Source organism: Myodes glareolus, chromosome 4 (genome assembly GCF_982192425.1).
Source record: "Myodes glareolus chromosome 4, mMyoGla1.1, whole genome shotgun sequence".
NCBI lineage: Eukaryota > Metazoa > Chordata > Mammalia > Rodentia > Cricetidae > Myodes > Myodes glareolus.
This window is the reverse complement of record NC_142029.1, coordinates 61496527-61640705: the sequence shown is the minus strand read 5'-3', so window position 1 is coordinate 61640705 and position 144179 is coordinate 61496527. Positions and strand designations below refer to the sequence as shown.

General features: G+C 42.9%; 1 protein-coding gene across 3 annotated transcripts; it reads right to left on the bottom strand.

Moving 5' to 3' along the window:
• Window positions 1-53243: 53243 nt before the first annotated feature.
• On the bottom strand, window positions 53244-133284 carry Ryk (receptor like tyrosine kinase). 3 transcript variants are annotated; one of them, XM_085689635.2, is made up of 15 exons: window positions 132970-133284; window positions 106197-106318; window positions 100992-101091; window positions 98479-98613; window positions 96098-96151; window positions 92692-92836; window positions 86088-86188; window positions 81275-81409; window positions 78917-79003; window positions 75854-75923; window positions 68547-68679; window positions 67267-67376; window positions 66952-67111; window positions 55412-55548; window positions 53244-54321 (listed from the first exon to the last, which is right to left on the bottom strand). In XM_085689635.2, the coding sequence occupies exons 1-15, from the start codon at window positions 133151-133153 to the stop codon at window positions 54210-54212; spliced, it is 1785 nt and encodes a 594-aa protein (XP_085545761.2). In that variant the 5' UTR covers window positions 133154-133284; the 3' UTR covers window positions 53244-54209. The 3 variants fall into 3 exon arrangements, with proteins under 3 accessions (XP_085545761.2, XP_085545762.2, XP_085545763.2); XM_085689636.2 differs by having other exon boundaries at window positions 81275-81400; XM_085689637.2 differs by lacking the exon at window positions 132970-133284 and having other exon boundaries at window positions 100992-101123.
• Between the last annotated feature and the right edge of the window lie 10895 nt (window positions 133285-144179).

Sequence of the window (144179 nt, the reverse complement as noted above, 5' to 3'; positions counted from 1 at the left end):
CAAGTCCTGCACAAGAGCAAGTCACTCAAAATTCCAGCATGAATGAGGCCTCACCTCTAAGTGAGCAGCTTAGTTTGATGCTTACTTAGGGAGAGAGAATAACTTTTCTCTAGGAACATAGTCCCTGGGAGTCTGCCCATGCCTCATTGGAACATGGTCCAATGTCCATATCCATGTGGTCAGCTAATTCAACTAAAGAGGCTATTCATAATAACAATATATTTTTTAAAAGACATGAAGTTGGGAGGGAGACAGGTTGGTGGATCCTTGAGGAAGTGGGGAGGGGCTGAATAAGATCAAAATATATTATATACTTGTATAAAAATTTCAACGTGAATTTAAAGTGTTATTTTAAAAAGAAAAGAAAATGTTACTAAGGATATTGAATGTTTTTTTAAGTATTTATTGGCTATTTGTATTCCTAGAAGGTGAGCTACTAAGGAACAGAAAGGGAGCCGCAGGAGGGAAGAAAGAGACTGGGGGCCAGCTATGATTAAACTAGCTATGCAAAGGACTGAGAAGGAAACCCATCATTTTTTTCCACAATTAAAAATGCTAATTTATTTTCAGTGAAACCAACTCCTCTTAAAAGGATTAATAGACCCAAAAGCTGCCTTTTATGTTCCGGACATAGTCGTTCCCGGCACCCTTCATTCCCTTGTACAAATCCACACTCCTATCTGATGCAAGGACTTCTTTGATCTTTCTTGTAGTGCAAGTCTGCACTTGCCCATGACTTCCTTTGGGATTTTTAGGCCTGAAAAAGGTTATTTCACCGTTACTGAAAGGCATTTTTACTCGGAAAAAATACTCTTATCTCTGTTTTAAAAATGTTGCTCTAGCTCGTGACGATTCCGACAAGGAAGACTTCCGCCGTCTCTCTTCCCTCGGGCTATGGTTTAGAATTTGTCGTGTCAATCTTGAAGCATTTAGTAACCAAGTGCTCGGTGTGGCTTCCATAGTCAGTAGTTCTTAGAACTGCTTTTGTCCCATCTCCTCTTCAGGGGCTCCAATGCCATGCGCACTGGGGTGCGCACTGCCTCAGAGCTCACTGCGTCTCCCCCCCCCGCCCCGCCCCCAGTTTTCGGGGTGTTTTTCCTTTGCATTTTCAGGTGGTTTGTATCTCTCTGGCTTCAGTTCTCTCGTCTTCTCACTGTGATGTTCAACTCACCATTTTCAGTACTGGATGAACCTCCCTGTTTGTAACCTCTGTCAAGCCCTTCTCCCTCTTCCGTCCCTCCCAGCTTCCCCCAGATGCAGTGAAGCGACAAGTGAAGATCTTGGCCTACTGCGTCTATTGTTTATGGAGGTTCCGGGTTAGTTCTTATTGATAACATTCTCTCTTCATTGTGGATCATGTCCCTCTGCGGCTTTTCATACCTGGTAATATTTGAGTATGTACCAACATGCAAATATTATCCTGTTGGGTACTAGATGTTTTGCTATTCCTATAAGCATGCTTGAATTTTGTAATTAGACATAATTAAGACACTTAAAGACTGATTCTTTAAATAAAAAAATATTTTTAAATATGCATATGTTTGTATGTGTTCCCATGTGGGTGTGTACACATGAGTGCAGCCACCCAGAGAGGCCAGAAAAAGACCCTGGATCCCCTGGAGCTGGAGTTATGGGGTGGGAGGACTGAGCTGCCTATTGTGAGTGCTGGAAGTAAACTTGGGTCCTCTGTAGGAGTAGTACATGCCCGTAACTGCTGAGCTACCGCTTCAATCCCAAGAGTAATTCTTTTAAGACTTGCTTTTAAATTTGATTATATTAAATCAGAGTAGCATTTAGTCTGAGGCTAATTTCTTCTGGTCGCTGCTTCATTGACCAGACTACAAAAGTTTCCATTCTGGATGGCACAGCCAGAGTGCTTTCTTTCCTTTGAATTACAAAGATTTCCCCACTTTGGTCCTTTTGGGGGGGATGTGTTCCCCTGCCTTCTATGACCTTCACTCTTGTGCTCTAGATACTTGAAGGGCCCTCTGTGTATTTCTGGTGTTTTCTTTCTACAGATTCTCTTGGCTAATGATTTTCTCTGCAAAGCCAAGTCCTTTTCAGCCTCCAGTTCTGCCTCCTCATTTTAGGGTGATTCTTTCATCTCTCCCTAATTTATCCTTCTGGAATCAGCTGGGGCATGGTGGGCTGCACCTCTGTTGCCTCTCTTGCATCAGGGGTTGGAGTTCCTTCTTGCCTCATATCTAATGCGTTAAGAGATTGTGTCAGACATTTGTCAAGAAGTTTGGGCTGTTGAGGGTGGAAGTAAACCTGCTCCATTAATCCATCTTGTTCAGAACTGGGAGTCTCGAATATCCATCTTTTGTTGGATAAGCCTGAAGTCTCTCTTAGTCATCCGAGCTGTGATGTATATCCCGAGACCTTATGAGTCAAAGGTTGTGGGGAGGCAACTTGCTCAGTCCCCTGGGAATGGCCTGTTTTCTTGGAACTTGCTGCGAACACCTTGGCAGCTGACAGATAGGAGAGGATCCCAAGACGTTCTGTGCCGGGAGGAATGTGTGGCCCAGGCTCATTCCCCACTCCAGCACCACCGTCACTCTGACGACTGTTCCGTCTTGAACAGACAGAACCAAGTCTGCTGAACCACTGTCGAGGCTTGTGGTAGATTACAAACAGTAATTCCTTCAAGCGCTTACTCAATGGCTAATTTCTGTGTTAAGTTCCGGGTATTAATCACAACACATTCTTTCTCTTCTGAACATCGGTTTTCTCACGCCCACCTCTGCTGTCTCTCCTCTTGAACAAAAAAGGCAAATTAAAATTTTTGCCATGAGCATTTATTGAACGGGTGTGATTGAAACATTGTTGTTTATGAAAAATCTCATTTTATTCCTTCTCAGAGTTTCAGAATATTCTATCATTATTGTCTCTCCAACACCCTCCTATTTTTAAAATGTCTTGATTTTATTGTATTTCTATTTTATGGTGGCAGATTCTTTGCTGGGTGCATGACATTCTTGCAGTGCTAAGTTACCCAGTGACATCTGTGCCCACTATCCAGGACTCTGCTCACCTATTCCTTCCTGGTCCAAAGGTTCTGGTAGTGCCCTTCCTCTCCCTCTGGACAAGGCAATGATTCTACCAAACAATTGCCCTCTGACATTGTGGGCCCCTTCTCCAGCTGCTGGTAACCAGCTCCTTCACTCTTACAACCTGTTACTAAGCCAGCAGCATTTACTTGGGGATTTTATCCCAACAAGCTCACTGCGTTTAATCATCTTTGTATAAGACAAGGGGCTAGTACAATATAGTCCTGTGGGGTTTCTCCTACTCTAACACAGTGAGTGTTTCTGGTTGAGTGGTCGCTCCTAGATGGTGGCTTCTCAGACAACCTCAGCTAGGTCCTTTGTATTCAGGGAGCTAAAGGCAGAAGACAGATGAAACGCTCATGAGGTGACCAGGCATGGTGGTGCACGCCTTCAATCACAGCAGAAGCTGTGAAGTTGTGTGAACTGGAGGCCAACCTAGTCTACACAGTGAATCCCTGCACAGCCAGAGCTACCTAATAGAAATACCCTGTCTCAAACAACAGCGTCAGCAACAGCAACAAAAGAATTCATGAGGGAACTGAAGCATGATTAGTAAAAACTCAGAGAGAGAAATTGGGGTTCACCCTGAAGACCTGAAAAAGAAAACAGCCAGCCACTGGCTTTTACCTTGACCTCAGTCCAAAATGGCAATCCTGCCTCCAGGAATCTCAGAATGAGACTGTCTGAGAGCTGTCTCCTCCCATTTTATATCTTCTCTAGAACTGGGATTAAAGGCATGCACCGCCAGGTTTCTATGGCAAACTAGTGTGGCTACTAGGATCAAAGGTGTGTGTCACCACTGCCTGGTCTATAAGGCTGACTAGTGTGGCTGTTTTACTCTCTGATCTTCAGGCAAGCTTTATTTATTAAAATACAAATGGAAATACCACTACAGGGAGCCTAGGCACTGGGGTGAGAAGTGACATTGCATTGACCAGAACTAGCTTCGTGGTCTGGAATGAGAAACAGAAATGAAAAAGAAAAGGAAGTGACTGGCCCTGGGTTTTGGCACCAGATGAACGAATGAGAAACAAGGGAAGGGAAAGACATGACGGCCTTGAGTGTGGTGGAGGAGAACATTTACCGTAGATAAAAGGGAGAGCGTAAGCAAAGGCAGGACATCTGGGAAATCAAGAGCAAACATGACCAGGCTGAGCTAGGGGAGAGGAGGAGGGGAAAGGAGAAGAGAGGCAGGGGAATGAGGTGTAGCAGCCAGGAGGCAAAATGGGCAAGTAACCAAAATGTCTGGATTATATAGGAAAGAGCCTCTGAGGCTGGAGAATTCACGGTAGAGGGAGGGGCATGCTAGCCACCCAGTAACAGAAAGGGACTGAGGGATGCTGGGAGAACCTGGAGGCCAGATCCACTTTGATATGTTAAATAGGCACCTTAGCCGTTTGTCCCAGGTTTGAAACTTAACAGGCCCCACCCAGAAACAGAGAACCCTGGGAAATGCAGTCAGCGTACATGGAATTTACTCTGAAAGAAAAGAAAATTACTTGGAGATTTCCCAGCACTGCCAATCCTCACATCCTCCCACCTGTATCCCTTTCCCCACCACAGTCGGAGCCTTCAGAAAGACAGAAGCAACAGGCTAAGCTCAAGACACAAGGAAAGAGATTTACTCTGAGAGACTGGCTCGTGCTATTACGAAAGTTGAGATGCTCCACAATCTTTGACCTGCAAACTGGAGAGCAAGGAATGCTGATATAATTTTAAGTTATGAAACCTGAGACCCTATAGCCAATTGTATATTTTTTTTAGTCTGAATTCAAAGACTTAAGAATCAAGGATACTGACCTCTGCGGAGAGGAGGAGGGGAGAGGAGAAGAGAGGAAAGGAGAGGAGGGGAGGGGAGGCGAAGGGAGGCGAGGGGAGGGGAGGGGAGGGGAAGGGAGAAGAAAGGAGAGGAGAGGAGAAGAGAAGAGAGGAGAGGAGAGGAGAGGAGAGGAGAGGAGAGGAGAGGGGAGGAGAGGGGATGGGAGAGGAGGGGAAGAGAGGGGAGGGGAGGGGAGGAAAGGAGAATTTCCTAGGCCTTTTTCTCCTATTCTGGTTCTCAGTGCGTTGGGTGATGTCCACTCCTACTGGTCAGGGTGATTTTTTTTATATTGTCCCGGACACAATGTTTCTTCTGGAAACATCCTCACAGACACACCTAGGAATAATGCTTAACCAGCTCTCAGGACATCCCTTAGCCTAGTCAAGTTGAAATTAAAAAAATTAAGTCTCCCATCCTCCTCCTTGTGATGCTCAGCACTTCTAAGCACTGACCTTTTCAGAGACTGGGGCATGGGGTAGCCAAGTGTTGTTGTTTGAGGGTATCCTTCCAAAATCCACGGGCTGGAACCTTCAGTTCTTAATCGGCAGTGTGGGGAGTTGATGCCTGGGGCAAGGAAGTTGATGTCAGCTCCTTTTGACCCTTTCTCTCCTGTGCCTTGTTTCACACTCTTTTGCCCTCAGCTCCTCATACCCGTGAATACACCTTTTTTTTTTTTAATTCATGGGGGTGTGTGTCTCGGAAGGGACACATCACTCTCATGTCAGTAGTGGGGACGTGCTTCCTCCCCTAGGACAGAGCCTAGGCGTTTATACTCGGACTTCAGGGAAAGGAGTCTATGACCCTCCTCTTGGACACACAGTCTGGGGAGAAAGAATTGCCTGCCGCACCGCTGGCTCCCGTTGGTGTCAGCATCCATCCTGCTGCCAGACCTTGCGGCCCCTGCCTACGCAGACAGATCTTGTCTGTCTCTCTTCCTCTGGCAGCAGATACGTGCTGAATAAAAGAATGTAGAATGGGGGAAAGTGAGTCAACTAATGAGCAAGACACTCCTAGGGCTTCTACTCTCTGTCAATGGAGCCTGACTCCAGTCTAGTGTGCAAATTGTCAATCATCCCAAAGGGGATGGTCTTTTACAGGAGGCGGGTGGCACAGCTGAACTCTCCAAGATGGTGGTGGTTGGACTTAGAGGACAGTCACTCATGGCAGAGGTCCCACATCAGGAGCTTCAGCTTCAATTCGGAAAAGGTTCAGGGCCCCCATGCCCACTCAGATGGACTGGGAGGCAGAAGTACAAAAACATCTTGTATTTGTACTATAGCATAAGGTCTTTAGTTATGACGTCATTGGAAAGTTTGTTGAATACTTATCATGTGCTGAGTACCATGTTGGGTGCAGGTGGTCTCATACAATCAACACGGGCCCTAACCTAATGAATTTTCCAGCTAACTAGTCAATAACTATCTGTACAGCATGGCGACTTCACAGTCCCCTGTCCAGGAATGCATCTCCTCCTCCTCTACACCCACCCTGGGTGACAATAAGGCTATGTAGATAAGCAGGGTTTCCATACCCATCACTTGCCTTCCTGGGACAAGATTCCAAGCCACTTCATCTCTTTCCAAGTGTGATGGTTAGCCTTCATTGTCCATGTGACTGACTTGGAATCACCTAGGAGACACACTTGTGGGTAGGTGGATAGGTGTGTGAGGATGTTTCTAGAAAGGCTTAATTGAGGAGAGAAGACCCATTTAAAATGTGAGTGGCACTATGCCATGGGCTAAGATGCTGGGCTTAGTGAGAAGGGTAAAGAGGAGGCCAGCTGGGCACCACACTCCTCTCTTCTCTGCTTCCTGGCTCCCGGCACAAGGTGGCCAGGCACTTCATGTTCCGACCACCACAGCCGCACCTGCTAGAGCCCCCACACCTTCTTTACTATATGCACTGTACCCTTAAACTGAGCCAAAGTAAATCCTTCATTAAGCTGATTTGGCAAGGTATTTTGTCACAGTGATAAGTAATCAATACACCAAGCTAGGCTAACGGGGAAAGAGGCGGTATTCCTGAGGGAAGTGGAGGGGAAAAGGAGAAAGCAAACATTAAAATGTACCTGGGGCACATCAAGCCTGCTTGCCCTTCAGCTCTGTGTCACATCATGTACCGGCAGAATGAGGGTACATCTGTCTCTACAGAACTGGGTGGAGACACAGTTGGCTTGAGAATTGCACCCAGGCGGTTCTGACATGCAGGCAGAGTTCGAAAGAGACCCTCGCTCCCCTTCCCAGACACTCAGGTAATGACTCCCAGCATTTCTCCAGGAGTCTCATCTGGAAGAGGGGAAAGCTGATGCACTGGTGCCAGCCAGGAAAGGAACTTCAGCTTTGGCAACTTGCCAGGCCACTCTGCAGGAGAGAATGGGTTCTGTGATGGGAAGGGCCCCACCTTTCCTGGACTGCTTAGTTACACAGACCTCTTGCCCTCTACTTAAGCCTCAACTTCACATCGGGATCCCAAAGATTGACCTGGGGAGGTCACTGGACACCTTCACCTGCTCCTCTTCCTCGTGTGACCATTGGAATAAATCACCTTTCTATACCTGTCACTATGACTTGGTTAACTGGTTGACTGAGAACGGTAAACCAGCTCACTTTGTTAGGGCTGCCAGGGCCAAGGTTCTGACTGTACCAATGCCAGAAACAACGACAGGGTAGCCCAGGTGAAAATGTGTTGTCCTGAGGGTGCATTTCCCAAGCCTCCTGCTCCCCCAGGTACACTTCCACATATAGGATGACACATTCCTAGACCCCGAGAGTGTGCCTGTCAATTCCGTAGGAAGCCCCATCAAAGGTGGGTTCTTCCCTCAGGTTTCCAGGGGGAGCTACCACCAAAGTCATAGTGTTAGATTTACAGGCACTAAACTTAAGGAAAGGTCCCAACATGTCCCTTGGTGCCATGCTTGGATCTTTCTGGAAACTTCTTTTGTTTAGGTATTAGTTCAACATTTTGAGTATTCACAAGAAGCACCCAAGGACTCACTGTTGGTGCCACAGTTCCGGGGGACCTGGTATTTTCCATCTGGTTTTAACAACTGCAGTGGGAGAAAGCAATTTTTCTTTTCTAATAGAAATATTTTTACGGGTGTGAATGTCTTGCCTGCATGTATGTCTGTGCACTGACTACATGCCTAGTGCCCTCAGAGGCCAGAAGAGGCCACTGGATCCCCTGTATCTGGAGTTACAGATAATTGTGAGGCACCATGTGGGTGCTGGGAATCAAAGCATGGGTCCCCTGGAAGAGCAGTCAGTGCTGCTAACCACTGAGCCATCCCTCTGGCTTTTGTCAGGCAGATAGCTTTGTGCTTTGGGAAGCCTGCTGTGGTAGCGCAGGGCAGGAGAGGACAGTGGCCATATCTCTGGACTTGTTCTAGTCCTCTGCTCCTTAAGTGGCTCACGAGTTCCAGCTGAAGGGTTAAATGTGCCAAGAGACTAAAGGTACGTCATGAGAAGACAAGAAAGACCTTGTGTGGAGAGGGCATCTCTAAAGAATCCTATTAGGTCCACACCTTAAATCCCAACACTTGGGAGGCAGAGGCAGATGGATATCTGTGAGTTTGAGACCAACCTGGTCTACAGAGCGAGTTCCAGGACTGGCTCCAAAGCTACTGAGAAACCCTGTCTCGAAAAACAAAACAAAACAAAACAAAAAAGAATCCCCATTAGGGACTATCCACTGTAACGAGGGTGGTTGACCCCTGCAGAGTGGGTGGCTCACCCCTGCGGAGTGGGTGAGCGCTGGAAGGTGGTTTCATTCCTCTAGCTTCTGAGACCATTCATGACTCTTTCTTTTGACATTGCCTTCCTGCTGCCCCCCTTCTCAGCCTCATTCTGGTGAAAAGATCAGCTGTTACTCCTTCTAAAGGGAAACACCCCTCTGCAAACACAGGGAAGACTTGCTAGCTCTAAGTGGGGTGAGAAAAGACTCCTGTGAGGAGGTGTGAGATTTTTAAAACCTGTGCACTCTGTAGCACCCTCCCCTCAAGTCCTCCAGGGCCAAACATCTGGATCTTAACGATTAGACAAATCAGTCAAGGATCGAATTAAAGTTCAGATTTAAAAGGTATGCAGGGACTGGGGAGGGGCGGTGTAGCTGGAGAGATGGCTCAGGGGTTAAGAACATTGACTGCACTTCCAAAGGACCCAGGTTCAATTCCCATCATCCACGTGGCATCTCACAAGTGTCTGTGACTCCAGTTCCAGGGGACCTGGCGCCATTACACAGACATACATGCAAGCAAAACACCAATGCACATAAAACCTTTAAAAAAAATGTATTCCCAGATGCCACTGCACCAGGCTGCAGAGCACACACTGAGGAAAAAGCCTAAGGAACTGCTAAGCAGGCAAGTGGGGACCCTGCAGGGCAGTGGTTCTCAACCTTTATATGCTATAACCATTTCATGTAGCGCCTCAGTTGTAGCATGAATAAATACCATCGCTCCCAGACAGCTGGAAGTAAATTTAAAAACACAATGCCCACATTTCCAAGAGGTGGGGTGGGTGGTTGTTGGTCTTTCATTGAGTTATAGATATCTGTCCTTGTTTAGGGGGATTGTTTACAAGTTGTTATTGGTAATGGTCAGGAAAAACACTGAGCAAAAGAAATTAGACTCAAGATTCTTGTTTTGAAAAGGAAAAAGGAGGATATAGATATGATAGGATAAAAGTGTAGATTGTTGAATCTACCCAAAAATATAGAAATGATAGGACAAAAAGGTAGATTATTGAATCTACTTTTAAAAAGCAACTACTAGTTTTAAAATGTTTTACATTAGATTGGACTTTTGTGTATTGTATACAAATTTTATATTAATTTCAAATTTCAGATTAATTTTGTTAGAACATACTGTATACACATTTTTACTCTTGTTCAAGGTATTGTACCTATACAAGTCATTTAACAATGTAATGCAAATTTCTAGTCCTTGAAAATTATTATCACCAACTGTTTAGAAAAATAAGGAAATGCAGAATAGTAATTAATCACCTGTTACAATTGAACTTGTAGCCACATTAGGTATTTTTTTTTCAAGGTCAAGCAAAGATATATTTTAGATAGGTCATTTTCAAACACTCCGGAGATCTACAGAATATGACACGTAAGATATTTTAATAACATAGGCTCTTTTTAATGAGAATGAGACACATCTGTTCCTGGCAGCATCAATCTACTCCAGAGAAGATGATGGGCATTGAAGAAACTCCACATGGAGTTTATTTTCTTTGTGGTAAAAATAAGCCACTGGACAAGAAAGTGTCCTTGCCTCGGCTGCTGACGGTATGTTGTCCCAATTAGACAAGCAGAACACATACACAAAAGTGACTGCCAAACATTGTCAAGACAAGGAGGGATAACCCTTCAGAATATCCTGCTTCACAGAAAAATCTGTCAGATATATGAGGCTTGTAGCCCAAAGATGGGTGTCCCAACATTGCAGAGAAACCTTGGGTGACTGTCCAGGAAACCAGATGTTTTTGTCATTTCTCACATCTTTTTAGAAGTGGTTTGTTCACACTTTCTGTTTACTCAGTTAATATTATTTCCTTCTTGTGTCTCTGAGGGAGCTGAAGACCAGATAGTTACAATTGCAGTTTTTTGTTGTTTACTAGATGCAGAAAGGAAACTCACTAAAGAGGTGTAAAGTGTATAAGGTTGAGAGATAGCAAAAGATAGTTTTGGATGGTGTGTTTTAATAGTTTGGATTGCAAGTTATGATAGAAAGTAAATTAGGTACAAGACTTTGGACTCACTAAAATAGAATAGATAATGGAGTATTTTCTCTGAATTTGTCAAATGCAAATGACTAGACAATGTTGATATACTTATTGACTACATATATTGTATTTGTTATTGTATAGTTATTGTACTTGTTTTATATTGTTTTTCTTATATTAGTTATAACCTTCTTTTTATTTTAGACAAAAGAGGGGAAATGTAGTGATATTTTATTTGTATTTTAATAAATAAAACTTGCCTGAAGATCAGAGTGCAAAGCTAAGACAATAGAGGCTGGAGTAGGAGAGCCTTCTGTCTATGTGTTACTTTCATGGGTCAAATAAATAAACTGCCTTGGCTTTTTGATAGGGCAGAATTTAGATAGGTGGAGTAGACCAAACAGAATGCTGGGGGAAAGAAAGCAGAGTCAGGCAGACGCCTTGGCTCTTCTCTCCAAGATGGACGCTGGTTAGACTCATGCCGGTAAGCAACAGTCAAGTGGCGATACAGATTATTAGAAATGGGTTGAATCAATATGTAAGAGCTAGCCAATAAGAGGCTAGAACTAATGGGCCAGGCAGTGTTTAAATGAATATAGTTTCCATGTAATTATTTCGGGTAAAGCTAGCCGGGCGACTGGGAGCCAGGCGGGATGAAAAGCAGCCCACCACTCCTTTTACAACAAGAGGCCAGGGAGTAATGGCACACAACTTTAATTCCAGGACTTGGGAACAGAGGCAGATGGATCTCTGTGAGTTCAAGGCTACCCTTGACTATACAAGATTGATCCTGGAACAGATACAGATTAAAGGTGGCTCATACCTTTAATCCCAGCACTAGGAAGGTGGAGACATGAGTGATAGAAAGAGAAATATAAAGGGTAAGAGACAGGAACTCACTAGAGTGTGGAGTCTGAGGTTTGGTGGAGACAGCGCAATCCAGGCAGTCTGAGGATCGCTTTTTTGGTCTTAGCATTGGTAGAGAAAAGATCTCTTCAGTGGTTTATTGCTCTGCTTCTCTGATCTTCAGCTTTAATCCCTATATCTGTCTCTGGATTTTTATTATTCGTGCTACACTCAGTTCCTTACATTGTGGTAAACCCAACCATAAAATTATTTTCATTGCTACTTCATAACTGTAATTTTGCTGTTATAAATTGTAATGTAAATATCTGATGTGACCCCCCCCAAAAGGGGTTGAAACCAACAGGTTGAAAATCACTACTTTGAAGCTTCCCTCCAAAGACACGGATGCACAGAACCCTTCCTTGAGCTTGACCAGATGCTGCAGGTAGCACAGGTCCTAATTGGGCAGGAGTTCCCTGGGGAACTTGGTATATTAATACCCCACCTCTCAACCTCTTCCATCCCCTTCTCTTTCAATTTCTTTCACATTTTCTGCCCCATGTTCCTTCTCTCTGTTTCCCCTCTCTGATAACTGGTTCTTCAGAAAGGGAGACAAACTTACCAATATGATGGTTAGGACATAGAGCATTTGTCAGCTGGCCTTCCGATCCACTCAGGCTTCACTGTTTCCTGTAGATCCTCTTGCAAACCTGGGTGTTTCTTTCCTGCTTAGAGTAGTCATGTGACACGTCTCCATGGCCAGATGATAGAGTGACTTGGGCTTTGAGGGCAACTCTCCTCTAGCCTTTGTCTTTCAAAAGCCTCACACTGATAAGTACCAGAGTATTAACTTCGTAACTATTGCAATGAGAAAATACCATGAACAGTGTCTTAACTAGGACAACTGTTGCAATGATAAAACACTATGACCAGAAAAATCTTTAGGAGGAAAAGGTTCGTTTCATCCTACAATTGTAGACCATTATCCAGGGAAAACAGGCAGGAACCTGAAGGCAGGAATTAAAGCAGAGGCCATAGAGAAATGCTATTAATGGTTTACTCTCATGGCTTGCTCATTCTGAATTTTTATACAACTTAGGACCACCAACCCAAGGGTTGTACTCCCTATAATGAATTGAACCCTCCTAACATTAACCTCAAATAAATTCTCCATAGGTTTGCCCACAGGCCGACCTTATGAAAGCATTTTTTCTTCAATTAAGAGTTCTTCTTCTCAAGTGACCTTAATTTAATTTTTAGTTCAGTTCTTTTTTTTTTTTCTAGTCCTGGGGACCAAACCCAGGGGCTGACATTACTAGGTCAGTGTTCTACCACTGAGCTACAACCCAGGCCTGGCTTATATGTTCTAAGGGAACTTATTTATTAACAAACTTCAGTGCCTAGAGATAGGCTGAGCTGCCAGCTAGGGTGCCAGGACTCGGGGAAGGGGCACAGGGAAAAGGACTGGTCCACTGAGAGTCTGCTCACCTGTGTGATGGCAGAGACCCTTGGACATCACAGCGCAGAGAAGGCACAGTGGCCGGGGTGGTGAAGCCAGACTGCAGTCGCCGGTCCCCCATTTCCAAGCTCACTGTGTAGTATTCATTGTTCCGACCAGTGCATCTGGCTTGACTCTTTAATGATCCCTGCATCCACATTACTTTCTGGTCCAAGGCTTCGAAGTCAACTCTCTCCGGTCTCCGTTCCTTGACAGTTTGACTTTTTGATGACCCCACGTGCAACTGTCATTCTGAAGATCCTAAGCAAAGACACGAGGTCTGTGGCAAGTGAGGCCTCAAGCTATAAAAGGAAGGAAACTAGACAAGAAAGCACAAACTGTATTGCCTTGGTCCTAATTATACACACAAATCAAACCCAAACAGCAAGAGGGTGACGAGGCTCGTGTCGCCACAGGATCGTCAAACATTAAGAACAATTAAGATGGGAGACAGTGTTTGTTGTCATTGTCCATCGTTGCCATGTTAGGAAAATCCCCGAGACTTTTGCTCAGCCAAGCTTCCAGTCATCTTCTTTCTCCCACCCTGCCCCACCCCCATTTCCAGGCTCACCGTGCAGCAGCCATTTTAATGACCAGTATATCTGGCTTGACTAAATGGGAACGAGTCAAACTAAATTGTGGGGATAAAAATGGGGGTAACAGAGATAGGGAGACGTGGAGACAGAAACTGAGAGTTGTGGGAGCAAGAGACAAAGAAATGAAAAGTAGAGACGCAAGCTAGAACACAGAGCCATGGCAAGCTAGCACACCCAGAGTCACTGCAAGCTTGTCCACAGAGTCATTGCAAATTAGCACACCCAGAGTCACTGCAATCGCAAGCTCGTACACAGAGCCATCACAAGCTAGCACACCCAGAGTCACTGCAATCGCAAGCTAGTACACAGAGCCATCACAAGCTAGCACACCCAGAGTCACTGCAATCGCAAGCTAGTACACAGAGCCATCTCAAGTTAGTACAGACAGAGTCATGGCAAGCTAACACACAGAGCCATTGCAAGCTAATGCACAGAGTCATTGCAAGTTGACACACATAGAATCATCGCAAGCTAACACACACAGAGGCTTTGCAAGCTTACACACAGCGAGGAGTCATTGTTGGGACCATTTGGAGCCCTGGCCTCCAGCTGCTCTCCCCTGCTAGTGAGCTTTACTTGGCCTTCTGATTTGTGCTACTGAAAGCTGTGTCCAGCTCTGCTTCCTGAGCACATGTTGCCTTGTCCTTGATTGAGGATCAAGGGATGAGGCGTTCACCTGCTGGCCCACTTGACTGTGTTGGGTATATAAGTCTCCATGGTGCTATTCAATAAAGGACTTCTTTACCAGTGACTAGAGGTGTGTGTGTCTGTCTGTGCTGTCTCTGTGTGTCTTTGTGTGTTTCAATCTCCAGGCCCTTGCCCGAGGCTCACGAATAGTCTTGTACACAATACAGGAGTAGTGCCGCACTGTCACATAGTACAGGAGGGTGACACAAGTCATTATTGAGACAGAACGGCTTAGGAGGGGAAGCAGGGAGCCAGTGCTTCTTACTTGCTGGTGCTCACAAGTCAGAGTACCCCGGACACAGCTCTAGCTGAACAGGTCTTTGCTGCAACAAGGGAAACCACAGCCCACGGGGAACTTTAGGGTGCTGCTGCTGCCCTCAGTGCGGTAACAACAAACCAAATTTCGCCTAGGTGTGCTTCTAGTAGTCTTTGGCTGAAGCCATCAGTAACTGGAATGGCATTGATTGTGACAGTGGATCTGGGATGATTTGCCTGTTGTTTCGAGGCAGAGTTTCTCTGTGTAGCTCTGGCTGTCCTGGAACTTGCTCTGTAGACCAGACTGACCTCCAACTCAGAGGTTTGCCTGCCTCTGCCTCCTGAGTGCTGGGATTAAAAACATGCATTACCACCACTTTTAAAAGGGCTTTCAGATTATATTTTTAAAAAAGTGAAAATTACACTGTTTTTTTTCAAGAATATAATAAATTAAACAATAGGAGAAGTTTTAAATTAAAAGGATAGATAAAGATACGGCACTTGATGCTAACAAATAGGAAGCAAATGTATGTGTGTGTGCGTGTGTGTATGTGCTACCGTGTGTATGTGGGAGAATGGAGCTTATAAATGAGGTGGACTAAGTCTTGTGGAATAGCCAACTTTATTCAGGGCCCCAGGAAATTTATACTCTGAGAGTTTTAAAAAAGCTGAGGTCATGGGAGTGGGAAAGCTGTCTCCACACCCCTCTTCCACCACGTGGTGGTGAGGGTGAGAGAAAGATGCCGTCCCCCTTTGCCTCTTGCCACCTTCATGGATGAGAGGGCTGACCCTGCCCCTAACAGGTTGCAGCACTCGGGAGAGTAGGCCCTACATCTTGCCTGGGCAACACAGTAGAGCTGACCCCCTGTTGAAGAAACTTAGGTGAACCAGCTCTGAGAACATAAGTCTGAGAGATCTGGCTCAGCACCTCATCTGTCACATGATCGTGAGAGTGAGGGAGAGATTCCTTCCTCCCCCTCCCATCCCTCACCACATGCAGCAGGTAGACTGGCCCTGAGGTTGTGAGAGACGGTGAATTGGCCTGACACCTCAACAGTTGCAGCCCTCAGGAGAGCAGACCCTGCACCGTGCCTGGGCACCACAGTAGAGCTGGTCCTGCTGGTGGGGCATGGCTGAGCGTGCCCTGAGGGCTTGCTGCCTGTGGCAGGTGGGAGAGATGATCTCTGGGTCATGAGAGTGGAAGAGATGGCCCTCCCCCCCACACACACACCAGATGCAGCACTTGGGAGAGCATGCTCTGCACCCCACCTGAGCAACACATTAGAGCTGACCCTGTCGATGGGGGTGCAGGTGAGCTGGCCCAAGAATGTGAGGGTGAGCTGGCCCTGCCCCTCATCTGCCATAAGGTGGCATGAACAAGAGAGAGAAGTCCCTCCCCCCACCTTGTGCCCTTTGAGGTCTGTGGCAGGTGGGAGAGCAGTCCCTGGGGTCATAAGAGTGAGAGAGCTGGCCCTGCCTCTTACCAGCTGCAGCACTCAGCAGAGCGGCCTCTACACCTCTTGTGGGCAACACAGTAGAGCTGGCACTGGGATGTAGGTGTGGGCAAGCTGGCCCCAAGGATATCAGCTCCACTCCTTATTGCTTACTACATGAGTGAGCTAGCTTGGGCAGTGCTGGAGAGTTCACCCTGGCACTGGGGGTAAGGGAGAGCTGGCAGGCTGACCAACCTAGCAACCACCTAGACCCAGAACGAGGGCTAAGAGTTGGCCCATCCCAGCATTCACCCTTAGATCTGCTGGAACACACGGAGGGGCTGGTCCTGCAGACCCAAAGTTTCAGGATCTCCATGGCATAGGACAACAACAGGCTATCCAAGAGGAGCCCTAGTGAGGGCTCAGTATCAATGGTGGAGCAGAAGCCAGAGGCCTCGAACCACACCAATGACTCAATGCAATGAACATTTAAAAGCAATGATATGTGGACCAAAGGGTGTACTGTGTGACTCACTGAGTCACACCACAGCTTCCGTGATGAGAGTTCTCTTTCCTTTTCTCTCAAATTTTATTTCGTTTCATCTGGGGGTGGGGGTCTGCGAGTGTAGAAGGTGGATGGGAAGGGACAGGGAGATGAGTGGAATCAAAACACATGATGAAGTCCACAAAGAATCAATAGAAAGTTAAACTGGGGAAAAAAGAGAAAGGTAACCTGAGCAAAACAACAAATAAACAAAACAAGCAAATAGTCACCTGAGGAAAGGTTCTTATGAATTCAAGAACAAGCTACACTTGGCAAAAACATGTTTTTCCATAGAGGGACATAAAGGAGAGTTTAAGCGTTTACTAGAATAGCAGCAGCAAGTTGTAATGAGTAATCTAAAGTCAACTCACACCTCTCTGCTACACCTGGGACAGCATGAAACGGCATTCTGAGAGCAACTCCGTGGTCGGAAGAAACTGAGGTCACAAGACTCTTGGCTGTTTTCTTGGAGTTTTCTCACAAGCACTCAGAATTCTCCTCACATGACTCCATTCTTGGACGGTGTTCTGATGTGTATGTGTGCATATGTGTATATGTGCATGTATGTATACATGTGTGTGCATATGTGTATATGTGTGTATGTGTGTGTGTGTGTGTGTGTGTGTGTGTGTGTGTGTATATGTGTGAGAGAGAGAGAGGGAGACCTCTGGCCTCTGCAAGACCTCTGCAAGCATCTGCATTCTCATGCACATACCTACACACTGGTATACATGTATATACATAATTAAAATAATAAAATAAATATTTTAAAAATGAATGTGAAACAATTAATGAAAAACTGGAAATAAATAAAGAGAAAAACCACGTACACCAATTAAAGAAAAAGTCAGCACAGAAAGCTACAAAGCATGAGGTGGGAGAAGGATGCCTAATAGGAAGCATTATAAGATGTTAACTAAAATGCATAATAAAAAGATCATACTTCTCGTTAACAAGAAAGCATGGCAATTATAAGTCTTTACACCCAAACATGTTTCACACTGTGTGAAATTAGATTGCAGATATGCATCGAAGCTGCATACCTATTAGCGTAGAAACATGACTTCAATGAATGTTCGTCATTTCTCCTCAAATTTCTCTGGGGGATTAGAAGACCTTAGTTTACTATAAGAAACAGTGGTTCAGGAAAAATTAAAAAGCAAAGCTCAGGAGGGTAACTCAGATAAAGCTGGGACATTGCACTCAAAACAACATGAACAAACACATTTTTTTAAAAACCTGGGGTAACCACAGCACTTACCATTATAGCAAACCTCTTAAAAATAAATCCTGACCCCACCTGGGGTCCCACAACAAATTGTGAGGGTTGTGAACAAACTGGCAGAGGTTAAAGGTTTCTGAACCCACGAGGACTAAAAATGAATCCAAAACCAAAGACGTGGATCCAAGCTGCTTCTGGAGACGCTCGCCCATACTGCACGGAGCAGTGCCCCTGCAGCTTTGCTCTGCCACACAACGCGTGCACCTTGCATTGTGCATGCCACGCATGGTGGCAAGCTCTAGCTGAGACCTCTCGGCTCATGTCTGACACAGCTGTGCTTGTTGCTCTTCCAAAGACACATTGGCTTGATTATGTAAACCAAAGACTTGTTCTCCCACCATCATTGCTTGATGTACAACTAACTGACTCAGTGTATCTTTGGGCTGGAGTGTGTTAGACGAATAAACACATTCATCTCATTAGTATAATTTTGCCTTTAATAAATGTAAAGTTATATGTATGCCAAAGAATTGTTTTAAAATAATCTTCCTTATGATTTACTACCAGTAAATTCTTGATTTGTATATCTGTACCTATACACTCTGGCTGAAATGATGAAGAGACATGAATAGAAAAGTTTAAGAAGTCCTATCACAGACGACAAAGCCAATCTCCAGAGTTCCACCTATTCATGAACCGTAGTTATATATAATTACAAGTTAGTACTAAAATGAGAGCAAGGCACAGGAACATGGAAAACAATAACCTTCCGTTTTCTAAGTCAATTTTAGGTTACAAAAAAGGGGGAAACTCCATCAAAATCACATTTAAAATTATTTTGAAATGATCTAAACTATTTGAGGCAAGTAACACCAGCAAGATGTCGAACTAGGAGGCCACAGTTACAGTTATTAACAAGACATGGACCCAGTCTGCCTCTAGGAGGATGCCAGTGAGCAGTGAGAGACTGCAGCAGGCAGACTGTCAGAAAACTAAAGCCACAGCCCAGTGAACACAGTAGCGCCATTTTCGGAGGTGTATGGAACCTGATCATACCCTCCCTCCACACACAGCATAGATTACCCAGGCAGACACTCCCAACCAAGGTGGGGCTCCTCTCTGAGAAGGAAAAATAGACCTTACACTCAATGTCATGTCTATCTGGCTAAAAGACCTAACAAGCCAGAGTCTGGGAACCACTGAATAGAGGTGAGTGTCACGTGGCCACTTCAGGTTTTCAGACAGACACCGGGGACAGCACGAGATAAGGGAGATCTATCTGTGAGGCCCTAAACCCTCTGAGCTGGGCCAATCCACTCAAAGTACTAGGAGGGGCAGTTGTTTTTCTTTATCCCCAAATATCAGCTAAAAAAAATAATATAAATTAGAAAGCATACAAAATCCCAGAGACGTGGTCCAGTTGAGCCCTATGACGGGGAAGAGAGAGGGTTGGTGGAAGTCGTCACCGCTAACGTTTGAGAACTCTCCTAGACTGTCCTAGACAAATCTTCAGACGGGATGAGGAGGCAGTAAGTCTGTCTAGACTGTATAAACAGAGCTATCTGTTATTGTTAGCAATAAAGTCATGTGCATCGGAAAGCCCCGTAAAACCAATTAATAAGTTGTCAGAACAAGAGGTAGGGCAGCCTGAAACATATGATTTTGGAATTATAATGGAAAAATCACTATTCTAATTTTCAAAAGTTTCATGAAACTTCTAATTTCAGGCTATAAAAAGTATTATTATAAAATAATATTTAGAATTGCTAAATCCCTTTATACAGAGACTATACATTTTAAGCCCTCTATATATAAAATAAATGTACAGTTTTGAAGGACATGGACTGGCAAGATGGCTTGGTGGGTAAAAGCCTTTGCCATGTAACCCTGGCAACGCAAGTTCGATCTTCAGAACCCCCAGTGGGAGGGAGCGACTCCTGCAAGCGGTCCTTTGATCATGCACATGAGAGAATATTGCATGTGTGTGTGAATCACACACAATAATAATGATAACAAGAATTTGACATATATAAAAAAGTGACTTGTTATAAGGGGCATACACTGTGGCACTGAATAGGAGCACCCTATATATCACCGTGTTAATTTTCTAAAATGTTTCTTGCAATGTTCCTTCAATATCCACAGAGGCTTGGCTCCAGGATTCTCTCCTCCACCCTGAAAGTTCAAAGTCCTTTCTATGGACTGGATGGGTATTTGTATATGTTCACACCAATCTTCCCGTGTTATTTAAGCCATCTCTAGATTACTTACTAGGCCTTGGAAAATATTATTTTAAGGTGTGTTACTTTTGTTTATGCTCTGGAACATTTGTTTAATGATGCAAAGATGTGTTTGATTAAATACCAATTCACAAGTGATCAGGGGGTTGACTCAGCAGCTAGCTGACCGGAAGTTGTAGGGAGGAGCCAGGTGGAGAAGTGTTCTTAAGGAGGGGCGATCAGAAGCAAGAGAATGTCTGGGGAGACAGGAGAAGGTGAGCTAGGTGAGCTGCTTGCTAACCAGCTCTCTGGGGAGCGGGGTTCCACCTCACCCTTTGAGTTCTAAGAGGAACATAGATTTCCATGCGTTCCTTTTGTAGCTTTGAAAGAGCTGGTGCCTGAGGGAACAGAATTTCCTCAGGCTGCGCTCTTGTAGCCTGAGTTGCAGCTGCTGGTAGCAGTGGAGTTGCAGCTGCTGGTAGCAGTGGAGTTGCAGCTGCTGGTAGCAGTGGAGTTGCAGCTGCTGGTAGCAGTGGAGTTGCAGCTGCTGGTAGCAGTGGAGTTGCAGCTGCTGGTAGCAGTGGAGTTGCAGCTGCTGGTAGCAGTGGAGTTGCAGCTGCTGGTAGCAGTGGAGTTGCAGCTGCTGGTAGCAGTGGAGTTGCAGCTGCTGGTAGCAGTGGAGTTGCAGCTGCTGGTAGCAGTGGAGTTGCAGCTGCTGGTAGCAGTGGAGTTGCAGCTGCTGGTAGCAGTGGAGTTGCAGCTGCTGGCTGGAACGGCGGTAGTTTAAAAGGCAGCAACAATTAGAAAAGAAAGCAACAAGGCCTAATGGAAAGCGAATGCTATGTAAGTAGCAACTTTACTGTCTGTTTACGGGATAATAGCAAGAGGAAAGTCTGTCCAGAGTCAGTGCACATGCTTTTTTAAACATAATACTTTTATTGATTATTTGGGAATTTCACATAATGCATCCCAAGCACCCTTACTTCCCAGTCCCTCCAGATCTGGCCCCCACCCTTGTGCTCACTTCTTCAAAAGAGATAAAGAAAAGTCCAATTTGTGTTGTCCACATGGTCACGTGGTCAAACTCCTGGTGGCCAGACCATTAAAGAAGAGTGAGTCCCTCCCCACCCCTACCCCTGCCAGTAGCCCTCTGTTGTGGGTCCCTCCCCACCCCCACCCCTGCCAGTAGCCTTCTGTTGTGGAAAGCTACACTTCAGCAGCCCTACAACAATTGTTAGAGTTCTCTTCCATGGCTTTCCATCCAGGGTACTTTTGGGGGCAGTCACAGAAGCCCTCCATGTCTCCCCCTCTCAACCATGAGTCTGCAGTCATTGATACCACTGCAAACGAAGCCTCCCTGTCCTCCACAATCAGGCAGAATGGGCATCATGGATTTCTACAGGGTATCTGGTGACAGCACAGACCACAAAAGTCCACTTGGCCTCCGGTGGCAGTACAGGCCACGGATCTCAGCATGGTCTCTGGTGGCAGTACAGGCCACGGATCTCAGCATGGTCACTGGTGGCAGTACAGGCCACGGATCTCAGCATGACTTCCAGTGGCAGTACAGGCCACGGATCTCAGCAAGGTCTCTGGTGGCAATACAGACCACGGATCTCAGCATGGTCTCTGGTGGCAGTAGAGGCCACAATCTCAGCATGGTCTCTGGTGGCAGCACAGGCCATGGACACCAACATGGTCCCCAGTGGCAGCCTGGCCCATGGATATCAACTTGGCCTCTCACATTTGTCTGGTCCCCAGAAGCACCATGACCCATGGGCATCAATGTGGCTTTAGGCCATGGCACAGACCGTGGACATCTGCATGGCCTTTGGTGGTAACACAGGCCACAGTCATCAATATGACCCTCAGCATGGTATCCAGTGGCAGTACAGACCACAGACATTAACACAGCCCTTGCTACAGCTTAGGCCACAGACACTCTCATAGTGCCAGGCAGCAGCACAGGCCAGGGACCTCAACACTGCCTTTGGAGCAACAGGGACCATAGGCACCAACAGGGTTCCTGGCAGCTGCCCAGCTCACAGACATCAGCATGGTTTCAGGCAGCTGCCCGACCATAGGTATCACCAGCTATAAAAATAACTTTACTATTGTCTTGGGTATGAGTAAGTTCCGAGTTAAAGTGAAACACAAGAATTAAATTGACTCATGAAAGAAAAATGAATCTGTTAATGGTGGCCTCACAGATGAGCTTTTCATTTTGTTTTGTGAGGTTGGCTGCTGCTGTGGAATCCAGGTTGGCCTAGAACTCACCACATAGCCCAGACTGGCCTCAACTTCAAGATCTTTCCACCTCAGTCTCTCAAGTGCTGCTTTTACAGGCGTCTGTCATCATACCTGATGCAAATGGGTTTTTGAAGAGTGGGCTATTTGACCAGTGATTTGGGGACAATTGGCTGTTACTGTGGAAGAAAGGACAGAATAAACTCACCTTATCCCTCTATAAATACAAACTCTGGGAGAAACTCTAAGAACTAAGTGTAAAACATAGCCAAAAAAAATCTATAAAGGTACCCAGAGAAAATTTAGTGTAATGTATTTAGAGTTCTTGGGAGCTGGGAATATCCTTCTATTAGCAGACCACTTGCCCTGAATGCACAAAGCCCTGGGTGCAATCCACAGCATCATATAAACTAGACACAGTGTTGCATGCCTCTAGTCTGGAAACTTGTGGGGAGGCTGGAGGGTCAAAGGTTTCATCCGCAACTGTGAAACAGTTTGAGGTCAGCCTGTGCTACACGAGACTCTGTTTGAGTGCACATGGAAGGGCCAGTGCTGGATGTGTCCCCTTCCTCAGTCATGCCCTACTTTTCTGAACAGGGTCTTTCAGTGGCCCTTTCTCCAAGAGTCGGCTTGTCTCTGCACCTCCAGTGCTGGGACGACAGATGTGTGCCCATCTTTTTATGTGGGTGCTGGGCGTCTGAACTCAGATTGCCATACTGACTCGGCCATCTGCACTGTCAAGAAAGAAAGGAAAGAAGGAGGGAGGGAGGGAGGGAGGGAGGAAGGAAGGAAGGAAGAAAAGAAGGAAGGAAGGAAGGAAGGGTTGGAAATGTAGCTCGGTGGTTAAGAGCACTATCTGCTGTTCCAGAGGGCCCAGGTTCAATTTCTAGCACCCACATGGCAGCTCACAGCTGTCTGTAACTCCAGTTCCAGATGATCCTACACCTTCTTCTTGCCTCTACAGATACCAGGCACTCAAGTTGGGCCCAGACATACATGCAGACAAAACATTCATATAGATAAATTTAGAGAAGAATTAATTAATTCCCAGTACAAAAATTAATAGAGAAACAAACTGACAAATTTGACCACACCAAAGTGCAATTGTTAGCCTAGTGTGGTGCCACACGCCTTTAATCCCTGCACTTGGGAGGCAGAGGCTGGCAGATCTCTGTGAGTTCAAAGCCAGCCTGGTCTACATAGAGAGTTCCAGGATAGCAAAGGTTTTTCCCATGGATAGACCCTGTCTCAAATAAATAAATAAATAAATAAACCATTACAACTAGAAATACAAGCAAACAAACAAAATGTAATAAAAAAATGACAGACTAGGAGAAAAACATTTTCATCATATAGATCAAATAATAAGTAATAGCCAAAGTATCATAAATTCAAGTGAAAAGAATAGGCGAAAGGGGAAACTAACAACTGTTTGTCACAAACAGGCAATTCCCAGGAAAAGATATTAAAGGCGGGACTTTATTCTTTTTTAATTAGACTTATTTTATTTTTTGGTTATGTCTGCTTTGCCTGCACACATGTCTGTGCACCAAGTGTGTCCCTGGTACTTGTGGAGGTCAGAAGGAGTCCAATCCCCTGGAAATAGAGTTACAGTTGTGAGCTCCTGTGGGGGTGCTGGAAATCGAATATCATGTCCCCTGCAATTGCTCTGTTAAGAGCAATCAGTGCTCTTAACCACTGAACTATCTCTGCAGCCCCAGGAATCTTGTTGTTTTATTAATATTCAAAACTGTCCCAAGAAGATGAGAAAAATCCCTACCATTCTGTCTTTCTGCTTTTTGGCCTAAAACGGGAGTTACAGTTGTGGGGAGCAGGGAACTAAAAACTGGACTTTAGTCACAGCCAGAAAACCAAAGTGAGAGGTCCTGGGAAACAGGAAGTGGGGGGTATGTGCAAAGAATAAGGATCTGGGCGCAAAACTCCATTATACTGTGTTTGGCATCCCATGTTCACCCCTAACTGTGAATGCATGGATATGACCCTAAAAAACATCCGAGAAACACATCGAGTCAGAGTAGGGCGCCTGACTAGCAAACACAAAGGTTTCGAAAATGGAGCTTCAAAAGCACAAACTCCAGAAGCTAGGTTAGAACTTGCAAGCAGAACCCAATTGAGTTGATTGGCTCTAAAAGCCAAGAACAATGTTCTCTGGAGAAATTAAACCAGACTTGGATCTGATACATCATATTCAAGATGACCAGAACACAACCCAAAATGATTTGACACACAAAAGGCAGGAAAATTTCAAATCCCATGGGGAGAGACAGCAGCAAGTGCCGACACCAATATGAAGCGAATATTGCGACTACCTGACTAAGACTGGGTCAACTGTTGCGAAATGTCACAAAGTAGGAGTATGTCTTCTTAAAATGGACGGAAGTGAAGATTTAAAGGAAAAGTACATGGAAATTTCAGACCTAAATAATAAAACAAGCAAAATGAAGCTTCCCAGGATGGATGAGGAGGCAAAGAAGATGGCAGAGAAAATGCAGAGGCCTTGAAAATAGATCAGTAGAAATGATCCAATTGGAAGAATGAAGGAAAAAAATTAAATTAATATTTTTTACAAAACAATAGAGCTAGTGAATAATTTGTGTCATCAAAGTTGCAGAAGAACAGGAAGATGCAGAATAGAAACACACATATACACAAACACACTCACACAAACACACACTCACACAGAAGATGAACTCTCTCCAAATGGTGTAAGAGATGTAGTTGTACAGATTGAAGCTCAGTAAACTGAGAAAGTAAACACCAAGAAATCATCTCATCAAATTGCCTCAAGCTAAAGACAAGGGGAAAGATCTTATAAACACAAAGTAAAAATAAAACATCTTTTAAAAACAGAGGATCAAACGACTGGTTTCTTTTCAAAACCAAAAGCAACAAGGAGGGAGAGGAATGACATTTTGAACACGATGTGCCCCGATGGCTCAGATGTTTCCAAACCTCTGGCTGTGTGGAAGTTCATAGGATGACATACAGGAAAAAGTAAAATTCTCATGTTAAAGAAGTTATTAAAATAAACTCAAGAGTAGACATCTCCCTGGGAGGCAGAGGCAGGCAGATATCTGTGAGTCTGAGGCCAGCCTGGTCTACAGAGTGAATTTCAGGATAGCCAGGGCTACACAGAGAAATCCTGTCTCAAAAAAAAAAAATCAAACAACAACAACAAACAGTAGCCGCCCCAGCAATCAAACACTATTCTAACGCAGAGAACCATCTCTGCATCTTGTTCATTCGCACTGTCATCTCCCTGGGTAGATTATCAAACCTTCTAGAGGCTCTTTTTTTTAAAATTTATTTATTATGTTTATAGTGTTCTGGACACCAGATCTCATTATAGATGGGTGTGAGCCATCATGTGGTTGCTGGGAATTGAACTCAGGACCTCTGGAACAGCAGTCAGTTCTCTTAACCTCTGAGCCATCTCTCCAGCCCCTTCCAGAGGCTCTTGAAGCCACCAACTGACCCTTCCTGCATTGACATTGGATGCTTCCATAGTCAGCCTTTTCTCTAAGGGTCTTCACGCGTTACTAAGACTCCATCTTTAACGATAAGAAAGCTTGCCTCTTGCAGCGTCAAAACACAACACACTGGGGGACATCATGCCCAGACTAGAGGAATTTATGAATTATTCTGACATCATCACTTATCAAGCACATATGAGTTAATTGCTGTGAAGGAAATGTCTTACAGTGGAGCAGACAGAACCTGACGATCACAAGAAAGGAACAAATGGAACCGAAGGACTGCAATGCCACTGCCCAGGGAGTGGGTGGAGATACGGATTAACATTCATCTTCGGAAAACCAAAGATGATTAGGATTGCTGAGGAACAACTAGCAACACAAATGTGTATAGTCGAAACACTCCTAATAGGCAAAGGAGATAAAACTATCAAAACATGCCCAGTCAAAAGCAGGGAACTAGAAACGGCACAGACGCAGGGGCAAGGAGTGAGTTCTCAGATGTGAGCTGTGTAGGAACAGGTTAACAGTTGCTTGTCACACTGTAACAAACAAGATCCTCCCCTGAAACGATACTTCTTAGGAGTGACAGATTCCAAGGAGGTATAGAAAGTGACCAAATCAGGAAAGTATCAAAGACAAGAAAGCTGGTTGGGGCTGGAGAGATGGCTCAGTGATTAGGAACACTTGCTGCTCTTGCAGAGGACCAGAATTTGATTCCCAGCACCCATATAAGGTGACTCACAACTATCTAGTAATTGGGTTTTGTTTGATCTATTCCATAAATGCATAAATAAAATATATTGAGTTGCTCCCACAGCGAAGGAGGTGTACAAATACCTCATCTAGACCGTGCTTTCTCTCATTCTTTTGTTTACATGCCCACGAGTGCAAATGGCGCACGGGATGGAGACTCTACTCTTCTTCGCTTGATGGACTCATCACACTGGTTTCCATAGCGGCCACCATTTCTCATTCCCATCACAACGGATAGGAGTTCCAGTTTCTCCGTGTTCTTGTCAACATTGACTTTTTGTTGTTGTTGTTTTCTGAAGTAGTAACATTCTAAGAGCTGTGATTCTATAAACATTTTTAAAAAGATGTGTGTGTGTGTGTGTGTGCGTGTGCGCGTGTGTGCGTGTGCGCGCACGCTTGGTTTCCTCCACACCCCTTCCTAAATAGTCTGGAGCTTGTGGCTCTCCCTAGCTGTCATCCCATGACTGTGCAGGGGCTCTGTTACTGTGATGTGAGTGAGGGGAGAGGAAGCAGTCAATGCTCCTCTGTCTACATCTCAGTCATTAATGAACCTGTGCACTGGGCTTCTTATCTCTCCCCCCACACACACACATCCTCTCAACATACACTCTTAAGTGATCTTGAAAAGCTGCAGGGGGCTAGACCTGAGAACTTCAGTTTCTGAATGTCATTTTAGGCTTTTGTAAGGCAGATGGCTATAAGGCAAGGTCTCCGTTGGTGAACATAAAGGATCTTGGTGTATTTCAAGGTGGTTATTTGTCCCTCACTCCTTGCCAGAAACATGTGAGGCTATTTCTTTGATCCTCATCTGAGGAGCCTGGCTGGAGGGACTTTCTGGAGATAAAACTCATGAAGTGAGGGATCTCCATAAGACTAGGCCACAGGAGTTTTTCTTTCTGTAGTCAATGCAAACACATGCCCACCAATTATCAATTATGGGAATCAGTGACTACCAGGAACTCACGCTGTAGACCAGGCTGGTTTCAAACTCTGAAATCTGCCTGCCTCTGCCTCCTGAGTGTTGGGATTAAAAGTGTGTTACTATTGCCCGGTGGAATTTTAAAATTTTAAAATAAAAATATTTAAAAATAAACTGAACAAAGGAAGTTCAAGATTTTTCACTGAGAAGTGTAGAAGAAATTTTAAGGTCTTTAAAGAGAATTTTTATGAGAATCCCGTCACTGGTTCGCTAGCCTATCAGAAAGAGCACTCAGGTCCTAGTAGCAGAGTTTTTCTTGGGAGTGTATGTGATGAGAAGTTAAGGTGGAGCTGGGTGGGGGTGCACAGGCCATTTGGAAAGGGGCAAGCCGTAGCTGCATACATGGTGTGACAGCTTGGGACCTGATGTGGATTCTCCATTCTGTTTTGTCAATAACTGTGCATGGATTTCGATTGATAATAAAATGGTAAAGTAATTCATTGACTTTATTCATTAACTGAATGTAAACGTAGGCAGACCTTTTCTTTTGTCCTGGACACTTGGTTGTTGACAGAGGTTTCTGTCCCGCTTGGTCCCGAAGCCATTCAGCCCCAAAGAAACACACAGAGGTCTACATTAATTATCAACTGGCTGGCCTATTAGCTCAACTTCTTATTAACTCTTACATCTTACATTAACCCATAATTCTTGTCTGTGTTATTAACGTGGCTTGGTACCTTTTATCAGTGAGGCATTCTCATCTTGCTTCCTCTGTATCTGAATGACGACTGCAAACTCGGCCTTTCCTCTTCTGAGAATTCTCCTGTTCTCATTGCCCCACCTCTACTTCCTACCTGGTTGCCCTGCCTATACTTCCTTTCTGGCTACTGGCCAGTCGGTATTTATTAAAATACAAGTAACAAATCTTTACAGAGTACAAAACCATTGTCCTACAGCACTTGGTAGCAAATATTCACACAAAAGCTTATATTAATTACAGAATGTTTAGCCTATAGCTCAGGCTTATTCCTAACTAGGTCTTACAACTTAACCTGCTTCTATTAATCTACATTTTGCCATGTAGCTTTGTGGCTTTACCTGTTCTCTAGCATCTTTGCTTCCCAGTGGCTGGCTCATCTTTTTCTCTTACTACATCTTTCTCCTCTCTGTACTTCTAGTTTGTCTTTCCTGTCTAGCCTTATTCTGCTTACTATAGGCCAAAGAAGCTTCTTTATTAACAAATGAGAGGAATACATATTCACAGTATACAGAAGGATTATTCCACAGCATTTTCCCCTTTCTGTCTAATCAAAAAGAAAGGTTTTAACTTTAACATAGTAAAATTACATACAACAAAGCAGCTATCAAGCAAAAATTACAGTTACAATAAGTCCATTTCTATTTGTCAAAATTAGGGAAAAAATACTCTATTATCTACCTTATCTTGGTAAATCCAAAGTTTTATGTCTAATTTACCTTTTTATCATATCATAATCTTTTTAATCAAAACTAAGAAAACTATAACTATCTAGTCTTCAACCCCATCAGAAACCTAAGAAAAAAATAATATTGTCCAAGTAAGTAGGAAGTGCAAGCAAGTGACTTTCAAAAAATGTAAGAAATTACAGAAAGATCTGACTGCCTGGACAGTCACCCAAAGTTCCTCTGTATCATTGGGGCATCCATCTTTGGTCAATAGTACTAGCGTATCTGACAGATTCTCTGTGAAGTAGGGAAATCTGAAGGACTGTTTGAGCTTGTCTTGGCAAAACTTGGCAGTCAGCTTCCTTGTGTCCTGCTGGTTCAGTTTGGATAGTAACTGTCAGCAACTGAAGCAAGGACAGTTTCTTTCACCACATGAATAATAGTTTTGCCATAAAGAAAAGGAACTCCATACAGAGTTACTTCGATATCTACCATCTTTTCTGGAATATATTGGTGCTGCCAAGAGCAGACATGTTTCACTGTCATGAAAAGTTTAAGTTATTTTAAATGCCACATTCTATAGGTCTTTGAAATGTTTGAAGATTATAAATCTATTTGAAATATAACTTTGTATATCTAGAAACCTAACTAACACAACTATAAGTTTGATTATTATAGGTAACTAACTATATTTTTATAAATTTGTATTTTTTATACATTACATTTTTAATTGAGTTGTAAAAACACAATACTTAAACAAGAATACATACAGTTAACAAAATTAACCTTAAATTTATATCAGTAAACTAAAATCTATACCAATGTAAAATATTTTGAGATTAACAATTTTTTGGATTAAAGTAGATTCAATAAGCTTCCTTTCTTCCATCATTTTTATATCATATCCCTTTCTTCTTTTAGAAAGAGATTGATTATGACTAATAACAATTTGTAACCAACCCCCTTTAAATGAAAGCAAACACTTATAAACAATACTTTGAGAATCTGGACATAGTTCTCTAGACTACTTCTTGCTTATTGGTGGGCTCTTGTGATCTTTGAGGGACCCTGGGAAAATTTAGGATTATAATTGAGTTCTAAAGACTGGAGTATTGTAGAACTCAGAGGAAACTGTGACAAAGGTGTTCTGAAATGGTGGATCATTTGGGTCATTCATTCCCATAGATTTTTTTCAGGGGGGTCTTCCTCAGTCCAACCATATTAACCTGGAAGGAACCCAGTACCTTTCATTTCCTATGGAAACAAAAGTAAAATATTTCCTCCAAAGTATTGTTTATTTCAATTTGACTTTATTTTTTGACTTCATTTTAAAGTTAAGGCATTCCTAAAGTATATAGGCTGGTTTTTTTTTCAACAGTCCCTTTCTCAATTATAGATCTCTTAACAGATGTTCTTGCCTGTTAGCAATCAAAAATTTAAAATCAACACAGGATCCAGATTCCCTGTGTATTTCACACCTTATGTGATTTTGCTTCTTTTATATTACTTTTCTTCTCTCTTTAAAAACTTTATTTTGTTATTTTAAAACTGTTTGATTCTTTCTATGACTGTCAATATCTTTTTTCTTTCTTTCTTAAGCCTAGGCACATTGTAAAACACACTGAAACCTGTTTAGAGATTTTCCCATCTGGACCTCTTTTATTGCATATGTTCTAGCTTTTTTGACCGTGTGAGCACAAAACCCTAAACCACCATGCAGCTCTGGCTGTGCTCTCAAGCCCACAGTCAGCAGCTGAGAGAAACCTCCTTACCACGGCCTGTGTAAGAGGCTGTGGGAACCCACCATACAGTTTAGCCTATGGCAGGTCCATCTCATGGGCAGTTGTCTGGAGATGTGTCTCTGTACTATGGCCAGCATGAGAGACTAGGAAGCTCAGTGTGGCTCTGTTTCCTTGTTCTTAGAACCTTTTTAAAGCTTTTGTAGGCCTTATGTGACAATTCTGGCTCCACATTGGAGCACCATATGTAAGCTAAGGCAGAGCTTTTCTTTTGTCCCAGCTGTTTGGTCCTCAATAATCACACAAGAGTTTATATTAATTATTTAATGTTCAGGCTTATTACTAACTAGCTCTTACAACTTAAACTAACCCACTTCTGTTAATCTACATTTTTGCCGTATGACTTCTCTAGCATCTTGCTTCTCTGGGTGCCTGACTATTCCAGTCAGTGGTTGAAGATGAGAACATTGACCCTCAGCTCCATAGGTGAATAGTAATCTAACTTCTACAGGTACCAGTCAACAAGACTGTCTGTTTTTACACAGAGCAAACTCTACTGAGTTACACTGTCTACTTCCTATTCTCTCATGCTCTCTTTAAAATGCCCAGTCACCTCTGTTACAAACTGAAGTTGAAGTAGAATTCACAATGAACTCTCAGTTTAAAGCAATAGTGTGCAGCTATTTAAGTACTATCTTTACAACTTTAATTAATGATTTTCTAAAATTTACATGGCTTTTTCATTTTTAATTTTTAAAGTGTTTCACATACATATGTTTTACATAATGATCAGTCTCACTTCTCACCTCCCTACCTCCCCTCCTTCCTCCTTCCCACAAACCTCTCTCTCTCATCCAAGTCTATTCATTTTATTTTGTGACCCACAAAGGTGAACTGGTGGTAGCAAATGTATACCCTAAGTTCCTTTTAAGCTTCACTTGCCCAAATGCCAGGTAATTTCCTGGAATGTTGTAGTGAGTTGTGGTGCTTGGAAAATGACAACAAAGCCTCATGGGAAAGTGCAGCGGCCTTATGAGTTTTTCTTAAATAGCTCTGTAACTTATGTTATGGGGGCCACTCAGCTGGGAAATTCTAGGGAGTGGTCCTAACCAAAGTCCATCTTGGTCAATATCTAAAATTTAAACAAAGCTTGCTTCAAATTTGCCTCAAAATGGTGGAACTGTTTTTCTCTAGCAAAATCACATGATTAACATTTAGAGGCCCCAGCGAGATAATTCTACTCCAAATTCTGAAGCAAGGCTCTCCACTCAGACCCCAGAGGGATCCCCTGGGGAGCACTCCCTCTCCACAGTGAATGGCTATTCTCAGAAAAGGATAGAGCAAGTGTTTTTATGGAGGCCTCCTTTTTGCTAAGTCACAGTAGTCTTCTTAAAAAAAATATTCTTTTTCTGGTGTTAATTTCTAATTTATTTATTTTTATTTTATGTGCATTGGTGTTTTGCTACGCATGTTGGATCCTCTGGAGTTACAGACAGCTGTGAGCTGCCATCTGGGTGCTGGGAATTGTACCCGGTCCTCTGAAAGAGCACTTAGTGCTCTTAACCACTGAGCCATCTCTCCAATCCTCCCCACCTTTAAACTAGCTTTCTATGACCTTTTCCTGCCTGGTTTCTGGATTCTGGTTGAGGGACACCTTATCTGATGAACAAGAAAGATTGACCGGGTCTGTGTACCCCCACTTGGGGGCATGAGGAGATGTCTCCCAGTCCTCTGATGATTTCTGGTTAATTGGGGGAGTTTAGCCTGAGCCACCAGATTCACTCTCCTGACTGCAGAGTCCTGAGGACCCCTGGTGAAATCAGGAGCCAAAGAACAAAATATCCTCGGAGACACCTGGCACTTTGGTGTCAAAGGAACTAGGTTGGTAATTAAAAATCTGTGTATAGGTAACCTTAAAGGAACCATGTGGCACGGTTTTGTTCTGGGAGATAAGCAACATGTGGCTTCCTGCCATTTTGGGCAGCCACATGGCTGGTTGCCATCCTGGCTAAGGTTGGAGAAGACAGATGCTTTGTGGTTTCACTACCATTTTGACTAAGGGCAACCAGATGGTATGGCTGACCAAGGAGACAACAGGTCTCCAAAGATATTTCTAAATTGGGGTAGAATTTTTGTATAATTTCTGTCCTGACTTAAATAACGAGGTTTATAAAAGATAGGATTTAAAACAATGCTTGTTTAGAACTGCACCTCCATTGGGCAGTGGTGGCACATGCCTTTAATCCCAGCATTCAGGAGAGAGAGAGACAGGAGGATCTCTGTGAGTTCGAGGTCAGCCTGGTCTACAGAGTGAGTTTCAGGACAGGCTCCAAAACTACAGAGAAACCCTGTTTTAAAAAAACAAAAAAACAAAACAAAACAAAAAAATCAAAACTAAAAAACTACACCTCTATGTGTTCATATACAAGAATGTAGTTTGCTGACAGCCAAACTTTGTAACATATGAGTAATCCACTTGGTATTGATTTTAGAAACACTGGGTAGTTTTTATTGGTGAAGCTTGGTTTCAGCTTCTACAGATTATGGCTGCCCTGTATTTTTACTCTTGAAATAAAAAACGTATTTTATTTTGATGCTCCAAGAACATAGTTTTTGAAATTTTAAACTTCTTTCAAAAAACTTTGAGTTTAACCAAAAGGTTTTTAAAAACTGGATATTCTTAAGGAACAGCTTTTTAAAAATATTTAAATTTATAAGGTTATGAGACATTTTAACGTTTATATTTTACTATAATGCCTTTATTAATATGTGATGTTGACAAATAGGAAAATATGTGGCCAAAAATTAGAGCCCTAGCTAAACAGCAGAGACGGAGGCATTCCTATTTTATGATGCAAAGAACTTGAAGCAGTTTCTCAACCTGTGAGTCACAACCCTCTGGGGTCAAAGGATCTTTTTTACAGGGGTAGCCTAGAGTTGTCTGCATGTCAGATTTTTGTATTGCAATTCATACCAGCAAAATAAAATAACAATGAGAACAATGACTGGGGGTCACCACAACATTAAAAACTGTATTAGAGGGTCACAACACTAAATAAGGAGAACCACTGGCTTAGAGAATGTCTCTCCTTACCTAAGGTCTATTCACGTTAACAGAGATTGATTTAAGAATGTATGTCTAACCTCCTTGTTTTTGCCAGCATTGTTTAGCTAGAGCTAATTTGGTAAACTGGGTCATACAGGGAACCATTGTGCTCTATAATGATACACTATGTAAGGACCAAAAAGTAAAGTTGCTAGTCTCCCTATGGCCTATATTCATGAAAAGAGCTTCAATTCAAACATTGTTATCTTATTATAAACTGCTAAAAAAATGATTAAGCCTTGAGATGTTCAGAACTACACTTATAGTCATGATAAGTATTAATTTAATTAAGTACAGTAAAAGCTTTATTTAGCCTCCTGAATTTGCAACTAAAAACAAACAAGGATTGTTTATCTCAGACATATTTAATAGATAACAGTACTTAAATTATTAGAGATCTGTTGATTATTGCATTAAGAGAAGTTTAAACTTACTATGACAGATAGACTCCCAGATCCTAGCAGTGACCTCCATGGTCTCTCTCCAGAAAGACAACAAATATGGCAACAACTGCACCTGGATTGTGGTAATGCTAACCACTGGCCATACTGCCCCATTGCCCACAGGCGGTCAAGGCCCAGCCCAAACTGTGGACAAACTGGACACTGGAGGGTTATTTGTTCAACTTTGCATCAACAAAGCAATGTCTGTCCCTCCCATAGTTCTCAAAAACGTCTCTCATCTTCTAGGTCTGGAAGTTAAAGACTGATACCTACCCTGACACCTCTGCCCAATTCAATGGAGACCTCAGGAACCTGGGATGACTATCTGGGTAACGGACTATGGATTAGTCTCTATCATTTTAATTGATACATAGGCCATTCAATTATATTCCTGCTATAGCTTATCCTTCTCAGATCTCTGACATTATTGGCTAGGCTAATTGTACCTTTGTCAGCTAGGCAACAACAACAATCAGTTCCTTTCCCCAAGGCTGCAGCCACTTTGTTAGTTCATTATTCAGTTCATTAATTAACTAAAGACACTAAGTCTCTTATTAAGAAAAGGCATGTATGTTTGCCTTGCTCACAGGCTTCATAGTAAGGAACAACAGGCTTCATGTATAACCTTCTACTAAAGAAACATATTTTACAATGATTGTTCTCAGCAATAACTACTCATCTCTCTGGCAAGCGATTAGATTTAAAAAAGAGGTTCAAAGTCCATGTGAGGTCTGAGGAGGTAAAATCTTAAATAAGTTCTAAGTGTCTCAGAAAATGGCATGTAAATATATCATTTCAAGATATATAAATACAAGCTATAAAGATATTTTATTACACCGAGATTTCAAGGGTTCAAAGTTTTAACACTGATAAATGGAGTTCTTATAACTGGTAGAGCACTGACTGCTTGCTGTGGGACAGTGGTCTGGTACCCTGTAAAGATTTGTCACTTGTATTGGTTTAATAAAACACTGATTGGTCAGTATCCAGGCAAGAAGTATAGGCAGAGCCACCAGAACAGGAGAATTCTGGGAAGAGGAAAGACTCAGTCTATAGTCATCACCCAGACACAGAGGAAGTAAGATGAGAATGCCTCACTGATAAAAGGTACCAAGCCACATGACTAACACAGACAAGAATTATGGGTTACTTTAAGATGGCAGAGTTAATAAGAAGCTAAGCTAATAGTCTGACCAGTTTATAATTAATGTAAACCTCTGTGTATTCTTTGGGACTGAATGGCTGTGGGACAGGGTGGAACAGAAACCTCTGTCAACAACTGCTCACTATTCAGTCACAAGCTCAAGATTTTAAATTTTGTTGTGTTGTCTTCTAAGTACAGACTTAAAGACGTTTTTTATCAAGCTTAAAACATCTCTGTCCAATCTATATACCTGGCTTTCAGACAGAGGAAAAAAATAGTTATGCTTTTTAACACAAAGCCATATCTTTTGTTATGACTCCAAGGTATAAATCTGGTCCAGCTGTTTTACACACACCATTAGTTGCTTTTTCTACTATGTGGATTTCAGTACAATGGTAATGCTAATATACCTAAAACTTTGTAAACTAAAAATGTCTTTTGTAAATTAAAAATTCATGGAAGCTTCAGGGAGTCAAAAAGGTCATAAGGCTTGGAGTCATGTATCATAGGTCAACTGGAGTCTACATAAGTACAGCCTAATTTTTTTTTTCTTTCTACTCCTGAAAATGGAATCTCTCCCCTGCTCTTGTGATTCCTCCTGTCCCTCAATTACTAGAACTGTGTTTGGAACTTAAAGTTCCAAAGGGCAGGTTTTCTTTTACATTCCTAAATGTTAAGTTCTGTCCCTAGTCTGTATTTGTCTCAGCAGATTTCCACCTGAGGGACCGACACCATCCAGGGATCACCTGCAGACTGCAAACTGCCAGCTCTGGACTTACTGAAAGGTGGTGTGATTGTTCCCTGTCTCCTCAACTGGATCAGCTAACCAGAGGCTTCTAATAAATGCCCATTGCCTAGCCTTTGACTAACCTATCAGCCTTCCTGGGCCCCAACAACTGACACCCCAGTTTCGGCTGGAAGTAGTTGCAGAAGAGAGTACACCATCCCTTTCCCCTTTAACAGGCTGAAATGCTAAGTCAGAAGGGAACTCCCAGACACAGGCAACAAAATGGCTACCTATAATACCAATTAGCATACCAGGAAAAGTGGGCTCAGATTTATCAATAGGTAGATTCATTAACTACTAAAACAGTTTTACAGTATTATAGGACACTTGGCCTGCTTTATGTAGAACAAAGAAATATCATTCATCACAGAGCCTTTGATCTTCCTGCTTTTGCCAATCACTATTGGCTCTTACATCGTTGGTAAAATAACTAAGGAACAATTCCTATCTGGGTACATAAGTTGATGATTATTAGATTAAAATATAAAAAAGCACATATCAAAGATTTGACCCAGGATACAACTTGGTGGGGGGAATGCAATGCCCTAAGTTAACCTGTAAGCCTCACTTGCCCAAAGACCGGTAACTTCCAGCGATGCTAGAAATTGTTTCTTAGAGAATAACAACAAAACCACATAGGAAACTACAGTGAATTTTCTTTAAATAGCTTTGTAACATGTGTTTCAGGGCCACTCAGTTGGGAAATTCCAGAGAGTGACCCTGACCAAAGCCCAGTTTGGTCACTATTTAATATTTAAATAAAGCTTTCTTCAAATCCAGCTCAAAATGGTAGAACTGGTTTTTCTCTGGTGAATCACAGGATTAACACAAATTGCACTGCAAACCAGGGAGACAGGCAAGTGGATTGAGAACACCATAGCTCACTCGGAGAGGCCCAGGAGCAGAGGCCACAGCTGGAGTTGGGGAAAGAGAAAAGGAATATTTAAATAGAAGTGTTGGTGGATGTTGGTGCTGGTGAATTAAAGTCGGGAGTCTTGAGGTGGAAGAGTGATCCCAGATACAGTACAAAACACACTTGGACACCAGATTCTCGGCAGAAAGGAGATTGTATTATTGTTAGAGGGACAAGTGGGGACTGTTTCTAGATTGGGTAGAGACAGGCGCCTGGCACAACTGTTTGGGGGTGGCTGTCTCTGACTAGCTAGGAGGACAACAATGGAGGTGGGGTAGAGGCTTTTCATCATGTGGCCCGATGCCACTTTATGAGGTAGCATGCTTTTGGTCATAAGTTTGTCGGGTTTGAGAGAGAGAGTATCAGGGCCAACAATTGGAAGAAATGATGGTGGTAGATGGTAGATGGTGATGGTATTCCATTACCTCATTAGAGACACAAGCTGGGTGGCGATAAGGTTAATGGCTCAATGCTAGGAGCCAATGAAGTAAATAGTCTTAAGAACTGGCCTGGCTCCCCAGGGCTCACAATAGGTGATAAGGTTTACAGGACCCTCCTGGCTCAACGGCAAAGATGCCTAGAGGAATACTGGCCTATGGGCAGGCCCAATCAGTTTCATAATCTCCAAATGGCTTCCTGTCAGGCCCTGTAGTGGTTCTGTTGGTGGAGGAGGTAGCAATGGTAGTGAAGAGGAAAGAATGTGACTGGATCTGTCAAAGCCACAAAAACTGGACCAAAGGAACTTGGAGAGATCTACCTTACTTTTCCAGAGTTCGGAAACTAAGCCCGGGATTCCGCACAGATGAGCGGGGTGTGCACCGCGTAGCGAATGACAAATGACGTTGCTAAGGTCCAAGAAGAGCACAAAAGGTGGAGTTCCATGCATAGTACGTTTAAGATTGCTGTGAAACCCCACCAGCAATAGTAACTTTGTGAAGGAAGTTTCCAGAACTCGCCTTGCCTCTTTCTGTGGATACTCCCAATTCATGGCATCCTGCGCCATCTCCTTCTGGCTGTGTTGGTTTGGCCCCAGTTGTTGATGATATTGGCACCTTAAAGTGCCTCTCACTGCATAGCCCATAGCTCTTCAAACTGTAGTTCCACACAGTCAAGAAACCAGCTCTCAGCCAAGAGGATTGCACAAAGATCTGTGAGGTAAGAAGACACCGTATGCTGGCTCCCTAGGCGCCTGCCTCCGGAATAAGCAAGTGTCCGGCACCCCTTAGTTGTCCTAGTCACAGACTTCAGCAGTATCCAGAATCTTAGAGAAAGCCAGACTGTGATTGTGAGACCTGTGGGAAGTGTCCACAGAAGAAGGGAAACCCTCTCTGAAGCACAATGCCCCTTTGGGCAATCTTCCCATTGGACCATATGGTCCCTATGGCGGCTTGAAAGAAAATGGCCCCCAAGAGGAGAGGTACTATTGGAGTTGTGGCTCGAGGGAGTAGGTACAGCCTTGTTGGAGGAAGTGTGTCACTGTGGAAGCAGGCTGTGAGGTCTCATATATGCTGAAGCTTTTCTCAGTGTGATACACAGTCCACTTCCTGCTGCCTTCTGATCAAGATGTAAGCCGCGCCACGTCTGTCTACGTGCCGCCATGTTCTCCACTATGATAATGGACTGAACCTCTGAACTGTAAGCCACCACCCCAATTAAATGTTTTCCTTTATAAGAGTTGCTAAGGTCATCATGTCTCTTCACTGCAATAAAACCCTAATGAAGACAGTTCCTATGAACCAAGCTCAGTCCTCCTGGGCCCCATGGAGCCAGGGTATCCTAAGCACAGGATGCAGCTGGAAGGAAGAGTATGGCTTTTGTTCCAGGGCTGAGGGCTAGGGTATGTGACAACCTTCTCCTCACCGCTCTCACAGATGTTGCCTCATGAAGCTACTCTGCAAAGGGCTGAGGTTCCTGAGAGGAACACTGCCCCATCTTTCAAGGCCAGGCCATACTGCCTCACGAAGCCTGCACTGGGCTGCTTATATACCAGGGGTCTACCCCAGTTCTGCAAAGGGAACTGTTTATTTTGGTATTAGCATTTGTCTAAAGCTTTGGGATGGAGGACTACTTTGATCAGTCTAACATTCTGTATGTTCCCCACAGATTTAATCCACGGTAAGAACAAGTGGGTTCTACATCCCCATCTTCAGGGTCCATTCCCACTAGGTTCTCCAGCTACTCTCGGGGAAAAAGTTTGAGAGTCCAGCCTGCCATCCCGTCACACTGTAACCCAGATGATTAGCGCCGCCATTCTTCCAGGAAGGACACTTTGCATCGTCATAGGCTTTGGCCGAGATCTCAGAGCTCTAGGGAGAGGAAGAGAAGTCATGATCCCATGGCCTCTCCTCTCCACCCTTACGCTGGCCCCCAGCAAAGCAGGCTGCCATCACCTGCAGTCATGACCGAGTCCTGTGGCCAGCACAGGAGCTGGCCAACTCACAAACCAAGACATCTGTTATCATCAGGCTACGGGTTGGGCCATAGCTAAGAGGCACTGAGCCCCCACTTCCATAAAGTGTCCCAAATTACCCCAAATAAAAATCATTAGTGACAATAGATCTTTTCACACTGTTAGAGAAAGTGGGAATCAAGCCCCTTTAGAATGCTTGGTTATTCTGTAAGCCTGTGGACTCAAAAGAACAGAGTGCTCTCTGCAAACCAGAACAACGGACCTCTGGGTCCCCTCCACCCACAATGCTGCCCAGACGTTCTGACGCTGACATGGGTTAGTTCACTCATTTTTCAATCTCAGAGCACTGTGTACTTCTCAGTGATGTTTATGACTTGTAATCACTTTACCCCTTACCATGAACAAGTGACATTACAGAGTGTAGGCAGCAAATTTCCTTATTCCCACGCCCTGATGCAACCTCCAGCAGGCTCCCTGGCTTTCCAATTACTCTTGAATAGTAACCATTATTCACTTCTCCAATCATTTCTAGTTTTAAGAATCTTATAATAATGACAACCAGCCCCGTGAAATCACCAGAACTCAGAACTCTGTGACCAGTGAAGTTTTCTCCCTCGGTGCCCCAGCCCACTCCACTAACAGCTTCTCCCCTCTGGGTTGTCATGTTCTGAAAGTGTTTGGGCAAAGGGGCCTCTGTGCCTCAGTTTCTTAGTCAGCAAAACAGCAAAAACTGCCATTTACACCGCTTATCTTACCAGTTTCTCTTCCAGATAAATGTTAGGTCTTGTTTGCCAAGTCCGTGTTGTAACTGCACAGCCTGCGTTAGCAGCTTGGGAAGAAGTGATGTGTTTATGGTCTTGGATCTCTGCATCAGAAACACAGTCAACATCGCTGTGTAATCAGAGCTGTTTTCAGTTTTCTGCTTCCATGCATGCGTCACACATTTGTTGACCTGTTTATTCCTTATTTATATCAGTTGTTTTAAAAGCTATTTTACTCAATTCTTCTAAAAAAAATGGTTACTGAGTTTATTACTAGCTATTGGAGAGTAAGACACGTTAAGTTCTCTTTACCAGGTTTCTTGGTTATTAGTATTTTAAGTTTATTCTAATAAGTGATTGGCTGTCTTCCACTTTCTGGGTTCATTACAAAATCATCTAAAATCACCCCCTCCCCCAATTACTTCTTGTCCAAGTCTCACTGTCAGGATGAATGTGCTAGCTAGTTTTATGTCAACTTGACACAAGCTGGAAAGAGGAAGCTGAGAAAGTGCAGCCACCAGATTGGTCCACAAGCAAGCCTGTGGGGCTTCTTCCTGACAGATGATTGATGTGGGAGGGACCCGCTCAGTACTGGTAGTGCCACTCCTGGGAAAGTTGTCCTGTGTTCTATAAGCCAGGCTGAACAAGCCTTAGGGAACAAGCCGGTAAGCAGCACTGCCCCATAGCCTCTGCTTCAGTTTCTGCCTCCAGGTTCCTGCTGGAGTCCCTGCTCTGACTTCCCTCAGGGATGGAGTTCAGTGGGAAAGTTTAAGAAGAAATAAACCTTTTCTTGAACCAGTTGTTTCTGGTCATGTTTGATCACAGCAATAGAAAGCCTAAGACAGTGAGCACTAACCTAAGAAGAGCAGCAGAAACAGGGCCCTGCTGCTAGAATCATGTATGTGAAATGTCCATGCCCCCCATATCTGTATGTGGTATGTCCACATGTGTGAGCATGCACGCGGAGGCCAGAGGAGCTTGAATGTTCTCTATCACCCTCCACCTATTCTCTTAAGAGGCTCTCTCACTGGACGATAGTTAGTGGCCGGAGAGACCCCAGAGACCTTCCCATCTCTGCTCTCTTTGGCACTGGGGTGTAGGTGGGGGTTTGGCCATGCCCACCTATTCCATGGGTGCTGGGATTTGAACTCAGGTCTTCACGCTTCTAGAACAAGTGCTCTTACTCACTGAGCCACCTCTCCAACGACTGCATGTGCTGCTGCAGAAGTTGAGTGTGTTCTGGTGAGTTCTCTAAAAATTCTGTTGTGAATGGGTGCAGAATTATCCAAGGCTCTCTTTAGGGTTTATTGAGGCAATGTTATTTTTTCCATTAATCTGAAAACATGGTATTAATGAATAAATGTTCTCATGTTGAACCAATATTAACTTTTCTCCATTGATGATGCTCGTGCTCCCGAGAGTCAGGATTTGGTGGTCATGATCTTACTATCATGCTCCTATTTCTATTTTTTTTCTGGTTTCTATCCAAGTTTTCTTCTTCTTTTCTTCTGCTTTCATCAGGCTAAGCTGTTTTTTCTATGATTTCCAAATGGATGGCCTCAAGCTCTTAGCTTCAGATTTTCCAGTACAGGCATTCAACCTTAGCTGTATCTCAAAAATCAGCAATTTGTTATTTTGTACATATCTGGTATGTATAGGCATGTATTAAGCTTCCGAGCTGATCAGATTCTGTATGTGAACTAAGAACTTCATTAGAATTGTTACTGGTGGGCTGGAGAGATGACTTCGGAGTAGGAGTGCTTGCTGCATAACGTGATGGCCTGCGCTTGACCCTTGACACCTCAAGGAAGGAGAGAAGCAACTACTGGGAGTTGTCCTCTGACCTCCATACGTGTACCATGGAACATGCATGCCTGCACACGGCTGTTCATTCTCTGTGTGTGTGCACGCGCGCATGTGTGTGATGCTCTCATCAGCAAAACTTGAAGAAAAAATAATTATTTTATTGATTATCAAGTTTGGTTATACTTGGAATTGTGTAGGAAACATTAAAAAAATACTAATGCTTAAAATTCTGATATAATTGTTCCAGGTTGTAGCCAGGGTATCTTGGGTGAGTGCTTTTTTCTTTTTTAATTCTCTCAAACTTTAAAATACAGTAAAAGCTGACAACCGCTGCACTGTGGCCATTGTTGGACACCTGCGATCTTCAGACTAAGAGCAGTCGCAGCAGCGGTCTGGAACCTTGAAAGGCTGGCTGGCAGGCTCCACTCCAGACTCTAAGGTGAGGCCCAGGGTTCTGTGTTTAGAGAAGCCCTCCAGGTGGCCGTGAGACTCATTCCAGTTTGAAACCACAGATCTAAGAGAGAAAACACAATCCTTGAGAAGGCGAGAGAGCAAGGGCCAGACCCTAGATGGAACTGACCTCTCTCAGGCTGGGATGCTTTCCCACCCTAGAGGGAAAGGCAGGTGGAAAAAAAAAAGTGAGGCATGCTGGCTCACTGAGAGGTCAGCCTGGGTGAAAACCATTGGGCAGCTTGAGCTACAGAATGAGACTTTGTCAAGAAGAAGAAGAGGAGGAGAAGAAGAAGAAGGAAGAAGGAGAAGGAGAAGGGGGAGAAGGAGAGGAAGGAGGAGGAGAAGAACTCTCCTTGGTTGTAACTTTATGAAAAGACATAAACTATACATAAACTATAACTGACTTCATTACACACACACACATATTAGGGACAAGATACAGTCCTCAAGGACATGCCCAGTGACCTACTTCTTCCAGTTAGACACCACTTCCTGAAGTTCCTGAAACATCCCAAGTAGCACCACCAGTCGGGGATCAAACCTTCAACACATGAACCTTCTGGGGGAGACATTCTACATCCTAACCACGGCTCAAGCCTGATGCTGATGGATCAATCGGTCCCTCGTGGTAGAAGAGGTGAACCAGTTCCCACACGTTATCTTCTGACCACACACATGTACTGTGGCCTGGCAAGAATGCAGCCCCACCACACATAAAATAGAATAAATACAACTGGAAAAATGTAAAGCAACTTGAAGGAGAAAGGGTGAGTCTAGCTCACAGTGAAAGTATGGACCGGAAGCAGAGAAGGATAAATGCATGTTGCGGCTACGTTCCTTTTCTCCATTTATATACAGTTCAGGATCTCATCCCGGGAATGGTGCCACCCACATTGGGCAAATCTTTTCACCTCAACTAACATAATCAAGATAACTCCCACAGGCATACCCAGAAGCCATTCTCCCAGGCAATGTTAATAGTTAACAGTAACTGTCACAGCCTGCATGCCTCTAAGCACAGAAGCCACCCATGATCCTGGACAACAGGCACAGCCACTACAGCACATACTCCACACTGATTCCACCCCTTTATGTACACAGCCAGTAGTTTATTTAAAGACTCTGACTTGAAGCCCCAGTTTCTAGAAGTTTCAGACCTGGAAATGTACACTGACAGATTACTTTGGAGAGCCAGGGTCATCAGAAGCTGCCTCACCACCAGGCAAAGGAGTGAAAGGTACCATTTCATCTTCATCCTGGGTTCTGAGTGGGCAAGAAAACGTACCCCTTGAGGAACGAACGATCCTAGACTGGTAACTGCATGTGGCTGAACTGTAGCAAAAACAAGTTAAGGTTTAATAAGCTATCAGTTGACCAATTAGTATTAGAAGCAACCAGCGAGCTAAATCACTAGGAGTCAACACAACAAAGGAGACACAGGCTTGACGCAGAGCTTAAGGGTTTTGACAAACAAGGAAAAGGGTCAGAGAAACCATACGAGGAAAAAAGCCACCATGGATAGACAGTAAAAGCATACATAGCTTTCAAGAGCTTCAAAATTCACTATAACATAGTTTTGTTTTGTTTTTTTAAGAAAAGAAAATAAAATCCCGCGGTAGTAGTGTACAATCTGTTCTCAAAAAAACCAAATGCTCAAAAATTAACATAGGTAAAAAGGAAATCTTTAAGAATTTTTAGAAATGTTGAGCATATGGGTATACATCTTTAATCCAGCACTTGGGAGGCAGGGGCAGGTGGATCTCTGAGTTCAAGGCCAGTCTGGTCTACAGAGTTCCAGAACAGCCAGGGCTACACAGGGAAACCCTGTTTTGAAAAAATAAAAAAAAAAAAAACACAAAAAGCACCTAAGTGCAATATCTGGAAGTGGATAAAGAAAGAGCTAAAGCAGACAGAGGGATACAGTCTCTCTGAGCGCAAAATTAACATGAAGTGTTTTAAAAATACCATAAAAGGGTTGCAAGAATAGAGCCCATAGAAGGCTTCAGAACTAGCTTTTTCTTCTTATTGCTAAGAATTTATCGGCTAGCCATAAATCCTGTGTCTATACTCAGCATTTGACATTTTGTCTCAATAAGGTAATCAGACGCTTACTGTAGCAAATACAAAAATGTAGCAAAAATCTACATTTCAGTAGAACTTCGGAAAACAGTTTCAAAGCATTTTTCTAGTAACCTGGGCCTGGCAGGGAAGAGCATCTGTAACAACGTACTGATTTCACTGCAGAAGGTTATCTTGAGGAGCCCAATTTCCCAGGCAGCGGGGAGACAGCCTACTTGCTGCAAAACCATTCTGTGGGCACAGTGTCTCCCCCGGGGAAGAACAGGGGGCAGGGGCAACTCTGTAGAGCAGCACCCTAGCTCACGTTCCTGTGAGTGAACCGATGAGGCAGGACATGGCTGACGGCAGGTCACAGGCCATTTCCTCAGTGACTCACAGTCACAGGTTGAGCCCAAACTCAGCAGGCGCCTTGTGGTCTCAGGCCTAGATGCAGAGGTCAGGGTCAATGTGTTGAAGTTTCTACTTCTACTAGGAAAGCAACTGTTGGGACTAGCTGGATAGTGTAGGCTGAGTAATTATGGGTCAGAGTCTGAGCATAGAGACAGGCGGTGGGAAAGGACCCCTACCTGTAGGGTTTTCATAGAAAACAAAACCCTAGACATGGCTCTCTCCGCAGGTCAGTACTGAGGTTAAGTCCATCTCTCCGTTTTGCTGGCTTTGTCTCTGGATATCATCCTCTAAGTGTTTTTAATATATCCAGTAATTTTTCTTGCCAATAAAAACTTTTAGAGGGGGCTGGAGAGATGGCTCAGAGGTTAAGAGCACTGACTGCTCTTCCAGAGGTCCTGAGTTCAATTCCCAGCAACCACATGGTGGCTCACAGCCATCTATAATGAGATCTGGTGCCCTCTTCTGGCATGCAGGCATACATGGAGACGGAACACTGTGTACATAATAAATAAAATTTTAAAAAAAACCTTTTAGAATAATGAATTGCATATATGTACTTTCTCAGCAAGAAGTAGCACGGTTACTTTTATTTAGTCAGTAAAATGACAGACTCCAAGAAGTAATGTTTAATAAACCCTAAGCTAAAGGAAATTGCAGAAGAGGAGGTGGAGTAGCCCTTCTTTGTTTCGGGAACATAAAATACACACACATACGTTCTTTCTCCCTTTCACTCCCCCCCCTATTTGTTCACAGGATTCTATGTATCACTGTTGAACAAAACAGTGATTTTTTTTCCCCATAACAATTTCTTAGAGCGATCATCAAAACAGTGATCATCAAAACAGAAAATCAAAAACCTCTTGTAACAATGAGGCACCTGGGAGAATGGGAGGAGAAGCTGCCTGGGGCAGTGGAGTCTGACAGGACTCTCAAGAGACAACAAGTTCCACCCACGTGACTCAGGAAGAACTATAGAGCGGGCAAGGCGGTTCCCTGGTGACCTTGTGTTATAGGAGGGGCTAAACTCATTGCTGGGATTGAGAGGCACCAGACCGTCCTTCAGAGGAGCTGAGCACAGAAAAGGGCGCTGAGACTGAAACAGGAACCATAGGAATCCAAAAATTTGGGAGAGGGGCGGGCAGAAGCCTGGCAGCTAAATGTGGGAGGAAGGCATTTCAAGCAGGATAATGTATTGTCAAAGGTCACCGAGTCACTGAATCTGGCACCTGTGGAGTCTGGGGCTTACAGATGGAGTCACCACTCCAGGAAGTAAGGACCCTGGACCCAACTCAGAGCAGACACTGAATGGACTGGAGGAGACTTGCTGAGGCAGGGAAGGGTGATGGAAGGGGAGAAAGTCATTGGTAGGAAAACAAGGTCTCAGGGGTCCAGGAAGAGCACAGGGGGCAAATATGAAGTCCTTCTGATAAAGAAAATATCTTGGGAGTACTGTCTGGCAAGAGAGGAATTGTTGACTAGAGCCGAGTTCAAGGGAAGCTGGGGAGAGACAGAGAAGAGGAAGATGATCAATGACAGCTAGGACGCCAACTGGAGAGTCCCCGTGTGGTCATGAGGGCCGCAAAAGCACAACCCAGGTTACAATCAGGCCCAGTCTCTCACATAATCTAAATGTTTCCATAGGGCCATGCGGCACTTGTGTTATAAGCTATAAATAATGGGGTGGGGCAGAAACATGGGCAACTTGATGGTGCCAGGCTGAAAACGGAGACTTTGAGAGGCCAAGAACCCAGAAGAACCTGCAGAGGTGGGTTGTACAGAACAAAAGCTTTGCCTAGACTACAGTAGGGTAGAGCAACATTAGACAGATGAGATTACATGTGAAGGCACAAGGGGGGGGGGGTGTGCCCGTGCATGCACAAACACATGCAAATTCAATGTCACAAGTAGAAAAAAAAAAAAAACACTTGTGAAGGAGAGGGTCAGGGACCAGATGATGCTACAGTTTGGGACATATGTTAAGTTTAGTCCTCAGTTCAAGGCATTATTGTGAGGGGGTAGAGCCTTTAAGAGGTGGGGCCTAGTTAGAGGTCTTCCAGCCAAAAGTGGTCATGCCTTTAAAATGGCATAGATCCTGGCATTTCCTTTCTCTCTGGTTTCTGGCTACCATCAAGGAACCTGTTAGTCCACCATGTGCAGCCTCCCATGCCATCAACCTGCCATGCCAGACTGCCTCGCCACAAGCTCAAAAGCAAGAGGGCCAGCGCCATGTGAACTGAAACCTCCACAAACTGTAAGTGAGCGTAAGCTCTCCTCCTTCCCTCAGTCACCTCAGGTACTGTTCAGACACTTTGCTTAACTTGAGGGCATGACCAGGTAACTCCCTTCAGCCATGAGTCAAAAGTCCAGTGTGCTGCTAGCCTTCTAGCGGCCCGGGAAACCCAGTTCTTGATGAACTCCTCCATCAACCCTTCTCTCCTTTGGGAGGCTGCTCTTTCCAAATCCATTCTCTGCCAGCCAGCGGCCTCGGTGAGGATCTTTCTGGATGACGCCCCTGTTGTGGTGCTCATGTCTTCCCCAACAGAGCAGCAGAAGCGATGCGGGTAGCTTTCCTATCACGTATAAGAAAATGACTTTCCACTCTGTTTGTGCTCTTTCTGGGAGTTGCAGTGATGTCACAACCCGGCACTGGACATGCAGTCCCATAAAAATGGCCTGTGATGTGGAAGGCGCCTGAGATGGGTCCTTAGACACCGTCCTCCCTTTGGACTACAATGTAAGAGGCAAACGTTTACTTTACTATTTGTTACAGCAGATTCCACTATAACCAAATTTTTGAAGAAAAATGGGATTATCAACCAGGGTGATATCAATATGGCTTGCCTTAGCTCTGACCCCTTTCTCATTTGTTCTTGGCCAGCTCCCTTTCTAATTTCCCTCTGTAGAGTTCTAGCTCCTACAAGGCTTACAAGCCCCTACTCAACCTTGCACTCCCAATCAGAATTACTGCCTCTCACACCATTAGAAGTGTTGAGAGCAATAGGCAGGGTCTCCCAAGATGTCCTGCCACCCTTGCAAATCCTTTCTTCTCACTCCAATGACACGGTATTTGGACCAGACTCCCTGGATTAAAACAGCACTACTTACGCAACTGAGCTCAGCTTTCACTTGCTCGCCTGCAAACTGGACAGGACAGTGGGTAATCAGTCCCATGCCTGATGCACAGGGGCAACAGCTGCCTGCCACTAACACTGCAGGAACAAGCGACTGCATCACTCTCTAATGTGAGCCTTTTATTGAGTTTCTATGACCTCCTGACTGAAGTCTCCACTTCTGGTTGTTAGACCCTCATGGCACACCTGCACACTTACCTCCCAATCTTCCCTCCTTGGCAACGTCGTTTTTAACCAATAAAAGCACGCTGTCCATGGGCCCAGAAAACCAAAATCATAAATCTGTACTCATTTAAAAGGTGTTTATTAAAATGACTATTAATGGGGTGTAGGTCAGCATCCTATCGAATTCATTTCCCTTCCTGGAAAAGTACACCCACCTCCTATAATACACCAACACAAGAAACAGTCTGCTACACACCTTATGCCTACAAGCAACAGTGAGTTCCATTTCCTTCATTTGTAAACTAACGGAGTTAGGCTATCAGCGCCCCATCTCTAAAGCACAGCTATGCGGAGGCGTGCGGAGGCGGTGATGGGAAAATCCAGTATTTATATCCTCTACCAGATCTTATACTATTTTAATGCACCTAAGGGCCAGATCCTGTGGAAAGAGACCAGAATTCCTCAAGAGGGATGTGCAGCGGCTGAGGCCAACAACAAAGGGTGCCTAAAGCGTGCAGGACCTGAAGGTCAGGGGAGGTGGAGTAGGGAACTTCCCACCAAGCCCAGCAGGCCAGGCTGTCTCTTCCATTTCCTGCCTTCCCAGAAGGGCTGAGGAGGATCCTATGGGAGCACTTACCACAACACAACAATCTCTTTAGATGACCAAGATGGCTGTCAGGTCACTATACCCTCTCACCACCCTCTCCTTCAGCTAAGGCATCTGTGGGCCAAAGGCGCACTGCCTAGAGATTCCAGCACAGAGCACTGTGCACTTCACTTCCTGACCCGGTCAGGCCAAGGCCATTCTGGCTGCAGACAAGTTGGGGCCGAAGGATCTTTACTCATAATAGTAACTCTGGTGTTTCTGTGAAGTCAGGAATGGTAGCCAACACCCCGAGTCGCTCATCTCTGAAGACAAATCCTAAAGTGCTCTTTAAATACGCATACTTTTGTGACTCTGTAGAGGTAGTTTAAGTTGATGGACCTAGGCACAAGAGGTGGGTGTGTGTGCGTATGTGTGTGGTGGTGGTGGCAGCTTAGTCAGCAAAGCACCTATCACCGGACCACAAGCATCTGGGTTCAATCCCCAGCACATACACAAAAGCCAAGTGTGAACCATGTAAACCTGCAATCCAATGCTGGGGAGGAAGAGATGAGAGAATCCATGAAGCTCGTTAGCCAGCTAGTCTAGACAGTCAGTGAGAGCAACTGAGGAAGATACCTGATTCTGATCTCTGCCCTATACACACACAACACACACATAAAATTAAATTAAAATGTCTAGCTGGGCATGATACAGCACACCTATCACCTCACTGCCAAGGCCAGGGGATCAAGAGCATTTGTATCTACTACCAGATCTTATACCACCTGACTCCACATAATGGAAAGTTCAGAACAGAGATAAGCAGATTAGTAACTGCCTAAGGCTAGGAGTGGGAAAGGAGGGCTGGAGAGATGGCTCAGAGATGAAGAGCACTGGCTGCCTGTCCAGAGGACCTGAGTTCAATTCCCAACAACCACATGGTGGCTCACAGCCATCAATAAGGAGATCTGGTGCCCTCTTCTGGCATGCAGGTGTACATACAGACAGAATTCTATATACATGAAAAATAAATAAACCTTAAAAGAAGTGGGAAAAGAATGTGAGCAACTGCAAATGGGCACTGGATTTCTTTCAGAAGTGCCGTCTGAGCTGGAGATCTAGGCACAACAGTGCCCCACTTTATTCCAGCGTTGAAGAAGTTAAAGCAGGAGAAATGCATGGCCAGCCTGGGCCACAGTCAGAACCTCCTGGGCTGCACTGTAAAGTCCTGTCTCAAACAGACAAGCAAACAAAAACCCAAAGACAAACTGAATTACACTGTGGTTGATGACCATTCAACAATGAACATATCAAAACCCATCTACTTTGAATGCACCCATTCAATTATCAATTATATCTTAGTAAAGCTACTTTTTGAAACCCAACAAAATCTAACTCCTAGGCTGCAGACGTAGCTCAGAGGTTAGAGCAGACACTGCTCTAGCAGAGAAACCAGGTTCCATTCCCAGCACATATGTGGTGGCTCACAATTATTTGTAACTCCAGTTCCAGGCCATCTGACACCCTCTTCTGGCCTCCATAGGTACCCAGCACACACATGGTGCACACAGTACATACAAGCAGGCAAACACTCATACACATAAAAAAATGATTCTTAAAATTTTTTTCTAGACTGCCTAATAGTCATATGTACATGTGCTGCAGTTCCAGCAAGATGTTTCCAGTGGAAACAAGAAACATCCTACAAGAATGTTCGTAGCTTCCTCACAAAAGGACCCAGCTAGCTGGTAGTCTCATTTTCCTATCACGGCACGTGGAGTCGGGAAGATGGCTCAGGTGGTAAAGTGCTTGCCATGCAAGCACAGGGACCTGAGTTGTTGCATCTTCTTCATGATGATTACCTGTTTGTGTTCACACACATGCAATGCCACAACACAGTGGAGAACAGATACAACTTGTGAGAGTCAGTTCTCATCTTCCACCTAGGGATTCAACTGGTCATCAGGTTTGACGGAAGCACTTTTACAATCTGAGCCATCTCGCCAGGTCAGAGGTCCTAAGTTCTATCCCCTATGCCCATAAAAGTCAGTAACAGCAGCATGTGACCGTGCTTCCAGGACTGTGGAAGCACAAACAGGTGGATCCCTGGTGTCTGCTGGACTCATCTATAATGAGATCTGGTGCCTTCTTCTGCCATGCAGGCAGAACACTGTGTAGATAATAGATAAATAAATCTTCTAAAAAGTTATCTTTAAGCAAAAATTTGGGATTAATACCATGGTGCTGAAAGTTTCATTTGGTGTCAGAGTTTCTGGTTATCCTTTTTCGGTTTTGACCTTCTGCTTTCTTGCATTCAAGAATTAGCAAAGGTTATGAGGTAGAGACTTACATCGTAGTGATGGCAACCAAAAAATAGTCACTCCACAGTATCTCAAAGGAGGTGGGTTTCAGGTCCCAAATCCACAGATGCTGAAAGCCCTTAAGATGGCTTCTCTCTAGGCCACCAATAGAACGTGAATAGTTGCTCTGCTGTGCTTGTAGGGAGCAGTGAGTTGAAAATCCATACATGTTTAGTGCAGTTTCCCAAATCTCCTTGGTCTAAGGTTGGTTGAGTTCAAAGACATGGATCAGAGAGCAGGCTGTGTAATTTTACGTTTTTCTCCATCTATAAGAACCCTAGTTTAGTACACGGATCCCAGGATGCCTTTTCCTTTCTGCTGCTGTGCATGATGAGGTCCTCTGTGTGTGTGTTTGAGTGTATGTCTGTGTGTCTGTCAGTTTGTGTGTGGTATGTGTATATGTGGATGTTAAATGTCTTCCTCAGTCTCCATCTTAGTTTTGTTTTTTGTTTATTGGCTTTTTAAGACTCATTATAAATGGTTCAGAGTCAACATGTGGTTGCTGGGAATTGAACTCAGGGCCTCTGGAAGAACAACCAGTGCTCTTAACCTCTGAGCCATCTTCCAGCCCCCAAGACGATAATTTTCAAACTGTGCTGATTTCTTGATATTTTTTTTTTCTAGTGTCAGAGATGTCCTTACTACTTTAGAAACAAATCACTACTAAGCTAGACATGGTGGTTTTACTTTTAGCCAGGCAGGAGGATGGCTGCAAATTTTGTAGCCTGGGCTACATTGCAAGATGCTATACAAAAAATTTTTTAAAGTTCTGTCAGCAAAGACAGCCTACAGCTGTCTCTGGTGCTCCATCAACTTGCTTCTTTTTTATACACCTATATTTTTCGGGGGGGGGGACGGACACACACATAACACTCAGCAGTAGTCACAAGGTAGACAAGCCGCTGGAGGAGGATCAGCTGTTGTGGAAAGCTTGGAACTGTCCTTTTCTTCCCTTGTCACTATCTCCAAATAGTTCAGCAGAAAAACCTACTGAAATAAAAAAGCATGCACATGTGCCTATGCAAAAGAGCTTAACAAAACCCGAAGCAAACTGAAGCACATCTTCACTTTACCTTAAACACGTGTGTGCGCGCAATGCACGCCTTTGTAAGTTTATGACATCAAGTGTGTGTGTGTGCCTGACACCTGTGGAAGTCAAAGGGCTCCCCTGGGGTTGGAGTTCCAGGTGACTGAGTCACCTGCTGTGTGTTCTGGGATCCTAACTCAGGCGCTCTAGACGAGCTGTGAGCAGACTTAACTACCAGCCACCTCTCCAGTCCCAGACAGGGTTTCTCTGTGTGACAGCCTTGCTGTCCTGGAACTCGCTTTGTAGACCAGGCTGGCCTTAAACTCACAGAGATCTGCCCACTTCTCCCTCTTGAGTGCTGGGATTAAAGGGTGTGCACCACCACCCAGCTGCCTTTTTTTTTTCAAAGCAATTCTTGTACACTGAACTGTGACTTCTAAACATTGTTCTCATTTGACGATAAAAAGAGTGCATTGAATGATGGAAAAGGTGGGAAGAGCTGATTACTCTATGAAGGTGATGTACACCCTAGGATTTGTTGACTGCCTTCTAAGATGTAAGTTATTAACAAAGCATCTCCAAGTAACAAACACATCAAAAGAAATATTTTAAAACCGAGACGTGGGGATGAAGCGCATCATGAACAGAACACCAGCACGTAAGTCTGTGTGGACAAAACATCTGCACGTTAGGTTGTGTGGACAGAACACCAGCACATTACGCTGTGTGGGCAGAACATTAGCATATTAGGTTGTATGAGGGACACTGTGTGTGTAGGACATCAAGGTCCTGATTGCTTGTGGGAGCTTGTACTGTGGGAGCTGTTTTTCAGATATTCTGCTTATTCATAAGACTTATTTTAATATAACTGCCCTGTGTTTGTTCTCCCTCACAGCCCTGAGAGGACGGACAGAGAGGCAGGCCACTGTAGGCCCAGTGAATTCACAGGCTCACTTGATTCTCCCTTAGGTCAATAAAAACACATGCTATCTGCTGGCTCTGGAGAGATGGCTGTGTGATACTTCCTTGTAATAGTAATTCCAACTTCACATGCCACAGAGGCCGGGCAGAATCAGCTGCCCTTCTGTAGGGGTTTTGGAACTGAGGCACACTCTCATGAGATCAAACACAACTATCCAGCGGTTGCATGTTCAAAGATTTCCAAGACACAACCACCAACCACACATTATGAGCAGTATTTGAATACCGTCGTATAAAATGAGTTCTTTAATTTTCCATGTGTTTTAAAAAACAAATTTATACTTAAGCCAGCCTTGAAGAGAAGCACAAAAATTACCAATTTAAACTAAAAACAACCCAAGCCCACAGCATCCGAAGCGCCAGCTCTGCGTACACAAGCCCAGGTGCACACAGAGAGAACTGCGGGCGTAGAAAGGGTTTACTTTCTGGAACCATATCAGCTCCTTGCCCAGAGAGCAAAAATAAATAAGGTCACCACTGCTTCCATGAATCTGCCCCAGCCTTCTTCTGGCTCACAGGAAAGCTGGCTCACAGGAAAGAGATGTAATGAACGCAGCCACTGCTTCCCCAAACAAGAGAACAGAGCCACGTTCACTAAACAAGCAATTTTCTATGCAGCGGCATTATGGCTTTTGTTGTTGTTGTTTTTAAATTTTTCTCTTTACTTTTTCTTCAATTTTCCTTCTGCTAATATACTGTCTTTCCTTGTATAAGGCAAATCAGGCATTTTTATGCTGTTTTTTCCTAAGAAAAGTACCATGTTTTGAAGACAAACCATTCCTAAAAGCAGTGACAAAAATATCAAAATAGCTTTAAAGGTGAGTCACCTACATTACCTCACTGAAGTAAAACACAAAGATAAAAGCAGTTGGCACTAAGACAGCTATTCCAAATATCTGTGTCTAAACAATTTTTAAAACTGTTTATTTTTTTAAGAATGCACCCCCTAGTCCAAAGTAACTATATTTTAAAAAAATTTTGGCCAAAAAATTTACAAAACCCTTTCAGTTCAACCTAATAAAAGTGGTATCTAGAAAATACTCCACATGAAGTCTGTCTTTAGAAGTTCGAGTTTAAGAGCATTGCTAAGGCACGGTGTTCTGGAGACAGAGGTGCTTCTGCAGGCACTGCGCTGCAGGCAAAGCATCTGCAGCAGGCACTTCCTTCCGAGCTGTGAGTCCGGGAGCGGTCAGACGTAGGCTCCCAGGGCGGCATGGAACTCTGTGAGGCACTGGACCAGCTGCTGGAACTTAGGCCTCTCCTCCGGGTCCAAGGCCCAGCAACAGGCCATCACAGCAAACCTGCAGCGACATGGAAACGCGGCTAGTCAGGGCCTTGCGGTCAATTCTGTGCCAGCTACGTTTTCTGTTCAAATGTGGTTGTGGAGAAGACAGTCTAGCAACAATCACTTAGTCTGACATGAGTTAGCAGTTTTAGAACTGAAAAGAAGCTAAAATGAGTTATTTGGATTACGCACATGGATTTCAGTTCTTCATGAGAATACAAAATACTTAGCAAGTGCAGAGTTTCTTGTAAATACACAGAACACAGAATAACAGCCTATGTTATCCTGGATGCTGAGGGAGAAGAACTCGAAAGTGTTAACTGAAATCCGGATTCCTGGATGAACTGGTAGAGAAACCTTCATTTCTGCACTCACTTCCCAGACTCTGTGCACCCCACGGTCATGATGGAGAAGGCCAGCTATGTGATGGAGGCAGGAGGTCAGAAGCACCTGTCACCCGCTAGCCCTGAGCATCTTCCTGAAGCATCACTGACGCTTGGCAAGGCAAGATCACAAAGAGAAATATGTCTGTCTCTCTGTCTCTGATCTCTGGTGTGGTCTACGTACATGTCTGTGTGGTTGTATGCATGTGTGTGTAGGCCAGAGGACAACAGTGAGTATTGTCTCTATTCTCTTTTTTCAGACAGGATATCTTACTGCGTTCACAGTGCAGCTATGATGGCCAGCCAATGAGCTTCAGGGATCTGCTTGTCTCCAGTCACCTTGTGGTATGGTCACAGACACAACTACCACACATGCCTTTTAAGTGGGTGCTGGGCATCCAAATCTGGATCCCAAGAAAGGTTTTTCTAAGTACTGAATCTTATTAAACATGTCTGTTTAAACAAAAGTCAGGAAATTGAAATAATATCCTGTCAGTTTCCTCACTATTATGTTAGATTCTCAGACCAATTCTTAGTATTTAAGATTATATGCTACTGATACAAGATGCTAAGGCATTCAACAGTGACTGCGGTTTTCCACAGGTCTGTCACATCTGAAGGCGCATCACTCTCGGGGAGGCTCTGTGTGAGCACAGGAACTCGTTTTCCTACTTTTATAATACAGTAAATGCATCGTAGCTCACGTCCACCCAAAGCACTCACAGTTCATCAGGGCAGTTGATTGGCTGGGCGATTCGGTAGCCATCTTTCAGGTAAGCGGCCATCTCAAAGGGGTCAATGTCCACGTAGGGCGTCTGTCCCAGCGTCATGAGCTCCCACAATGTCACTCCAAAGGCCCACTAGGAGAGGAACAGCAGCATAATGAGGGGACATTTAAAAACTGGGTGCTGGTGACTACAGCACACTATAGGCCAAAACCAGCAGCTGAACAAACTCTTAAAAAGAATACTGTTCGTAAAAGAAATCTATCACACTGGTTAGTTTTGCTGGCTGGGATAAGAAAGAACATTTTAATGAATTCATTCTTTAATATGAATATCGGTATTATTTGTTCTGAGTAATTACGTCTCTTAGAAGAAACCATTTTTTACCACTGGCTATAAATCATGCTACCCCCCCAAATTATTTAATCATGCTGGGAAATGGAAAACAACTCAAATGGACAAAACACCCTTGATAAGTGAAATATGTAGATTATATAAACTATAAGAAGTTGTGAGCATCTGGTTTGCTTATTTTGCAGAGCTAGAGATGGAACTCCGGTACAGTGCACAAAAGCACTTGTTCAGTCACTGGGGTGCATCACGAGCTCTGTATTTACAACTTTGGGTTAGCAGATGGAAACACCCTGAAAAAGTATCTCCCAGCTGAGTAAAAGATCAGACTTACTCAAACCAGCAGGTGAATGGTCAGTAGGAACAGAACCCACGAAGAGGCAGCAGGAGCACTGAGGGATGGACTAGGCCTTCCCCTCTCAGCTCAGCCCTGGCTGCACAGTAGCTCCTGGAGAATGTGCTAAAGACAAGCTCCAAGTGCACCCAAAGTTACTGTTATGCCACTGGGAAGGGTTTGAGTGGGTACTGTCTCCAGCCTGCTGTCACTTGGGAACACTGAACACACAACAGCTGAAGCCAGGGAAAGAGAGCAATGCCTGTGTGCCAAGAGCTCAAGAATTCTCACAGTATTTTTCAATGAGCCTCCAGTCACATTCAGTTTGCACAACAAAACTCGAGAAGCTCAGACGGGTAGCTTAGGTTCACAAGGTGAGGAAACACCTTATGTGAAACTGAGCAGGCAGTTTCCCAACCACACATTTCTCATGAGTGAAAGAGAAGACCTGGGGGGTGGGGCACACAAGGCAAATACAATCTGTAGAATCCAAGCACAGAGCACTGAACTCGAGGTTACTGTTTTTCAGTATGAATGAAATCTGGAAACAGTGGGTAAAATACACGTCTGTTTGTTTTTTAAGTCTTTTGCAGGCAGAACATCTCTAATCCAAAATGCTCCAAAATCCAAGTTACAGAGCTGACATACAATGAAGAAATTACGTACCATGAAACTATTTCATGAACAAAATCATTAAAAATATTACACAAAATAAAACTGTGTTTACACTTGAGTTCTATAATACATGCATGTGCGCATGCAAGCACGCACACATACACAAGTCTAGAAAACAAAATCCTGGCATTTTGGATGAAGGATACTCAACCTATTAGTAAATAACAGCCACATTTCTTAGCAGAATCTATGAAAATAACAATGGAATGACATTAAAATTTACTCTAAAAAAATGATCTCCTTCCTAGTTCTAGCTTCTTTGGTCAGAAGTCCTTCGTGTTTCTTAAAATCACATTCCTAGTTACGGGGATTAAGATTTCCAATACATCTTTTGGAGAACTGGGGTGGGGAGGTGATATAAGTGAATCCACTATACAATGCTACAAACTCTTAAGGAGCAGGCAGCACTGCCTCAACATCAAAGCCAAAGGGTTCAGCCTTTCAGAACCTGCTGTCCCGTCACACAGTGAGCACCACAGCCATCTGACGTTGGGGTTGCTTTGACAGAAGGTCACGTAAGTAAGAGGTGTAGGTGAATGCTAGTCTCTATTTTGAGGGGAGGTATATGTACACTCCTCTCTCTCTCTCTAACCCAGGCTGATCCCAGACTCTGGCAATTCTCCTTCCTCCACTTCCTAAAGTGCTAGGACATAGCTCATGATCTTGCCATTTAAGATGAAGGACATGAAGCTATTCTTTTTATTAACAATACAGCATGGCTTGTCAGAAAGTATGCAATTGTTTTCATCTTAATGCATGAGGCTGGGACCACTGGAACCTCTGTGTGACCAATTAAAATGCCAGACTATCTTTAGCATAGCAGCCAGTCAGCTGACTGACAGTAAATAAATATAAATATTCAGTGGGAAAGCAGAGCAATGAAATACACTTCCATGCTGTGCCCTGTCTGGCTGGGAACCTGGCAGACAGCCACCACGGAACTTTTGTGAGCTGTTGTGGGAGAATTGTCTGTATTCTGTCAATCATGTTTCAAATAAACGCTGATTGGCCAGGCAGGAAGTATAGGTGGTTCAACCAGACAGAAAATAGAAATGATGCAATGAGAACAAGAGAATTCTGGGAAGGAGGAAGCTGATTCCTCCTACTCCTACCCAGACTACCGAAGCAGCAGGATGCGATCTGCCAGCTGAAAAAGGTACTGAGCCACGCGGCTAAACATAGATCAGAATAATGGGTTAATATAAGCTACAAGAGCTAATAAGTAGTATGAGTTAATGGGCCAATCAGCTTTATAACTTATAGAGATCTCTGTGTGATTTTCTTTGGGACTAAACAGCTGGGGGACCAGGCAGGACAGAAACCACAAACAAGCAGGCCCCTTCCTGTTACAGTGAGGAGCTGTGGGTGACGTTACCAGTGGACCTGGATGGCAAGGTACTAAGCTAAAGAGAATCACAGGCGTCTAAGGTATCATTTTATTTGTTGGGTTTTGGCTTTTTTAAAAAAAAAAAAATCAGACATTGTATTGTTGTTGTTATTGTTTTTCTTTTCCTGTTTTATCCTTTTGGAGACAGATACACCAACCTAAACCCACCCCATCACTGCATTTTCAAAGTCAGCAACTTTCTTAGTTTCCTAAACTTAGAGCTGAAGACAAATTTGCCTCCGTACAAATTTTACCTTCAGGCTCACTCACATCTGATGAGGTTCTGATTTTAAGCAAATGAGTTAAGGCTTAGGAAGGAATGACAGCAATCTACCACAAGAAGGATGTGAATTAGAAGACTTGGTAGAGAACATGATGTACTCACTGTGTGTGCACCTCTGCCACACACACACATTGAACTCCTGACCCCAGTGTGATGGAGTTAGCAGGTGGGGCTTTGAGGGAGTTGACACTATGAGGGTAGAGATCGCAGGAGTGAGACTGGCACCTATAAAAACCTCAGCAGATCCCACTTCTCCTTGTGCCATGTAAAAATGCAGCAGGAAGCACGCTTTAGCACTACGAGGAACACAGCATGTGTCTTAAGAGACTCGGTCTGTTTCAGCCATAACCTACTCAGACACCACTTAACCTTGAAATTCAGCAATCTGTAGCTTCAAGGACACCTAAGTCTTTAGACACTATCTAACGACCATCACAGAACAGGCTATTCATGCTGTGTTCTCCATACACGGATACACATGCTTTCATCAGAACATTAGGGTCTTCCAAGGGAGTATGAAGCAGAGAGGAAGAACAAGATCTTCTTCAAAGCAACCAGGAAGAGAGATGTTCAGAGAACCATGAGATCTCGAAAGACAGCAGCCACAGACAACACTGCCAGGGCAATTGCTCACTTCTGGAGATACTAGAACTGGTCTTTATTTTCTTTTTCCCCCAAAACAGGGTTTCTTTGTGTGGCCCTGGCTGTCCTGGAACTCGCTCTGTAGACCAGGCTAGCCTCGAACTCACAGAAATCCTCCTGACTCTGCCTCCCCAGTGCTGGGATTAAAGGCATGTGCTACCACTGCCCGGCTAACGCTCGTTTTTAGGAAATATCAGGACAACTAAAGTTAGATTAATACAACTAAACAGCATCTTATAATCAAGAATATTACATCTCTATTTTTTAAACGAAGTCTAAGCTTATCTTTTCATCTCTATATTGTTCTTTGTGGTTTTATGTTAATTCTCTTAATGAAAACTGGATACTTAAATAATAGGTTCAAGATTGTTGGTGTGTAAAACCTGCAACCATGAGGGAAACAATCCTCTAAGCACTCTCTAACCTTAGTAATGGAAAACATAAAACAAAAAGCATTCTATACTTTTAAAAACAATAAGCGCCTTCCAGTAACCCCAGCCTTCACTGAGATACCACCAAAGTTCCAAAGGCGGCTCTCAGTGAAAATACTGAAATCTGGAGGGTCTCCTGAGTGAGTCGGCTCAGTGCATGGCAAAGGCCCCTAGAACACTGGCCAAACAGCAGTAAGATGCAGATGCAAGCTCTGGATAACACAGATTTTTTCTCTTAGGGAAATGCCCACTAATGTCTACAAAGAAACAGCAAGGCACATGGGGCACATTTGATTTGCCCTGTGGCCTAAAAACTGTTCAAATGCGGTAAAAAGACGGCTATAAATCACACTGGTAAGATTAGCATGGGAGTCATTTCCTTGATTTGTTTTTCCCAAGAAAATGCTTTTTAAACACAATGTAGAACCATAAAGACAAGAAAACCAACATGAAAACTCTCAACTGTGGTTTCCTGATTGCATTCACCCTTCAATTGGAGGTAGAGTTTTGACAGCTGAACTATGTTAGCCACTATAATTATCTAAATAATTCAAAGGAGGCATCTATCAAAAAATATTTTTTTCAAATAAAGGAAAAGAAAGTCATAGAAATCTGTGTTTGTGCCTACATTTGACGAAAATATTGAACACAAACAATACCCAGACAGCCTTCAAAGGGCCTATGTGAAATCAAGTAAGATTAGAGACATTCATAACTAGCTGAATCAGGTTGTGGGTATTTCCTAGGCTGATAGTTAAAAGCTGATGGTAAGAGCATTAGACTCTTAACACACCAAAATATTGGAAGTTTTCAATGAGAATTACAAAAACAAAGCCCAGTCACAATGTATTACTTTTTTATGACAACAGGAAACAAAAACAAAAAACAATGTGTTTCTAAGCAGATCATGAAGAATTCTTAACTACAAAGAAATGCAGAATTGTTAAGGTTCTTTCAAGGAAAGAAAAGGGTCCTGTCTATGGTCATAACACCCTGAATGTGCCCGATCTCATCTGATCTCAGAAGCTAAGCAGGGTTGGGCCTGGTTAGTACTTGGATGGGAGAAAAGGGTCCTTATTCCTACAAATGTTCATTTTACATACCTACAAAGTGTGCATTTTACACATGCAGACTCCAGTGGGGGTGAGGTTAATTTTTTTAGTATATGATGGTGAAAACTGTTCAGCAACCTCTAAAAATGATACTGAGTACAATTCTGACACCCCACCTCCTAAGCTGGGCATGACACCACACCTCCTAAGTTGGGCATGGTGGGTGGAACACACCTTTAACCCCAGCACCTGGGGGACAGAGGCAGGTGGAGCCCTAAATTTAAGGTCAGCCTGGTCTACAGGGCAAATTCCCAAGAATAGCCAGGCTTACACAGAGCAACCCTGCCTAGAAAAATGAAAGAAAGAAAGAAAGGAAGGAAGGAAGGAAGGAAGGAAGGAAGCAAGCAAGCAAGCAAGCAAGCAAGCAAGCAAGCAAGCAAGCAAGCAAGCAAGCCTCCCTTCCACCTACAGAGGTAAATGAATTCAGCCTGTGTTCATGCATGGAGTTGTTGGCATTTTCTACTCCAATATTAGAATGTAACATTTAACAATCTTTAAGAATTTAAAACAATATTCAATGCCCCAAACTGAAAGGTAGAATTTTCACACTAGGCAATCATAGTCACAGGAAAAGACATAACTTTTAGTCCCAATTATTCAAAGCAAAAGACACTGAGGAGGTATCTGTGCATGAGATGAATCTAAGAATTTAAAAGAGAAAAGTCTGAACATTTTTAAGAGTTAGCCACTTTAAATGTAACCAAGGGACATTCTTATAATGATGTGCTAAACCCAACCCAAAAGAATTTAAATAAGACAAAAATATAATACTTAAACCATGGTAACACATGCCTGCAATCCTAGCACTTAGGAGGCTGAAGCCAGATTTCATGTTCAAGACCAGCCTGAGTTGCAAGAGTAAAAACCTTGTCGAAACAGGGGTTGGTATTGTGGGTTTAGAGAATTCTGTCAAGATGTCCATTACAGAACTCACAGCAATTAAAACAAAATAAAGCTAGGCCATTTGAGGAATCATATGGAAACCTACCACAATAGAAGTTTCTTAAAATATACATATATACGAAAGACAGGCAGATCTCTGAGTTCGAGGCCAGCCTGCTCTACAAAGCGAGTTCCAGGACAGCCTCTAAAGCTACAGAGAAAGAAGCACCATCTCAAAAAACCATTTAAAACAATAAATTAAAAAAATAAACTAAAATTAATAAAAATTAAACCATTAAAACACACACAAAAGAAATCTAAATGGAGTCACCAAATGATGGAAGCGAGAATGCCCCAAATAGACATCTTTCACCATCAAGTGAAACTTCCAGTACCAGGAAAGAGTTACATCTAGCTGAGCTGCTGCCAAAAGGGGCCCCATGGAAATCCCCAATCAACTCATGCTACTGCCAGGGTTATTGGTTGCTCTTCACAAATTGATAAGGACCTATCACTGAAGACAACGTCTACATTAACTCACTGAACATGGAGAAGTCACACTGGTGCCTAACCAAATCTTCACCCCTACTGACTAGTGTTTACGGCACACTACCAGAAAAGAAAGGTAAAACCACCAACCCCAGTCACAAACCCTGCCTGCATGATGCGCTGGTGTCATAGTGGCGCAAACACTGTGGGAGTAGCCAACCACTATGTGACTGGATTTAAGACCCACTCCATGACAAAGAACCTAAGCCTGACACTGGGTGGGTGATCAAGAACCTGAGATTAGATAGGCCATAATCCTATAAGAAAACCAAATACTATTGTTATGCTAATACTAATGACATTCTACCTATCCCCATAGATCAGTGTCTTGCCTAGCCATCACCAGAGATGCTTTCTCCTGCAATAGATGGGAATTACTACAGAGAACCACGGCTGGACAAAGTGTAGACAGTGAGGCTCTGAAATTCTTAGTCATAACTGGGCTGTCTCCCCTCAGAGCTCAAGGAACTATGCAGAAAAGTCGGCACGAAGATTATGAGAGTCAGAGGGAACAGACAACAGCAAGGAAACAGTATCTTCCAGACACAAGGAATGACATACATATGAACTCACAAGAATGTGGCAGCATGCAAAGGTAAAGGCCAGATGGAGTTCAAAGTCTGAGAGGTAAAAGCAGACACAATCCCTAACCCAGAAGCTATTTCCAATTGGTAACTGCTTACAAAGGAAAAAAATTCAGTTCTCTCCAATGGATCTCACTGGGTATGTAAACAGTTAAGGGCAGCCCCATGTTCAGCAGCAGCAGGTCAACGCAAAACAAACTCACTGATATTTTTGGTCTCATGTTGCTTTGTTTGGACTTTTTAAAAAACTCTTACTGGAGCAGCTTGAGCCGTGGCTCAGCGGCTAGGAGCGCCTAACGCTCTGCTCTAGTGCCAATGGACGTGGGTTCGAATCGCGCCTGATGATAAAGATAATCAATAATCGATCAATTGATAGGTCGTTATAAATCGGAAAAAAAAAACTCTTACTGGTCTTTTGTATATTTTGTATATTATGATTTCTGATTTTGTATCTTTATGGGTTTTGTTTTGTGTGTATGTCTCTGCATGTGTTTTTATGTTTTTTCTTTGTTTTTGTTTTATTTGATACAATTGGGTCTGTTTGTTTATATTTGCTGTTTGTTTTCTAAGAGAGAGAGGAAGAAGGCATGGAGTTGGATGAGTGGGGAGGAGGATCTGGGAGACAAAGGGAGATTTGAAACCTCACTCAGATATACTGTATATGAAAAATTGCTTTCAATTAAAAAGTGAAAAATTAAATAATAAAAAATAAAGCTGTCAAAAAATAGAAACAAAGTATTTGGTATAATGGCATTCTTACTCCAACAGGTTCTTATATAAATATGAATGCTCACAAGTTTTATAAAATATCATGACTGCAAAGATAAGTGATTATAAGTATGATTTTGAGAATTTTTTTAAGTATGATGTTCCAGTAGCCCAGAGCAGTTTCATTCAGTAATTCAGCATTCATACATTATATTCTAGTTAATAAAATACACGTCTGAACAGTGCCTGAAGAGGTAGCATCTGTACTGTTTAGACTTGCGTTATATTAACTAGAGTCCCATTCATTCCGCTTATCTGTACCGTCTAGACATGCCTGACATTAACTCGAATCCCACTCATCCAGTTTATTTTTGCTCTAGGAGTCCTAGAAAGTATGTGATCATAAGTGTGACTTTAAAATAGCTTTGCTGAGGCTGGAGAGATGGCTCAGCAGTTAGGAGATTCTGTTCTAGCGGACCCAGTTTCAATTCCCAGCACCGACATGGCAGCTCACAACTGTCCCTAGTCCAGTTCCAGGGGATCCAGACATACATGCAAGCAAGATACCCACAAACATAAAATAATTTGTTAATTAATTATATAATGGAACAACTACACAGAAACAAATCAATTAAGCAATTCATATTGAAGCACTATTGGACATCAAGCAATTCACATTACGGCTCTAGACATCTTACATGCTCTTCTGAAATATTTTTTAACGTTTATTCTTCTTTTATACAATATATCCTGACTATAGTTTCCCTTCCGTCCATTCCTCCCAGTCCCTGACTGCATACCCCTCTCTCCTCCAGATCAATTCCTCCTCCATTTCCCTTATTTTAAAAAAAAAAAAAAAAAGTTGGTCTCCCAGGGATATCCACCAAACATGGCCTAGTAAGATACAGTAAGACTAGGCACAAACCCTCATATCATAGCTGGATGTAGCATATCATGAGGAAAAGGGTCCCAAGCCCAGGCTAAAGAGTCAGAGACACCCCTCCCCCTCTCCCACTGTTAGTCCCACAAGAACACCAGACTACACAACTATAAGGTTATGCAGAGGACCTAGCTCAGACCCATGCAGGGGCTGTGCTTGCCACATCAGTTTCTGAGAGCCCCTAAGAGCCCTGCTTAGTTGATTCTGTGGCCATGTTGTTCTCTTGGTGTCCTTGACACCTCAGGTTCCTATAATCTTTCCTCCTTTTACCAAGAAAAAAATTACTATTTCCCAGTCTCTTGAAGTTTACTTTAAAATAACAGAATATACTTACAAATTATCATCTAAGAAGTGACTCCTTTTTCCTGCCCATCAAATAGCTTTTGAGTTTCCAAAACTATGACTTCAGTCAAGGCAGAGACGCCTACTCATTTCACTGGAGCTCTAACTTGTGAACATTAACGTTACAGAAAGAAGCTGTTTCGTGACAAGAAGCTCTGGAGAGAGCCCAGACCTGGTTCTCTGCTTTGTTGTAAGCTGAACCCCTAAGACTCTGCATTGATCTTCCCCCCACTGCCACCTTCTTTCCAGCACACCGCGGGCTTCTCTGAGCGACATAAAGCAGGCTCCTTTGGAGTCAGCCCAGCTCCTGGAGTCACGGAACACCCATTCTTGTAACCATGTGTGCTTACTCTACACATTTCATATGTCAGGGTTGGGTTTTTTGCTTTTGTTTTTTGAGAATAGTTAATTTTAAAATAAGTAAGAAATGACTTTGACTATATATATTGAAAACCTTAATTAACAGGAAAGGTTTTTTAAGCAGGCTCCTTTGGAGTCAGCCAGGCTCCTGGAGTCAGGGAACACCCATTCTTGTAACCATGTGTGCTTACTCTACACATTTCATATGTCAGGGTTGGGTTTTTTGCTTTTGTTTTTTGAGAATAGTTAATTTTAAAATAAGTAAGAAATGACTTTGACTATATATATTGAAAACCTTAATTAACAGGAAAGGTTTTTTAAGAACTCAGTAAATTATCCATTCACATCAAGTGAACAAATTTTACGATACATAGTACATAAAAGGAGAGATACATCAAACAGCATGCAGTTTATGAGAGAGGAGAAAAAAATCAATTAAATCATAATTAATGAGAGGTTTTTCCTTCTTTATCAAATCATTCTGTTTCCAAAGACTCTAAATTGGAGTTGTTTTTCAATAAGAAAATCAGATCATTCAATTACGGAGAACAGTGAACTGAATGATAGCCCTAAAGATCCATTTCCTAACCCCTAAAACCCTTTATGGAAAACAATGTGACTGAGACCTTGAAAGGAGAAGCTTATTCTGGACTGTGCAGGGTGAATGCAGTCACCAGTCTTGTCAGAGAGGAGCAGAGTTCTGAAACGCATCCAGTGTATATGAGTGTGAAACACAGATGGAGCCACAAACCAAGCACTGCCACCAGCCACCAGATGTCTCTGGAAAGATCAGGGCCCTGCCAACGTCTTTAATTCAGCCTCTAGAACCTTCCGTGAGAGAATAAATCTACTGTTTTAAATTACTGAGGTTGTAGTAATTTGTTATAGCAGCCAGCAAAAATTAATACACTGAGTATGACAGTTTACACTAATCAATGTAAATAATAAACTAGTAAAATTGGTATCAGTAATACACTATTAAAATAGAAATTTGTAACGCATACAAACTGAAATTAAAAAGGTAACTCTGAATAATAAATAAGATATACTGGTATACAAAACACAGTAGGCCCAGTTCTTCAATGTTGAAACATTAGATCAAATCCCAATTAATTTTATAAGAACTGTAGTATTATTGAGAGATGATTTAGGAAACCTTAAAAGCAAAAGTTCTTACCAAATTCCTAAGTATACAGCTACAATGTGTAACAGATGAGATAGAAAAACACGTTAGTTTTTCATTCTTTTTTTCTTTTTGTTCTCTGTGTAGCCCTGGCCGCCCTGGAACTTGCTTTGAGGACCAGACTGGCCTCAAACTCAGAGAGATCTGCCTGCCTTCTGAGTGCTGGCATTAAAGGCATGCATCACCACACATGGCTTAGTTATTCATTCTTTCTTGAGATAAGTCACTATGTCCCCTAGGTGGGCCTGCAACTCATGATCCCTGTCTTTGCCTTTCAGGGGCTGGGGTTACAGGCATATGCCACCATGCCTGGCCCAGTTATGATCTTAACTGGAATAAAAAGTCACGCAATGAGATAGAAAATATTACAAGCGATGAGTACATGCGGCTCCTGAAACTGCCTCACTAAATAGAAGGGCCCGAATGTGTGATCTGGATGAGGAGAAGGAATAAGAGGCTGCTGAACTGAGAAGAGACCATTTCAGAAAGCAATGCCTTCTACCCTTTAGTAGCTACTCGGTCATCTGAGACTTGTACAGGGAGATAATGAGCTGCTGTCACCCTCTGAACCTCAGCGTCCTACTCTAACACTGAACACCAGTGCTCGCCATGATGTCAGAGTGTGTCCACAGGATTGGGACAGTTTCTCTGTTGTAGGAGGGTCAAAAGGGAGCTAACCACACATGCTCTGTAATGAAAATACCCAGGACAAGCACCAAGGGTTTTTAAATGGCAAAACGACTATGTGCTGGTGACACCTGGGCTCCATACTTACCACATCACTAGCGCTAGAGAATTCGTTGTTAACCAGGCTTTCCAGAGCCATCCATCTCACTGGTCTGTTCTCATTGTCCCCTAGACAGTGGTAGTCCATGGGAAACAAGTCTCTGGAAAGGGCATTGTCTGTGATTTTCACTTGAAGAGTGTCGTCGATGCTGAGAAGTAAAAACACGAACATGGCAGACATCAGGGTGTCAAGAAGACCCACCGTTACCCACAAACAGTCTGAGTCCCACAGTGACTCCCAAGAGAACCCCAAATCCAGGAAGCACTACCCAGCTAGTGAAAGTAGCAAGCCCTTGACACCTACACACAGTTCCTAGCAGCCAGGTCTTTATGGATCACTTCCCTTCTGGCCAGGTAGCTCATTCCACAGGCAATCTGAATAGCCATATGTACCAAGTCTTGCTGGGAAATTGCCTGTTATAACAGAAAAAAAAATATAACATTTGCTGACAGTACAAAGGTGGTTTGGGATCTGACTACATGAGTCCATAGTCCAGCCCTAAAACACTTCCTTGCACTGAGTTTTTTTAAACCTATTTCTCAAGCAAGATGCGCTCTAGGAGTACTGTGTACTGCTTGTCTATTACAATAGCCCCGTTCCGTAACAGGATTTTCCATCTGGATGACTTCATCTACGTGATGTATCTCATCTGCTGCATCTCTCTAAAATCAGCATTACAGAACAATTTCTCAGCGACGCCTGCTCAATGACCACGGAATCTCTACAGCAACATGTCAAAAGGGTGTGCAGCAATGATCTGCTCTTTCCTTTTGGAGTAGTAGTTTTATCAGATTACCCTAGGTCCTTCCACTAAACAAGTCCAAAGCTCTCTCTGCTGACATGTTCCTAGATGCACAGCAGCAACTGCAGGTTGGGGAAGGAAGTTCTCCCCCTGGTGATACTCATGGGCCAGAGCCTCCAACTACATGGTTCAAACCACAGCTTCATCCTTTTAGCTTAAACATGTATCATATACTTTAAGACAAATACTCAGGGCAGATCTGAGTCCATTTTTCTTATTAACTACAATAGGTATGCTATTCTAAATCTTAAAACCAACTTAATGAAACCACAAATATAGTCGAGGGCCAAACACCAAGCAGACTCTCCTACTACTACCATACCCGTCTGGACTCTGCTCAGATGTCCCAGCAGAGGACATGGGTGGTCACAAGACAGAAACTGAGCTGGTGGCACCTTATAGCCCAATAACTTCCCACAATCCAGGCCTCTCATCATCACCACTGTTAGCACACTATGGTCACACAGACCTGTTATGGTTTCCTTTCCTAGAAGGGAAACCTGGACATACGTCTTCAGAAGCTATTCTGCAAAGGACTGAGATGCTGTCACGGGGCATCAGAGGTGACTATGAGTGAACACACAGTGAACAAAGCAAAACAGCATCGGCCAAGTGTGCTCCAGAATCATGAGTCATCCTTATTTTCCTCTAAATCAACAGATTATAAATAATGCCTGATTCATTCTGAGGTTCTTTGCAAGTCTTTAAAACACACGAGTGGTTATTAATATCTACTTCAAAAGACATCAGAAACCATTGGCATTTGGGGAAATTTTCTCACCTGTGGATTATTGGCTTCTACTAGTTTGCACTGCCGTAGAAACAACTTAAGATTCCCCCAGTTCATGTATGGCAGTATCACCATGGGCTTTTCCCCTTCTTCTATGCACACATGAGTAATAGGAAGAAGGTTTCTATAAAATAATAAGAAATTGGGAAAAATACAAATGAAATCTAAAACTGTATGGGTTTATCTTAAATTAAAATAAAGATAATCTAAAGCAAAACAAAATCCCAAAAACATCTAAAAAGATAATTATTACAACTTTTATTTACAAATGTTCTCCTTTTTGAACCATGTGTTAACAGTCTCTGTATATATGAGCTTTCTTTGTAGGATAAAAATTATTAAAACGGAATAGATCCCTTTATACTAGATTTTCTGAAGATACTCTAGGCACACTAAGTCTCCAGTCCAAAGGATAGTCACAGACAGCTGAAAACGGTTTGGCCCGAGTACATCATGACGCAATCCCACTAGTTTCATCATCACACTTAAAAATAAAAAGGACCACACTAGACTGTGGATAAAAATATGGTCATCCAAAAAGTCTTTAACTGATTTTTACTGTCACAAAAGTAAAATGCTTATGGTCACATAGAATTTGGAGTCCAATTTTTGAAAGTAAAATTCACTATCTGGATGAAAGAGGGGGGAGGAGGGAGTGTCTGTGCACCTTGGCCTTAGTTTTCAAACTTGTAATGTGGATTTCACCAACTACAAACAGTTTTATATGCAAAATACACCAAGTGTATGGTGAACAATCTTATCTACTTTACCTTCTATCTCTCTCTCTGTCTCTCTCTCTCTGTCTCTCTCTCTCTTTCACACACACACATACACACCATTCTCTGTGGAATGACACCCCAGCTGATGTATGAAAATAATTATTTTTCCCCAAGATTGTAACTATTTAAGTAATCACCTCCGCTTTACTAAGCCAGAAGTAATCACAGATTCAACTTATATATTCAGTGTGTCATGTCCTGTGCCGTTACAATATTTAATACCTATTTGAAACACATATAACAATGATCTAAAAGCAATCCTATTTCTTAGTAAATTCTGTTTCTAAGGATGGTTTCATAAAGAATGAAATATCAAACATAAAAAGCTACAATACCAAGATCACTAATGAGCTGTCAATAGTGAAAAGTCACAAACAGCGGGAATGTCCAAGAATAAGAAATAACGCATCACAGCTGAGTGACCACAAAGAAACTTAGGAAAACACGAGAGGAGCTTAAAGAACGTGAGACACAACCCACACATTCACAGGACAGTCACAAAGACAGAGGGAAAACTGCGGAAATAGACCAAGGAGTTGTCTCTTTGGCTTATAAGACTACAGTTAGTTTCTGCTTTTCTTTTCTTTATGTCCTAAAACATCCCCATTGAGTAGAACTGTAAGAGGCATCGGTCTCTAAGAGGCACTGGACCCTCCAGGGTTTCTGCTTGTACTACTGGCAGCCAGGCCAGGGAGAAAGGTTAGGGAACCTACGGACAAAGATCAAGTATAAGGAGAAGAAAATGCAGGTATCATGAGATTCCACACTCCATACTCTCCCCTGGGCTGCTGGACATTTCATCCCAGTTAAAAAAGGAGAACTGCAGAGCCACACGCACCCCCAACAACCTCCATGCACACAACAACTCACAACTCACTTAGAGTCAGCCAAGGCAAACCCTGACTTCAGAATGGGCAGGTGAACTGGCCCCTTCTTTAGTCCTAAAGGATTATCTCTGTTACGTCCCTCATGACTGAAATAGTTCAGCAGAATTAATGGCATTTTGTCCAGATACAACAAATAAGATAAATGAAATCAAAACTTTTATTCTATAATCCAGGATTAAAAATCCTCTGGAATCAGTAGTTAAGAACACTGGCTGCTCTTGTAGAGGGACCAGGTTTGATTCCTAGCACCCATATGGTGGCTCACAACTGTCTTTAACTCCAGTCTCAGGAGATCTGACACCCTCTTCTGTTCCCCTCAGGTACTGCATACATGTGGTGCACAGATATACATATATGCAAACCACCGATGTACATAAAGTAAAGGGGAAAAACAACTCTGGAAGCAGTAATAAGCTTTATGGAAATGTTTTCAAGAACAAATGACAGCCCTTTGCTCTGTCCATTTTACAAAGGAAAACAGGACAAAGAGAAAGGTCTGAGACATCTCAGAATGGACTGACGGGTGTAAAGGAGGTGTGTGTGGAGAGAAGGTAGAGGTAAGGTGGGGTTGTGGGGCTGTGTGTCATGCAGCACTAACAAGTGTCATCATCAGGCATTCTGGGCCAATGAGGACTGCAAGCCACAAGAAATGACTTAGGGATTCTCTGACATGAAGTAAGGAAAGCAGATTATTTTTAATTTATATGAGTATTTACTTATGATAAAAACTTATGCTTACAAGTTCCAGTGGAAAATTAAAAACAAAAAAAATAGAATTTCAAGATGCGTTAAAATGCATCAGTGCCTCTCTACCCTTCATCACAGAACATTAAAACAGAAAGCAAACTTTCTGAACTATGCACCACAACCAGTTCAAACAGTGAAATCTACAAAAAGGTAACAGTTCTTACCAAGCACACTGAGTCTGCACAAAAAATTCTATAGTATTGATCTAAGATTACTGTTCCATTTTTATTCCGTGTCTAGCATCAAAACGGGAAGTTAATGAATCTTTAACTCAAAGAGAACGAACACACAGCCATGAGTGCTGTCTGAGACAGAGTGTGGTGAGATGAGGTGCTAGAGGGATGCTACACACGATTTTCCCCCACACCTGGAGCCCTGATGTCACTTTCCACAGAGACGACAGCGTGCTCTGACCAAGCCATAACCTCCTTTACAAGTCTCCCCTCTCACCCAGTATCCAATCCATCAATATCACTCAGCTCCATTCTGTGGGGTGTCATGGGACTGCTAATGCATCATGGTGGGATCCTGAGACGCCATGCAGTCCACAGCCCCACAAAGGAATGTTGTAGATGCCTGCCTGGGGTTGCTTAACCAAAGAATGCTTAGGGCTACAGTGGATCTAAAACAACTTTTTAAGGAAAACCTGCCTTTGTCTACATTTATCCTTGCCACATGCTTATGTGCTGGTGGGTGCACATTTCACTGGGTAGAGAACTGGCGAGGAGAAGTCCTAGCAGAGTAGACTTGTGGGAAACACAGCTGGTGCACTCTCTGCCTGTCAATCAAGACTCACTCACAGCACTGTCAGGAAGGACAGTCCAAATGTCCCAAGGAAACAAAAACACATTTGGGGGGTTTGTTTGTTTGTGTTGTTTTATTTTGTTTAACAAATAAAACTATTATTTAAAAGCACATATAACCTAAAAGGGGAGAGGGGACTGTCCATCCGTTCCCCAAAAGTGAGGACTTCAGCTCTTGGGGCTGAACCTGGCCAATGAAGGGCAACATTCTTGAGTCGTGGAACTCAGCTCTTCCATGACATACTCTCACTATTCCACATACTGAATTCAACTTTTTTCCAAAGCCTATTTTTTCTTCAGTGAAAATTTTAAAAATGAGTATTTACTTTTATATCAGTCAATATCTATATTATATAATAAACCAAATGTGACATCTGTCTTAGAATCTGAAACTAAAAAACTTTTTTTTAACTAAAAAATTTTTTAAATTCCTACCCTAAGCAAAGTATTTTTTTCTTTTCCATCTGTTACTAAGATTTACTGGACTTTAAGGTTGCCTTTGTTTCAACTAACCAGAAGCTAAAAATTATACTGCTTTAAAAAAAAAGATTTACTTATTTATTATATATCTATATATATAGTGTTTTGTCTGCATGTATGCTTGCACACCAGAAGAAGGCATCAGATCTCATTATATGGCTGTGAGCCACCATGTGGTTGCTGGGAATTGAACTTAGGACCTCTTGAAGAGCAGTCAATGCTCTTAACCTCTAAGATGTCTCTCCAGCCCAGAATTATGCTGTGTTTAATTCCAGCCCAAACAGCTGTCTTCTGCTCTCGGCTTGTTTTCTTTTCTACTAACACAATGCCAAAAGTCTGTCTCATTTTCATTACCAGTCTTATTTTTAAGTGGTTGTCATCTTCTTAGGTCCTCAAAAGCCAAAGTAAAACAAAATGAAAAGAAGAAAGTTCTATGTTTTTTATTTTTTATCAGAGCTCAAGCAACCACTCAAATCCACTGAAATGGGAATCATGGTGCCCTCTGCATACATCACTTCCTGTTCCCAGAAGTCCATAGGCTCTTTCAACATGTAGAGTCATGGTTCATTTTCTGGACATACGAAATTCTCTTTAGTTATACAAACTAAGGTGAGTCTACACAGTATTTGTGTGTGGTGCATATACATGTGTATGTACATGTTTGAGCATGTGTGTAGAGGTCAGTGGTCAACATCACGTGTCTTCCTTAGCTGCTCTCCATCATGGTCTCTCACTGACCTGGAGCACATTGATTCAGCTAGGCTGGTCAGTGAGCTCCAGATATGTACTCGTCTGTACCCCAAGAACTCTGGGTACTAGATGTACACCACCTTTGAGATCTCTAATTGGTGCTTTGAACCTGATAGAAGAGAAAGTGGGAAGTAGTCTACAAGATATAGGCACAGGAGGCCACTTCCTAAGTAGGACCCCAGTAGCACAGACAATAAGAGAAACAATGAATAAATGGGACCTGCTGAAACTGAGAAGCTTCTGTAAAGCAAAGGACACTGTCAGTAAGACAAAAAGGCTGCCTTCTGACTGGGAGAAGATCTTCACCAACCCCTCATCAGACAAAGGTCTGATCTCCAGAATATACAAAGAACTCAAGAAACTAGACACTAAAACTCTAATTAACCCAATTAAAAAATGGGGTACTGATCTGAACAGAGAATTCACAACAGATGCACTTCGAATGGCCAGAAGACACTTAAGGTCATGCTCAACCTCCTTAGCGATCAGGGAAATGCAAATCAAAACCACTTTGAGATACCATCTTACACCTGTCAGAATAGCTAAAGTCAAAAACACCAATAATAGCCTATGCTGGAGAGGATGTGGAATGAGGGGAACACTCATCCATTGTTGGTGGGAATGCAAACTCGTGCAGCCACTGTGGAAATCAGTGTGGCGGTTTCTCAGGAAACTGGGAGTCAATCTCCCTCAGGACCCAGCAATTCCTCTCTTGGGAATATACCCTAGAGATTTCCGAACATACTACAAAAGCGTTTGTTCAACTATGTTCATAGCTGCACTATTTGTAATAGCCAGAACCTGGAAACAGCCTAGGTGCCCCTCAATAGAAGAATGGTTAAAAAAGGTGTGGAACATATACACATTAGAGTTTTACTCAGCGGTAAAAAATAATGACATCTTGAATTTTGCATGCAAATGGATGGACATAGAAAACGCTTTACTGAGTGAGGTAAGCCAGACCCAAAAAGAGAAACACGGTATGTATTCACTCATAAGTGGATTCTAACCATAATTAAAGGTCTTTGAGCCTGTTATTCGTGATCCTAGAGAAGCTAAATAAGAAGATGAACCTGATGAAGATTATTTAGCTATCCGCCAGGAGGTAGGAAATAGTCAAGAGTCCCAGGTAACCTTGGGTGCATGGGGGGGGGGGAAGGTTGTTGGAAGGGGAGAGGGTTAGAGAGAAGGGAGTAGGGGAGGAATGGAGAAAGCTCGGTTGACCGGGATGGGGGGAAGGGAGGAAGGATGAATATGGGATCAGGGAAGAATATATTTCAAGTAAGGGAGTCATTTTAGGGTTTACAGGAAACTTGATTATATATGGGATCCCAGGTCCAAGGAGAGATCCCCAGATTGTTCTCTGGACAGAGGAGAGGGTGCCTGAACCGGCCTTGGCCCATAACCATACTGATGAATATTTTGCTTATCACCATAGATCCTTCATCTGGCGTTGGATGGCGATACAGACGGAGACCCACATTGGAGCACCGGACTGAGCCCCCCAAGATCCAAATGAGGAGCAGAAGGACGAAGAAAATGACGAAGGACTGCGAGGGATGTTATCACATACTGATACAAGGGGTCGGATCTAATGAGAGTTTACCAAGGTCAGTTGGACTGCGACTGAACGAGCACGTGATCCAACCAGATTCTCTGAATGTGGCCGGATTCTCTGAATGTGGCTGGCCTGGAGTCTTTCTGAGAAGCCATTGACAATGACACTGGGACTAGTTTCCTCTGCATATACTGGATTTTTGGGATCCAATCTGTTTGGATACTCACCTTCCTGGACCTGGAGGGAGTGGGGAGGAACTTGAACTTCCCACAGGGCAGGAAACCCTGACTGTCCTTAGGGACAAAGAGGGAGGAGGAGAGGGAGGGGGGAGTGGGAGGGTGTTGGGAAGAGGGGCGTAAATGGAAACTTTTATAATTTAATAAAATTACTTTCAAAAAAAAAAAAAAACTTTGCCAGCTGAGCTTGGTGGCACATGTCTTTAATCCCAGCACTTAGGAAGCAGAGACAGGCGGGTCTTGGTAAGTTTGATGCCAGCTTGGTCTACAAAGCAAGTCCCAGAACAGTCAGGGATGTATAGAAACCCTCCTCAAAAACAAAAACAAAAAACAACAACAACAACTTTGCATGATGTTAATGCTGCTGTCCCTAAATGGGACGGGGATTTATAGTTGCCAACATGAAAACCTAGAAACAGTTTTTTTTTTGTTGTTAGAATAAGAAAAGGATTAATTTTATTAAAGATAATGCTATCCATTTTAGATGTATACTGGAAACACACTAACATGTTGAGATTGCTAACATATTATAAAATATCTCTACAGATAAATACATAGATGCTTTCTAGATGTACAGACCTCTACCACAGACACACACAGACACGGTCACACACACACACACACACACACACACACATTTGAGTGCACGCTCACAGCAAACATGGCAGACCATCAACCTCATTATATCTAAGAGTAGTTGAAGTATTTTTGTCACTGGTGTTCTATACATTTGAAATTTTCATTGCAATTAACTTTAATGTATGCATCACTTTGTCACAATTTTTAAGGGGAGACAAGTGCATAAATACGTACAGACTGTTTTATAAAGCTGAGTTGTATCCATTTATTATTTATGTGGCTTATATACTGTCCCCTATCTTCTGTACTTTACTGTCTTCAAATGAACATGCATTTACCATCGTAGTCAGAAAAAAAAAAGGCAAAAACCAAAAACCAAGCTATTGCGAAAGTTTTCAATTCAGAACCAGACATAATGTTTTTAAATAATAAAAGGAACTGAGCTGTGCTTGATGCTGAGGTGTGGCCTTTGCTCTCACCTGTGATGGAGACCGCGAAGCTTACAGCTCTCAGTCAGCATCATCGTCACCTGAACTTCAGACGCTTGATCTGTATAAAGAAGAGACATAGCCTTGAATGACACTGTATTCAGGACATTAACATTTCATTAGCAAATACTTTTTACGCCAAGGTAAATTTTCATTGTAAGTTACGAGTAAATCAAGAGATACAGCCTAAAGTTCCATGGCAGCAGAGAGAGCCCTGCTGAATAGGTCAGCTTTCTCAGAGACTCCACAGATGACAGAAACTAAGTAAGGTTCCATAAGCCAAGGAGAGAGGCAGCAGCAGATTAGGAAACACCCGAGACACATCGAGGGCTCGTCCCCTCTTCAAAGATGCCATACAACTATTAGGGAAATGCTGAAGAGCAGATGGAGCCCAGCAAGATTATAAAAAGACTCTGGGTCCCACTACTAAGTGAAGATACCCAGACTGAACTAGGAGAGGCCACTTCCCATCACACTAATACAGACAAATATTCAGCTGCCTGCTAATTTGGGCAAGGATGTATGGAGACAGACGGCAAGCTTGTGGAGGTGGGTGGGAGCAGCCACACTAACCAACATGAGAACACATTTGCACTTGCATCACCACCAAATACAGACCCATCAAGAGCCACACGGGCTCCCTGGAGTGTCTACAGAGATATGCACTGACAGTGCAAGTCATTAATTTAAACATACATTACATTTCAGAAGCAAAGTGCAAAGGTCTTGAAAAAAAAATACCCAGGAGCATGTTTTTCCCTGACTTGGGGAAAGAGTCATAAACTCTTATGCTGGTTCTTTGGGATGAGATAACTTAGATTTTGTACCTCTCTGTACGGTTTCAACTTTCTGAACTTACAAAGTCTCTTACTATGAAGTCTAGGATGGCCTCCAACTCTTGATCCTCCTGCTTCAGCCCCCTAGACGCTACAATGACAGAAATGCTGTACTAACTCTATTTGTGGCTTTGGTCCAGGTGACACATCAGACTCAGTCTTTGGAAAGTGACACTAGACATCCATTAGTTCTCTGTATACAATTCTTAAACTTAAAAAAAAAAAAACCCAAATTTTTCCCATAAAAAAATATGTGTTCTCTAAAACGAAACTCCAAAATCCAGAATTTATTCTTTGTAAACTATTTATCCAGCATGTGATAAAGACGAAATAAAGCACACGACCCTGTGGGAAGTTTGCTGGCAGTATACAACACACACTGTTAACCAAAATTCACCAGGCTAAAGGATAACCTCAGTGTGGGGCGTGCCCCGCTGTGCTTCCCTCAGCCCCACACCAGCCCTGACTGGAGGCTGAGGACCCACTGTGTTCTCCCGTTTCCCTCCAATTAGGGAGAGCACAGGAGTGGGAGGGAGGCCTAGCCATGACAACAGCTCTGGCTCAGAAGAGCAAACTTATCGCACAGTTGCAGAATCTGTACTGTGTTTTCTTATCATTATTTCCTTTTCAACCCTAAATCAAACCAATTCTGTGTGGAAAAACTCTTTTGTTAATTCAGGATTCATTATGATCCATAAAGTATTTATAAATCAAAAAAAATCACCATTAAAATAAAATATGTCCTTTAAAAAATAAGAAAACAAAAAGCAGTTTCTTTTACTTAACTTGTGGCTCAAACCTAGTATTTATAAAGAATAAAATATAAAAAGAGTCATGGACACCATCCTTCAAAACTAGTAAGAAAGCCCACCACAATCTAACAAAATATTAGATGTTTTGGGACCTGAGGGGAGTTGTTAAACAAAAACTAAATAAAATAGCAACTTAAACCATTTATCTAGAAAAGGTAAGGGGAGTGTGAAGGGTTTTAATTATTTGCAGCTGCCTTAACTGGGCAATTTTGCTAAATTACAGGTAATAAATTCCAAGTGTTTTAGTTAGACTTGTAAAACCCAAGTCTTTAGAAATAACATACATAAGTCTCCCATCCTTCCCATGATGCCTTTAAGTCAATTTAGAAACAGTTATTACCATTTAACTTTGTAAATCTCAAAAAAAAAAAATGAGTATAAGTAAATTCCCCTCAATCTCTGCAAAGTGCTTAATTTCTTTTTCAGAAATTAGACTTACTGGGTTGGGGAGAAGGCTTGGTCTGCGAAGCACCTGCTTCAAGCATGGGGCACAAGGTTGATGGTGATGGAGATGTAAAAACCAGCACTGTTGAGGCATGTCCAGGTGGGTCCCTGGAGCTCGTTTGCCAGTCTGCCCAGCCTAACTGGAAAGCCTGGGTCACAGAGACACCTGTCCCCAAAACAAGGTGGACTGGGCTAGAGAGACAAAAAGTTCTGGCAGCTCTTCCAGAGGACCTGGGTTCAATTCCCAGCACCCGCATGGTGGCTCACACCATCTGTCCCAGGGGATCCAACATACTCCTTGGGGTCCGGGGTACCCATGTGGTAAAAACACATACATGCAGGCAAAATACTCATATACATAAAATAAAATATTTAGAAAAGAAAGCGAGAAAACCAAGGTGATTGTACTTGATTAAAGAACCTAAGGTTGACCCCTGGTCTCGGCATAGACGTACGCTTGCTCACCCACAGGCGTGGGGTTAGGGAGTGGCAATGGGGACAGGGATTGTGTCAGGCAGACATTCCCTAGGATACTATACAGCATATAACAGAACAAGATGGAGAGGAAATGAAAGATAAACTGTGTATATCTAAGGTACTGGGGATCTGAGGACATTTAACTGTTTTCTTTGTAATGTCTGTGTTGAAGAATACCTAACAGCAATATTTTCTCAGGTGGGATAAATGATGGTATGGAAAGTTCTGCAGGACAAACGCAAAATTAGATACAGCAACAGTCAAGTCAAGAACATGCAATTTAACTACAGTTAAATCATATCTAATGTTTAGTAAGTTAGAAAACTATTTTCTATACCTGATGAGAAAAACTTAATCCTCAAAAACGAGCCTCTGAGTTACACTAATTCCAAAGGTCTGGCACACACTGAGACAGAAGCAAAGCTTTACTAGCTTGATCATCTACACGCAAACTATTATGAAAACAGCAAGTAAGAAAATCCTACCTTTAACTGTTTTTACAAATGTTTGCTTTTCTTTATTTGGATCTTTTTCATCTACTAAAATCCCATGGAAAATACGTCCAAAAGTACCTAAAAGAAAAAATAACAGTTAATGAGGCCATATGATCATCTACCTTCACATGACAAAGCTTTCTGGCAATGTCACCCAACATGATGGGTATGGCAGTCATCATTCCCGCTCCAGAGTAAACCGGACCAAAGCAGCTAAAAGCCATTTGTGTCTACAAAGCAACTTGCTTTGAGAAATCCATATCTAAACTAAATAAATGAGAATGTTTTTCTTAACTTCCCTAACTAAACTAGGAACACAGTCAGGAGTGCTTCCTACATAGCTACAGTATCAGCCCAGACGATCAAAGACAAAGGGACGAAACGGGCTTCTCCTTTCTGCTGATGCAGACTTCAGTGAAGAAATTGCCAAGGAATGCAAACCCTGGCTTCATGCTTTGCACCGCTAAGTCTTAGGTGACTGAACTCTCAGGTCATTCTGTGTTCCTAAAAAGCTCTTACAGCAGAAAGAAATCGTAACATTTCTGTGGGGATAAAGCAGTGGTTAAAACAGATATATAAAAATCTGCACAGATTTATTAGTAAAATATTTTAATTTTAATCCTCTTTTTTCTCTTGTTTCCTTTTTGGGGGAGAGGTTGAGTCAGGGTTTCTCTGCACAGCCCTGGCTGTCCTGGATTCAAAGGCTTTCTAATGAGATGAACAATTAACTGCATGTTATTCTTTCACACAAGACCATTATGTTCATCCTTCCATAATTTAAAAGAAATGCCTGGAATGCTTTACCTTTGTTGTGGACATTAGACACACCCTGGGCTTTAATGTCTGTCACATTATGTATGTGCTGAAGTTACTGGTGCCCATGTGGAAAGTCCCACTGAGGCACAGAGACGGAGGAACATGGCTGCTGCAGGCAAGAAGGCAATGGAGAACCTTTGTGCCTCTGCACTGTCAAAGCAGCCCCTCCGCGGTACACAGTGGCACAGACCAGCTGTCCCTCTTCCCCGCGCCCAGTCCCTCTAACTAGCCGGGCGAACCCATACTAAAAGCACATGTGCACACAGATCACCTGACTACAGGTCATGGTGCATAACAGTTTATTCCCTCATACCCTGTCTGGATTATCTAGATAATTATGTCTAATATGACAGAAGAAAAGTGGCCCATAAACTACTGTTTGATTTGTATTTATCAGAGTTCCAGTGAACCTGACCAATTTACAAAATTTTAGCCAGCCATGTTTTCTTTCCTGAAAGCAAAAGTTCTAAAAAAATAAAAAAATAAAAAACCACTATTACGGTTCCAAAAACATCAAGAAAAACACCTGATTCCAAATTTCCTCAAATTATGAGCAAGTAACCTTGCTCCATTCTGTTTGGGGTCCCAGAAAACTGTAAACAAAACCATTAATTCTGTAGGAAATGCTGTCTGGCCTAGTTACCCTCTTCAGACTGCGGACATATCTGAAAGTCAGTTATTCTTAGAAAAAGGACAGCTGCAGCAGCAGCTCTCACACTGGAAAGGGAGGGGAGGGTGGCACCTGCTTCCACTGAGGGCCATTTCCTTTAAGAGATTTTAAGTTTCTCACTTAGCTTCCAGGGGTCCCAGCAAACAGAATGGATTCATATGACCAAAAACATTCCACAGTGAACGGCAGCAGAGGAAACCAGTTATCTGCCACCTAACAACATGCAAAGTTCAGGGCAGTTATTTTATTGTTAATTTCTGCTCCCCTCTTTCACCATCTCCTTAAACAAGACCCTAAGACTCAAAACAGAAAGCAAGGACCTGCAAGATGAGGTGGAAAGAGTACTGGATATGTCAGATACGAACTGTGAACTCTTCCATCTCGGCTCTCAGGTAGTCTAAGAGTGATCAAGACCACTATGTTGTTAATTCTACTGTTGTGGAAATTCATTCAGCCAATAGCCTTTTGGGTGCCAGCCCATTAGGGCATGGTCTGAGGTACTACACGGGGACTGATAACTCTAAGATGCTGTTTGGTTTCTCTACGGTCACACAGGGGCTGGAATCGGAGTCTAACCCCAAAGCCCATCCATCCACTTGATCACCTACAACCCATGAGAGTAAAAAAAAAAAATTGATCCAAATATTTCAAATACACCTGCTAGGAACTGATCACTTTAAAAAAGAATAAATAATAAAAAATACACCTATAAATAGCAAATGCTAGTCCGTGTTTTATCACACTTCAAAATCAAAATGCTCATCAAAGCTGTTAGGGCGAACAGAGTGAAGTCTAAAGAAAAGGAAAATGAAATCTTATTTTTTTTTTTAAAACAAATCTGAAAATTTAGAGAAAATAAGTACCTTCTTGAAGTACATCTTTCAGTGTTATCCGTTCCCTGGATATTGCTATATCCTTCACCTTGGCTTTGGCCTCCAAAAGGGTGACACTCCGCAAGTCGTTCTTCTCTATCCTCAGGGTAGGATAACCTGAGGAGCCAACAGAGCCAGACCAAGCAATATAAATACCCTACTGTGGCCCTGGAGTCGGCTAGTTATTTATGATCTCAGGACTGCAGGCACAGCAATGAATAATGCAACAATATAAAAGCAAACAAACACATACACAAACCAGGAAAGCTACTTATGAAGAACACATAAGATGTTTAAAAAAAAAAAAAAAAGGAACTGGAGAGATAGCTCAGTGGTTAAGAGAATTGTCTGTTCTTCCAAAGAACCCAGGTTCAATCCCCACAAGGCAGCTTACAACTTTTTAACTCCAGGTCCAAGGGATCAGACACCCTCACAGACATACACGCAAGAAGAAAAAAAAAATCAATGCATACAAAATAAAAGTAAATTAAAAAAATATTACAGAAAACATTGCCACCCACCACAATACTACCCCCAAATGTCTAAATACAGTGAAAGTAAAAAAAGCTAAAAATTGATGACTACTTGGACGCCTTTAAGACGAACGACATCCTCTGATTTACAGACTTTAATCCCTCTTACGTAGTTTTCCTTCCAAATGATTTTCAATATAATCATGTAACAAAAGATCTTTTCAAAGGAAGAGGTATCTGAAAAGGCATCATTTAATAACATACATCATCAATTTGATCACTTGCATTTGTACTTCCACAGCCTAGCCTGGGGTTCAATACAATGACAACAAAAACAGAATTTACAGCCATAAATTAAAGTTCTCATGACAAGAAAATAATTAGGATAAAAGGAAGAACCACTATGGGCAAACAGAAACTGAAATGGCATTTCTATGACTTACTATCTTTGATAGATAACAAAAAGAAAGCAAGGAGGAGGGATAGGCAAGGCTAGAGGAAGGGAAAGGAAGAAACCAAGCAATTACATCTTAATTTTCAAAAAAATAAATGGAACATAACAATGAGCATCAGTGGCTGCCAGAGGACTATATGAAGGCACTAAAAAATTTCACAACAGATGTAGTCTGGAAAAGCCTAAACCCAGCCATTTTCACATGTTCAATTCTACCTGAAGTTCTGAGTGTCTTGGATCTGTGCTATGTTCTATTCTGTTGCCTTGAAAAGTTCTTGGCCAATATATCTTAAGTTTTTGGGGTTTTTTTTTCTGCTCTCTTTTCTTTTAAAAACAAGGTCTCACTAGAACTCATCATCTGCCGCAGCTTCCCAAGTATAGGGGTTATGGGTATGAACCACTATGTCCCATTCCTTTTTTGTTATTAGCTACTATTTTCTTTTGAGACAGGATCTCACTATGTAGAGCTGGTGATATCCCTGGCTGGTGTGAAACTATGTAGAGGTGGATGGCCTCAACTTTACAGAGATACACCTACCTCTGCCTCCTGAGTGCTAGAATTTAAAGTGTGCACCACCATGTCTGGCCTTCTTTTTTTAGTTATAAAACAAATGTATTTCTATTGAGCTTTTTCTCTCTAAGAATTTCCTTCTTTCTTGCTTTTTTTCGTTCTCTCTTTCGTCTATTGAGCTTTTTAAACAGTGTTTTGTGGTGGCTGGAGAGGAAGAGGTTAAATTCCCAGCACCTTCATGGCAGCCCATGACTGGAACTGGTCCCAGTAGACCCAATGTCCTCTTTTGATCTCTGCAAGCACTTCACGCCCATGGTCTCATATACACATACAGGCAAAACACTCATACATATAAAATAAAAGTAAAGGTTAAAAAGCTTTAAGTGTTTTGTTTTCATCATCTATTAATAATGAATTATCTGGTTCTTTATGGTAATGTTCACAATTCAAAAAAAATGAAAATTTCATATTAATGATAAATTTTTAAGATGTAAATATACTTTTATTGCCTTTCTTAAAAGAAAAAAAATTATCATATATAGTCACTGAAGTATCTATTTACAAGGTCACATCCACAGGCAAGAACAGGCCCTAATAAGCAAAACCTGGTGTGTAAACACTAAAACCAATGGAGTGTCTTTCTGAGCAGGTATGACTTTCAAATCTACCATGGCATTTTCATGAAGGGCTCTTTCTATTTCTTTCTTTCTAGAGAATGACAGTAGGTATTGCAATGATCTCTCTTAAGTTTCTTGTCATCCCCTCTTTCTTGACACAGTGAAGGAAATAGATCACCTATGCAGAACTGGCCTCTCTGCTCCCTGGTGTATCATCTGCCATGTATCTTCTTCCTCTGCCCCTTTATTACACAAAAACTGCAATTCCTACAGCCTTGGTTAAATTCAGGCTAATCATTTGGGGTTGGAATACAAAGCATCCGTTTGCAGCATTTTTTCTACAGCTAAGTTTTATCAGTGGATTTGAAGAGGATTTGGGTTAGTTAATGGTAAAGCCTCCATTTTTCTTCGGTCTTAGGGTTTCATCAATACTTTCTTAAAAAAGTATTTTGTTAAGAACTGTAAATCTCATTTTCTAATTGTATCATTCCTTTCACTTTCATGATCTGGAAGCCTTCTGTAAAGAAATGTTTATCCTAATCAACCAGCACTAGCTTGGGACCCTGGAATATAATTCATTTAGCCAGTTGTCAAAATAATAAGGTATTGATAGAGCCCTACATATTAATTATGCTGAGCAATTTTAAGCATTATCAATTTATAGATTATTATACATCTTTTGTTCCCATCCACTGCAGTCATCATTCTCTTGGATACTCAATGGCTCCGTCCTTGGTGAGTGGGCACTTCAATCTGCAGCAACAGGTCTCAGATTTACTATGTTCATTTCCTGACCCAGGCCTGGGATCTGCTTTCTCCTAAAAATGCTCATTCTTTTTCAGGGGAAAATTTAGAAAGACCACAACAAAGTGTGGCGGCTTGAATAAGGATGGCTTCCACAGGTTCATATACTTAAATGCTTAGTCACCAAAGAATGGAACTATTTGAAAGGATTAGCAGGATTAGACGGTGTGGCCTTGTTGGAGGAAGTGTATCACTAGGGGTGGGCTCTGAGATAACATTCCAAGCCAGGCCCAGGCTCCACACCTGTGGATCAGCATGTAGATCAGCTATGTCCTAGCACTATGCTCCCAGACATAATGAGAACGTCTGAAACTGTAAGAAAGCCCCCAATTAAATGTTTTCTTTTGTAAGAGCTGCCTTGGTGATCGTGTCTCTTCACAATAATGGACCACTGACTAAGATACAGAAGAAGACAGTCTTGATCTAACTTTCCTAAAACGAAAATGCCAGTCCAAGGAAATGGGTAACTAACTACAAAATCCTAATTAGCCGCCTTTCCAAGTCAAGGCCTTATCTGTGACTCTTTAGACCTTTCTTTATTTTATGTTTTGTTTTCATGCTGATTCTCCACTATAATTAAATTGTATTTCCACAAAGACTATATTATTACATGCATATTTCATATCACAGTGTATATAATAAATCTGTCAATTAATTATTTTTTAAAAAGAATTGCTTTAGCTGGGTGGTGATGGTGCATGTCTTTAATTCCAGGACTTGGGAGGCAAAGGCAAGAGATCTCTGAGTTTGAGGCCAGTCTGGTTTACAGAGCAAGTTCCAGGATAGTCAGGTCTACACAGAGAAACATTATCTTGATCCCTCCCCAAAATTAAAATAAAAACACCCCCAAATACATAACACTGACGTGCATGAAAATAAAAATGGACCAGGAATGTTGGCCCCTATAAGGTCAATCAAAGCTATATGCTAGAGTTCCAAGCTAGCCTGAGCTAAAAACCAGTTAGGTAACATTCATCAAAATTCTGTTAATAAGAAGGAAATTAAGAGGGCCTGGGGAGATGGCTCAGCAGTTAAGAGCACTGGCTGTTCTCTCAAAGGTCCTGAGTTCAATTCCTAGCAATCACAGGATGGCTCACAACCATCTATATAGTGGGATCTGATGCCCTCTTCTGACACAAAGTTGTACATGCAGACTGAGCACTTCGATTCATAAAAACAAATAACTCTTAAAGAATTTTTTTTTTAAAAAGAAGGAAATTAAGGCTCAGGAGATGGCTCAGTAGCTAAGAGCACTCAATACTCTTCCATAGGACCCAAGTTCAATTCCCAGAACCCAAATCAAGCAGTTTTCACCAGCGTTTGTGTGTGGACGTGTGCACACATGCATACACACACACACACGTTTAAAAAAATTAAGAAGTTAGGGATGTCACTCAGTGGTAAAGCACTTGTGCCGTGTGTGAGGGCCCTGGGTTTGACCCCAGCATAGTGGGCGGAAATTTAAAATTCCAAGTATGTAACCAATGGTAACTAGCTTGTACTACGATTAGAAAACAGCAGAAAGGACTGGTGGACGGCTCCGTGACGCAGACTATGGGCGGCATGCTGGGGACTCTGGGCTCAATCTCCAGCAGCAAGTGAATAAAACCAATTGCAAGTTCCTATGTGTTCCATGGAAATATTAACTCATTCCCTAAAACTACCTAAAAATCTTCAGTTTGGATTTATAGAGAACTGATTTATTGGCTCTTTTAATATCATTAAATATGGAAATCTTCCCCAAAGCAGAATTAGCTCTAACAATTTTTATATTAAATACTCCAATTTTAAAATGTTTTATTCAATGTTCTAAGAAAGAAAACTTGAAGATCAAATCAACTTTAGAACAAGTTAGATAATTCCTCAAATACATTAACCATATTAGGGCCAGTGACAGAGACCATACAAGATTTGCAAACAGCTGTAGAATTAAATTAACTCTTACTGGTGATAGGAGTTGCATTGTTGGGTGTGTCAGCTCTCAGATACTGAGTCGTCTGGGTGGACGGCTGAGACAGTCCTTGGGAACTACTGCTGGCGCTGATGCTGCAAATAATTTTGAGAGAGAAATATTTGGCAAGTGAATCTCAGTAAGAAATTTCTTTTGCATACATATAAAATACATGTTACTTTACAACCTGCCTAGAATTCTAGTAGATAAATGCATTCATCCCTATTGGTATTCCATTCTGAACTCCTAAGCTACTTCACAATACATGATTCAATTTAGTCTTTTATTTGTACTTCCAAAATGACCAAGCATGTCATCATAGCAAAACTGTTCAGAAATGTAAGTAGAAGTCCTCAGAGAGCAGTTCTGAACCTCACACAGGGTATGTCAAGGAACCATTGGCTCATCTCTCTAAAGAAGAGCCCATACCATTCGGCTGGACTGGCTTTCAGAAAAGAGAAACAAGTTCCTTTAGGCAGTGGCCCAAATCAGATGGACTTGAGATGAAGTGGTCACAGTCTACATCAGGCCACCATGTGCAACGGTAGGAAGCTGCATCATATCTGACTGTTTCCCCTCTTCACCTCCTCTCACCCCACTTCCTTGGAATTCACAGTTCTCAGAAATCTCTAGAACTTAAAACTTCCATTATACCATACCCAAGTAAAAGAAGACCCTGAAGGCAGTGGGTGCAAACCTTGTTAATTAGGTATCTGCAATTACTATAAATCAATGGCTCCCAAACCTTTTCTGTGGGTCACCCCTGGGCACATCCTGACCTCACTGCCTTATTTCTCTTAAGTTTGTAGTCAAGGGGAAGTAAAACAGAGAGACTCAACATGGACAGAACTCCTGTAACTACAGAGGCAGTAGAGCCATCAAATTTCCTACGGGTGAACAAAGTTTGGACTCACTGCTCTCTGTGCCTTATCACTGCATTCTCAAAACCTAGTGATTGCAATGAAACTAGTGATCAACTGCCACATGATCTAGAACACTTACACATGTACTTGTATTTTGTCAATTTCAAGAGTCCACACACACGTGAAAACCATAAAGACATAAAATATCCACACAATGAGTGCTGTAAGCTCTATGTAGCCTTTTAGAGCTAATATAATTTTGAATTACTATATTGTGGTTAAAGCAGTGAGACAGGGGTGTCCTCTGACAAATATTTGGAGAGCATCTGTATACACAAGCCATTTTGCTGAGCACATCCTCCATCTGAAAATGTCTGTGTGTCTAATGGGAAGCCCTCAGCATGCTGTCCCTGGACATGCTCACATTTCAGATTACCATCTTCCTGTGAGCCTGCAGCCAGCTTTGTTTCCAAGCAACTTTGCTGAAGGGACTTTTAACTCAGAGAATCTAACAACGATTTGTCAGGACATCGTGTGGTCGGAGTTCTGGAAGTTATTAAGTAGTGATTTATGTGAGTTTACATATGTAGATGGTCATAAGCAAATGAAAACCATAAACCTTTAAATCCTAATTGCCAGCAGCACCAGCTGCACAGCCTAGGCAAACTATCCATCCTCTGGAGCCTCAGACTCTCTGGGGATGGAAGGAACATAAAGCGGCTCCCAACAAGACTGCTAACTGGGTTCCATGGAGGTTGTGCAGGTACAGTCCTGAGGACGCTGCTCGGCCCTCAAACACACACTTACAAACCATCACTGTTTTACCCTGAGGAATACTGTGCATCACGTCCCCAGCCTTAGAATCATAAGGACCTACAGGATACACGCTTTTGCTGAGCACTTCTCAAGGATCTCACTGAAGACTAATTTGTTAGAAGTTCAGTATCTGGTACAGCAGGGGAAGGACTGCATCTCAAAGGGGAGCAGATGAGGAAATCCTCCTCAGAAGTGGAGCGAGGAGACCTACCTCACAGGATCTCTGTCAGGCTCAAATTTATGATGGATGTGAAAGCTCAATAAAATGTCCTGCAAGCAATGGTACCTACGGCTGAATAAACTTCAACAACTGGACACTAGGTGGCACTCCTGGGTCATCTAAAAATGTTCAAGATTATGAGCGGTCAAGCAGCCCTAGGGCCATCTACGTCAGACTTTCATTTCCTTAAGATATTGCAGTGAAATGTCCAAGAAAGGAATGAACAAAGTAATAGTGGAGAGAGAAACATTTTTTGGACTTAAAAACTTACTATTATAAGAAAAGCTAGGTATAGTCGGAGGCCTATACTGACATCCAGTAAAGCCCACACCTTCATAGAGGTACATCAGAAGAGGTAATAAACAGATTAAAATGTGTATTTGCTAACATTTAATAGTTTAAGATTATTCTAAATAAATCTGAATTTCATAAGCAAGTAAGCATCCTGGTTTAGAATAAGCTAAGAATTTGGACAGAGATCTTCAAAATACTAAATTCTTACTCTCTATTCTTAGTGAGTCATTGACTCAATAAATATTTATCAAGTGTCTATGAGGTGGCAGGTGCTGCTCTGGCTGCTGAGGACATAGCAGTGAACATGAAGTAGTTTCCCACCCTATTTACAGCTGGGACTTCTTGCTGGATGTCTCACTGAGGCAGACCATAAACTCCATGGGGACAGTTAAGTGCCCGTTCATTCTGCCCTCTCCAACAACACCAGTGCCTAGCACAGTGAGCCCCTGACTTACTGTGAGCCCAAATCATAGTGAGTTAACTACTCACTAATGCTGATGGAGAAGCCACATTCACGGAGTGGGAAGACATAACCCAGGCAGAGCACTTGCTTCTGACATGAGCGACTGATACTTGATGAAAAAGGAACTACTCAGTGTAGACTGACTTTCCTGCTTCTCTTCATTCATCATTCAAATGAGTGTCCTGGATAGTTTTTGTCAACCTAGAGTTGTTTCAGAAGAGGGAAGTCAACTGAGAAAATGCTCCCATCAGACTGGCCAGAGGCAAGCCTGTAAGGCATTTACCTGATTACTGACCCATGTGGGAGGGCCCAGCTCACTGTGGGTGGTCCCATTCCTGAACTGGTGGACCCAAGGTATCTAAGAAAGCAGGGCAAGCCAGTAAGTAGCCTCCTTCCTCCATGGATTACATCAGTTCCTGCCTGGACTTCGCTCTGGGATTGAGTGTGATCTGAGAGTTACTAACTGAAATAAACCCTTTCCTCTCCAAATTCTTTTGGTCATGGTGTTCTATCACAGCAACAGGAACTCTAAGCTGGCTGCGGTGAATACACAGAGAAACCCTATCTCAAAGAAGAGGAAAACAAAAGAAACTCTAGTACTCTGTATATTACTATGTATGTCAGTCTGTTACAGCATGAAGGTAAAAACAAATACAGGAAAAACAGACACACTTGGGGCTGGAGAGATGGCTCAGTGGTTAAGAGCATTGCCTGCTCTTCCAAAGGTTCTGAGTTCAATTCCCAACAACCACATGGTGGCTCACAACCATCTGTAATGAGGTCTGGTGCCCTCTTCTGGCCTTTAAGATAGAATATTATATACATAATAAATAAATAAATATTTAAAAAAACAGACACACACTTTGCCAATGGTAAGGATGAAGTAGTGGAATGTTGGGGGAGGGAATGAAAAATAGAAAAATGAAAATACCACCAAATAACACATTCAAGCATCGCATATGCAAAGAACTGATTTCTCAATCTCTGACAGGGAGGCCACAAAGAAGACAGCTGCAGGCTCATCTCTCTGAGGGAGACAGACACTCTGCTCCCTCAGGACAAACTCACCTGGTGTAACAGACTGCAGATCAGTTTGCTGGGTTAGGAGAGGGAAAGTCACATGTGTGGGCTCCATAGGTCCCTGATGAGAACACACCTCAGGGTAGCTACACTCTGCCTCTAAAGAAACTCTATATGTAACAGGTCACTGGCTCCTGGGAGCTCACAATGAAGGAGCTCTCTACTGCCCCAAGAGTTCACTGCAGTACAGGTTCCTGCTAGCCTACCAGGGAACAGAGCCTGGCTTGCAGCAAGCATGTTATATAACTACAATACAGAAATTATCAGAATGTAGACTTCCTGCTTTGCACAGGTCATTATGGTACAACCTCAGAAGTCACCGCCTTTAAATCTGTTTCTGGGTTTTGATTACACAATCAGCAAGAGGACTCTGCAGAGAGGAGCAGCAGGTGTCTCTTCAGGGCTGTCAGAGCGCTGCATAGGAACCTGGGCACCACCATTAGCTTGCCTGGTATGTAGTCAGTGCTAGGAGGACCCATGATTAGCACACTGTACCTTTCTGAGAATGAAATTGCCATGGTGGCACTTGCTGCATTTGGGGTTGAGACCTACTACCCCTCTAGCATCATTTCTCTAAACCCCACAATCTCTGCTTTACAGGTGAGGAGGCTGGAAGGCTAGTCACAGAAGAGCTGGACACAGATACAGACAATCGGGCCCCAGAGGCTAGCTCTTAACTACTAAGCTATGCCCTGAGAACAAGCAATAATATAAATTGCTTTTATTCAGACAATATCTAGAAACCTAGAGAGTTTGAAGTTCCTACTTGTGTGGAGACTACTTACTTAGCAGGAAGACACATACATTTCATGGAATCTAAGTTACAGAACAACTTCAGCCTGTGTGAATTCATGACCTTAAAACACATACCAGCACTCAAGAAAAACACAGCTCTATGGGCATCAGGAGAGATCTGGGAATTGGGTCTAACAGTATGTGCCTGTTAGGAAGTAGAGGCAGGAGGATCAAGAGTCCAAGACCAAGACCAGCCTGGGTTCATGAGACACTGCCTCAAAAAAATCAAACAAACAAACAAAAGACACACATAAATGCGACTTATGATTATCCTGCTCTTCAGTGACTCCTGTCGCTTACACCAACTCTCAAAATCATATACAAAATGTCTGTTATCACTTTTATCCCCTCCACTGCTTCCAAATGTCAGTTCATTCTCTGTTAAAACAATGAACTCCATTATCACAATGTATACCCAACATTCTGAAACACAGCATCCACTATCCTAGCTAGCTGTCAACCGGACACAGCCTAGAGTCATATGAAGGAGTCTCAATTGAGAACTGCTCAATCAGGCGGGCCTGTGACTATGTAGATGAGGAAATTAACCACTGATATGAGTGGGACCAGCCTACTGTGAGCATCAACACAGGCAGGTGGGTCTGAGATGTATAAGGAAGTTAACTGGACAGGAGTGAGAAAGCCAGGCAGTTAGCATCCATCCCCCCATATCTGCCCCAGGTTCCTGCATTGATTTCCTTTAGTGACGAACTGTGACCTGAAAGTGTAAAATGAAATAAAGCCTTTCCTCCTCTAACTTGGTTTTGGCCAGAGTGTTTTACCATGGCAACAAAAAATCCAACTAGAGCACCTGCTTCTCCTCTAACTTGGCTTTGATCTGTGTGTGTTACCATGGCAACAGAAAAGCAACTTCTCTAACTTGGTTTTGGTCAGAGTGTGTTACCATGGCTATAGAAAAGCCAACTAGAGCACCTGCATGTGTTCCATTGCATGCCCATCACTTCTTTCTCTACTCAAGGAAGGGAAGGAACACAATGAAGACAAAGTACTTAGCAGTACTGCATCCATCTGGCTCCCTGGCCTTTCTAGATCTTGTTTATAAAGGAATGTTTCCCTTTATACCTTTTACAGGTCTACCATACAGTGTTAGGACTCAGAGTTTAGGGAGAGGAGACACTGCTCTCTGCCTGGAAAAAGCTTACATTGTTGTTCTAGGAAATCTGGAGTATGAATTATGGGTTTAGACTGGCAGAAAGTCCCCATGGCCCCAGTATGAACAAAAGCTCTGAAGGGCAAGGTGCAAGGCAGACAGTGAGGGGTAAGGAATCACCCAACAAGGTGCAGCTCAGGATTCAGAAATAGTGGTAGCAAGGGTTCAAAGTCAAATACAATGCTGAGAATGTCTTAGCTGGTGTGTAGGAGGCACGAAGGATTGTGGGTTGTGAGCACACATCTACCATTCCATCTTTACTTCTCATTGCATTCTGGCTATAGCGTCATCTCTGACTCACCCAGGCTAGGCAGGCACCTTCTATATTCCCACACTACATTATACATATCACGATAATCAATTCTATACTGTAATTATGGGTTAACGTCAAAGAACCTTGATACCATGAAGTGTATCATTAATCTTTGTAATCCCAGCACTTAGTGTGATTATCTATCCAGGGTATCTCTACTTTGCTATGCATTAGGATCATCCAGAAAACTTTAGAGCACAGCAGATACTCAAGTGGGAAGGGAAGGCAGGTGGGAGGGAGGGATAGAGGGAGGGGGTTGGAAGAATCTAGAAGGAAGGAAGGAAAGGAACAGTTTCAAAGAGGCAATTGGAGCCTGGAGGATAATCAGGATAATGGAGATGAAAAACATTATTTGACTACTACTTGTCCCCAGGTTATAACTCCACAAAATTTAAAAGATTAAAAATAAAAGCAGGAAAACATAAGGAGGGTAACCAAGGCATCTTATTTCCTCTTTGGCCGGGGCTTGATCATCCCCCCCCTCCTCCCCTGCACTGGTGCGCATGGACGGGGGTTGGGGGGCACTCATGCACATGGCAAGCAACTAATTTTATTTTTTCTTTTCCCAAAACATGTACAATACCTGTCATCCAGTTCAATCCTTTTCATACTATGAAGGTGCAAAACGGCTAAGATTATTGCTACAAGAAATATTACTGCACAACAAACCCCTACACTGATATAAAACACACGCGTGGAAGTAGTTGGAGCTGCATGTACAGGATCATCTGAAACAAAAATGAAAAGCACATTAGGCCTTTTAAACAAAGCTGATGGCATGCTCTGTCCTAACAGTGAGTACTCGCTGTTCCTCACAAAAACCCACATCTCATCACACTCGCTCATTGATAAAAATCAGAAACCCGCAGTGTTGGTGTCTTTGTTACAGTTTTAACAAAAGACTTAAAATTTCTGGTTAATAAAAACCATAGCCATGGGGGCTGGAGAGATGGCTCAGTAGTTAAGAGCATTGCCTGCTCTTCCAAAGGTTCTAAGTTCAATTCCCAACAACCACATGGAGGCTCACAACCATCTGTAATGAGGTCTGGTGCCCTCTTCTGGCCTGCAGACATACACACAGACATAATATTGAATACATAATAAATAAATAAATATTTTTTAAAAAAAACCATAGCCCCTCAAAAGTGGTATATATAAAGTGCCCCAGTCCATAAGACATCGGCAGAGCTGTCCCACAGAATGCTCTGCAGGAAAGCAATGTTCTACCACACATTTACAGAAACAGAGAAATGGAATATTCCATCTAGCACAGTTGCCACTAACCACCCTGGCTATGTGGCATGAAAAACTAGAGCAATTTTATATCATGCTAATTAATTTACAACTTTGAGGCTACATGTGGCTAATAGTCACCCAGCTGGGCAAACAGCACAGTTTTTTTTTAACCAATAAATATTATTTTGCTTCTTTGATTTTTTAAAAGGTTCTATTGATTAAATATGATTATACTCAGCTAACGTTATTTTAAGACAAGAAACACCTCAGGAATAGGAAAGTTAATTCAATGCATAAAAGATTATACCACACACACAACACACACTCTCTCTCCCTTTCTCCCTCTTTCCTTCTCTGCCTCCCTCCTCTCCCTCCCTCCCAGGCTGATCAGAGGACAGCAGAAGGTAAATGGTGAAGGGGCTCACAGAGACAGAAGCACACATATTATGAGCAGAATACCGAGACAGAGCTGCACATGTTTCGCATCACAACCCTATCTTAAAGTACCCAAGGAATCTAGAGTTTATTCCAAACGAGACCGGCAATCACTACAAGGTATCAAGCAAAGCAGAGACACATGCAGTGGCCTGAGACTGCATACTGGAATGAGAACGTTCCTAGGCCCTCTGATAGAGAGGCTACCTAGGCTTTGCTGGGAGAGCTGGTGAAGGCACCAAGCGAGTAGAGTGAAGCAGAGTCACAAACTTACAGGGCTAAAAGGAAAAGGCAACAAAGCTGTGGCTTAAGAACCCATTGATGCTATAAAAGAAGCTATTAAAAAAGAAAAACCAAGTTGGAGAAGCTTGAGAATTAATTCTTGGATATTTTTTTTCCTTGTGTATAAGTTAAGTTTGAAATTACCATGTGGAGATGTCAAACAAAAAAGCAGACAAGCACTGGGTGGTGGAAACAGCTCAGTGGGTAAACAGCTTGCTGCACAAGCCTGGCCACCTAAATGTGGGACCCATATCAAGGCCAAGTGCAGCAGCGCACACTTATAATCCAGCACTCCTACAGCAAAATCAGCAGCCAAACCATTAAACTTTGAGGAAAAAAATCCAAAAGGTCAATTCAAGCAATCAAACGGGATGGCTAGCTGTGCCTAGGTGACGACAGGACTCTCCAGGGTTTCTGCGTGCCAAGGGAGAGTTGCAAAGTCTTCAGAGGGGTAGAAAAGAGCTAAGGCCTGCGTGGACAATGTGACCCAAGCAGTGGCCAGAGCAGAGCGGTCTTCTGGGCAAGCTGTCCACGTGCACTCTGTCCAGCCACTCAGCTTTCGGCAGGCGCAGCTGCCCCTCCTGCTCGCTGAGGTGCAGCTGTCAGAACCCAGCTGTCCTGCAGGTCTCAGGCACTTTCCTTACACAGCTGCTGTCTCTATCCTTTAGAGGAGGTTACATGCCCCTCCTCAGGGTTTCCAAAGTCCCTTGTACTCTCCAGATCTCTTAGCCTACCATGCGGGGCTGCCATGACCACCTGATGCCTGTTCCATCTCCCCTGGAACATTCTAAGCACCTAACTAAGCTGTTTGCTCAGTTTGCTTCTGCCTCAGTCATATCATCCTGGTCATTGCAGACTCAATAAATGTTGAATAGAGGGGTAAAAGGTGGAAAGGAAAGAGCAAGGAAGAGAGGGAGGCCAACACTACTACATTGCTCTTACTAAGAAATACCCTAAGAGCATTAAAAAAAAAAAAAAAAGCACCAGAATTTAAGTAAACTCGGGAAGCAGTGGCACTTAAATTTTTTCTTCCTTCTTAGAGATAGTCTAGCAAATACATAACCTCTGACATTATTTTGCCTTTTAAAAAGCTCTACTTAATTCCTAGCACTCCAGAGGTAGAGAAATGAGAATCAGAAACTCAGGGTCACTCTCAACAACACACAGAGCTCCAGGCCAGCCTGAACTAGTGTGTGTTGGTCTGCCTGTCCCATCTTGCCCAAAGTGTATGTTATATCTCTGTCTCTGTCTCTGTCTCTCTCTCCCTCCCTCTCTGTGAGTGTTTGTATGTTACATGCAGGTGTTTACATGTGTGCACAGTATAGAGACCAGAATTTGACCTTCAGTATCTTCCTCTATCATTTTCTACCTTACTTTTGGAGACAGGACCTCTCACAGAACCTGGAGCTCACTGGCTGGCCAGCGAGCTCTGAAGATCTGCCTGTCGCTGATCCTCTTCCACCTCCCACCTTCCCATGCCACACAGTGCTGATGTTACAGGAGTATACCGCAGCACCCAGCTTTTACATGGGTGATGGAATTGGAACAAGTCTTCATGCTTGCGTAGCAAGCACTTTACCAACTAAGTCATCTCCTGATCTCAAAATAAAAAATAAATTAAATAACATAAATTTGTATTTTTACCTAGATGAAATTAGCTGAAGGTTGGGCCCAAACTATGAGTCAGATTCTCTAACACTGTGCTTATGAAGGTCTTACACATATTTTTTTAAATATTTGTTACTTTATTAGGCCTACCTGAGAAAAATCACAATATAAAGTCTTGCTCCTAAAAGGCATTTGTTAGTTTGTCAGTGCTGTAAAAGATGTATGAGTTTCAATTCTCAAAATCTTCAATATCCTAACAGCTTCAATTGGTCTACGTTATCAATCCACAGAACCCCAGCAGAATAAACAGCAAGCTAACGTCAACACTGGAGCAGGCATCAAGCTCCACGCAAGCACACTCATGTGCTCACACACTCACATGCACTCTTCACTCTCGTGATGGAGAAAGGTAACACGATAACACTTACAAATAGTTCTGCTAGTGTTTCTGTCCAAGGCTGAAGTTTTTACTTCTTCAAGTTCTGGATTAAAAAGGAAATAAAAGGTACTTCAGAAATGGTTTTCCATAATAATCTTTAAACACTAACACATCTTCAGAAATGGCTTTCCAGGGGCTGGAGAGATGGCTCAGAGGTTAAGAGCATTGCCTGCTCTTTCAAAGGTCCTGAGTTCAATTCCCAACAACCACATGGTGGCTCACAGTCATCTGTAATGGGGCCTGGTGCCCTCTTCTGGCCTGCAGGCATACACACAGACAGAATACTGTATACATAATAAATAAATAAACAAACAAACAAATAAATAAAATGGCTTTCCACAAGAATCCTTAAACACTAACACATCCTCTGAACACAGGTATTCGCTGTGAGACGAGGAAAACTACTGCATCCTTCTATGGTCATCAGAGCCATCACCAGTAGAGAAACAGCCTGTGCTGGTTACTTACAGCTTCCCAATGAGATAGGTTTCTGTGGTGAAAAGTATAGAGAAACCCACAAACTTACCGTCTTCATGGAAACTCACGGGACAACCAGTTCAGTGGAAAGACTCTAGAATTCTAGAGAAGGAAAGCTTCCTGATCCCTAATTCTCACCCATAAGATAAAGAAACTTGCAGGGAATAACAGCTCTTAGCATTCCACACAGCACAGGGATGCTTGCTAGTGCAGTTGTGGACAAATTACAACCACACATTAAGAAAGTAGTATATATTAAATCTAAAATGGAAGTTTTCAGAAGTCAGGCATGGTAGTACATGCCTTAATCTCAGTTACCAAGGAGTGTCACAAGTTCAAGGCTTGACTGGGTTAGATAGTGAGTTCAAGGCCAGCGTAGGTAACTTAGCAAGATTCTGTCTCAAACAAATATGCTAAAATAGAATTGGAATACAGCTCAGTAGTAAAGCACTCTCCTGGCACACCGAGTTCAACCCCAGTATCCATCCATCCATCCATCCATCTATCCATCATCCACCTTGACTAGTTATACAAGTAGGCCCGGTGTCCTCCGCCAATCACATAACGATAAGGTTGGCGTAGCACCTCTATAATCCCCTTAGGTTTTAAACTTACATCAAAGTAGGTACGTAACTCACAGAACTAGAACTGCACCAAAGCTAAGGGTGCTCATTTTTTATTTTAAAAATGTCTCTATTTGGGGCTGGGGAGATGGCCCAGAGGTTAAGAGCATTGCCTGCTCTTCCAAAGGTCCTGAGTTCAATTCCCAGCAACCACATGGTGGCTCATAACCATCTGTAATGGGTTCTGGTGCCCTCTTCTGACCTGCAGTCATACAACAGACAGAATATCGTATACATAATAAATAAATAAATATTTTTTAAAAAAATGTCTCTATTCAATGCAGCATAGTTTCTTTGTTGGTATGTGTCCTGACATTTGCCACTGTAACTCACTTGCTGACCCTGGATGTTTGAATAACACCCAGCACTAATTTCAACTGGCAAATTTATAAATAGACAGTTTCACAAAGAAGCCAAGAACCCGGGTTTGCCCCTTAGCTGCAGCACTTTGTCTGAGACTGGCCAGGTTACTCAAATCTTCTGAAAACACACCACCTGGAGCTGATGTAAGGACATGTGGTTTAGTGTGTGTAACACTTACAGACCACAGAAGGAGCATTGAGTGAGTTTATGGTTTGTTTTGTTTCTACCTTAAACAGTAAACAGTTTGACCTATTCATAAATTCAGAAACTCTACCCCTGGGCTACATGGAGGTTAGATAACCTTTAAGAATTCTTAACATCTCAGCCTTGGTGTGCTAGCACTCACTGCATCTGTGGTGACCCAAAGAGCAAAAAATTATTAAGTACCCACACATGACATCCTAATTCTAGGCTAGATTGAATTATCCTTTAAATCCTCTCTGAAACAGCATTGTCCATATGTTACAGATGAGAACCTAAGCCTCACGAGGTGTAATAACTTATCCCCCTTCCTGAGAAGAGCAGAGATATGGTTCCAACCCAGGCCCACATGACCCCCCAAAGTGAAGCTCCTGCAAAAGTCAAGTTCATCAAGCAAATGCTTAGTCACAGCTGCTGTGGCCCCTGTGGAGTTTATTTTCCTTCTTTACCCATCAGTCATACATGATCACTTCACACATCTAATGGAAACATTCAGGCAATTCTACAGACAGAGAACCAGAGGCTGAGTGGGGTTGAGTGAGATCCTGGCTATATACTACCTGGGGTTACCCCAGGATTTCATCAACTTGTCCTTGTCTCACAACTATAATAAAGACTTGGTCATAATTAGTCTGTAAACAAGCACCACAATCTTCTATGAACCTCTTATTTACATGAAACACGTTTTGTTAAATACAATCCTTACTTTTGTAGCACATTTTCCTTCGTTTAAAATTTAAGACTGTGAAGTTCTTGGAAGGATGTACTGTCAGGTTGAGCTGCATTAGTATCATGACTTCAGAGTCTACTTTGCCGGTACAGGAAAGCTCGACCCGAAACACTGTTTAAAAGAAGAAAGAGAAAAATACTCCAGTGTCCTAAAAACCAGGATCAATGCCCCAACAGTACCATTCAACGTTTTCATTTATTTCTGCTCTCAAATAAAACAAACAAACAATTTAAATAAGTGGACCAGACAGAAGCTTTCAGAGACTGCATCATCTCAGAAGGACATTTATATTCCCTCCACTGTAGATACAGAAGAGTGCTGAAGAGGAAAGCAGAGATGAAGAGACAACGACTGTCAAGCTTTCTTTAGATTCTGAACATGCTAGTTTGTTGTATGTATTCTGCTTTCCAATATACTGAAGCTACAAAACCCTACAGCAAACCCTCTGACCTTACCAATCTCACGAGCAACAGTAACAAAATTACACAATAAGCAACAACTGTGCAGTATCAAATGCAGTTATATATTGCTCCAGGCCTTGGAAGGATGTAAATGTCAGGAAGGCAGCATATGCGTTGCTGTCTGCATGAGATGCACAAAATAAAACACGTCATCACCATATTCCTAGAGTAGGGGCATCCTTTCCTGCTGTCTAGCTAACAAGATGGGGGAACCAAAGCCACACTGAACTGGGTGGCAGGAGAGCTCCTGCTGGACTTAGAGCTGTGACATACAGGGAGCACAGATAAACATCAGCACCATGACAAACAGAGCCATGTAAGAGCATGTTTGGAAGTACTCTCTGTGGAAAATGTGTATGTGTATTTAGTGATCACATTTAAAAATTATCTTATCCAAAAGAGAAATTACTCATAAGTACCTCTTAGGAAATAAAGACATTGTTACTGGGGTAAATTACAATAAATCTATAAATGAAACTGACAGATTCTTAGCTAGGAATTAAAAACAACGCTGCCCTTCTAAATAGGATTAGCTTTAAAAAGTTTTCTAGTGAAGTTAATGATAAAATAGTAGATTTTAGTAACTTTTTTCTTTTAGTTTAAGATTTCTTTCCTATAAATTGAGAAAATATTTCACTATCTATGAGTGGATCAGAGATTTAGGCATTTCTGAACATCCTTGCTAACCAACAAAAATTAACCGGCCTTCCAGCACTGTCTTACAATCTAAACGAGCATGTGTCACTAAGAATGAGTGAATAAATAAGTGAACTTAATAAAACTGCCAGGAAAGCTCTACTTCTTTGTTCTTTAAAACAGTGGTAGTGGTGGTGATGATGATGGTGATAATGGTGGTGGTGGTGATATTTTAAAATCTCCCATGTCCTAGAGCCTTTCTGTGTTGCTTAGTTTTTATCAGCTTGACACAAACTAGAATCACCTGAGATTGGAATCTCCAATGAAGGGAACTGCCCCCATCAGACTGGCCAGGCACATCTGCGCAGCATTTTCTTAATTAATGATTGATATGGGAAGGCCTAGCCAACTGTAGGAAGTGACAGCCATGGGCAGGTGGTCCTGGGTGGTATAAGGAAGCAAAATGAGAAAGCCATGGAGAGCAAATAACACTCCTCCAAGATCTCTGCTTCAGTTCCTGCTTTGAGTTCCTGCCTTGACTTCCCTTGAGAATGGACTCTAGAAAGTTGAAATAAACCCTTTCCTCCCCAAGTGGTGTTTACCACAGCAGAAAACTTCCCAGGATATCTTTCAAAGGGTCTGTTTACAAGCTGTGAGGGTGACGGAAATAAAACACTCAGTCCACTTATTCAGACACATACTGAGCGCCTATTGCATACCAACTGCTGGGCAAGGAATCACCAGATACTGTAATAAGTTTATTAACAGTTAACATGCCAAGATGGTATAGGCAGGAAGCACTGAGGAGTAGTGTAGACTTTGCATCTTATACACTGGATAGATGGGAACTCACAAGCAGAAATAAGGGAAAGAAGGTTCCAAATTGAGGCCAGCACGCACAAAGGTCTAAGTGTGAAAATTATATACAAACTGGAATATTTGAATATGCTGGGGCGTGTGCAAAGGCCTGGGTATGAGAACTGAACACAGACCGGATTCTTGGGGTGCTGGAACATGGGCAGTGGCCAGGGCAGGTGATAATGGATGCAGGGAAAAGTTGAGACGTCTGCAATGAGCCAGCTGACTGGAGCAGGAGACACTAAAGGTCTTGATGCCCTGTGGTCAGATGCAAATGGACAATGGCCACCCAAGTCAATGGCAGCGGGTAGGACTTAAACCAAAGGGAGTAAAGGGCAGAGGTAGGGACTCAGATGCAGATGCCAGAAACACAGAAAAGGAGCCAAGGATGAGCTAAGTAAAGACAGATCTACAAAGATACAACAGAATTCATTAAAAGTACTTTTCAAAGCCAGGCACTCAGTAAACTGTCCTTGCAGGGATGTGAGGGAGACAGCTGAAAGCAGTGTGCTAAGTCTGTCTTCGCTGGCTCACCTGACAAAGTGCGTGGCACTTCCCCTTGAGCAGAGATATTGACCTGGGGCATGCCCATAGCCACAAAATTGTCTACTTGGAATCCCAGCTTATATTCAACCTGTGAAATGAAGAGAGATAAAAACATTGGACCTGTAACAACAGAAAGGACTTCATTAATGAGCTCATAAGTAAGCAGGACATGAGCTATTCTTTCCTACTCTCAACCTCTTCACAGCCATCTCCCTCACACTCTCCCTCAACGTGACTTTCCCTTCATGCATCCTCCTCTTCTTCCTAATGTCCTGGGGTCAGTATGGGTCTAAGGCTGTAAGGGCCTCTCTAGACGTCCTGTATGAAATCACCCTCTACTCTGAAGCTCACTCCTACTCCCAGTGGCATGTCTCCTGCCATCCACATGCTAACACACTGGACTCTACAGAGGTTTTGACCGCTGGCTCACTTTGCCTCCTGCCATCCATATGCTTTAACACACTGGACTTTACAGGTTTTGACCGCTGTTTCACTTTGTCTCCTGCCATCTTTCTGTTAACTTTGAAATGCAGAGTTCATTCTGACGACATACCATTCAATTTCTCCATGTCCAAAACAGATAGAAAAATACTGCCCATTCCATGCAAGATCCCAGCACGGCCACTGACCACCCACCACTGGTCCCTACAAAAGCAGTTCTTTGTGCTCACGACTTTAAGTCAGACAACATTTATGAGGCATGTTTATGAGCCAAGGCTGTGCTTGTAGAGGGGGAAGGCAGTGGTCAATTAAACTACTTCCTTCCTTCCCAGCACAGCCAGGACCACTTGGTTTCACGTTCCCACAGCCTGAGCCTAACAGGCACATCACTGACACAGTCATTCTGACACCTTCTCCTTTTTCCACACACTTGGATAGCAGCTGCTGCAAACCCACTGCCCTTGGCTTAGCTTGCTGGGGGAATGAAATCCTGGGGCACAGTGGTTATGTATGATGAGACCCCATCCCCACCCCTGGCAAGTCCTGTGCCCAATGGTTGCTCTTCTTCAACCTCACTGATGGTCCTTGGTCCTTCTGCTATGGCACCTTCCCCGCTTCTTCTCTTTCAGCTAGCACAGAGGAATTTTTTTTTATTATGTATATAATATTCTGTCTGTGTGTATGCCCACAGGCCAGAAGAGGGCACCAGAACCCATTACAGATGGTTGTTAGCCACCATGTGGTTGCTGGGAATTGAACTCAGGACCTTTGGAAGAGCAGGCAAGGTTCTTAACATCTGAGCCATCTCTCCAGCCCCCTGCACAGAGGAATTTTGTTTGTCCTTTCCAGCATCGGACAGATCTGTCTGAACATCTACCCTCCAGACTCTGGTCCCAAAGAAAGCTCCAACCTCTCATCACAGGATAAATCCTTCTCCCCATACACTAGGCTCCAACCCACTTCACCACGACAAAGATCTCATCTTGTCTCTCACTCTCCTTTACCTCCAACTACCTGCTAGGCATACCACCTTGTAACCCTACAGCCTCACATTTAAAAGATTCAGAGTCGAGCTTCCCCCTTTTCACCAAACTCACAAAGTTTCTGTAGAATGTCATGCTAGAATCCAGCCTCTGCTCAGGTCACTATCTGTAGCAGTCTCCTCTCATAGATACAAACAGGCACCCTACTGAGACACTGTCTGTGAGTTCCTAGCTAAAAGTCACTCTGGGGCCAGGATCTCTCACCTGGGAAATTAGTTACTTGGTGACACTTCCTGCTCCCCAGTCCCCTCCTGGCTGGGAATCAGAGAATCTGCCTATAGGCATATGCTATGAAACTTAGTCTATCTTCAGATATAAAAATGAGACACTACCTCTATCACATGGGTTCTGATGCCTCTCTCCAGAGACCCTGCCATGCTGTCATTCTCTGGTGCTAGAGCCTGAACTCTCCTTGAGACCCCTGTCATACTGTTGCCTGTCTGTCCATGACATTAATAGCTTTTCAAGAAACTTCTTACTTCCCTAGCAATCCTCTGCAGTGTCCCTCGTGAGTACTCCCCACAAAACCTTTTGATCGCCTTTATTAAAAGTCTCAGTTACTATAAGCAGAGGAAGAGCTGCCCAGGGACCAAAACCCCTAAGAAAGCAAAGGCGGTGCAGCCAAGGAATCAAAGGCCCCAATGGCAGAGCTGAGGGCAGAGGACAGAGTAGAAGGCAGGCTTATCTCAGTGTAGCCACAGGGAGAAGGAGAGGGAAAAGAAATGATGCTGTAAGTGGAGGCAGGGAAATGAGAAACCGCAGCAGAAGGGGACAAAGAGGCCGAGGAGAGGCTTAGAGGAGCCATGGGAAGAAGCTGGAAGCCTGCCCTTTGGTCAGGCTGAATGGACAAGGGAAGCATCACAAGGCAGCACTCTCCTCCTACTGGGCTCCTTAGGGTACCTAATTTTTAAATGTAGTTTCCAAAGTCAGAGAAGACTGCCAATTACTGAAATCCAATTTTCCCTACTTTGGCACGCACAGATCTGTAAGGAACACTTGTCAATCACCTTTGAAGAAACAGACCTATTTAGAAACTACCTCACAGACTACCAAACAAAAAACTATGAACAGCAGTTGTTTATCAGCAAAATAAACGAGCCAAAATACTTCAGAAAACTTACTAGAGAAAATATAAATATTTGAAGAAGCTAAAAAATAAACACGTTTGGTATTTTTCCTACTTGGAAGACACGGCAGCTGATGAGTTGAGACCGTCTCTCTGGAGCACAGATCTAAAGGGAATGTGCTTGCCGATGGCCCAACGGCCTTTCAATTTCTCTGACACTGCCAGACCTGCCTTTCTCACAGCTACTTCCCTCCACTGGGACACAGCAGGCTGGCCCCAGAGGCTGCTGCTGGGGCTCTGACAGGCCCCCTGCAGCCTCTCCTGGACCGACACCAAGGAGAGCGGGTGGTGGGAGTCTTCCGCCACGTCTTAGTGTGCCTCTGCCCTTCGGCTAGCTAGCATATCTCCTGACACTTAACAGACTCAGTTGTGGCTTTTTCTTGAATGCTGGGGAATTTTCTGGAACATACAAGAAACTAATTATCTGTTAGGACCGCCTAGTAGTCTACTCTTGAGAGAATCAATACCAGAGCTCTACTCCCATCTTAAAACACAATTAACACACTCTGAACCACTCACTAAGGCACGCGTGACATAGATGTTAAAGAAAAGGACACACACAGCTCCAGCCTCTGAGGGAACTAAAATCTTTGGCACAGCCAGTCAAGTAAACATGACAGAACACTACCAGCAAAAGCTCTGATGTTGAAAAGCTGATGTTAAAATATCTGTGCTGTTGAAGTGATACACCAGGGAGTCTGGAGACCCTCGGAAGCAAGAATTTCATCTTCTGGCAAATCTTAAAAAAAACAAGCTGAGAGTTTCTGACAGAGTGTCAGAAATTGAGAGTGGCAGACTTCCTTCTGAAAGTTTACAACTGCATCTCAGAGCCAAACAATCAAGAAAAACCATCAATACCACTCTGGCCCTCCTGGGTGACTGCCATTTCAGGTCACCTAGAGTGCCTGCTTCTTCTGCCTCCAGACTCATTTGAGCAAGTCCTTCACAAACCTGGGTCACAGTTTCCTCTTGCAGGAAATGATCAACAAACCAAAGCACAGCTATGCAGGAAAATATAATACAGTTATTCGAAGGAGGGAGACAAAATCAATGCAAAGAAAAAGAGAACCTTTACCAGGACACATTGCCCAGAACTCTGCATGAACATTTAAGTGTACATACGCACGTCACACACACTACCTTCTTTAGAAGACAGAATCGGGTCGGAAGGCCAGGTGAGAACAAAGATCTGGATGGGCTTGCTCAGCATGCTACTATGATGGTGGAAAACCTTCCTTTCCATTGTATACTCTTCCAACGTTTGGAATTTTATCATATCCATATACTGCCTACTCATACGATTAACTTTTTAAATAAGCTGCAACTAGTCAACCGTGCCAAAAATCACCAGATTCTATGACCTAAGAACTAGAATTAGGAACTGCAACATCATAAGAAGAAGCCCAAAGCTATAGTTTAAAAACATTTTCTAACCAAGTGTGGTGGTGCACATCTTTAATCCCAGCACTTGCGAGTCAGAGGCAGGCAGATATCTATAAGTACAAAGCCAGCCTGGTCTATGCTGAGTTCTAGGACAGCCAGAGCTATAGAGTAAGACACTGTCTCAAGAAAAGGAAAGGAAAGGAAAAGGAAAAGGAAAGAAATCTACAAGATAATGGAATAATCAGAGTTATACCAGGCCCCTCCAGTGTTTACCCTGCATGCATATATATTCAGAGAAGATCCCTCCAAGCTAGCTTCCACCATGACAAGTTCCCCATTATCAGTAACTTCTGAGGCTGAAACACATGGACAGGGCAACAAAACTTGAGATCGACACAAACTAAAGCAATATCAACTAGCGAAACATTAGTCAGAAAGACGCTGGGGATAACCATGAACTGCATTGAACTTCCTGATTCTGGAAACTGTACTTGATTGTGTTAATAACACCAGAGTCCTGCAGACTAAGGCATTTAGGAGTGAGGAAGGCAATGTTTTCAACGAACTTTCAAATAGTCCAAGGGCAAACAAGAGTAGGGAGCAAATGGTACAAGCAGTTTCACTTGGCAAATCTGTGAAATGAGGATGGAAGATTTCTTGGGCTGGAGTAACCTAGGCAGTCAGAGATGTGAAAAAATCATCAATGAATAAACCAGACAAGAAACTGCTAAGTGCCCGCGTTCAGCCTCTAAGGTTACTGGGGCTCAGCATGGTACATGCGAGAAGCTGCCAACACTGCACCTTTCTTTCACTGTGAATATGAAGACTGTATTCAAGTCAACAAGAGTGTCTGGAAGAACCAGCTCAGCAATGCTTCTCCCCACACACCCACACCCATCCTTCAACCATATACGGTTTCTCCATAACAGCAGGTTCATCATCAAATCCAACTGTTCTCTTACCAAGTTAGAATCAGATCCCACTGAAAAGGCCTGCAAGGACCCAGTCGGAGGTGATGACCACCTATCTGGTAGTCACCTAAACCTGACGCTTTAGCAGAACAGGCTCAAGACTCTATCTGTAAGAAATAAACCTGAAAAGTTCCAGTACTCCTCGGTGTACCACCGCTCACCCTTCTGTGGAGAGGAAGGCCCATCCTCAGGGGCAGTCCCTGTCAAGCTGTCCACCAGCAGCTCTTACCTTGGACTTTGCATGCCAAGTGAAGTGCAGGAAGTTTGTCTCACTGGGCACTAGCAGGTTAAAGGACAGAGCGTAGTGACTAATAAGATCATTTCTCACATAGTAAAGTTCTGCGTCAAGACCTAGAAAAAAAAAATGGAAAAATAGTTAAGCATCAAGTGTCTTCAGAGTATCACAAACACTAGAGCAGTGCAGAGAGAGAACGCTGATGCAAAGTGTGCACTGCAGACAGCTGACGTACGAGCAGTCTCAGGAAGCAGGAGGCTGTAGCATCACAAACAGAGAAACCGGAACCCAAAAAGTAGCTGTCCTTCTGAGACAGCCATGCCAGGACCACCTGCAGCCACTTGTATCTTCTGGATTCGGTGCCTCTCAGAGGAGCAACAAAAAGGAAAAACTCCTCCTTCCTCAACGTTGGCCCAGACTTAGGAAGACTCGAGAGGGAGGGAGACTGCCTGCACAGGAGTTACAGAAGCTTATGAGCCACCACCGCTTGAGTCTGAGCTAAGTCACCTATCTCTCTAGTCCCTGAAGAAAACTTTTATACCACCACCTTCAGTGGAAAATCAACTTCCTATGGAGGGAAAAATACAAGAGGTTAAAATAAAGAAAGAAAGGGAAAGAGGGCGGGAGAGATGAAGGAAGGAAGGAAGGGTGTGAGGGAGGGAAGGAGGGAGGAAGGAGGGAAGGGAAGGAGGGAGGGAAGGAGGGAGGGAAGAAAGAAGGGAGGGAGGGAGGGAGGGAGGGGAAAGAAGTTACAAGGAAAATAAAACAACAGTAATTACTGGTGCTATCAAGGCAGTGAACTTGAGGCCTGGGCATTGTTGACAAAAGAGGGAGGTATTAGCAAGTGTTAGAGACAGGCAAAGAATCAAAGAATGAAAGAATCATGGCAGAATAATGTCATTTAAACTGATTTGCTGTTAAAAATCAAGTTTAGTCCAGATATTCCTAGTGCTCAGGCAGGACAAAGTGAAATTGAAATTGCACATTTCCTGAGCGTGCACGGCAGGTCTGAAACCCAAGGGTGGTAAGAAAGAGGTCAAACTTGACACCTCAGACCTCCCAATCACACAGAGGGAGCACAACTCCGTCACAGACAGTTCACCTGTCAGCGTTGCTTCTTCATTTGACTTCATTTGACTCGGATCTGATAAAACCTTTAAGTCAAAAATGAGACTTGGGCAGCACTGTTTTATGCATCCTGCATGGGAATACAACGAGAGAAGCTGGAAGCCTGTGAAGAAGGCTCTCCCTGCTGACAGGACAGGAAATGCTAAGAACATAAAATGGGGGCTGGTGGTGCTGGAGAAAGACAGAAAGACAGCAGGAAGATATAGGAATTGAATGGAAAAGGAATATGAATTCAAAGACAACACCAATAATCACAGTAATACGCGGTTTAAATTCATTTAAGGGGCTGGAGAGGTGGCTTGGCAGTTAAGAGCACGGATTGATCTTTCAATAGACTTGAGTCTGATTACACCCACACGGCAGCTTGCAACACTTCCTTACTTCATTCCCATGGGTCTAATGCCCTCTCTGGCCTCTGTGGTCACTGCACACAGGCAGTGCACAGACTCTCAAGCAGATAAAACATCCATGCACATAAAAATAAGATGTTTACAAAAACTCACTTAGGCCTGAGATATGCCAGTATAGGTAGATTTATAGCAGGACTAAAACAAAGTTCAGAAATATATGTCAAGAAAAAGGAAAAAAAATAAAATAGAAGTGACAGCACACAATTAGAACTTAAGGTGAAACAACTCAGTCATTAGTTAATAAAACTCACAACTGGGATTCTCTATACACAAAAACTACAAAAGATACTGTACTGCAACAAACAAGCCATCTATATATAAAACAAAAGCCAAGAAGGAAGACAATCCATAGCTACAGACTAACAGCCTTCCAGAACCTAGGGTAAACCCATGACTTGAACAGTTATAAATATGAAAAGATTAATCATAAACTAAGATTGTATACATTTCTTAAAACTCTTAACAACAATATAAATATCATGTAGCCTGCCTTCTCTGGTCAAATATAACAACAAAAAAATTAGAAAGATAAAGCCAAAAATAACTCTTTGAAGGTAGTTATAGTCTTTAGAAGACAGATTCTTAAAAAATACAAAACGCTACTACCAACATTAGAAATAGAAAGGAAAATCATTACAAATCTTACAGAGGTTAAAAAAAAAAACTCTTAAGAATGGTATGACAATAAATTCAACACCTCAGATCAAATAGAAAATCCTTAGTAGCATCACATACCAAAAGACAAGAAAGAAAAACCCCAAATGATCAAGAACCTACCCAAGGGGAAAACTCTAGTCACCAGTAAATTCAAAACATTATAGAAGATAACACCAATCTTAAATAACTATCAGAAAATAAGAGAAAAGATCATTTTCTTACTCACAAGGCCAGCACAAAGCCAAGAACTAATTAAAATAACACAGAATAGAATACTACAGACCAACGTTTTTCATACAGATTCAAACATTCTCCACAAAGTATTAGCAAATGTAATACAGCAGTATCTGGAAGGCACAGCACAGACAAGTAACTTCCAAAAAGTCAGAGATCACCACACAAGTAGAAAAGGAAAGAATAGCAAAGCGGATGTGGTGGCTCCCACCAGTAATCCCAGCACTTGGGAAGTGGTAGCAAGAGGGTCAGGAGCTGAAGACCCTGTTTCAAAACAAACACTGAGGACATCTCAGATTGAAAGCCTATACTGACAAAAATAATCAACAAATAATGAATGCACAAGTACTTTCTCAGTCTGGTAAAGGGCACTTTCAAAGCCACACAGTTAGCATGCTCAATGGTGAAGTCTTAAATTCTTAAAATCACTTACAAGGTAAGGATGTCCCTACTCCTACTCAATTTCATACTAGGGGTCCTTGCCAATGAGAAGACATTATAGAAATTATAGGTGTAGAATGCCTTGAAAATCCACTAAACACTATGAAAAACTAGTGGGGAATTTGTGCTAGACAAGTGCGTTAAGGAGAAAACTCCACTTGTGGGAAGAGATCTGCTGCCCCTTTAAATGCTAGTTAGCCTTCTTCCAAGATAGTCTATGCTTTATATAGGGCTGTGCAAAGAAACCACAAGGAATGAGTTTGAAGAGGCCCAGGCCTCTTCTCAAGACCTAAGTAAAATTTGCTCTCAGCCACACCATAAGTAGAAGAGAGTAGAAGAGAGATTGGTGCATTTCACAGTAAGATATACACGGAGTCATGGAAATGTGAAGAGGTGCTAAAACACATCATTAATCTTCAGAAAAACAAAGGTTAGAAGTAAAATGAAAACCATTAGCACCCAAGAGAATAACTACAATTGATTCTGGCAACACTGGCTGGCAAGCATAAAAAAAAAAAACACAAAAAAACAAAAACCACTCAACTGCTTTGAAAAGCTTATAAATGAAACACACACCTACTCTGTGACCATCAATTCCAATTGAGGTAATTATGCAAAGGAAATGAAAACACTGTATCCACAAAACACTGTGCACAGATGTTCATAGGCCTTTTATTCCTTATTAGAGGTGGAAACAATGCAAATGTCTGAACTTGATACCAACTGTTAACATTCAACCATGGAATACTGCTCTACAATAAAAACCAGACTCTGTAACAAGCATGGACTTCTCAGATTGAAAGAAACTTGATACATGAGAGTATCAACTATGAGTCCAGTTAGATAAAACTTCTAGAGCATACAACACTAGTTCATAGTGATAAAACTCAACCATTGCCATCTAAAAAGAAGAATAGGAGGCAGGGGGATTACAAGGAACTTCCTGTGATAATGGCAATGTTCAATATCTTGCCTTGAGTCTAGGTCACAAAGGTGTATATAAGTAATTTATTTTGTTTTTAACTTTGGGGGGTTGGGGGAGTGTGTGCACATGTCAGTGCAGGAACTTGTAGAATCCAGAAGAGGGTGTTGGGGCCCCTGGAGCTAGAGTTATTGAAAGTTGTTAGTCTCCTGACATGGGAGCTCTGCAAGAATTTTAAGTGCTCTTAACAACTGAATCACCTCTCCAGTCCCAAGGTGGGGGGGGGGGGGGTTTGGTGCTGCTGCTAGAGCTAGCAGTTGGGCTCAGGGCCTTCCACAGACTAGCAAGTGCTCTACCACTGAGCTACATCCTCTGCATTTCTTAAAGATCAATCTACTGATCTACTGAACACATAAAGCCAATGTATTTCATTTTATATAAGTTTATCTACATTTTCTGAGAGGAGTAAAAGACAACACTCAAAGATTTCTACCTCTTTTTAATCTCAAAATCAATTACTAATCACAAAATAAGATAGCAAAAGCAAATAATTTTTTAAAAAAGTTAGTTATATATAAGTAATCAATTTCCAAATTTCAACATCAAAAACTTTCCCAGGGAAACAAGGAGCTCTTCTCCTAACAACACAGCAAAGAGGTTGGGACAGGAAGAGAACCCTATTTCAGTAGCAATGGCCCGCAAACCAACTCAGCTCCCACCAAATTGCTCTATCAGCTCCATTTCAAGAATATTAAAGGTGACTACATGCACATGGGCTCTCTCCCCAAGAGGCACAGACTGACCTGTGTGTGGTTCCTGACCAAGCAAGCTGCACTTCCCCTATACAATCCCTAGGGCAGGCTCACGGCTCAACTAGGCCTGCAGTTTCCATCCTCTCACACTTTAATAGCTTTCCTCTGCTCTCAGGCAGCCTGAGCCACAGTGAGTGGTTTGAATGGGCAACCACCTTACCTCATGAGGTACCAATTATGCTTCCGTTAGTGTTCTCTGGTCTGGAATAGCAAAAGTCTTGACTGGTCTGCCTTGAACTTTCTTTTCACCATAATCCCTTTATTTTTAGTGAATAAGCACTCTTGAAAGTTTTCTTAGGAGTGGATCTGATATTGTACCAGAAATGCTTCTGTTCTTTAAATATAACACTGAATGCTGGGCAGGGTGTGACAGCAATACCTGACTGTAAACTTATAAGCAATGTAAATTCCTAGCAGGACAGCGGTGATTAATAAACCACGGTCACATCTGTAAGAAAACAATGATTCTAAACATTTCTTTCTCTGCAGAAGACCCTCTGAGGTGGTACCCAGGGATCATGGCCTTTCAATCTAGCCCATCCCTGTTCATCCTTGCAATACATAGACATCTGTTATGGTTAGAGTTTGGTCTGTTGCCACAAATTCATGCTTTAAATGCTAGGTCCCCAGCTTACACTTCTATTTTGAAAGCTGTGGAGGGAGCCTTCAGGGAGCACGCCCTGCCTGTCAGAAGTAGGTCCCTAAGTGCAGGTCTCTGGAGGTACAGGCCACTGGCTTCCAGCCTGCTTTTTCTGCTTCCTGTCCGCTGCCTGTGAACAAATCACTGCCTGCACTCCTGCTGCCAGGCCTTCCCTGTCATGACAGACTGGACCCACTGCAATGCAAAGCAAAAGTCAGCCTTCCCTTCTGCAACTCACTTCCATTAGGGATTTTGTGCCAGCAACACAAAGTAACTCTGATGGTAGAGAAAAGAAGTGAGGGGGGGAGGGAGGGAGGGAAGGGGACTAAATTTAAAAAAAAAAAAAAAAACTGAGTAAGACTGACACCATGAGCAGGGCTTCTACAAACACAATGTAATGAACTGAGTTGGTGTGGGAAGTCCTTCTGTTTGTGTGTTGCTTTCATTGGTTAACGAATAAAGAAACTGCCTTGGCCTAGTTGATAGGGCAGAACTTAGGTAGGCGGCGAAGACAGAACTGAATGCTGGGAGGAAGAAAGGTGGAATAGGAGAGACACCATGGATCCGCTGTCGGAGATAGACATGCTGAATCTTTCCCAGTAAGCCACTGCCATGTGGCAATATACAGATTAATAGAAATGGATTAAATCAAGATGTGAGAGTTAGCCAATAAGAGACTAGAGCAAATGGGCTAAGCAGTGTTTTAATTAATACTGTTTCTGTGTGATTATTTCGGGGCTAAGCTAGCTGGGCTGCCGAGATGAACAAGTGGGTCCTCTCCCTACAACACTGAGTTTTGTCCAGAATTTAGACCTAAAGGAAAACAGGCAAGAAGCAAATATTCAGCAAATTTTCAAAACTACCTGACACCTAGAAGTGTTCAATAAATTTCAAGAAGTTAAAGTCAAATACATATATGAATGATATATGAATATGTGTTAAGTATGCTCCACTTTTTTAAAGAAAGTGAATATCAGAATATACAAAGTAGTCAATTATAAATAGTGGATTACGAGTGACTTTTATGTACCCTTTATTCTTTTCTTTCTCCTTAAGCTTTCTTTGAAGGATGGGCATGGTGGTACATACCTCTAACTCTAGCACTTGGGAGGAAGAGACAGGTAGATCCTACACAGTAAGTTCCTCGCCAGTACAGCCAAAACAATATACTAAGACCTCATCTAAAAACAGATGTTTTCTATAAATTATAACTAGAAAAAAATAAAAGGTTTTCAAAAACATTTAAAGAAATATGCATATAGCATTTAGTGAGTCATGAAAACCAAAATCCAATTACTTTCTTTAGTGTGTTGAATGAAAATGGCCCCTATAGGCTCATATATTTGAATGCTTGGTTCACAGTTGGAATTGTAAGGACTGGGGGGTGTGGCCTTGCTAGAGGAGGTGTGTCACTGGAGGTGGGATTTAAGGTTTCAAAAGCTTATACCATCTGTGGGGGCCTTATGGGTGTGGAGCTCGCAGCAACTGTTCCAACACCATGCCCACTTGCTTGCTGCCATGCTCCCTGCCATGACTGTGGACTCACCCTTTGAAACTGTAAGAAGGCCCCCAGTCAAATGCTTTCCTTCTAAGCTGCCTTGGTCATGGTGTCTCCTCACAGCAACAAAAAAATACACTTTCAGTCGGGTGATGGTGGCGCATGTCTCTAATCCCAGCACTTGGGAGGTAAAAAACAGGCTCTGTGAGTTCAAGGCCAGCCTGGTCTACAGAGCAAGTTCTAGGACAGGCTCCAAAGCTGCGGAGAAACCCTGACTTAAAAAACAAAACAACCAACTTTCTTTAAAAAAAAAATCCATGAAGGTTTATAAGAGTTAAGAAAACAGCTGTCCGGGCTGGAGAGATGGCTCAGCGGTTAAGAGCATTGCCTGCTCTTCCAAAGGTCCTGAGTTCAATTCCCAGCAACCACATGGTGGCTCACAACCATCTGAAATGAGATCTGACACACAGACAGAATATTGTATACATAATAAATAAATAAATATTAAAAACAGCTGTCCATGTCCCCATCCCAGTTTTTTTCAATTAAAAAAATTACTGTGAATTTTTTTCACAGTACATGATGTGAAAAATACATCATCTTTGGTATATTAAAGTTAACACTAATAATGACAAATCATTGATAACTAAAATCCCTTCTTCCACCTTCCCTTAAAAAATCCCCTATATACTAAAAAGCAAAATCTGCTAAGTATGAAAACGAAAGACCACAGTTTAGGCAGAATCTCCCCTACAGCACTGACGGACACTGGCCCTGTTCACTGCAGAGACTAGCATGGAAAAACCCTAGAATGCTGGAACAAAGCAAGTTTTCTGGGGAGGAAAAGGCCATCAACAAAGTCCATTTCCAAACAAATTCTGATCCTATGCAAAGAAAGCACATTCTCAGAGGCATCGGAAAACAGCCATTTGCATAATCTTACCCAGTAAGTAACTCTAACTCATACTGAGCGAGCTTCAAAGTTTCCTTTAACAGGGAATAGAGAATCCTTTATACTGCAGAAATGCTTATGATAAAATAAACATCAATCTTTTTTTATGTACATTGGTGTTTTATCTGTATATTTGTCTGTGTGAGGATGCTGGATACCCTGGAACTGGAGTGACAGACAGTTGTGAACTGCCATGTGGGTGCTGAAAATTGAAGCTGGGTCCTCTGAAGAGTAGCCAATAACCTCTGAGCTATCCCTCCAACCTCAATAAATGTCAATCTTCATTGCTCTAAATGTAAAGTGTTTCTGGGACTGGAGAGAAGGCACAATGGCTAAGACCACTGACTGCTCTTGCAGAGGTCCCATGTTTGATTCTAGCACCACATGGCAGCTTACAACTATCTGCAATTACTGTTCAAGAGGATATGATGCCCTCTTCTGGTCTCCATAAGCATGCACATGGAGCATATACATATATATGGACAAGCAATCATACACATCAACCAACCAATCAATCAATCAATCAATTTTTTTAATGTAAAGCATTTCTAAAAATATAGAGAACCCAATGTTAAGTACAACTAGGGTATGAAATTAGTATACAGAGAACAGAAAACACACACATTTATAATCAGTATAGCCAGAATTAAGGCACACATCAAGATGGTACATTATTGAAACGATCTTCTCTCAAATCACCCACAAGACAGTTACATGAAGTTATCAACAGCCAGGCTGATGACACACTAGTAATTCTAGCAATTGGGGTGTGGAGGCAGCAGGCATTCAACAAGGCATCTCAGCTACTTACCAAGTTTTTAGTTAGTCTGGGCTACATAAAACAGTGTTCACAAATAAAAGCAAAACATGGGGCTGACAAGATGGCCAAGTGGGTAAAAGTACTTGCTGAACAAGCCTAGTCAGCTAAATTCAGTGCCCAGATCCCCACAGTGGAAGATGAACCCCCTCAGAGTTGTTCTCTGACCTCCACACTGGTGCCATATCCCTCCCCATAGCTATAAAATAGCAATTTTCCCCTCCTTTTTATAGAGAAATGCACAATCAACTTCTTAAGGCAGGAAACGCACAGCCACAATTGGTCGGCAGTGGGTGAGAAGAAGGCAGAGTGACAGAAGGCACACAGAGGTTATGAGTCTGCCCGCATTCTTCACCTTCAAAGTGCTCACCCACGTAAAGAAAAACAAGAATGCAGAAAACAGGCTAGAAATATTATTTACCAAACGTGGTAATGAATGTTTATTATTTTTCTTTTTCTTCTTTATGAACATATATTTTCCAAACAGTCAATAAAGACAATGTTTTGCACTGACATCCAGGAAATAAAATTAGGAAAATAAAAAGAATTTTAAACAATTTTATCTTAATTTTCTGACAAATATTAAATTTATAGGGAGTAACATACTTTATATTTCTGGATTTAATCTTTTTCTTTCCTTTTCCATCATATACTCAAAGGGGAAAAAAGGTAAGTGAAGATAATACAATCTATCCCTTTCCAACTGCTACCAATTATCAATGCTTCAGCTGTAACCACAGTAATTAAATGCAGACTGAGCTCAGGGATAGGGGCTGGCAGATATAACTACAGAGAATGGTGAGGCATGCATCTACCAACTCAAATGGACACTGAGGAGTAGTGTTGAGGCAGAGAGGAAAATAACACATTCCACAATGCACCAGTGAGCCAATTTCACAGCAAGCTCAAAGTACAGAAATGCTATAAGACCAGGAACAAGGAAAGGTAGTGGAAGGAAGGCTCAGAGCTACGTCAGAACAAGAAGAGGATAAGTCTAAAGCTTAGTTACTCCAACATGTGCCTCTAGAAAAGAGTCCTGGGAAACGAGGACTATCGTGATCCAAAGAGAAATAGCTGAAAGAAAATCAGAATAGGTTCTGATATATTGGGAACATAAAGAAAAGTCAATAAAGAAAATTGGTCTTAGAGAATAAAGTCTTTGGGTATCACTTTGTAGAGGTCTTTTGACTCCAATACTAATGGGCATAAGGTCACATAAAATAACAATCATATAACAAAAGAGAGGAGGAGTCCCAGTCACCACCCTGGGGCAAAACAACAGAAGAAAAGACAGAATGAACGGTAAGAGCAGTTCCTCAAAGAATGATTCCAAAAGAAATGTAAGAAAGCAATTCCATTTATAGCCACATCTCAAAGGATAAACTACTTAGGAAGCAATGTAACCAAAGAAATAAAAGACTAAGTTAAAAAATACAAAACACCGAAAGAACTAAATAGAAAAACATCCTGTGTCTATGGTTGGGGAGACAATAGGTTTAGTCAGATGGCAATACAACCCAAGTATAGAGTCAGCACTATCTCTATCAAAACTCCACCTGCCTTCTATGCAGAAATAGAAAAGAAGATCTTCAAATAGATATGGAATTGCAAAGTTGCTTCAAATAGTCAAAAGGCACACATATAGAAGACTGACATTTCAGTTTCAGAACTCACTACAAAGTGACTCAGATCAAGGCAGTGCAGTAGTGGCACACACACCTTGGTGGTAACCAATGCTCTCTAAGTGGATGTAAGACCTGCTCATCAAGAGGAAAATCATGCCTGGCACTGGAAACCGAGCCAACTACAAGGGCTAGTGAAGTCATGGGTCTTGGAGGAGAACCTACAGCTGCCACTTTACTAAACCAGCATAATCCCTAACTATATTCCAAATATTTATCCCAATACCCACAGATAGGTCCTTCACTGAGGAAACTTCTGTTTTATAACAGAAAGACACATCAATCAAAATGCAGAGTTGTAAAGCACAGTCCATATACATACATATAAATGTGTGTGTATGTATGTATATATATGTATGTGTGTATGTATGTATATGCATATATGTACAATCACACACACACACACACACACACACACACACACAAAACACAACTGCAACTAAGGCTCAGGGATCATTGTGGAAGATGGGAAGGAAAGACTGTAAGAACCAGAGGAATAGGAAGTTGGCTATGAGAATGTTAGAAGCTACACCCAAAAAGACTCACCAACAAGGCTGCTTAAACATCAGTTGAACGAGGACAACAAACATCTAAAGTGGACGAGAGAAAGTTCATGAGGTCTCAATTCTATACAAACAACTATAAGCAACTAAGAAATGCTGAGAGCCAGAGAACTAGTCTTCCCCAGGGACAAGCACACCAACCAGTTATTCAATACCAAATGGTCAGTCCTGAAAACATACAAAAAAGTAGTATTATACAGACAGATCAGGCTGTATTTATGTATTTAGGAACACACAAACACAAAGTGAAAACAGAGACCATGAATTTGAAAGACAGGAAGAAGGATTATATGGAAAGGCTAAAGGGGAGGAAAGAAAGGCAGAAATAATGTAATTATAATCTCAAAAAAAATTTTAGAAATAGTAATAATAGTATGGTTATAATAAGGGCAGCCATTTAAACAAAAAGAACAGAATTGAGGCCAGAAATAAAGTCATAAAATTCTTAAGACTCAAGTTTTGATAAGGGTACCAAGATTATTTGCCAGAGAAAGACTATTTTCCTTAAGCAAATAAAGGTGAGACAGAAGAATGAAACTGGACCCCTACCTCATACCACATATAAAGATTAATTCAAAATAGATCAATGACCTAAATATAAAACTTAAAACCATAAAACTCAGAAAAAACATACAGGCGTTATCGTCATAACATTGGATTTGGTAACAGATTTTTTTTAAAGATTTATTTATTTATTATGTATACAGTGTTCTGCCTGCATGTATGCCCGAAGGCCAGAAGAGGGCACCAGATCTCATTATAGATAGTTATGAGTCACCATGTGGTTGCTGAGAATTGAACTCAGGACCTCTGGAGAAGCAACCAGTGCTCTTAACCTCTGAGCCATCTCTCCAGCTCTGGTAACATAAGACAGGATACCAAAGTACAAGCAATGGATGACAAAAGCAGACACATCAGTTCATAAAGTTTTTAAAGTTCTATGCAAAAACAGAAAGGAAAGAAGGAAGGAAGGAAGGAAGGAAGGAAGGAAGGAAGGAAGGAAGGAAGGAAGGAAGGAAGACAAAGAGGACAACACATAGAATGGAAGATGATACCTGCAATTCACACCTGGTAAGGGTCTAGAATTCTGGATATATAAACAAGCTTTACAATTCAATAAAAGCCTATTATGTGATTATAATCTCAAAAAGTTTTAAGAAATAATAGTAGTATGGTTCTAGCAAAAGGGCAGCCATTTAAACCAACAGAGCAGAACACCAGTCCAATCTAAAAGTGGACAAGGGACCTGAACACCCATTTCTCCAGAGAAGACACAAAATAACCACATGAAAAGATGTTCTGCATTATTCAATACTAGGGTAATAGAAGTCAAAACGAAAATGAGGTACTTCATACTACCCAGAATAACCACAACCAAAAAAAGCAGAAAATTTCAAGAGTTGGCAAAGATATAGAGAAACAGGACCACTGCAGTTTTGGTAGGAATGTGAAACAGTCAGCCACTGAAAATATTCCAGCAGTGCCTCAAAAAGTTAAACAGTGTTACCAGATGATTCATGATTCTAAGTATATATCTAACTTGAACATGTATCCAATTGGGTACTTGCATGTTCTCAGCACCATTATTCCTAACAGCCAAAATGTGCAAACAACTCAATAGTCCACAAACAGATGAAGAGCAAATTGTGGTATAAAAACAGAATGAAAAGATGTACGTGAACCTCTACAATATTGTGCTACATGAAACTAGCCAGATGAAACACCACACTGTGTGTGAATCCACTTATATAAATATATAGAACACGGTCAGTGGAGACATTCAGCCAGTAAAGTTACCTGCCACCAACAATGACCTGAGTTCAATCCCCAAAACCACACAGTGGAGAGAAACAATTTCTGCGCACGCGCGCACACACACGTGTGCGCGCACACACACACACACACACACACACAAACTAGATAGGCAGGCAGGCAGAATTTTGAAAATAAGCAGCACTAAGAAGAGTCATAGGAGACTAAAGAACTCAACTCTACCATATGAAGGGGGAGGCCAAGAGAAAAGGGAACAAAACAGGGAAAGCAGAATAGGCACAGTAGAAAGGGGTTCGGTGAAGGCAGACAAGGCAAATGCCACCGGCCATGAACTGACTAGGCAGCATTTTGGCATCAGAATGCACAGAATATTGCCATTCTGACTTAGGATAAATGTTTCAATGGCTCAACTACAGTAGCCAAACTTAGCTTCTTGCTGCCAATTCCAGCAAAGTAGGGATAATGATCTCTCCTAAGGAAGGATAACATTTGTTCATAACTTGATTTTTAAATAACCCATATTTGATATTATAAAACTTAAAGTTATTCCTGCAAAACTCTCATGACCCTATCAAGAAAACTAGGCTTTTCACTATACAGTGCTAAGTCCCAAATTTAATTCCAGGATGACTTGCTCAACTGTACAAAATCTAATGATCCACCGAGTAAATCTTTCCCAAGTGATCCTGACAGGTAACTACGGGTTTCCCAATGCTGCCATTCTGTGGGCAGGCGGCACCTCAGTGAAGAAATCTCCCTTTATAAAGAGTGCCATCTTCACAGCACTTGACAGATGCATTTCTAAGAGCTGCTCACATGGCAGGCAGCCTCTTCTACCCAGCGTGCTTACAGCATTCAACATCAGATGCATGAATAGCTGGCTGCTGATTAAAATCAACTACATCAAAGATGGATTTTAAGGAAAAGCTATTTTTTAAAAAATGCCAGGAATCAGTTAAAATAAGAAAACAGAGGTAACGCTGTGGAGATGGAACTAAAGCAGCATTGTGGTGCAGACTTCTTTTCCAGGCTCTGAGACTAAGTAGCTGAGTGGCCTTTGGCACTCAATTCCTGAGCCATCCAGATGATATTAATCCCCATTCACTGAAAAATTTTGTAATTTTATGACATCACCAGTAGTTTCCAGATGTCAGCCAAAACATAAGTATTCTATGATATCATCCATAATTCCTACATATCAATCAAAACTTCAAAAAAGTTCATGAAACCAAGACAATCTTTAAGGTCTAATCAGAGAAAAGTAATCAATGAATTTTAAACTACTAAATAAACTTATTAATGCAAAATAAAAATGAAGGGCTCTTACTTCAAATGTTTCTAATTTATGTAAACTAATAAACTGAAATAAGTAAGTTTGCTGGAAGGTGGTGGTGCACAACTTAGTCCTTGCACTCTCTGTAAGTTCAAGGTCAGTCTGGACTACAGAGTTAGTTCCAGGACAGCTAAGACTACACAAAGAAAACAAAAGACAACAAAAAAGAAAATAAATAAGTTTGTTCATCAAAATTTAGTAAATCTAGTCACACCCAAAGTACAGCCAAAAAAATTGTTGAGAACTAATATTTAACTACACACAGCAGATTGCCAGGGCTAGAGAGATGGCTCAGCGGTTAAACACACTGGCTGCTATTCCAGAAAGTTCTGAGTTTAGTTTCCAGCACACACATGGTAGCTTACTGCAGAGAACTGCCAACATCTAATGGCAGGGAAGGAACTTTATGTGTTTTTTTCCATAATTAAAAATGTGCACGGTCTTCAAATCTTGTGGCTATTCAAACACAAACCATGAAAACTGAGAATCGTAATGTACTACTCCGCCACACTCAGTATCTGCTTCATTTACTTCTCTTTCAACCTTAAATATCTTGGCAGAAGTGAGTTCACAGTGTACAGCTGCATACAAAGGATACAAGGCAAGGATGGTACTTAAAAAAAAATCTAAGATTAATAAAATATCACTATGCCCTCATTTTGCATCCCTTTTATTTCAGGCTACCTCCTTCAGACTAAGACCTGTATCCACATCCATGGTAATTCTGCGATATCTGATCACAGAAACTCAAAGCCATCTATCACAAAAGCTGTGCTCTGCTTTGTCTCTGCTAGTGCTCTGGAGGAAGTCATGTAGACTTGGAGGAAAAATAAGGTCATTTGATTTCAGAAAGATGCATTGCCACCGTCCCCCATCAGCAAATACTGTAGCAAATGGCTAAGGCTTCAAATTTAAAAAAAAAAAAAAAAAAAAAAAAAAAAAAAGACCACTCCCAAAAAAATATAGGTCCAGAAAAATATATGAGAATTTCCCTAAAAAATGTGATTCAATGTGATTTGTACACTAGCCAAGAGTGTAAAAGGTACTTCCCAAATCTCTTTCACTTGTTCCAGTATTAAAAGATAAAACACAACCTCCCTGCCATGGAGCCAGAATCCCAGCATCTAGACAATAATTTGGTATTGCACTGGATACTGTGTAAATTACACTGTGATTGGTTTAATAAAGAAGCTGACTGGCCAATAGCTGGACAGGATAAGGTTAGGTGGGAAAACCAGACTAAGAACACTGGGAAGCACAGAGTTAGAGGAGTTGCCAGAGAGACATGAAGAGAAAACAGGAGGTGCAAGATGAAAAAGAGGTAACCCAACATGGCAGAAAGTAGATTAATAGAAATGGGCTAATTTATATTATAAGAACTAGTTAGTAATAAGCCTGAGCTATCAGTCAAGCATTTATAATTAATATTGAGTCTTCAGGTCAGTTATTTTGAAACTGGCAGGTGGGAAGGAAAAGTCCACCTACATGATATGGGAGGTGACGTATGCTGTGAATGTTTTATTGCCATTGGTTAATAAAGAAGCTGCTTTCGGTAAATGGCTTAACAGAGTAAAGCCAGACTGAAAGAGATATATAGAGAGAGTAGGCAGAGTCAGGGAGAAGCTGTGTAGCCACTCGCAGGACACAAACACACAGGAATCTTTCCAGTAAGCCACAGCCATGTGGTGATACACAGATTAATAGAAATGCGTTGATTTAAGATATAAGAGTTAGCCAGAAATACACTTAAGCTATTGGCCAAACAGTATCGCAAATAATATAGTTTCTGAGTGATTATTTCGTGGTCTGGGCAGCCAGGAACGAACTAGTGGCCTCCGCCAACACCTACCTTGTTCCCTGACCTAAAAGAAGAAAGCGATTTGAGCAGCTCACACTTACATCACTGACACAGTCAGAGATGGAGACTTGTACCCTGTGCTTCACAACAGCACTGCCCAGCTTCTTTCACAGCTACTCCTCCAGGAGCACACTGAGGCCAGAGCGACTCAGACTCGCCCGCTAATCTAGGCTGATACCACAAAACATGGGGCATTCACAGGCATCACTTCTCCCTGCCAGCAAAAGCAGCAGAGTGCTATCTCAGGAATTCAATTCCAGAGCTATAGGAATTTTTAAAAGGCAAATCACAGAACTCTCTGTCAAAAGTTAGTTCCACAAGGGCAGGCTCCTTGTCTGTTTTATTCACCAAAAATATATCCCAGGAACATAAAATAAGATCATGTTACAAGCGTAAGTGAATACTGAGTGCTACTGAAGGCAACCAACCAACCATCTTAAAGGTTCAGTAACCTGAGGCTTGGTCTGTTAAAGTAGTAACTGATAGTGGTCACTCCAGTGGGTTGTGCCTCAGACAGTAGGGGACATACAGTATTTCCTCTTGTAGCCAAATGGAACTCAGGGGTTGCAGTTACCTGCTCCTCCTGGGATGATCAATACTTTCTTTCTCTGTCTCCTGCAGCTTATTCCAAGCCCTTTCTCATAACAGAGCAAATGTGCCAGCCTACCCTCACTGGTGGAGCCCAACCAGAAATGAAGTAGCCTGAAATGTTTGGATATTTGTTTTTAATACAAAGATGCAGAAATCCCCACCAGTGACTAAAATAAACTGTTCTGAAGCTCAGGCAGCATATTCAAATGCATGACAGCACCTGTATTAGGAGCAACCCTTCTCACATACGCAAAGGCACACTCAGAACACTGGTCACATGCTGCTTCAGCACACTTTTCTGCTGCTATGATAAGTCAAAGCAACCTAGGGAAAGAGATATATTTCAGCTTATACAATCAATGAGGGGAGTGAAGCAGAAGCCAGAGATAAACAAAAACTCTCCTGCACTTGCTGGCTCACTCACTAGCTTGTGCTAGACAGCTTCTGTTTTTGTTTAAGACAGGATGTCTCTATGAAACTTACTCTGGGGCTGGAGAGATGGCTCAGTGGTTAAGAGCACTGACTGTTCTTCCAGAGGACCCGGGTTCAATTCCCTGTTTTTGTTTAAGACAGGATGTCTCTATGAAACTTACTCTGGGGCTGGAGAGATGGCTCAGTGGTTAAGAGCACTGACTGTTCTTCCAGAGGACCCGGGTTCAATTCCCAGCACCCACATGTCAGCTCACAACTGTCTGAAGATCCAGTTGTAGGGGATCTGACACCTTCACACCAATGCACATTAAATAAAGTTAAATAAACCACAAAAAAGTATTAAAAAAAAAAAAAGAAACTTACTCTGTGGACCACGTTTCAGAGACCAAGCCTCAGAGATCTGCCTGACTCTGCCTACTGAGGGCTGGGATTAAAGACATAGCCGCCACCACCTGCTCAGAGATGGCACTACCCACAAAGGGCTAGGCCCCGCCATGTCAATCATTAATCAAGGAAATGCCCCACAAATACGTACACAGGACAATCTGATGGGAACAATTCTTTAATTGAGGCTCCCTCTTTCCGGGTCTGTCAATCTGATCACCAAGGTTAGCCACCACACATGGCCACCCAAAGAGTGAAGGAAAGGATGGAATTAACACTCAAACGTGGACTCCCAACCCAATACTCATCTGCTCACAAGTGTGCATGCACAAACAGACTCGAACCTTACACACTGCTTCTTTTAGTAGAATACTTCCTTCCTCTAGTCAATTATTAAGGAATTAACCATAGGAAGACACAAACAGTAAGCATTTAATTAGAGCAGCAGGAGCTACATTGATCCTTTCATCTGAAATAATCAAGACTGGACACAACTGACTCACTAGTTTAAATCACTGTTACCAGGCAACAGTGATCCCTGAACAAAGACCACAAGTAGGTGAGTTCTAAGGTTACAGTGCAGAGGAGGGAGGGAGGAAGATGGTTCATCACAGAGTCTGATGACAAAACCCACATAGCTGAAAGTGAGAATTGGCTCCTCAAAGTTGTTCACATGAATGTTGTGGCATGTGCATGCACACAGATAAATAGATGGATGGATGAATGGATGGATGGATGGATGGATGGATGGATGGATGGATGGATGGATGGAGATAGACAGACAGACAGACGGGGCTGAGGAAGAAACTGAGGCAACAAAGGTAAACTAAGCTTGTAGCAAACACCTGTAACCCAGGTACTCAAGAGGGGAAGGCAAAAGGGTTGCTGTGAGTTTGAGAAGCCAGCCTAAACTACAGCTTGAGTTCTTGTCTCAAAAAAAAAAGAGAGAAAAAGAAAAGAAAATCAAAAGATAGTAATATGTTTAAAAGGTCAAAATCCAGAAAGATAAGATTCTAGAAATATGGTTCGCTAAACAAGGTAAGAAATTCAAGGTCTGGAGGGTTGAGCTCCAGTGTCCTGATGGGACACACATATAAGGAAGCCATTCAAGAGCACAGAAAGTGTAAAAGTGAACAGTGCCCAGCACTTGGAATTTGGATCCATTCCCACCAGCCAGACTGGAGTGCCTCATGCTTCACAGTTTGCTGGGGATAAATACATAAGTGTCTTGACTCACTGGTAAAGAATAATGAGTCTGATTACTCGTACTGTTTTGTCCCATCCAACAAACCTTATATGCAACATCCAGAAGACTCAAACTGTTTCCAAGTAATTTAACTGCATCCCAGAACAAAATCCAAGCATTTTTAAAGGACTACATAAATGTTCAGCAGCCAGGCATGCTGGCACATACCTACAATTCCAGCATGTAGGAAAATGAAGGAGAATCAAATGTTCAAGGCCAGCCTACATCATAGAACAAGTGTCTGTCTAAAACCAACAAGAGCAAAAACATAAAATAAGAAAAAGAAAGGCAGGTAGGCAGGCTGAGGAGATGCTCAGTTGGTAACACGCTTGCTATATGAGTGAGAACCTGAGTTTAGGCCCCAGCAGGTTGCGTTGCTACAGTATCACCTCTTGATAACAGCCTGTGATCGGAAGTATATCACCAGCGGGAAAACAGTCTGTTAACTGATGACTCCCAAGAACTGAAAGACAGCTGCAAGTGTTACAAGCTGTGCATCTTATAGTCAGAGGCAGAGCATTCAAGTCAAAAGGTTGACTCTTCTGAGCTCCATCTCAGACCAACTACAGAAACTGAGGGCCTGGCTCAGCAGACACAGCATCTACCTGGCATTCATAAAGACCTGGCTTGATCTCCAGCACCACATGAACCAGGTATGGTGGACACCTGGAATGCCAGGGCTTTAGGGGGAGGGAAGTAAGTCAGGAGGATCAGAAGTTCAGATCACTACACCAGTTCGTACATCTAGGAATCTGCAGGTTGTTGCAGCTCCCCAGCTGAATCTCAGTAAGACTGCTAACCTTCCGAGTCACAGGGTAGAAAGAGTGCACTTCTGAGCTGCATAACTGCTCACATCTGAGACCTCCAGAAAATTGTGTAATTTTCCTGAATCTTGGTTGAATCTGTTTAAAAAGTAACCAATAGGGGCTGGAGAGATGGCTCAGAGGTTAAGAGCACTGGCTGCTCTACCAGAGGTCCTGAGTTCAATTCCCAGCACCCACATGGTGGCTTACAACCATCAGTAATGAGATCTGGTGCTCTCTTCTGGCCTGCAGACATACACATGCAGGCAGAAAACTATATACATAATAAATCTTTAAGAAATAAATAAATAGTTCTGGTGTTGCTGAAGAACATGTGTGAAGTACCTGGTATGTGTAAGATGTGTTTGCTCTCTCTAGATTACAGGCATCTCCCAAGAGCTGTGTGCATTTTATTCCAGTTTAAAACATAAGAACAACAGTTACTCAGCATTGTCATTGCTGGGAGAAGCAAAATAAACTGTTCAGTAAGCGCTTACTATACAACTGGGCCCTACACACACGTGTGTTTTGGCAAGGAACATCTTAGGAAGTCCTACACAGGGGAATGCTGTTTGGTAACATCCAGATTAGAGCATACATCAACAAGAATAATACACAAAAAAAGTGTATTCCCACTATAATTTCAGAGTAACTTAATGGTTTGGCCTCAAGTACAGGATATTCCTATCTCTTAGACTGGTGAGATCTGTAAGGACAGTGACATAATGCCAGCAAAAACCAAAGTGATGCTTGACAATTTCTCAATTCCAAGTGCTCGAGGAAAGAAATGGGCACCTTCCATTTACTCTTGAAGTGAACCTTAAAACCCAAGCAGCATTTTAGGCAGCACCTTCAGAATTCACTCATTAACTCAGGATGTGACTCACAGAGGACAAGTTTAGCCATAATTGGATAGAATTTTCCTCCATATGTGCAATGGGGAAAGAAATTCAAATCCACAATTGCACAATGTCTCAGCCCCGCTCTCCCAATGAAGAACACATGGGCTCAGATTAAGCTGTGCCAATACCACCAACCCCAACGTAACGCCTAGGGTTAAGGGTTCACTTCAGGATGCTAACCCACTCCTGCCAAAGCTGGCCTGTGGCAGCTTATGCCAGTCCCACCAGCACGGAGGACATCAGCCCTTCCTCCCCAACCAGAACTTAGCCTCAGATTTTGGAAGAAAGAGAGGAGTCTGGCCGGGAAGAATAACTGGCTCATCACAGTTTTCTTTTTCCTCAACTGCCTTTCCCATAAAGACACCCAAATCTAAATCACGGACTCTGAAGAAGACCTTCTCTTTAGCCCCGAGGTCTCCTTCCTTTAAGCCTCCCAATTATTTGCATTAAACCCACTCCACCTCTTTCCCTGCTCCACCAACCCACAAACCATGACAGGCGTCTTAACTAAGACCAACTAGCCACACGTTATCTTTTCTATAATCCAGTACTGACTACACGCTCCTTTTCCTAAATTCTGTCTTACTTGTTTTGGAGTGATTTGTTTTGTTGGCTGGGTTTTGTTGTTTTGTTTGGCAAGGGGGTGGGGTCAAGAGTCTGGCCTGGAAGTCCTGATCTTCCTGCCTCCATGCCTGGAGTACTGCCCAAATGCTTCAATAGCTTTCCCTTTCTAATCCCTAAGAAACAGTTCAAAGCCCTAATCCACCATCCAAAAACCTCCCAGTTGTCCTTGTCTCTTCTTTGTTCCCTGTTCTCATCCCAGCCACTTCCGAGTTCTGCATTTCACACACATCTGCCTACACACCCCATGCCACCCTCTCCGCCTGGCTTCAGTACTTCTTTTTCTCTCTTCTGCCTGCCCAGCTCAACCTTGAGATGAGATGTAAATGATTTCTCTCCTGGGTTCCCTTCCCCAAATGTTCCAAGCCTCTCTTTCCTCTCTCAAAAGTGATTATTCCTACAAATAAACATCAACCACAGTGGAAAGCAACCCTGCCCATCACTTAGCCCTATCAACCACAGTCAAAAGGGATCACTCCTCCAAAAATGTATAAATCCAAAGTGGAACTCTTTACATGGAAAAAATCCCCCAACAAAATCCTCAGCTCAAGAAGAGGAATCTAATCATTTTTAGTCATTATCTCTACAATACATAATACTTGATTTGGTTTCAATTTTCTTTCCCTAGATTGCTCTGAAGAGCAAGGGTCTAAAACCAGTGTGAACTGACTTTAAATGAAACGTGAACAAGCATGCCTCTCCCAGAAGCTATTCAGTGTGAAAAGAGAAGCAAGCTACCCCGAGGAAAGGTATAACTGGTCCGTCCTCTCAGACGCTGTCTTCACCCCTATGGACCACAACTCCCTGTCGCAGTCATCACTGTCACCATGACTTCCTACCCACAGGGCTACAGCAGCAAACCTAGGAGGACACAGCAGCAAACCTAGAGGACACTGACAGTAACCAGGGCCACAAGCTAGCACTGCTTAAGATCTGGCTGAACTGCAGCTCTTACAGGACTGACGGAAGCAGCAGGGACAACTGAGTCAAGGCCTCGCTTCTAATGTCCACAACACCCTGAATCCAGGTCCTCACAGTTAAAATGTGGGCACTGGTAGCCAGTATTGTAGTCTGCCAAGGACAGCATTAAGAGCCATAGGCAGGGCCTCATGTGACATGGGATTAACCCCCACACACACCAAGGGCTGGGAAGTCTTCAGAAAAAGCGGATTTCCACCAGGACCGCATGCAAAGGTCATAGACTAAGGACCCACTACAAGCCTGTTTCATCAGTGCTAAGGTAAAAACCTCCCCCCCGCCGCGTCAGAATTCATGTTATGATTCTAAACCCCAGGTAAGACAGATAAGTAAGCAGGGCCTCTGGAGGGGACTAGGTCAGGACGATGTGGGTGGGACTAGTGCCCCTGTAAGGAAGACCACTGTGTGAGAACACAGCTAGGGTATCTATGAAGCAGAAAGAAAGCCCTCACTAGAAACCTACCCACCAGCACTTTGATGGTGGCATTCCCAGCAACCAGAACTGCAAAAAATACATTTCTGTTGCTTCTAAGCGCTTCAGTTTGTGGGATCTTGTTATAGCAGCCCGTGTACAGGGTGAAAGCGGTAGTACACACCTATAAGGACAATGTATTTGACACAGGCAAACGACTCCCACACATCACTCCCTCCACCACTCTCCCTACAAAACAACTACCACAAGCCATCTTCAGTAAGGACCAAGCTTAGCTGCCACTACACAGCTAAGAACGTCCCAAGGCTTTAGACAGCCAAGATAGGAAGAGGAAAACATCATATATTTTAGTAAACTTTTGCTGATGGAAATCAGGTAGAGGAGATCACAACCCCCATGATTCCTCAAAGGCTCAGTCCTAGAGGTACCTACAAGGTACTAAAGGCTGCCTGGAAGTCAGGACTCACAAGGAAGGAGTCACTCTGCAAATACTCAAAGCCGCAGGTCCCCAGGTTCAGCAGGAGACCCAAGGTCAAGGAAATAGAGCCAAAAGGGAGGGGATTTTATAACCAGTAGTCAAAGCCTATAACCCAAAGGGTGATAACTTCCATTCCTCCCCCAGCCAGGTAGTCCAAATCCTGACAGCTGATTTATCACCCAGCATTCCAGAGACAGGAAGTTTCCAGAGGCTTCTTTACCGACACTGAGCAGAACCCTAATAGGATACAAACTCTGGTGTTTCAGACAGGCTTCCAGTGCAACGTCCACCTGCACTGCAGCAGACATCAAGACTCATTCCCATCTCTCCTGTCAACCCCAGCAGACATCAGGACTCATCCACATCTCTCCTGTCAATCCCAGCATCTCACTCCTCACTACCAAAGCCAAGGATCATCCATCTATGACCATAAACAGAACTGAAAGAGAAAGGTCAAAAAAAAAAAGTAATACACACCTCTGAGAAAAATGAGGATGACACACTCATAAGACACAATGAAATATAGAGAACAAAAATCCTAAAACTTACAAATACTTTTTAAATTAAAGGGAGAACTCTCTGTCTACTAGCTTCATTACAAAGAAATAAAAGTTAAGATAAGAAAACTGCAAGATGAACTTGGAGACTCAATAGACACAGGACAGCCATCTCAGAAAAAATATATGGGAAAAAATAAGGCATAGGGTATTATTTAAAAAGTGAACAGACCCTCCCAAAATTGGAAGGTTTTGCATCCAGATTAACAAATGAACCCAATGCTTGCTTATAAAACTTCAGAATGGTGCCAGGCGGTGGTAGCACACACTTTTAATCCCAGTGCTCAGGAAGCAGAGCCAGGCAGATCTCTGTGAGTTCGAGGCCAGCCTGGTCCACAGAGCAAGTTCCAGGACAGGCTCCAAAGCTACAGAGAAACCCTGTCTCAACAAACAAACACACAAAACACTTTAGAATGCCAGAGGAAAACACTTTCAGTCTAAAAACTGTGTGTGGGGGTGGGGGTGGGGGGTTAAAAATGATTTCAGATCTTTTATTTGAAATTCTTACAAGAAAAAAATACCATTAGAATTATAAACAAAAATCATGTTCAATCTAAAATTATAAAGTCAGTGAGACCATCTACAAAGTGTGAGGATAAAATAAAAATGTTCAGACATGTTGGGCCTCAAATAACTTCTCTTCCCCATGCACGCCACCATTCTGAGGACTGTGCTAAGGATACACACAATCAGCAAAGGAAAGCCAATCAAGAAAGCAGAGGACATGAGACCAAAAGAGGACAGAGGAGGCACAAAGTACTACTGTCCAGCCTGAAGCAAGAGTATGGATGGCACCAAATCAAGACATCACTAGGAGAAATCCAATGGAACTAACAGATGTCTTGAAATGCTACCTGAAAGGAGGGTTGGGAGAAGGGGGGAATCAAAAGCACTCAGCACGTACCTGAGGGAATACATGCACAGACACAAGGCAGACTAATCAGAAAAGCTCAAAATCCAACTATTTGCTCCTGGGGGAAAGAAAAATGGGGTGGGGGATGGAGTGGCCAGTTTCTACTCCATTCAGAAAAGGACAATGTATTTTTATACAGTAATATCAATACTGACTTCTGGCTTTAAAATGCACTGGAGGGGCTCAGAGGTAAGAGCACTGCTGCTCTTCCAAAGGACCTAGGTTCAATCCCCAGCATCCCACAACTGTCTGTAACTTTAGTTCCAGGGGATCCATAAATCTCATGTAGGCAAAACTTGAATGCACATGAAATAAAAATATATAAATCATTTAAAGTTTTTTTTTTAAACTGCATTGGAGAGTATGGTGTACAGGAATGATTCTGGAAGACAAATGCTCATTCTACACTGGTGTAGAAATCCAAAAGAAAAACATGGAAAAAATAAACAGAAGAACAGTTGAGAGAACTATGACCACTGGGGAGTGTATGACCACTGGGGAGTGGGGCCCAGAAAGCAAAAAGGCCAAAGGCAGGGAGGGGACTGAGAGCCTCTGGTTTAAGCCCTTTTTTGCCATTGGATGTTTTTTGCTGTGTGCTTGTGGTGACTTGACTGAAACCACTTATATCAAGCACGACTAGTTCAACATATAAAGTTGTCACTACTGGCTTCTCTAAGTTTTTACTTGGCATTCTGAACCCACTGTCTTAGAAACGTTGTGAAATGAAGATTAGCTTATCTAAGCTTTTGGAAGGCATTCAACCATTTAAGCATTTAAAAATATGTAGGAACGCACTATTCCAAGTAGTGCACACCATAACAGCCACGTTCAGGAGGCCCTGCAGATATCCCTCTACTTACTTTTTGCCACCCAGACAAAGCCAGAGAATCCTTCAAAGGCAGCGCCTCTGAGTGTGACTTTAAGGAACAGCAAGAGGCCCTAGCTCTGGCAGATGAAGATTTAGACGCTACACTTAGTCTGCAGCCAGCAAACACTGCTTTGTGTGGGCATACACTATATATGTAATATATGAAATAAGCCATGTCACCTCAAGCAAGTTATTTAAAGCCTCACTTTCCTCATCTCCGGTGACACTTACCCCACTGGATAACAAGAAACTGAGAAGTAACATGTTTAAGTTTACACTGCTCCCCCAGCAAGATGGCTCAGCAGATAAAGGTGCCAGAAGTCACGGTGGATCACCTGAGCTCCAGTCCTAGGACCCATACTGTGGAAGGGGACAGGCTGCTCCCTCAAGCTGTCCCCTGTCCTCCACACAACAAGCACATTGTGGTACACACACACAAATAAATAAATAAATAAATAGAGCAAACTTCGAATGTGCAGCATAGCTACATACGTGTAAGCATTCGATCCATGTCTGCAGCTAGCTGTCTTTGTCCCCCACTTCCATCCTGGCTGAGACAGGAGGAGAGGAAGTGCATGTCGATAAAGCCACAACTGTGTAAGTTCTTTCCACAACAACAACAGACAACACTTGACCACAGCATGCCTAGCCTAGGAGTTGCTTTACAAATCATCATTTTTCTTAAGCCTTTCTCGCATGTTCCAAGTGCAACTGAGATGCAGCTTCAACTCTGCTAGACGAAATTCAGACTATAAGGAGGATTAAGACAGGATGTTACAAAACACAAGTCCTCTTTGGTTAGAATACGAACCCACACGTATAGCAAAGTCTAAACAGTCTGCTAAAAGCAATTTCATTCTGATGCTGAGCTCTCTCAAAAGACCTAAAGAAACTCCACTAACAGACTATTAGGCAGGCCTGTGAGCTCGAGGCTAACCTGGTCTACATAGTGGGTTCCAGAACAGCCCTACATGAAGTCCAGAACAGGACTACATAAAGTCCCTGTCTCAAAAGACTGAGAGAGAGAGAGAGAGAGAGAGAGAGAGAGAGAGAAGAAACTCCTCTAACACACACACACACACACACACACAGAGAGAGAGAGAGAGAGAGAGAGAGAGAGAGAGAGAGAGAGAGAGAGAGGAGGGAGATAGAAACATGCGCGCCCACTAAAATAAAAGTGACAGAAATGGATGTTTAGGAGGCGAACTTTTCAGTTCCAACACTCCACTCAGAAACGCCACACCCTGAGACCAAGAGGATTGCCTTAATGCACAAAAGGTGAAAGTTGGGTATGGTCAACAACCAGAGACTTTCTTCTGATGGCTGGCCAGGCCTTCCTTGAAGGGCTGACCTTCCGAATCCAAAGTTCCAAACGAAGTGGGGGAATCATTTTCCAAACGGACTCCCACACAACGGAGCTAACCAGGTAAACGCAACCAACGACCGACCCAAAGCCAACTTCTCGCTCCTGGGTCTGCAGAGCAGGCGAGTGGCCTGGAACCGCAGCCCCAGGGCACACTCAACGACCCCCAAGACCAACCTCAAAGCTGCAGGTCCGGTCGGCCCTAAGGTGTGCAGGATGCCACACACCCGGGGCGCCCGCCTCACCTTGCCCCCACTCGCTAACCAGAGAGCACGCGCGCAGCAGCGTGGCCTCTGGGCCACCCACAGCAAGCTAAGGGACGGCCACCCAGGTCCGAAGCGCCGACTCCGAGGCTCCGGAGCTCCGCGGCCTAGAGTGACACGCGCAGAGAGGCTGCGGCGAGAGCGGGCGAGCGAGCGAGCGCGCGCGGGCGGGAGCACCGCGGGGCTCACGAGGCCCCGGGAGCGGCGCCACTCACCGAGCAGCCGGCGCACCTCGTCCTCGCTCAGGTAGAGGCTCACGCTGGGCCCCGCAGGAGCGGCGGCCAGGGCCGGGGACCGCGGGGCGGCGGCGGGCAGCAGCGCCAGCAGCAGCAGCAACAGCGGCGGCGGCGGGGCCCTCAGGCCGCCGGTCCCCGGGACGTCGCCCCGGCCCGCGCGCATGGCCGCCGCCGAGCAGGAGCGTCCGCCGCCCGCCGCGCCTCCGCGCACCCCGGCCCCGAGCGCCTCACAGCCCCGAGCCGGGGGCGGCCGGCCAGCTCATAGCGCCGCCGTTTCAGACCGGCCGCCCGGGAACGGGAGGGCGGGGGAGGGAGGGAGGGAGCTGCCGGCGGAGACGCGCGCGTGCGCGTGACCGAGGGCGCGCACGCACGCTCCGCCCGGCTGAAAGCGCCTGGGTCTGGAGCGCGCGTGCACGCGGGGGCGTCGCAGACTTGAAGTCGTGGTAGGGGCAGCGAGTCCTGGTTGCTATAAATAACGTACGTTGTTTACATGTGTGGAATGTGCAAAGAATGAAGAAAATAAGATAAAGAGGAACAAGTTAATCCAAATATAATGAAGTGACCTGACCAGGCAAAGAGTTTTGGGTGCACCCTCTGTAAAGATAGCCAGTCCCTGGCCCACATTGTTGAGGCCTGGGTTGATTGGTCCACGGTAAACCTCTGGTCCCTTCATTCTTCCCAGGTGCACCTCAAGTCTTGGGTGCATTCGGATGCTGTTTTGTTTAGTGAGACGGTGTAGGCAACTAGTCTTCTCTTATCCCATCATCAAAAGTCAGCCTCGACCTTCGCAAGTCTGTTTCCTGAGATTTGTATGCCCCACACTTTCCAGAAAGACCTAGACAAACTTTAATAAGCTTGTTTTTATTTTATATCTTGGCTTTTGTTCTTTTGTTTGGGCTTGTTCTTTTGTTTGGGCTTGGGTTTTGTTTTTTTGTTTTGTGTTTTTTTTTTTGGGGGGGGGGGGACAGGCTCACTGTGTAGCCCTTGCCGGCCTGGAACTTGATATGCATACCAGACTGGCCTTCAACTCACAGAGATCTGGCTGCCTCTGCTTCCCAAGTGCTCAGATTAAAGGCGTGCGCCACCACGCCCAGCAAACTTGTTTTTATATGTGACAAATTTGTAGTTCTACTTCGCTGTGAGTCAACAAGCATCTGGGGTTTTAACCTGTGGCCCATGCCAGCCCCCGTCCCCGAAAATATGCAGCATATGTGTGCTATGAATTGCTGTCTGTGTCCATGGATGCTTCCACATACACCAAAGTGGATTTTCATTTCATTGCTTGCTCTTAGGAAGCCTTTGTCTTCCCAAACAAGCTAAGAACCTCTGATATGCGCCAAAGACTCTGAAAAAGAATATTGGGGGGCTGGAGAGATGGCTCAGTGGTTAAGAGCACTGCCTACTTTTCTAAAGGTCCTGAGTTCAATTCCCAGCAACCACATGATGGCTTACAAGCATCTGTAATGAAGTCTGGTGCTCCCTTCTTGCCTATAGGTATGCATGCAGGCAGAATACTATATACACAATAAATAAATCTTTAAAAAAAAAAAAAGAATATTGGGGAGCTCCCTACCATGACAACCAAGCTCACACCAAAAGCTGCCACTCAGGTTGGCTCCCAAGTGTTCCACCTCAGTTCCTCCGGACCAGGGTCGTCCCATCCTTGTGGCCTGTGCACTGACCTCATGCCTCCTTCTCTGCCTGTGGAGAGCAGCTGCTCTCTGCCCTGCCCAGCTTCAAGCTCACAGTTGCCCCGTCCACACTCAGGTCCTAAGAATTGCTATTTTTATCCCCTGCCAGGGTAGGAAGAGAGAGACTTGAGGAGGGAGGGAAGTGTTGGACCATGATTTTTTTTTTCCCCTCTCTCCTGTAGTGAGAGGGCTGGATTCCATTTGGAGACAAGCTGGCCTCAATTTGTCAAGCTTTAATTCCCCAGCACGGAGTACAGCGCCCATAGCCCTGCAGGAAGAGACTGGCAAGTGGGCAGGAACTGAATGAAAAGCATGCCATCGGTGAATGGTGGAAAACCCAGAAGTCTGCTGTGGCCACTGCTACCTCGGAGTGAAAGAGGGCTCCTTCAGGAAGGACCAGAGGCTGGAAACACTGTGCGAACAGGGCTCTCTACTCAAGAAAACAAAAGGCAGGTGGTGATTGGGGGAAGGGGGCGTGTTACTTTAAGTCGGTGATGCGTCCACTTTTTGCAACAAGCTTGCTGCACTTTTTGCAACAAGGAAAGAAGCTGAGGCTTCCAGAGGACCTTTCAGACTTCCACATCTTTGGCCAATGACATCTGGAGACAGTGTGATCCCAGAGCTCTGTCATTCAGGCCAGGCTAGATTCTGGTCTTTACTAATAGTGTAGCCTTGGGAAAATTTAACTCTCTGAGCTTTGGTTTCTTCGTTTATAAAACAGAAAGCCCTGACTTGCAGGGCTTTTACAAGGACTTAATTGGAGAATAAAACACCTGAGCAGACACCAGGTAAGCACCATTACTGTTAGTATAATGAACCCTTCGCTCTAGTGACCACTTCTGTGAGTTCCATCACCAAACACGACCAAACAGTTCCAAATGAGGAATTTTCGACAAGTTCCTTCACTAATCCTGAGTGTGGCCAAAAGCCTGTGCCCAACATACATACATTTTTGCTGGGCCAAACATGAGGCACTAGGGACACAGGAATAACAAAGAGCTTCCTTGAGTATTTAGAAGCAGCAATTACTAACTGCGAGTTTTCATCAGTCCTGTGAAAGAAATCTTAAAGGGCCCCTGGGTGTGATTCCCAAACCAGCTGCATCACCAGGGAATTATAGAAATGCAAATTCCTGGGCCTCACCACAGACTAAGAGGAGGAGCAACTGGAATGGGGGTGGTGGGCAACCTGTGTTCTCCGGAGCCCGAAAGGTGATTCTGGTACTGGCCACCCAGTTAAGAAAGGCTCAGCTCCCGCCTCTCCTTTGATCTTTTGCAGGTGCCTCCCCACCCCCACATCCCCACCCCATCATCCCATCACCCCATGGCGCCTGCCTGCCACTCTCTCCCTCACTCACAGTGTGTTCTAACGCACCAGCCAGAGTCATCCTGTAAAAGCATCAGCCTGATGCATCATGCACCGGCTTTCCGGTGCCAGTGTCTCCCTAGCTCTTCCAAAATAAAAGACAAAGTTCTTGCAAGATGTGAAGGCAGTTCTCAGGTCCAACCCCTCACTCAACCATACCTTCTAATGGTACCTCCTACTCTCCTCCAGCTACCGTAGCTGCAACTGTAGCTCCCTGACTCTTCTTCCAACCTTAGACACACAATCCTTCCTCTGGCTTGGATTCTTCTTCCCTCTGACATCCATATCGCTTCTTTTCTCACCTCCTTCACATCTGCATTCCATGTTAATCTCTGAGTAAGGATAAAATATCAACACTGTTATTGAACCCTCAGAAACCAAGCGCAGACTCTTCCTGATGTCACACCATGGTCCCCATACTGTGTGGCTCTCTAAATCTCTTCTCTCCCTTGCCAAGGTGTGGGTGGCAATTTCTGACATTTCCCAATATGCCTCAGCATCTAGATGCTGGGAAGCTCTGACCTCAGCCTGAGGCTTCTTTGCCCCAGGGGAAATGAAAGCCACAGCCACGACCACACTTTACAAACCTACCCCCAACCTCCTTGGTTTTGCCCATCACCGTGGCTGACCTTATTCTTCTCCAGAAGGACATAATTAAGAAAAGTCAGAAAATACCATAGCACTTGGTATTCACTACTCTGAAAGCAGGCCAGCCTTAGGCTTGAGATGCCACAGGATTGGGGCCTTGGAAACACTGCAGGCTGGTGGGGGGTTGGGAGATAGAGTTGACAGGTGTTCTTTGCATGGCTTTATTATAGCCTCAGTGATCCCACTAGCTAGTACCCACAAAGACAGATATCCAGACAACCCAGAGCTCACAGAGCCAGGGATGCCTGAACCCCTAGCTTACATCTCCTGGCTTACATCTCCAAGAGCGAGCATCATCTGTTGGATCACCTGAGAGCGCCCCTCTGCAAACCTCCCTTGGTCGTGTTGGAAACAAACAGCAAAGAAGCTCAAGGCATAGAATGTGAACTTTCCCCTCCGCATGTACCTTTGCTCTTCTTCCCTATCACCTAGCTTGGTGCTTGCCCCTTTCTCTAGGAATTTATACATATATTAGATCCACAACTTGTGTTTTAAAATTTCCCATGGTTCACATGATTGTGATGGGGTTTTTGTTTTTGTTTTGTTTGAGACAGGGCTAGTATCCCAGGCTGACTTCAAACTCAACATATAGTTGAAGATGTCCTTGAACTTCTGATCCTCCTTCCTTCACTTCTTGAACACTTACACACATGTTCCACCATGCCTGGTTTATGTGCATGCAGAAGAACGAGCTCTGAACCTCATACATGCGCCACAAGCCGGCCAGGCTCCACTGTTAACCCCATGGTTTGCTTCTTTAACTCACCAAAATCCCTTGAAATTTTGAGGAGTCTTGTATGGCAAAGTACCCAACGATATCAGAAATACCCCCAGGGTATTCCTGATTCAGGGGAAGCCTGAGAGATCTTATCTGTTCTGGTACTATACTTCACTTCCTTGCACACTCATCCTGGTGCATGTAGATAGATGTCGATAGATGTTTCAAAGGGTGGATTCCTTGAAATGAAATCACTGAGCCAAAGGGAGTTACATTTTAATTTTGGTAGATTCTTTTCAGTTGCCCTCCAAAAGACTTAACCAATGTATACTTCCACCAGAGAGCTTAAAAGGGAATTGTGCCAGTTAGTTGTTGGCAACTCGGTACAAACTAGAGTCACCTAGGAAGAAGGAAACTTGTTGCAGAATATTACCTTAACTCTATAGAGGTGTTTTATCTTGCCTGCCGAAGGCAACTGATTGGCCTAATAAAGCACTGAACAGCCAATAGCTAGGCAGTAAGGTGATGGGGGCAGGGCTGGTGGGCAGAGAGAATAAGTAGGAGGAGGAATCTAGGCTTGAGAGGGGAACAAGGGAGACACCCAGGGCCAGCCATCCAGGCAGCTGCCAGACAGACACAGAGGAAACAGGAAAGTAGAGCATACAGAATGAGAGAAAAGTAAAAATCCCTAGGCCGAACGTAGATGAAGAGAAATGGGTTAAATTAAGTTATAAGCGCTACTGGGACAAGCATAAGATAAGGCCAAGCATTCATTGTTAATAATAAGTCTCCAGCCCGGTGATGGTGGCACACACCTTTAATCCCAGCACTCGGGAGGCAGAGGCAGGAGGATCTCTGAGAATTCGAGGCTAGCCTGGTCTACAAGGGCTAGTTCCAGGACAGGCTCCAAAGCTACAGCGAAACCCTGTCTCAAAAATCTGGGGAAAAAAGTCTCCATGTCTGTAGGCAGAGACTGTTTGTTCATTTCCCAGCCTCCCAGAACTGAAAGAATCACACAGAAACTATATTAATTAAAAGACTGCTTAGCCAATTAGCTCAGGCTTCTTATTAACTAACTCTTACATCTACATTAACTCATTTCTGTTATTTTATATTTTACCATGAGGCTTGTGGTTTACCAATAAAGTTCTGTCATCTGTTTCCTTCGGCAGCTACATGGTATTTCCCTGACTGACTCTGCCTACTTTCTCTTCTATCTCTGCTTGGAATTCTCACCATGCTCTATTCTGTCCTATAATAGGCCCAAGCAATTTCTTTATTCATTAACTATTAAATGCACACATATACAGAAGGACTTCCCACACCACATATCATGCTTTGGGGGCTGGTGGTCCGAGAATGCCTGCTACAGAACCTCACTTGAATTGCCTCCATCAGATTGGCCTTTGGTCGTGTGTGTATAGGTCAGTTTTGGTGATTGCTATAGCAGGGCCTCACCCATTGTGGGTGGTGCCATTCCTGGACAAGCAGAGCAAACCAGTAAGCAGCATTCCACTATGGTATCTGCTTCAGTTCCTGCCTTTAGGTTCTTGCCTTGAGTTTATATCTTGGCTTCCCTCAATGAAGAATAAACCCTTACCTCCCCAAAGATGTTTCTGGTCATTGTTATATCACAGTAACTGGAGAAAGAAAAGTAGTTCGTTATTGTTTGATCTTTATTTCCTTCAATCAGTAGTGAGTTTGAGTAGTCTGTACATTTATAGCCTTTACATAACCAATATATATATAGAAAGGAGAATTTATGCACTTTAATTTGCATTTTAAAGTATCTGTTCAGGGAACTGTGAAGTGTCTCCAGTGGGTAGAGTTGTCTGCCAGACAAACCTGATGACTAGGATTCGATCCCTGGAACTGATCATCCCTGGAGCTAATGGACAGGTGAATGGATAACTGACTCCACACATGCGACATGGTGTGTGCATGCCCAGACACACAGACACATACACACACACACACACATACACGAAATAAAATGCTGAGTGTAATAAAGTATTTGTAACTTTGGCATGGTTTTTGGTTGGTTGTCTTCTAACTGATTTATTTGCATTTCTTTTTCTGTATCCCTTGTCCTTAACTTCACTTACTATTTTGCTTAAAGTTTGGGTTTTTATTTTTGATAACTGACTGTCTTTTCTGTATGGTTTCTACATCTTGTGTCTTGCTTAAGAAGGACTGTCCAATTAACAATTTTTGCATTTTTAATGCTTTTGTGTTTTTCTCTTTAAGAAATTTGGTTTCTTTATCCATCTGGAACATATGTTTATACACAGTATATGACACAGTTTTATTTTTTCCATATGGGGAGCCATTCGTTGAAAACATCATGTATTGTATATTGAATATTGCATAGTATTATATAGCATAGTCCACTCAGTAGCTCTCTGGAACTTTAAGCAAAACAAGAACTTTTACCTGCTTCCACCTCCTCCTCTCTACCCCTCCACATAGAACTCTCCAAAACTCCACCCATGGTACCAAACATGTTAGCCATACTCATGTGGCAACTGGGTACTTAACATATGGCTGGTAGGAATTGAAATAGGGTACTAGTGAAAATATACACCAGGTTTTGAAGAATGTACAAGTGTCATTAACCTGTAGTACATTGGACACATGTCAAAGTGATACTATTTTAAATTGTGCTAAATTATATTTATTAAAATTTATTTCACTTGTTTCTTTTTACCTTCTTGAAAGCCATATAGCTAGCTCACCTGTATTTTTACAGGAGTGATAGTCTATCTTGAACATCCAGATTGTTCAATATTTCATTTTAATGGGTTACATTTTTCCTTTTTTATTTATTTATTTATTTTTTGCCTTGGTATGAAGATGTCAGATCCCCTGGAACTGGAGTTACAGACAGTTGTGAGCTGCCATGTGGGTGCTGGGAATTGAACTTGTTTCCTCTGGAAGAACAGTCAATGCTCTTAACCACTGAGCCATCTCTCCAGTCCCTGGGTTACATTTGGGTTACATTTGTCATGGCACTTTAAACAGTTCACTAATTGCCAGAGTTACACAATAGTAGAAACTAAAGCAGGTGGGTGAACATAACATAAGAGATACTTTTTGTCTCTTATAAGCATTTAAAAAAAGAAAACACAAAATAAATGCAACAAAAATGACACGACTTTCATCAAACATTACATTGGCATTTGAAATGAATGTGGAGTCTACTCAGTTGGTAAAGTGCTTGCCATACAAGGATAAGGAGCAGGGTTCGAGTCTCCAGAAACTAAACCAAAAGCTAGATATGGCGCCCACACTTCTAGTTTCAGAGTCGGGGAGACTAGAGACAGGAGGATCTTTGGGGCTGGCTGGCCAACCACGCCAGTCAAATCAGAGAGCTCAAGTTCAGTAAGAAACCCTGTTCAGAAAGCTAAGAAGTTGAGCAGTTGGGAAAGATACCAAGCATCAGCTTCTGTCCTCTACAGGTGCACATGTATGTGCATGTACACACAGTCACACAAATACAGGCACATACATAATTTTTATTTAAAATTTTATTTTTTTAGATTTATTGTATGTGTATGAGTATTTTTCTCACATATATGTCTGGGGACCAGATGTCATAAGAGGGCATAAAATCTCCTGGAACTGGAGTTATGTACCATTGTAAGCTATCATATGAGTGCTGAATTCCTGAAAAATCAGTAAGTGTTCTTAACCACTGAGCATCTCTCCAGTCCCATTTTTTTTTTAAGAGAAAGAGAAGCATCCTTTCTAGTCAGGGCCTTGGGCTGATGCCTTAAGATGCCTATTTGTGATACTAAAAGGAACAGGGAGTCTTGACCAGGCTGGAAGTCATAGTAAACTGTGGGGAGGGACCAGTTCTCACCAGTACAGCAAAACTCAAAAGTTTACTAACATATTCTATCGGCACAGATGTGGGAAAGCTCTGACAATGGCATGGTGGCTGTAAACGCTTATACCTACTGACCCAGTAATTCAGCACCAAGGATTTGACCTTATGTGTATATCTGTACATTTGTGTAACAGTTTATAGTAGAGATAACTCTAGCAGTACTGTCTGCCAGAAGATTGAAAGCCTGGAGGTCTGTCAGTAGGAGGTATCTTTATTTATGATCCATCACACGTGTCTTAGAAAAGCTGGAAATGGATGACCATCTAGACCCTGGGTTGAGGATATAGTTGGAGCCAAAGGGAAGAGACATTCGTGTTCCTGGCAGGCACAAGTTGTCCCCTGAATCCATCCTCCTCTTTGTCAACTCTCATACAGTTTTGGCTATGCCAATCCCCCAGCCTCCCTTGCAGTTTATCTAAATTCTCACTGATGGAATGTGAGAAAAAAAAAATGGTATCTGTGACTTTTAATCTCCTTTGCATGCTGTTGTGGGGGCCTCAGGAGAGCACAGAGCCTGACCAGAGGTAAGCAGGACAGTGGGACTGGCCTGTGACTTCTTACTCCTCAACTTACGCCCGGCAGACTTATGTGGGAAGGAGGCTTCTGCCTTACGAGAGTCACTGGGAACTCTGCTATGATGGCTTTTTCTTACCCTACTCAACGTGTTTAATCTATCTATCAGAACATAGGCTTTACTTAGGGAGAAGACCTAGAAAATCTCTCAGATAAAACTATCTTCAGGTCTGCACCTGATTTGAACTCATTCACAATTCTGAGACACTCTTGGCTGAGGGAAAAAGAGACACACATGACTTTAGACCACTGACTTGACTTGGTTTAGAGTCCTTTCAGGGACCTGAGGATGACTTTAAAAGACTTTTTGGAATGGAGATTTGAAAATGTTGGGCACATGAATAAGGAGAAAGTGAGAGAAAACCCAAGGAATGTTCTTTTAGACTGTAACCGTGTCTGCACCGTTGAGGACGTGCATCCGCGTTCTCCTGTAACTGAGTGCGGTCCTAGTGGGATGAGCAGGAGATGGTTCTGAAGACAAGCCTTTCTGCACCTGCTTTCCCCAGTGCCAGCACTCCTGTCTGCTGTAGCATGCTGCAGCAGGAAGAACAAGGAAGCCCTCATGGAAGGCAATCACCAACTCCCAAAAGTTGTCCTCTCACCTCCAGGCACGCATTGCTGCACACGTGCACACACGTGTGAATGAGTTAAAAAAGAGACTTTTTTTTTCTGTCTGAACTCCTAACATTCAAAAGTTATGGTGTAGAATATTCCTAGATTGATGTTGACTGATATTTCCTTATGATTCAAGTTATGCAGTTTGGGCAGGGCTATCAAAGAGTGTGGGTGTGGGAATCAAACCCAGTCCTCTGGAAGAGTAGTGAGTGCCCTTAACCTCTGTACCATCTCTCCACCCACTTGTATCTTGTGAACTTATGTTAAGCTTGGAGATACAGGTTCTAGAGGCAATGGTGTGTTCTGGGGAGCACACATACCTTCTGTGGGTTTATCTCCTACCCATGCTTTCTCTGTCCTGGCATTGCTTGCTGCCAGGATATCATTCTGCCTCTCTGGTCCCAGCTCCGAAGGTCACTCCCAAGGAAACAAGTCCACTGCTAATGCCTGCTCAGCACGGGAGGAACAGACTGAAGATTCCTCCAACCAGATGCTCTAAATTAAACGCACTGGTGTTTGCCCAAGGGCACCCTCCCCTTCCTTGAGTCCCTTGACCCTGAACTTGGAGCTGTTCCAAAATCACTCCCACCTCCAAAGCAGGACCTTCTCTGGGTGTGTTTTACGATGTGGTTTTCTCTGATCTTATTTTGCTGCTAATTTGATACCATCTGCTTTCTTTTACACGATTTCTCATTTTTTTTTGTGATCCATTCATAAGAAATAAAATGTTTCTGCATGACAAAATAACTATAAACAAAGGCAGAAAACAGAAGACAGACTGAGGGAAATCTTTGCAGTCTCACCACAGTCAAAGAACTGTGTTATGTGAGGAGCTTTTGGCGGCTGACAGAAACAGACACTGGTGTACACACATACACACACCACTAAACCTACAATTCAACAACAATAAAATAGGCAAAGAAATAGAAAATCCACAGAAAATGCAAATACTTTGGAAATGTGTTAAAATACTTAATTATAAATGTCTTTTAAAAAATATTTTTTTATTTTATGTGTATGGGTATTTTGCCCACCTGTATGTATGTGTACCGCTTGCATGTAGTCACCACAGAGGACAGAAGAAGGTGTCAGATGTCCTGGAACTGGAGTTACAGATGGTTGTGAACCACCATATGGATGCTGGGAATCAAACCCTGGCCCTCTGGAACAGCAATCAATATTTTTAAATGCTAAGCAGTCTTCTTTCCAGCCTCCTTAACCATAGTGAAGAGAAAAAAATCACTTTCCCTAACTAACAATCTGTACTTTAACCTATTAGAATCTAATCTAATGATTAGATGATGTGGTTTGAGTAAAAATGGTCCCCATAGGTCCACAGGGAGTGACAGTATTAGGAGTTGTAGCTTTGTTGGAGGAAGTGTGGCTTTGTTGGAGAAAGTGCTTCACTAGGGTGGTGGCTAGAAACTCAAACCAGATCTTCTGCTGCCCGTGGATCAAAGTGTTGAACCCTCAACACCTTCCACAGCACCATGTCTGCCTTGCACACCACCATGCTTCTTGAACTGAAGCTGTAAGCAAGCCCCCAATGAAATGTTTTCCTTTATAAGAGTTGCCGTAGTCATGGGGTCTCTTCACAGCAATAGAAACCCTAACTAAGACTGATGATCCAGTTTCTACAGTTTGACAGCATGGTATGAGTCACAGTGTGGGGAAACAGGTGTAACATGAG

Bases quoted from the DNA above. Each gene is read 5' to 3' on its own strand.
- Ryk (XM_085689635.2), bottom strand. From the start codon at position 133,153: ATGCGCGCGGGCCGGGGCGACGTCCCGGGGACCGGCGGCCTGAGGGCC. The intron at 68,680-75,853 runs GTGAGAGCAAAG...ATTATTTTATAG, and splicing joins CTTCGCGGTCTCCATCACAG to AAACCTTCTTCCTATTACTC. The intron at 67,112-67,266 runs GTAGGTGTCAAG...TTTACTTCTCAG, and splicing joins CTGGCTGCTAGGAACTGTGT to CATCGACGACACTCTTCAAG.